This window comes from Tachyglossus aculeatus, chromosome X5 (assembly GCF_015852505.1).
Source record: "Tachyglossus aculeatus isolate mTacAcu1 chromosome X5, mTacAcu1.pri, whole genome shotgun sequence".
Lineage (NCBI taxonomy): Eukaryota > Metazoa > Chordata > Mammalia > Monotremata > Tachyglossidae > Tachyglossus > Tachyglossus aculeatus.
This window is the reverse complement of record NC_052097.1, coordinates 12,011,102-12,155,280: the sequence shown is the minus strand read 5'-3', so window position 1 is coordinate 12,155,280 and position 144,179 is coordinate 12,011,102. Positions and strand designations below refer to the sequence as shown.

The window sequence follows — 144,179 nt, the reverse complement described above, 5'->3', positions numbered from 1 at the left end:
AGTGCTTACTGTGTGCAAAGCACTGTACCAAGTGCTTGGGAAGTACAAGTTGGCAACATATAGAGACGGTCCCTATCCAACAGCGGGCTCACAGTCTATCAGATAATTGAGGGAAGAATAGACGGAGAGAGGGAGAAGAGCTGGTAATAAAAAGAGGAAGCCGACTTATAGAGAGCCTTGAAATTCTTAGTTAATTCCTTACATAAATTCAAGGAAGTCCCATTATGTTAGCAAGACACTTGTTCTGTTTTAATCATCGTGAAAGACTTTGTCATGGCTTCCCTCAAAGTCCTAAAGTGATTCTGATTAGGAAAGTGTTAATGCCCCTCATAAAGGATCACAAGGTCTTCATACCTTGAAAAAGGAATAAAATGCTGATTTTATGAAAGGAAATATAATTATCCCCTTATTGTTTGCAAGCCTACTGAACCCATTGAAATTGAAGGCTACTGTATTTTGAAAATCTGACATAAGAAAGGAAAAGAATTCAGTATAAATAGATTTCTTGATTACACAAAGCCCAAAAGTCATAGTAGTTACTTCAGCGTGTTGACAGACCTCGCATCCTGTATTACAAATGTTTGAGGAGTGACTTCACTTCACTAGCAAAATATAATCACATCACCAGAAGTAGAGCAATCCTATCGTTGGGAAGCACTATGAACTAGTGGAAAGAGCATGGATCTGGGAGTCAGAAGACCTGAGTTCTAATCCCAGCTCTGCCACTTGCCTGCTGTGTGACCTTGAGCAAGTCACTTCTCCGTGCCTCAGTTCTCTCATCTGCGAAATGGAGATTCAATACCTCTTCTCCCTCCTACTTCAGCTGTGAGCTCCATGTGCGACCTGATGAACTCGTATACGCCCCAGTGCTAAGTACAGTGCTTGGCACATAGTAAGCATGTAAGAAATACCACAATTAGAAGGCGCAGTGTCTAGATCCCACAATGGATCCCCTGACAATTCCTCTCTTGGTTTGTGCCATCAGACTGGTCTGAGAGAAGCTGGAAAGTGCACAGAGGATGTGTGACAGTAGTCAGCCCAAGAGACAAGAGCGTTCTGGGGAGGGGGAGCAATTTGAGCTGGGGGGCTCATTAGTTTAAGCCCCCTCCTGTGTTTCTCAACCCCCCAGTACCCTAACTAGCCCTCCACCTATGACCCTCAAAGAGTTCTAGACCATTTTTGAAACTCCCAGTATTTAGCATGGGACTTGGCACATTGTAAGGTTCATTCACTCATTCAATCATTTGTTGCACGCTTATTGGATGCAAAACACTGTACTAAGCACTTGGGAGAGCACAATATAACAATTCACAGACCCAGTCCCTGCCCACAACGAGATCACGGTCTAGAGGGGGAGATAGACATCGATATACATAAATGAATAAATAAATAACAGGTCTATACATAAGTGCCATGGGGCTGGGAATGGGGATAAATGAAGGGGCAAGTCAGGGTGACACAAAAGGGAGTGAGAGAAGAGGAGAGGAGGGTGGAGTTAGGGAAGGCTTCTTGGAGTTATGCCTTCAAGAAGGCAATAAGATACTAACCAGTGCCACAGATAAAATTTTCGGTAATTAATTTCATCAATGTAGCAGCAGAAAAACTCTTTAATACTTTCCCATTGCAGCTGGGACAGAACTCTGTTTCTGGCATTTGATTCCATTCTGCTGTTCAGGAAAAGATTTACTTTGTTTATTGAGAAACGGCGTGGCCTAGTGAAGAGAGCACGGGCTTGGGAGTAAGAAGGGTCTGGATTCTAATGCTGGCTCTGCCACTTGTCTGCTGGGTGACCTTGAGCAAGTCGCTTCACTTCTCTGTACCTCAGTAACCTCGTCTGTAAAATGGGGATTTAGATGGTGAGCCCTGTGTGGGAAATGGGCTGTGTCCTATGGGATTATCTTGTATTTATCCCAAGGCTGAGTACAGTGCCTGGTACATAGTAAGTGCTTAAAAAAAAACCATTTTTTTTAAAGCCACAGTACCTGAGTATTGAGTAAAAGAACTTTGGGAGTGAAAGAATCATCCTTCTCTTGTGAGACCACAGATGGTACAGCTTGTACCCTCAGAGTTTGAGTGGCTTTGGAAGATAGTATACCTATTGCCACTAGGCCAGATTTATCACTGCAGAATCCTTCTCTACTCCCTTCCCTGTAGCCTGGAAAAGGAGATAGTGATAGTGAGAGAGAGCCCCATTAGAAAGAGACAGAGGAGCCTTGATCCTGAGACTTCAGGACTGAGAACTTGTATGGAGGATATTGATTCTAGTGATAGTGATTTGCACGATGCCAGTCCTTTATCACACCAGCCATTTGTCTTCCCAATGCGGCACAGATGGTAACTTGTGCATTAAGGCCCAAAGGGGAAAGACACAAAATTGAAATTCACCTTGATCCCCAAGAAAGCATGTTTTCACCATGCATTTTGCTAGAATGTTGTAATGAAATTAGAGAACTTTCATTTGGATATAGAATACTGCAGTGTCAGAAGAAACGGGTTGAGTGTGTGTGTGGTATTGGACCCCAGGAATACTATGGTGCATTTTTTCCATAAACACGGAGTTTTGAAGACAGGAACCTCCACGTTTGAGGATAACTCGGTGTACAGATTACTGAGTTGAGCAGGAGTTGATGAAATAGTGCTTTCCATATGCCAAGCACTGAACTAAGTGCTGGGGTAGATAAAATACAATCAGTTCCAGTCCCCCTTGGGGCTCACAGTTTAAGTAGGAGGGAGAACGGGTATTGGATCCCCACTTTACAGATGAGGAAACTGAGGCCCAGAGAAGCCAACTGACTTGTCCAAGGTCACACAGCAGGTAAATGGCAGAGCCGGGATTAGAACCCAGGTCTCTGGTTCCCAGGCCCGGGCTCTTTCCACTTAGGCCATGCTGCTTCTCTATTGTACTGCGTTCTCCCGAACACCTGATGGATGTGGATAAACAGTTATGGGAATAGTTATTGGCCCCAAACCAGGATTATGGTAAGAAAACAATGTATTTACCAAAAGAAAAATGTAGATGAAGAACTAGAGAACCTTTGCTGAGAGGTGGCTATTGGAGAATTAAGATATCTTCCAAGAAAAATGGGATGGGGTGGGAAGGGGGGAAGCTTTGCTTGGCAAGGTTCAAGAGCAGATCAGACAGCAAGAGCGAGGAAAGGATGTGACAGGACTGGGCTGCCCTTTCCTGAGGATGTAGAGGTGAGCTACCAGCTTCTCCCTCTCCTCCCTCCCAGACTCTGGCCAAGAAAAGCAAACCCCCCGGAGGCCTGAGAGTGTCAAGCCGGCTATGAGGGTCAAGGATGATTTGGACTTCTCTTCCGTACCATGTTTCCGGGGGCAGGCGGAGGGACAAAGGCAGCTGGGAGCAGTATGCTTTTTATCACAGCAGTGTGCGCTCCGTCCACCATTTAGGAGGGCTAAGTTTTCTCCAACCGGCAGCATCCTGTTTTTCCCCGATAAGAAACGGGCTTGGAGTCAGTCTTTCCACATGAAATTCTGTACCTGGACACGGATTGCTGTGGAACTCAACTACGTGCAAGAAAGGGGAACTCTGCTTGCTGGGAATCTACTTTGAGCCAAGACTTTTGTTTTCCACCCCACTGGAACCCGCTAGATTAGCATTCTGATACTACCATTCTCTGAATACGTGCATTCCGGCCTCCAAGGCCAATTCAAAGTTGCTCTGAGCTGCTGGGTGACTGGAGTAATTAGTTTGCTGGAAAAGAGCCCGGGCATGAGAGTCAGAGGACCTGGGTTCTAATCGTAGCTCTGTCTCTTCCCAGCTGTGTGACTTTGGGCGAGTCACTTCATTTCTCTGGACCTCAGTTCACCACAGAAGGGGTTTTTACCACTTGGCAAGTCACTTCACTTCTCTGGGCCTCAGTTACCTCATCTGTAAAATGGGGATTAAGACTGTGAGCCCCATGTGGGACAGGGACTGTGTCCAAACCGAGTAGCTTGTATCTACCCCAATGCTTAGTTTAGTGCCCGGCACAGAGTGAGTGCTTAACAAGTGCCATAAAAATTTGTAAAAAGACTTTTAAAAACCAATCCAGAATACTTCTGGACATAGCTTTCTTTTCAGTTGTTTCCCCTACTTGTCATTTATTTTAGTGATTGTCTCCCCAGACGACTGCATTGTAAGTTTCTTGAGATCATGAATCATGTCCTACTAAAACTTCTATTTCTATTTTATTGCTATTCAGCATAATACCATCATTATCATTATTATTCTCCCAAGTTTTTAATACAATGGTTCACCCAGAGAAAGTACTCAATAAATACTACTGACTGACTCATATTTTTTATACATATGAAGTTTCAGTCTACATATGTATGTAAATGCTTATATATTTATATATACATACATACACATGTATATGTATATATATGTGTGTATGTTTACATATATGTGCTTGTGTCTACATATATGAATATATTAGAGCAAATAAAAGAGAAGCAACATGACCTAGAAAGAGCCTGGATGTAACAGAACCTTGGTTCTAATCCCAGCTCTGCCAATTACTAGCTGTGTGACCTTGGGAAAGTCATTTAATGTCTTCGGGCCTCAGTTACCTCACCTGTAAAATGGAGATTCAATCCCAGTTCTCCCTCCTACTTAGACTGTGAGTCCCATGTGGGATAGGGACGGCATCCAACTTGTATCTACCCCAGCACCTTGAACAGTATTTGACATCAATCAAATCAATGGTATTTATTGAGCGCTTACTATGTGCAGAGCTCTATTCTAAGCACTTGGGACAGTATGGTACAAGACATGTAGTAAGCGCTTAACAAATCCAATTTAAAAATAAAAATAATTTTTAAAAAGCTTACCAAATTCTTCATTTTCATGTGCTTGGTGGAGATATTACTGAATTACTCCACCCTTACTCTCCTATTTGAGTGGCTGTCCTGAGACTCATTCTTGCCTACTAAAAGAGGAAACTGTTTCCATTTCTTTTTCTCCTCCTGCTCCTTTTTTTTTCTTCTGGTATTTGTTAAGCATTTACTATGTATCAAGCACTGTTCTAAAGCTCTGGGGCATATACAAGTTAACCAGGTGGGATACAGTCCCTGCCCCACATGGGGCTCACAGTCAAACAGAAGCGAGAACATGTATAATAATAATAATGATAGCATTTATTAAGCGCTTACTATGTGCAAAGCACTGTCCTAAGTGCTGGGGAAGTTACAAGATGATCAGGTTGTCCCACAGGGGGGCTCACAATCTTAATTCCCATTTTACAGATGAGGGAACTGAGGCACAGAGAAGTTAAGTGATTTGCCCAAAGTCACACAGCTGGCAATTTGAACCCATGATCTCTGACTCCAAAGCCCGTGCTCTTTCCACTGAGCCACACTCCTTCTCTGCATCGAATCCCCATTTTGTAGTTGAGGAAACTGAGGCACGGAGAAGTTAAGTGATTTGTCCAAGGTCACACAACAGACAGGTAGTGGAGCCGGGATTAGAATGCAGGTCTGTTGATTCCCAGGCTTGTGCTCTTTTCACGAGGCAACACTGCTTCCAGTGGTGTTCTACCCTATAGTGTTCAGCTCCAGGGATGTTCTTTCCGAGGACAAAATCAGGATCCCCGGAAACTTTCTTTTTTAAGTTTGCATTTGCAGGCTTTCTGTGACTCTCCAAGTCCCAAGTGCTTGCCACCCAACCCCTTTCGCGTGTTATTTTCTAAACTGTCACCTCAAGCTGCCCTATAACCTGGGATGTCTTATGCCGTCGAGTCGTTTCCGACCCATAACGATGCCGTGGACACATCTCTCCCAGAACGCCCCGCTCTCCATCTGCCATTGTTCTGGTAGTGGATCCACAGAGTTTTCTTGGTCAAAATCCCGAAGTGGTTTACCACCGCTGCCTTCCACGCAGTAAACTCGAGTCTCCGTCCTCAACTCTCTCCTGTGCTGCTGCTGCCCAGCACGGGTGAGTTTTGCTTTGTAACAGATTGCCTTCCACTCGCTAGCCACTGCCCAAGCTAAGAATGGATTTGGTAGGCCTCTGCTTGACTGTCCCTCCCGTAGCCGAGACTGGTAGAATACTGGAAACTTTGGAGAAGTTTAAAAGTTTCCAACTTATTTCAGTGGCATTTTGCATAGCGTAGATCATTTTTGGGGTGGCTTTTCATTGAACCGAAGGCTCTATAGGTATTCCTCCCACTCTATGTCTAATTCCCCATCTCTGATGGATCTCCCTAGATGGTTGCTAGGAAACCCAGAGAGAACTAAATCAAAGATACAGGTTATACTGACTGTGTGACTCTCCCCTTCCCCCTCAACATTTCATCTGCTTGTAGTAAATGCAGTTTCCCTTTCAAATTTGCATCGGGGGGTTCCTGAATAAATAGATCAGAAGAAGTGTGGAGAAAGCATTGGACACCTTGAGATCAGGGGTGGAATTATTTCTTCATGGATTTTCATGGGGCTTTTCTGACTTGGTGGCTTCTGATTTATTTCGATGGACTGGTGCAGAGGGTGGATGGGTGTTAATGGGATGAGACGGACCCTTTCTTCCCCCAGTGTATGTAGCTGGGGGAAGAGAGAATTGACTTCTGGATAATGGTGGATATTTTAAGAGCGTTTCTGCCTTTTCTCAGAAGGATTCCCCACTCAACGAAGCAGTGATGTCACTGCCAGGCAGGGCTGACTTCAAACAATTTGCCATCTTGAGGAGGAAAGAAACGGTCCCCCATTTTTCTGGTAATGGGTGAGAGATAAGATTCCCCTCTTAGGCTATGAGTCCGATAGTGATAATAATGATCATAACAGTAATAACGGAGAAGCAGCTGGCTCAGTGGAAAGAGCCCGGGCTTTGGAGTCAGAGGTCATGGGTTCAAATCACGGCTCCATCAATTGTCAGCTGTGTGACTTTGGGCAAGTCACTTAACTTCTCTGTGCCTCAGTTCCCTCATCTGGAAAATGGGGATGAAGACTGTGAGCCCCCCGTGGTACAACCTGATCACCTTGTAACCTCCCCAGTGCTTAGAACAGTGCTTTGCACATAATAAGTGCTTAATAAATGCCATTATTATTATTACTATTATTATTATTTGTTAAGCACATACTATGTGCCAAGCGCTGTACTAAGTGCTGGGCTAGATCCAAGATAATCAGGCTGGACACAGTTACTATTCCACAGGGGGCTCATAGTTTATAAAGGAGAGAGAACAAGTATTGAATCCCCATTTAAAAGATGAGGGAACTGAGGCATCAAGAAGTGAAGTGACTTGCCCAAGGTCATATAGCTGGTAAATGGCAGGATAAAAACCCAGGTCTTCTGACTCCCAAGCCCAGGTTCTTTCTGGAAGGCCGCACTGTTTTCCATGTAGGGCAGGGACTGTGTGTTGTTCTCATTGTACTATATCTACCTCCACCCTTAACACAATGCTTAGCACATAGTAAACGTTTAACAAATACCACAACGGTTCTGTTTATGATTATATCAAAGCCAAAGGGCATTTGTGAGAAGCAGTATGGCCTAAAGGAAAGAGCATAGACCTGGGAGTTAGAGAACCTAGGTTCTAATCCCAGCTCTGCTGATCGCTTGTTGTGTGACCTTAGGAAAGTCACTTCACTTTTCTGGGCCTCAGGGCCCTCATCTACAAAATAGGGATTCAATATCTGTTTTCTCTTGTACTTAGAATGTGAGCTCCAATGTGGAACCTTATTATCTTGGGTCTATCCTCAGTCTCCCCCTTCTAGACTGTGAGCCCACTGTTGGGTAGGGACCATCTTTATGTGTTGCCAACTTGAACTTCCCAAGCGCTTAGTACAGTGCTGTGCACACAGTAAGCGCTCAATAAATATGATTGAATGAATGAATGAATGAATCCAAGCGTTTAGCTCCAGGTTTGGCAGATAGTTTTTTTAGTGTATTTGTTAAAAGCTACTACGTGCCAGGCACTGTACTAAGCCCTGGGGTAGATAAAAGATAATCAAGATGGACACAGTCCGTGCATTTTACTGAGGTATTAACTGAGACACAGAGAAGTTAAGTGACCTACCCAATGTCACCCAGCAGAAAAGTGTACCGAGCCAGATTTAGAACCCACTTCTTCTAACCTCCAGGCCCATGACCTTTCCACTAGGTCATGCTTCGTCTCTTGTTAAGTGCTTAACAAATACCACAATTATTATGTGTTACCAGATGTGATCACCTCCCAGCCTCAACCCTCACTCTTAAGAATGTTATCCAGCATTTAGAACAGTGCCTGGCAAATAGTAAGTGCTGAACAAATAACATCATCATTATTGGAGAAGCAGTGTGGCTCAGTGGAAAGAGCCCGGGCTTTGGAGTCAGAGGTCATGGGTTCAAATCCCGGCTCTGCCAATTGTAAGCTGTGTGACTTTGAGCAAGTCACTTAACTTCTCTGTGCCTCAGTTCCCTCATCTGTAAAATGGGGATTAAAACTGTGAGCCCGATGTGGGACAACCTGATCACCTTGTATCTCCCAGCGCTTAGAACAGTGCTTTACAGATAGTAAGCTCTTAACAAATACCATAATCATCATCATTATTATTATTATTTTCTAGGATGGCATAGAAGGTTGGGAAAACTGTTCAGACATGCAGTCTATCGAAAGCTCATTATGGGTAGGGAATGTGTCTGTATTGTATTGTATTGTACTCTCCCAAGCACTTAGTACAGTGCTCTGCACACAGTAAACACTCAGTAAATACGATTGAATGAACCGTAATGGCAATGGAAATCCAGCCAGGTGTGTCTAAACCTGTGTCAAGAAATATTAATATGTGGCCTAGAGGATAGAGTATGAACCTTGGAGTCAGAGGACTTGGATTCTAATACCGGTCTGCCACTTATAAACGGTGTGAACCTGGGGGAGTCACTTCACTTCTCTGTGCCTCAGTTACCTCATCTGTAAAATGGGGATTAAGACTGGGTGCCCCATGTGGGACATGGACTGTGTAGAACCTGATTATCTTGTATCTACCCCAGCACTTAGTCCAGTGCCTGGCACATAGTAAGTGCCTAACAAATACCATGAAATAAAAATAGTGAAAGCAAACCACCAAGGCCATAAGTATTTAGCACAATGCTCTGCACACACTAGGTGCTCAATAAATATCACTGATGGATGGACTGATTGATCTATTAGCCATTTGAATCTTACAATTAGCAGGTCTCAGCGGGGCTGGGTATTTTGGGGTGGGAACAGAAAATCCTCACAGACGGTTACCAGGCAGTTGGCAGGATTCCTGCTGTGGGCCCACAATTCCGAGTCAGAGAGAAATCCATTCTATCAGTACTGGCATCTGGGAAATTTTAGCAGACAGCCTGGAGGAAGACTGATTGAGATTCTGGATCAACAGGGGAACACCTTGCCTTGGAAGCTCCTTGATGATGATGTTATTTGTTAAGCACTTATTATGTGTCAAGCACTGTTCTAAGCATTGGGGTAGATACAAGCTCATCAGGTCGGACACCATCCCTGTCTCTTAGGGGGCTCACACAGTCTTAATCCCATTTTACGGATGAGGTAACTGAGGAACAGAGAAGTGAAATGACTTGCCCAAGGTCACCCAACAAACCAAGTGGCGGAGCTGGGATTCCTTCTTATTCCTAGTCCTGGGCTCCATCCACTAGGACGTACTGATCCTTGAAGGGAGAGAATGTGTCGACTAACTCTGTTGTATTTTGCTTTCCCGAGTAAAGGACTCTCGAAAGAGTAACTACTCAATAAATACAGTTGATTGAATGAACTAGATTAAGTTTGATTAGCAACACTAAATACCCTAAAAAGTTATGTTAGCCCTTGCAGATTAAGATGAAGAGAGATATTAAGCACTCGATATTGATTGAGGCCGTTGTTGGGTAGGGACCATCTCTATATGTTGCCAACTTGTACTTCCCAAGCACTTAGTACAGTGCTCTGCACACATTGACATCTGTCTGCATGTTTTGTTTTGTTGTCTGTCTCCCCCTTCTAGACTGTGAGCCCGTTGTTGGGTAGGGACCGTCTCTATGTGTTGCTGACTTGTACTTTCCAAGTGCCTAGTACAGTGCTCTGCACACAGTAAGCGTTCAATAAATATGATTGAATGAATGAATAAATATGATTGAATGAATGAACATACTGTGTATTAGTAGACAACCTTGCGCTAAAGGAGCTTATAGTCCAGGAGGGGAGACAGACATTAAATAAAATAAATCAAATAAATTACAGAGAGATGAATGGCAGCTTTCAGAGAACCAACATGGCCTAGTGGCAAGAGCCTGGGCTTGGAAGTCAGAGGTCATGGGTTCTAATCCTGTCTCTGCCTCTTGTCACCTATGTGACCTTGGGCAAGTCACTTAACTTCTCTGTGCCTCAGTTACCTCATCTGTAAAATGGGGATTAAGACTGTGAGTCCCACGTGGGACTACCTGATCACCTGATCACCATATGGAACAGTGCTGGGCACATAGTGAGTGCTTAACAAATATCATAATTATTATTATTGTTGTTGTGGGCGGAGAATGTATCTGATGTTATATTGTAGTCTCCCAAGCACTTAGTACAGTGTAGCACTCAATAATTATGATTATTATTATTAGTAATAATAAATGGCAGAGTATAAGGATACGGACTTTAGTGCTGTGGGACTAATGTTGGGGTGAGTATCAAAGCAGCATGGCCAAATGGGTAGACCATGAGGCTGGGAGTCAGAAGGACCTGGGTTCTAATCCCAGCTTTGCCATTTGTCTGCTGTGTGACCTTGGGTGAGTCCCTTCACTTCTCTGGACCTCAATTCCCTCATCTGTAAAATGGGAATTGAGACTGTGAGCCCCTTGTGGCACATGAACTGTGACCAACCTGATTAACTTGTATCTACCCCAGTGTTTAGCACAGTGCCCGACACATAATAAGCAATTTACAATTACCATTAAAAAACAAACCAACAAAAATACAAGCCCAAATGCATGGGTGACACGGGAGGGAGGTAGAATAGGGTGGGGAAATGAGCGGTTATTTACTGAAAACTTCTTGGAAGAGATCTGATTTTAGTAGAGTGGTGGTTTGTAGGATTTGAAGGGGAGGGTATTCCAGGTAGGTGGAGTCCTTGAGGTCACCGAATTTGAGAATTTTCTAATGATGGCTTTTGCGTTCAGATTTGAGACTCACCTGGAACACAGTGGCCATTTAGATGCCCTTTCTTTTATGCTTAGGCCTGCAGACACCACAATAATTTTAATTGAGGTCACAGGCTACTTCCAATCGGACAAGCCGAGTTTGCGGCGGAATAATGTTGGCCAAAACAGAACAATCTTCCTAACATAGCTCTTCCTGGTCTCTGAGGAGCAGTCTGTAGGTCACCATCCCCGTCCCCCCGGTCCACATAATAGTGTTTATAAAACAAAATTTGAACCCACTGAACCTACTGAGACAGGCAGAACCAGGGCCCTCTCAGCCTGAGGATTAAAATCAACTGGGATGGTGATATAACACTGTAGATAATTGGTTAACAAAAGAAGTTTCCTATTTTCAGAGAATTCAGGCGAGTGTTTGGAAAAACTCGAGAAGGAAAAATACCCCTGATTTCAACAATAGTCGTGTCTCTATCGGGCCCTATCTCTGAGGAATGGCAAGTGATTTCAGAATTTAAAATATATGTTTCTAGCTCATTTTGAAAACCTTCCCTGTGAGGTTTGATGGTTTTTCAGCCCCTCTCGGCCCAATTCCAAAATCCCATACCTGATTCCATCCCACTGTTTCCCCAAGAATCTCACCTTGACCTTAAAGGGAGGGAGGAGAGCAGGAGGGGTTTGGAATGGAAGGGAGAGAGGGGTACAGAAAGGATCTCCCCAAATCTGTGGGTTCAGGGAATCAGTAACGAAGGAGGGTGAGATGAGGACAAGAGTTGGGGGAGAGTAGAGCAAGCAAGTCAGTCAGTCGTATTTTTGGGCACTTACTGTGTGCAAAGCACTCGGGAGAGTACAATATAACAACAAATGGACACATTCCCTGCCCACAGTGAGCTTAAAGTCTACAGGGGGAGACAGACAGAAAGAAGAGAATCAGCAGGGCACCATCCAGAAGTGGCAGGGAGATTTCTGGGGCTTTGGTTAGGGATGGTTAGCCACGGGACATTGAGGATGGTGGTCTTCTCTGGCCCCAGCGGGAGTCTTGAAATCAATCAAACATTTTTTGTTGATTGATTTGCTCCTTGCAGAGCATTACGTTAAGCATTTGGAAGAAAGTGTGGTCTGCACCTCTTACTGCTTTCGTTTACTTAGACTGTGAGGCCCGTGTGGGATGGAGACGGCTGACCTGATTGTCTGCCCCAGCGCTTAGGATGGTGCTTGGCACATAGTGAGTGCTTAACAAATACCACAGTTATTACTGTTATTATTACAATAGAGTAGATATGATCCCCGCTCTCAAAGAGTTTACAATGTAGCAGCAGGACATAGGGACATGAAAAGAAATTACGGTCTTGGGATGCCACAGATTTTAAAGTTATCTGTGGTATTTGTTAAGCACTTCATTTACCCATTCATTCAGTTGTATTTAATGAGCACTTACTGTGGGCAGAGTACAGTGGTACTAAGCGCTTGGAAGAGTTTGGTACAAAAATAAACAGTCACATTCTCTGCCCACAATGAACTTACAGTCTAGAGGGGAAGACAGACATTAATAATAATAATAATAATAATAATAATAATGGTATTTGTTAAGTGCTTACTATATGCAAAGCACTGTTCTAAGCACTGGGGAGGTTACAAGGTGATCAGGTTGTCCCAAGGGGGGCTCACAGTTTTAATCCCCATTTTACAGATGAGGTAACTGAGGCACAGAGAAGTTAGGTGACTTGCCCAAAGTCACACAGTTGACAGTTGGCGAAGCTGGGATTTGAACCCATGACCTCTGACTCCAAAGCCAGTGCTCTAATATAAAATGATAAGTTTATAATAATATAAAGTAATAAGTTACAGATACATACATAAGTGCTGTGGAGCAAGACTGTTTTTTACTCAATCAGTGGTACCTATTGAGCACCAATCATGTGCAGAGCACTGTACTAAGCGCTTGGGAGAGTCTGATACAACAGAGTTGGTAGACGCATTCCCTGCCCACAGCCAGCTTACAGTCGAGAGGGGAGTTCAGCCTACAATCCACCCCAGTATCAACTTCCACAGGCAGAACAGGCAGGGAGAGGACAAGAGGGAGGAAGATTGGAATTGCAGGGTGTGTCATGTCATAAAGCAAACAGGATTAGGTGACAAACTAGAAGGGAGAGTGATGTTGGAAAACTGCACCTTATCGCAGCCCCATTCTTAGATACTCACCTGATTATGTTTGTCAATGAATAAAAAAATGCAACTATTTTTTTAATACTGACCGTTTGTCAGTGAACAAAAAGGTGCAACCCTGTTTTTAAATACTCATCCGATTGCGTTTTTCAAAGAATAAAAACCTACAAACTGGCCAAAACCCTGGTCTCCCATTTCCCACTGACCCGGGGATTCAGGAGAAGCGATCTCAAAGGCTAATGTTTTTCAGCAAGATGACACCAGTGCAATTTGAGATTTTGCACTTTAATCGTCCTGAGGTTGAAAGGACTCAGGCAGAGATTAATATGTCAAAGGCAGCTCAGAGTCAGATAGAGAAATGAAACTAGGCCTCGTCCCCATTTCATCCGGCTAAGTAGAAAGCTCAAACAGAGCCCAGAGTGGAAAAAAAAATATGAGGCTAATCACACCTTTACGAGAAGATATGAAATGGGGTCAAGCCCAGAGTAAATATCCCTAATACAAACAATCCAATGGTTCCCTTCAAAGATCAGGAGAAATAAATCAAGCTCAGCTTCATTAATCATCCTGGACAACAGGTATTAAAACGATGAGAGTAGATGAGAGCTACAGAGTTTAAAACAAAAATACATTTCCCTCAATTCCCTGGAGCAGGGGTTAGCAATTTTCCTGGTTTCCAGAGGAAACAAGGGTCTTCTGGGAAAACTCTCTAACGGAACGAAATGAAGAGAGAGCTTTTTACCACATCATTAGAGGTAGTGAGGAAAGGGAAGGTGTGAAAACACGGCTGTAGCCATCCAGGAGGAGATATAACAAGTCTGATTGCATTAGACACTAACATTTTAATGAGACTTTCGACCAACGGGGAATCCAATTAAGAGAGGGCCACAGTTCTAAATCTCGTCCCCTTCTTCTGTGCCATGTCCTCCCACACTCTGAACCTTGGAGTCAGCGTGGATGAGGGTCTCTCCTTTCTGCATCCCACCTCCATATTGTTCCCAGTTAACACTAACCCTCGCTTAGCGGTACCGCATAGACTTGCCCTCGCCCACTGCTCCCGTTATTTTTTCCATTGCTTACAGGCTTTTGCAACTCCAAAGTCCCGCGCCAAGCTGCCTCTCTTGCGTTGGTCTTCTGTGTAGTGAGAAAGAATCAAATTCTTCCTGCCATCATCTGATCAATTCATTCCTCCCATCTCAGCTTCCTAGGAGCCTCTAGGGTTACTCATCTCAAACTCATTTATTCGTTCAGTATTTATTGAACTCTAGCTGTGTGCAAAGCACTGTACCAAATGCTTGGGAGAATATAATACTTCCTGCCCACAGAGAGCTCACAGTCTAGAGGACTCCAAATATTGACCACTGACCATTGACATTGACCATGGCTGATTCTCTCATTCCCAACTTCTCTCTTCCTCCTCTCCTGCCCAGCTCAGACATTCTGCTCTATGCAGAATGGGCCAGAAAATGTAGCATGGGAGTCAGAAGGACCTGGGTTCTAATCTCGGCTCTGCCACTTGTCTGCTGTGTGACCTTGGTCAAGTCACGGGTCACTTCCCTGGGCCTCAGTTACCTCATCTGTAAAATGGAGATTGAGACTGTGAGCCCCATGTCGCACAGGGACTGTATCCGATGTGATCTACCCCAACGCTTAGAATGGTGTTTGACACATAGTGAGTGCTTAACAAACACCATCATCATCAGCAGCATCATTATGCCAGCTGACTTCCTCCCCACCCCATCTGTGACACTGCCCCACTTTTGAGTCCCAATGACTGTCTTTCCCTGCCTTTAACCAAACAGCTCATCCTCCTATTTCAAAGTCCAACAACTAACCCACCTCCTCCAGGAAGCCCTCAGGGATTGATCTTCCACTGCTCTGACCACACTAACTCCTCGTGAAATTGCTTTCACATTTGTGTCAATGTCTGTGCTTTTATTTCAATCATTTACCTGCCTGCAGCTTTGCTAAGGGAATGGTAATAATAGTAGTAATAATAAAAACGATAATATTTGTTAAGCGCTTACAATTTGCTCAGCACTGAGAAGTCCGCAGTTCCTCTCACCAAGGTTGGGGATTCATGTGCCACCCTCTTTTTTATGGTATTTGTTAAGTGCTCTGCCTCCCGATCTCCTAGTACACTGCTCTGCACACAGAAAGTGCTCAATAAGTACAATCGAATGAATAAATAATAATAATAATAATAATAATGGCATTTATTAAGTGCTTACTATGTGCAAAGCAGTGTTCTAAATGCTGGGGAGGTTACAAGGTGATCAGGTTGTCCCACAGAGGGCTCACAGTCTTAATCCCCATTTTACAGATGAGGCAACTGAAGCACAGAGAAGTTAAGTGATTTGCCCAAAGTCACACAGCTGGCAATTGGTGGAGCTGGGATTTGAAACCATGATCTCTGACTCCAAAGCCCGTGCTCTTTCCACTGAGCCACGCTGCTTCCCAATAAATGAATTGTTTGCTGCGTGACTTGGAGCAAGTCACTTAACGTCTCGTTGTCTCAGTTTCCCCTCGTGGGACAACCTGATTCCTTGTATCTACCCCAGTGCTTAGAACAGGCACATAGTAAGCACTTAACAAATATTATTATTGTGTGCTGTGTGACCTTGGACATGTCACTTCACTTCTCTGTGCCTCAGTTACCTCATCTGTTAAAGGTGGATTAAGACTGTGAGCCCCATGAGGGGCAGGGACTGTGCCCAACCCAATTTATTGTATCCACCCCAGTGCTTAATACAGTGCATGACATAAGCACTAAACAAATACCATAATTATTATTATTATTAAGTACCATTACCACACCCTCTCTCAGGGTGGCACCTGGAGAGTTTCCAGTACTCTACTAGTCTTGACTACAGGAGGGAGAGTCAAGCAGAGCATATCCATTCCATCCTAGCTTGCCCAGTGGCTAGCGAGGGGAAGGCCATCTGCCACAAGTCAAAACTCGCTCATGCTAAGCAGTAGCATCATGGGAGAGAGTGGAAGGCAGAGACTCAAGTTTACTGTGAGGAAGGAAGCAGTGGTAAACCCCTTCTGGATTTTTACCAAGAAAACTCTGTGGATGCACTACGAGAATGATCACAGATGGAGGTGGGGCGTTCTGAGAGAAATGTGTCCATGGAGTCACTCTGGATCGGAGACGACTCGAAGGCATAAGACAAAACCAGACCATTACCACTCTTTCCTTCTGCCAGGCTGGTCTTGCCACAGTAACAGTGCCCTCGCACTCTGCCGAGAGCCAACGTGGCCTAGTGGAAAGATTTCAAGTCCCACGTGGGACAGAGCCTGTGTCCAACCTGATTATCTTATATCTACACTAGCACTTTTATTTTAATGGCATTTGTTAAGTGCTTACTTGCTTACTATGTGCCAGACACACCAGTAAGTACTGGGGTAGAAGCAGCATGGCAGAGTGGCCTGGAAGTTGAAGGTCATGAGTTCTAATTCTGGCTTCACCTCTTGTTTGCTGAGCGACACTGGGCAAATCACTTTCCTTCTCCGGGTCTCAGTTACCTCATCTGAAAAATGGGATTTGAGACTGTGAACCCCACATGGGACAGGGACTGTGTCCAACCAGATTGACTTGCATCTACCACAGCACTTAGTACAGTGCCTGGCACATAGTAAGCGCTTAACAAATACCACAATTATTAGTAGTATACAACATAGACAAGTTGGACACCATCTCTCTCCCACATGGAGCTCACAGTTTTAAACCCCATTTACAGGTGAGATAACTGCGGCACAGAGGAAGTGAAGTGACTTGTCCAAGGTCACACAGCAGATGTGGCAGAGCCGGGATTAGAACCAGGGTTTTTCTTAAGCCCAGGCCTCTGCTCCATCCACTAGGTCATGCAGCTTTGTAAGAAGTACTTCACAAATGCCACAGTTATTATCATTATTGAGAGGGCAGGGCTTCCCAGGTCGCCAATCAAGGACATCAAGGGGGATGCCCACATCCACCAGGATTTGTCTGAAAGTTAAATTCAATGGGCTGGCACAGAGCCTCCTTTTCTGACTGATGTGTTAATTTCCCCCTCTCAGGGTCACACCTGGAGAGTTTCCAGTCCTCTACCAGTCTCGACTACAGGACGGAGAGTCAAGCAGAAGCATAGCATTCCGTTCCTAGCTTGGCCAGTGGCTAGCGAGTGGAAGGCAACCTGCTACAAGTCAAGGCTCCCCAATGCTGGGCAGCAGCAACACGGGAAAGAGTCAAGGGCGGAGACGTGAGTTGACTGCGCGGAAGGAGGTGATGGCAAACAACTTATAGATTTTTACAAAGAAAACTCTATGGCTACACTACCAGAATTTTTGCAGATGGAGGCGGGACGTTCTGGGAGAGACGTGTCCACGGTGTTGCTGTGGGATGGAGATGACTCGACAGCAAAAGACAGGACAAGTGTTAATTTTGGTTCACCCCACAGACACGATTAGGTGGTGTTGTGGGGATCATGGTCTCAAAAGAGGGGCGTCAGCAGACCCCGATCCCCTGGCTCGAACTCTAGGCGGGTTATTTGTGTACAGGATACGGCCTTCAGATTAGATCATCAAGCCCTGTTATTTTTATCTGATCTGCCAAGGGGAGAAAAAAAAAATGACTTCCTTTAAAAACAAATCAAACAACAAGCTTTTCTCAAGGAAGTTGCCCGCTTTTGTTTGTGTGTGTTAGAATTGTTTTTCGGTCTTTCGAAATGCTACATTTCTCAAAAGAGCGTTAGGGGGTTAGAATGATTAATAGGAAAAGAGTGAACGTGAACCCTCCCTTGAGGTAAGGACACAAAAGACCATGTGAATATTCATTCATTCTTTCTTCGTTTTGAGGCATCTTGGCCTAATGGAAAGAACTCGAGCCAGGGAGTCTAAGGACCTGGGTTCTAAATCCCGGCTCTGCCGCTTCTCTGCTGGATGATCTTGGGGAAGTTGCTTAACTTCTCTGTGCCCCATTCATTCAATTGTATTTATTGAGCGCTTACTGTGTGTAGAGCACTGTACTAAGCATCACCTCATCCGTCAAATGGGGATTAAGACAGCGAGCCCTATGTGGGACAGGGACTGTGTCCAACCTGATTAGCTATATCTACCCCGGCACTTAATTCAGATCCTGGTAGAGAGCGCTTAGCAAATATATTAAAATATATCTATTTTAGGAGACTGCTTCTCTAGGAGAAGCAGCATGGCTCAGTGGAAAGAGCACGGGCTTTAGAGACAGAGGTCATGGGTTCAAATCCTGGCTCTGCCAATTGTCAGCTGTGTGACTTTGGGCAAGTCACTTCACTTCTCTGGGCCTCAGTTACCTCATCTGTAAAATGGGGATTAAGACTGTGAGCCCCCAGAGGGACAACCCGATCACCTTGTAACCTCCCCAGCGCTTAGAACAGTGCTTTGCACATAGTAAGTACTTAATAAATGCCATCATTATTATTACTATTATATATAGCTAGACACATTTGGACATGTTAAGCTTGAGGTGATGGGAGGACATCCAAGTAGAGATATCCTGAAGGCAGGAGGAAATTTGAGACTGCAGAGGGGGAGAGAGATCAGGGCTGGAGATGTAGATTTAGGGGTCATGGATATACATATCTATATATCTAGATATTGATGTAGATATATTTCCCTAAAATGCAGGATTGTGGCTGCTACAGGAGAGGTCATGTCTTTGGGGAGATATTTCATCATCATCATATTATTAATAATGATAATTGTGGTGTTTATTATGTGCCAGACACAGTACTAAGCACTGGGATGGATACGATCAAAGTGGGTTGGACACTGTCGCTGTCCCACATGGGGCTTACAGTCTGAATCCCCATTTTCCAGATAAGGTAACTGAAGTCGAGAGAACTTGCCCAAGGTCACCCAGCAGACAAATGGCAGAGCAGGGATTAGAACCCATAACCTTCTGACTTCCAGTACTCTGCTCTATCAACTACGCTGTGTTGCTTCTTATCTTGACCCATCTCCCATTCCCCATCCCCTCCCTTCCCTGCATCTGTCACCCCAGGCTCACCAGAGGGGAGGCAGTATGGTTGTCCTGAGCAGGAGACCCCAAGGGCATAAAGGAGCATGGCTCAGTGGGAAAAGCCCGGGCTTTGGAGTCAGAGATCGTGGGTTCAAATCCCGGCTCCACCACTTGTCAGCTGGTGACTTCGGGCAAGTCACTTCACTTCTCTATGCCTCAGTGACCTCATCTGTAAAACGGGGATTAAGACTGTGAGCCCCACCTGATAACCTGTTGTCTCCCTCAGTGCTTAGAATGGCACTTGGCACATAGAAAATGCTTAACAACAACAACAAATGCTTAATAACAGCATTATTATTATTATTATAAAGCAGCAGCTTTGACCCCGACTCAGTGGGCACAGAGCTTGGCTGGCGCAAGAGACCCAGGTGGTACAGGGGGAAACACAGCAGCTACTGGAGATTTCTCCTGGTCACAGTGGAAAGAAGCACTGGAAGTCAGAATCAATCAATCAATCGCATTTATTGAGTGCTTACTGTGTGCAGAGCACTGTATTAAGCACTTGGGAAGTACAAGTTGGCAACATATAGAGACAGTCCCTACCCAACAGTGGGCTCACAGTCTAAAAGTGATTAGAAGTCACTTCTAGTGCTCTAGAAGTGAACTTGGGCAAGTCACTACATTTCTCTGTGCCTCAGATCCCTTGTCTGCAAAATTGGGACTCAGTACTTGTTCTCTCTCCTCCTGAGACTGAGACCTGCTTATCTTATATCTACTCCAGCACATAGTACAGTGCTTGGCACATAGTAAGTGCCTAACAAATAACATAATAATGACTACCATAATAATAACTTTACAGATGAGGAAACTGAGGCATAGAAAAGTGAAGTGATTTGCCCAAGGTCACACAGCAAGCAAGGGGTGGAGCTTGGAGTAAAACTCAGGTCTCCTGGCTCCCAGTTCTGTACACCAGGCCAGGCAGTCCTGAGCACTGATCTCAAACTAATAATAATAATAATTGTGGTATTGAGATCATGGGTTCAAATCCCAGTTCCACCAATTGTCAGCTGTGTGACCTTGGGCAAGTCACTTAAGTTCTCTGTGCCTCAGTTTCCTCATCTGTAAAGTGGGGATTAAGACTGTGAGCCCCACGTGGGACATCCTGATCACCTTGTAACCTCCCCAGTACTTAGAACAGTGCTTTGCACATAGTAAGCGCTTAACAAATGCCATTATCATTATTATTAATGCTTACTATATGCCAGGCACTGTACTAAGATAGATACAAGGGAATTGGGTTAGATACATTCCCTGTCCCACATGGGGCTCAGAATCTTAATCCCCATTTTACAGATGAGGTAACTGAGGGGAAAAAAAGCATAGTGACTTACCCAAGGTCACACAGCAGACAGGTGGCAGAGCCAGGATTAGAACCCAGGTCTGATTCCCAGGCTCATGATCTAGCCATTAGGGCGTACTGCTTCTCTACTAGGCCTTGCCCACCAACGAGGTTTATTTCATCTGGTGGTGCAGAGACATGGCAAGTTTTCAGTCCCTCTGGAAAACTGAAACCTTTCATTTTCCTACTTGGGGAGTTTGGATGTCTCTAAACTTTCAGAGGGCTTCTACAGGGAGGATGGTAGAGATGGTTTTATCAGAAGCTTAGCCCAGATTCCCCCACATCTTTCCCATACCCCTCCAGAATGGTTGCCCCTGGCCTATATGGCTTCTTCAGGGGATTCTCCAGCCCTGCCAAACTGCCTGTTGATTCAAGGAAACTGGCCTTCGGCTCCTGGAAATCTGGGATGCCAAGCACAACATTCCTAAGACAACCTGGAAGCAGAGATCATTGTTTGCGGGAGCCCAGGGATGGCCGGGGTCAAGGAGGGGGGCAGGAACCCCGATAACGGTCAGGGCCAGGCCAGCACGGTGAGCAAATCCTTGGCTTTTCACTTTTCGTAGATTGAAGGACCCTCCGCCGTCTGTAGCCCCCTGAACTGTCCAGTTCAGCTGCTTTATCGGTCAGTCCACCAAATTTATTGAGCGCTTACTGTGTGCAGAGCACTGTACTAAGTGCTTGGGAGAGGACAATATAACAATAAGCAGACACATTCCCTGCCCACAACGAGCTCACAATCTAGAGGAGGAACAGACATAAATATATATAAATGAATTACAGATATCTACATAGGTACTGTCAGGCTGGGAGGGGAGATGAATAAAGGGGGCAAGCCAGGATGACGGAGAAGGGAGTGAGAGAAGAGGAAAGAAGGGCTTTGTCAAGGAGGGTCTCTTGGAGGAGATGTGCCTTCAATTAGGCTTTGAACTGGGGGAGAGTCATTGTCAGATTTGAGGAGCACTTAGTACAGTGCCTGGCACTTAGTAAGCAGCAAAAAAATGACCAAACTACTGCATCAGCCTCCTCATCTACCTCGCCGCTGCCTCCTCTCTCTCCAAACTCCAATCCATACTTCACTCTGTTGCCTGGATCATTTTTCTACAAAAAACATTCAGTTTGGGTTTCCCCACTCCCCAAGAATCTCCAGCGGTTGCCCATCCACCTACAAACCAAACAGAAACTCCTCAAGCCCTCAATCGCCTTGCCCCCTCCTACTGCTGCTCTCCTACTACAATCCAGCCTGCAAACTTTGCTCCTCAAATGCCAACCTACTCACTGTACCTCCCTCGCCACCAACCTCTCATGCCCATCCTGCTTCTGGCCTGGTACGCCCTCCCTCTTCATATGTGAAACAATTTCTCTCCTCCCCTAAAAACCACATTGAAGGCACATCTTCAAGAGGCCTTCCCTGCCAAAGCTTAGTACAGTGCTCTGCACACAATAATCGCTCAATAAATATGATTGAACAAACTAAGCTCCCATTTCCTCTTCTCCCAATTCCTTATCTGTCACTTTTGCATCCTTTATTCACCCCTCCCTCAGCCCCACAGCACTTTTGTACAAATCTGTCCTTTTTGTATTCGTAGTAATGTCTGTCGCCCTCTCTATACTGTAAGCTCACTGTGGACAGGGGATGTATCTATTAATTCAGTTATACTGTACTCTCCCAAGCACTTAGTACTCTGCACACAGTAAACACTCAATCTCAGCTCCACCACTTGTCTGCTGTGTGACCTTGGGCAAGTCACTTAACTTCTCTGTGCCTCAGTTACCTCATCTGCAAAGTGGCGATCGAGACTGTGAGCCTACTTTGGACAGGGACTGTCCAAACCAATTTTGCTTGTATCCACCCCAGCGCTTAGTACAGTGCCTAGCACATAGTAAGCACTTAACATATATCATTATTATGATTAATATGATCAATCTGATTGACTAAAATTTAGTTCCCCTGGCTCTCAGGCCAAAGCTCCGCTCTAGACCACAATCTCCCTCCTTGTGGGAAGGGAATTATTGTACTGTTGTATTGTGCTTTCCCAAGCACTTAGTACAGTGCTCTGCACACAGAAAGCACTTAATAAATACGATTGAATCAATCAGTGAATTAATTGGACCTTCCCAAGAGCTTAGAACAGTGCTCTGCACACAGTAAGCGCTCAATAAATAACATTGATGGATTGATTCATCAGGCAATTCTGCCTATTTATGACCATTATATCTCTGTCCCAAGCACTTCGGTTTAACTTGCTGTGTGCTGAAAACAACACAGAGAGTGGTCACTGCCTTCACTGAGTGGCCTTGAGGTTCTGTCACAGAGTTCAATTCTCACTGCTCAGCAAGGAATAGGTGTCAACGAGCAATTAAATACACTGGGGCAGTTGACAGACGTGTGGACTGTGCTTGGATGTTTGACTTTTGACCCTTGCTCTCCTAATTCCTGGAAGCCAGTGTTCTTGAGGATTGAATGAGAGGTGTTTTTTCTGGTTCCTAAAACAATGGCTTTTCCGTTAGTTTTCTTTTTTCTTTTTTTAATTTTTTTTTTAGGGTATAGGATGCAAGTGTAAGGTAAGTTCATTAATGAAAAGTGAAACTTAGCAAAAATGTTAATCTTCCCAATCCATTACTAATAGTGGTGTTTGTTAAATGCTTACTGTAAGCCAAGCACTGTAGTAGATTCAAGATAATCAGGTCTCACAGTCTAAGTAGGAGGGAGAATAGGTATTGAAAATAATAATAATGATGGCATTTGTTAAGCGCTTACTATGTGTGAAGCACTGTTCTAAATTCTGTGGAGGATACAAAGTGATCAGGTTGTCCCATGTGGGGCTCACAGTCTTAATCCCCATTTTACAGATGAGGTAACTGAGGCCCAGAGAAGTTAAGTGACTTGCCCAAGGTCACACAGCTGACAAGCGCCAGAACCAGGATTAGAACGCATGACCTCTGACACCCAAGCCCGTGCCCTTTCCACTGAGCCATGCTGCTTCTCCATTTTGCAGATGAGGGAACGGAAGGTTAGAGAAGTTGTGATTTGCCCAAGGTACACGGCAATCAAGTGATGGAACCGGGATTAGAGCCCAGATCCTCTGAGTATCAGGCCCAGGCTCCTTCTACTACATCACACTGCTTCTCAGTCATTTATCTCTCCAGCGAGTTGATTTTCCAAAATGGAAGTCGTTTTGAGTCTTCCCTCCCTCCCCCATACCCCGCCTCGCCCCCCTCACCCTCCCCGGTGGTAACGAAGCCATTTAAAGGACAAACAGCTTTCCAGCTGCTCTGCCGTGCGTGAATGATGCTGAATTCATCATTTGATTTTCCAAAATCAGTGCTGCATCAGGTAGAGACCAACCACTCCTCCCATATCCTGTTTCTGGAATGCAGGAAGTAACAAAATTGCTTCCAAAGGCAATTGGACATTCTACATGGCGGAGTCGAGATTCCTTGATATTTTATTTTTAGTAAGCCCTTGGGTTTACCGAGATGATGGTTACCACTTCAGGAAGGCAGCTTGTGGATGTGGGGTCAGGATGAGGTTGTTTCTAAGTCAGTCAGTTGTATTTATTGAGTACTTACTGTGTGCGGAGACTGTGAGCCCATTGTTGGGTAGGGACCGTCTCTATATCTTGCCGACTTGTACTTCCCAAGCGCTTAGTACAGTCCTCTGCACACAGTAAGCGCTCAATTAATACAACTGAATGAATGCAGAGAACTATACTAAGCACTTGGGAGAGAACAATATAACAGATACATTCCTTACCCACAATGAGGGGCTTCCATTTGGGGATCCTCATGGAGAATGGGGTAAGCTACTCTCTCCCCTAAGGCAAACTTTTATCTGCCATTTGCACAGAGGAAAATGGTGGTCAGTCAATCAATCAATGATAAAATGTGCAGAATATTGCACTAAGCGCTTGGGAGAAATGATGCAACAAGGTTGGTAGACATGTTCCCTGACCACAATGAGCTTACAGTCTAGAGGGAGAGATGAACATTAATATAAAGGAATGATTTATAATCTCCAATTTAAAGACAAGAACATCGGTGTGGTGGGGTTGGGAATGGGGTGAATGTCAAATGTCCAGAGGTCACTGATCCAGGTAAATAGACAATGCAGAAGGGAGAGTGAGCCTGTTGTTGGGAAGGGACTGTCTCTATATGTTGCCAACTTGTACTTCCCAAGCGCTTAGTACAGTGCTCTGCACACAGTAAGTGCTCAGTAAAGATGATTGAATGAATGAATGAATGACAGTGAGGTGGGGAAAAATGGGCATGATCATGGAAGGCCTCTTGGAGGAGATGTGACTGTAACAAAGCTTGAAGGTGGAGAAAGTGGTGGACTGGCATATGTGGAGAGGGAGGGAGTTTCAGGACCTGGGGAGGATGTGGGAAAGGGGTCAGTGGTGAGATGGGAGAGATCGGGGCACAGCGAGTAAGCTGGTTACCAGAGGAGCGGAGTTTGCGGCCTGGGCTGTAGTAGGAGATTAGTGAGGTGAGGTAAGAAGAGGCGAGCTGGTGGAATGTTTTAAAACCAACACTAAGGAGCATCTGTTTGATGAGGAAGTGGATGATCAGCCACTGGAGGCTCTTGAGGAGTGGGGAGACATAGACTGAATGTTTTTGTAGAAAAATGATCCGCTCAGCAGAATGAAATATGGACTGGGGCAGGGAGAGACAGGAGGCTGGGAGGTCAGCAAGGAGACAGGCACAGAAGTCGAGGTGGGATAAAGTGCTTGGATCAGTGTGGTAGCAGTTTGGAAGAAGAGGAAAGGGTAGATTTTAACACTCGTGAAGGTAGACCAGGCAGGATTTGGTGACAGATTGAATATGTGCGTGGAATGAGAGAGATGAGTCGAGGACAAAACAGAGGTTACAGTCCTTACATGCTGGATGCTGGGAAAGGGGAATAAAGAAAATGATGTAGAATTTTCCACCAGATGCTCTGCCTTCAATCCCTCAAATTTGTAGTTCCACTTTCCTCTTTCAGGTCTGCGCTTCCATGACTCTCTGGGGTGTTTTACCCTAAGAAATTGTATTCATGGGTGTGGGACGGGGTTAAGAGAGAGAGGGAAAATCCAGTTCATTGGATCTCTGCATTTTCCCGAGGCTGCTTCCTTGTCCTGAACTATAAATAACCACCTCTCAATCCAAACCGGGGAAGATAGCTTAGAGTTCCTATTTATTTTCCAGCTCATACTGCCTGTCTGTCTGTCTGCATACCCTATCAAGATGGCTGCCTGCTGTTTTGAGAGTCACTTCCCACAAAGATAAACCTTTTTTTCAGCCCAACCTGAAAGTTGGATCAGATAAAACCTTAATGACTTGAAAACATCTATGAGTCAGATATGATGGAAAAAATGACACTGTTGAAAAACAGTATTCTCACTGGTAAAAGAATACAGCAGCAGAAAAAAGAAGAAAGTCAGTTGAACAATACGTTCCATCATTTTTTTTTCTAGTGGTATTTGTTACGTACCAGGCACTATTCTAAGTGCTGGGATAGATGAAAGGTGTGCAGTTTGAACACAGTCCCTGTCCCACGTGGGGCTCATGGTCTTAATCCCCATTTTTCAGATGAGGTAACTGAGGCACAGAGAAGTGATGTGATTGGCCCAAGGTGACACAGCAGACAAGTGGCAGAGCCAGGATTAATAGTAATAATAATAATAATGATGGTATTTGTTAAGCGCTTACTATGTGCCAAACCCTGTTGTAAGCGCTGGGGTAGGTACAGCGTGCTCAGTGGATAGAGCCCGGACTTTGGAGTCAGAGGTCATGGGTTCAAATCCTGGGTCTGCCAGCTGTCAGCTGTGTGACTTTGGGCAAGTCACTTCTCTGTGCCTCAGTTACCTCAACTGTAAAATGGGGATTAAGACTGTGAGCCCCCTGTGAGTCAACCTGATCACCTTGTAACCTCCCCAGTGCTTAGAACAAGACCTGGCTCTATTCTCTAGGCCTAGTTGCTTCTCAGTTGGGATGCAGTCCCTGTTCCAGGTCCTGGGAGGTCACGGTTTAAAGGGGAAGGAGAATTTCACCCCCATTTTACTTAGACTGGAAAGTTCTTCACAAACATTATCGTTATTAATAAGACAAAATAATTATTACGGTATTTGTTAAGCGCTATGTGCCAGTCCTCGGGTGGATAAAAGCAAATTGGGTTGGACACAGTCCCTGCCCCACACAGGTATCACAATCTTAATCTCCATTTTGCAGATGAGGTAACTAAGGCCCAGAGAAGCAAAGTGACTTGCCCAAGGCCACACAGTAGGCAAGTGGTAGGGTGAGGATTAGAACCCATGACCCTCTGACTCCCAGGGCCGTGCGCTATCCACTATGCTAAGCTGCTTCTCGCAAGCAGCAAAACCACTTCCCCCTCCATGTGTCTCTTCTGGGACTAAGGCCCTCAGAACTATGCAGCTCTATGGCTCAAAAGTGCCCTTTCTGTTACTTGTTGAAAACAGGGTGGGATTTTTGTTGCCCAGTCGTCCAACAAACCAGCATTTAGCGGGCAAGAATTACTCTAACCCTTCCCACCATCTTGGTGTATCGGCTTTTCTATGGGACTTCACGGTTTCCTGGAGGGAATGCCTGTAGGAAGCAAAAGAGGGTTGCTTAATTTGCTCACAATATTGCCTCAGTACCATAATTGCCTCATCTTAATTTTGGAGGTGGGACACAAAGATAATTTCTACAATTAGTGAGAGCGGTCCCCATTTAGATATAGAGAGGAGAATGGTCAGAATGTGCTAATGCCACTGATTCGGGCCCGAGGCCCAGAAGGGAATTCGCTTGCTGAGATGCGTGAACTCTGGGGGGAAAAGAGGAGATAGGAGGATGTCTACTGTCTGAAGCAATAGGGAGAGTACAATAGAAATGAGAAGCCCTCTTGCCATCCCCTTCCTCCTTCCCAACTTTCCTCATCCTTTTATTCTTCTCCTCTTCTTCCTCTTTCTCCCCTTATTGCTAGACTTAATTCCCATTCAAGAGGATTGCAAACAGTATGCAAAAAAGTGGGGCATTTATTTGAGGAAAAAAAGAGTATTTAGAATGAAACAGGGACAGTTGGCTGCCCATTTGCTCCATATTCAGTTCAATCAATCAACCAATCGACTATATATATCGAGAGCTTATGGGGTGCAGAGAACTCTACTAAGCACTTGGGAGAGCACAATATAACAGAGTTGGTAGACATGCTCCCTACCCACAAGGAACAAGCTGGTCAATTAAGTTCTTCCAGTAGAGTAGATACCACACTTGAAATCTAGGCTCCGAAACTGACTCAGTAAAACAATAAATAGAATTTATTGAGTATTCACTCTGTGCAGAGCACTGGACTAAGCACTTGGGAGAGTACAACAAGAGTTAGTGGATTGGAGCTCTTCCCAAAAGGATCTTTTCATCTAAGGGGGGAAGCAGACCCTAAAATGAATGACATGAAAAAGGAAGCAATTGAGTAAAGATATGTAGGGAAGTTCTGCATGTGGCGGCAGGGGGGAAGAAGAGTGAGTACTATGTGCCAGGCACTGTACTAAGCACCGGGGTGGATACAAGCAAATTGAGTTGGACACAGCCCCTGTCTAACGAGGGGTTCACAATCTCAATCTCCATTTCGTAAATAAGGTAACTGAGGCCCAGGGAAGTGAAATGACTTGCCCAGGGTCACACAGCAGACAAGTGACAGAGCTGGGATCAGAACGCTTCTGACTCCCAAGCTCATGCTCTATCCATAACTCCCTGCTGCTTCTCTGTAGAGTCTGTTGGAAGAAGGGGAAGAAGAGGATCTAGGAAGGAAAAGTGCATTCTTGCCATGTCCTGGGGGTAAATTTGAACCAAGAAAGAAATTTGTTGAGTTTTCTTTGTAGACTCCTCGTGGAAAGGGAATGCCTCCACTAATTCTGTTGTACTATTTCAAGTGCTTAGTACAGTGTTCTGAAAAACCTCTGAAAAACACGGATAAGGGACCTGGTTTCCATACCCCTGGGATCGTGAGCCCCAGGTGGAAAGAATACTGTGCCTGTCCCAGAGCTTAGCCCATAGTAAGCACTTAGTGAAACCCCATAATTGTTACCATAATCCATTGATCAATAGTATTAGTCGAACACCTATGGTGTCCAGACCATTGGATTAAGCATTTGCTATAGCACAGCTGTATTAGCAGACACAATTCCTACCCTCAAGAATCTTACAATAGAACAGGAGAGACAGACGCTAAAATAAATTCCATGTAGGAAGAAGTAATAGATCTATGTGTGAGCCCCACCTGGGACAGGGACTGTGTTCAACCCAATTTGAGTGTATCCACTCCAGTGCCTGGCACAGAGTAAGCACTTAACAAATACCATAATTATTATCATTATTATTATTATTACAGTGCCTGGTACATAGTAAGTGCTTAACAAATACCATTAAAGATAAAAATTGCTGAAGTGGCTGTTGAGGATATGAGGTGAGGAGATGGGAGATTAATCTCCAGGGGAAGAGGTGATTTCAGAAAGAATTGGAAAACTGGAAGATGGAAGAGAGGAGTGGTTTCCTGATTAGCCAAATGGAGTGTATAGGATGTGGAAGGGGCAGGAGAAGGGAAGAGGCCTGTTTTTTCTCCCACCCTATTGGAAGAACAGGATCTAGGGGGGAAAATACATTCTTTGACTTGTCCTGGGGGTAAATTTGAGCCGAGAGAGAAATTTGGAAGAGGACATAGGAGAACGAAGGAGAGAGCCAAGCTGAATGATGGAGGCTCAATCATGATTAAATCTCAAATATCAAAATGATAGTAATAGTGGTATTTGTTACACACTTACTATGCTTCAAAAACTGTGGTAGATACAAGATAATCAGGTCAGACACCATACCTGCCTTGCAAAGGACTCACAGACTAAGTAGGAGGGAAAACAGGAGGGAAAACTCCTCACTATTGGCTTCAAAGCTCTCCATCACCTTGCCCCCTCTTACCTCACCTCCCTTCTCTCCTCCTACAACCCAGCCTGCACACTCCGCTCCTCTGGTGCCACTAACCTTCTCATTGGGCCTCGTTCTCACCTGTCCTGCCATAGACCCCTGGCCCATGACCTGCCTCTGGCCTGGAATGCCCTCCATCCTCAAATCCACAAAACTAGTTCTCTTCCTCCCTTCAAAGCCCTACTGAGAACTCACCTCCTCCAGGAAGCCTTCCCAGACTGAGCCCCCTTTTCCTTTGTTCCTTCTCCCCTCCCCATCACCCTGACTCCCTCTCTTTGCTCTACTCCCCACAGCACTTGTGTATAGAAGTACATATTCATTATTTTATTTATTTTATTAATGATGTGTATATATCTATAATTCTATTTATTTATATTGATGCTATTGATGCCTGTCTACTTGTTTTGTTGTCTGTTTCCCCCCTTCTAGGCTGTGAGTCCATTGTTGGGTAGGGAGTGTCTCTATTTGTTGCCGAATTGTACTTTGCAAGTGCTTAGTACAGTGCTCTGCACACAGTAGGCGCTCAGTAAATATGATTGAATGAATGAATGAACTAGAATCTAGGGACTCTCAGGCCCGTGCTCTTTCCACTTGGCCACGCCACTTTCCTAAAATCAATCAATCAATCGTATTTATTGAGCGCTTACTGTGTGCAGAGCACTGTACTAAGCACTTGAGCACTGTACTAAGTGCTAAAATCCATTGGTAAATATAATCAATTAAAATGATCCACATTATCCTTGTCCTTATTTCTGGGTCCACAATATTCCCCACTTCTTCACCCATTTTGTGGCAAAGAAATGGAGATGGTTCACTCCACGTGGTTAATGAGATCCTCGGCTTTCATTATCTTCCGGCTGTAATCTAGGCCTCTTTCTTACCCACACCGAGAGAGATTTTGTAATAAAGCAATTAAAATGTTGAACTTTTTTATGGAATAGCAATTGCCACTTTTCCATTCTGTCTAGACTCTCCTAGAGGAATTGAGTAATGAGTTACATGGAGCACAGAGAGAGGAATATTGATTTCTTGTGCTGTTATCCTCTGGACCCTACAGGAGAGAGGGGGTTGGGAAAAGGTTTTTGTGGAGTGCTGTGTTTTCCCTCTTCAACATGGTTATTCAGATGTCATCTGAAGGTGCGACCAGAGATGGATGTTGATCAAGAAGGTACCTTGAGTTTTGGAGTATCGCGAATATAAGCGTCTTTCAATCCCGAAGAATCATATACGTATACAATGTGGAAGCCTTTTTCGGGTGGGAAATAGCCTTCTTGTGATTTCCGTGTTCCTTATCTGGAGAACCCAGTGACAGCGTGGGTTTCGGTGTCTTTCTGGGTAGCTGAGGCGAGTCATAAAGGAGACTGACAGGTCTGCCATCCAATCAGTCCAATTTGTTGCCACAGAGACCGAGAGATGGGCAGGATAAAAGTGTGATGCCTGGCTTGAAAAATCCCCTCTACTTCAGAGAAGCAGGGAACCTGCTGCCCGAGCTTTCTCTCCCTTCCCACTATCGTCCCTGCCTATATCTCTCTGTGAATCTCTTTAAAGCAGCAGAAACTCCAATTAAACATCACCCCCAGCAGAATCGCTATTAATGATGGTATTCATTAAGCCGTTTCCATGTACCAAGCTCTGGGTTAGATACAAGTTCATCAGGTCAGACACAGACCCTGCCCCACATGGGACTCACAGTCTAAGAGGGAGGGAGATCAGATATGGAATCTCCATTTTACGGATAAGGAAACTGAGACACAGAGAAGTTAGGTGACTTATCCAAGGACACATAGCAGACAAGTAGTGAAGCTGGGATTAGAACCCAGGTTCTCTGGCTTCTGGGCCCGTGCTCCATTTCTGGGCAGGAGCAGCATGGCTTTCGTTCATTCATTCATTCAATCATATTTATTGAGCACTTACTGAGTGTAGAGCACTGTACTAAGTGCTTAGGAAGTACAAGTTGGCAACATATAGAGACGGTCCCTATCCAACAGCGGGATCACAGTCTAGAAGGGAGAGACAGACAACAAAACAAAACATATTAACAAAATAAAATAAATAGAATAGTAAATATGTACAAGTAAAATAGAGTAATAAATCTGTACAAACATATATACAGGTGCTGTGGGGGGGAGGGGGAGGGAAAGGAGGGGGCTCAGTGTGGGAAGACCTCCTGGAGGAGGTGAGCTCTCAGTAGGGCTCTGAAGGGAGGAAGAGAGCTAGCTTGGCGGATGGGCAGAGGGAGGGCATTCCAGGCCCGGGGGATGACGTGGGCCGGGGGTCGATGGCAGGACAGGCGAGAACGAGGTATGGTGAGGAGATTAGCGGTGGAGGAGTGGAGGGTGCGGGCTGGGCTGGAGAAGGAGAGAAGGGAGGTGAGGTAGGAGGGGGCGAGGGGATGGACAGCCTTGAAGCCCAGGGTGAGGAGTTTCTGCCTGATGCGTAGGTTGATTGGTAGCCACTGGAGATTTTTGAGGAGGGGAGTAACATGCCCAGAGCGTTAGTGGATAGATCACAGGCCTGGGAATCAGAAGCACCTGGGTTCTAATCCCGGCCCTGCCACTTGTCTGCTGGGTGACCTTGGGCAAGTCACTTCACTTCTCAGGGCCTCAGTTCCCTCATCTGGAAAATGGGGATTGAAACTGTGAGCCCCATTTGGGACAGGGACTGAGACCTGATGAATTTGTATCAATTCATTCAATCGGATTTATTGAGCACTTACTGTGTGCATCTACCCCAGGACTTAGAATGGTGCTTGGCACATAGTAAGTGCTTAACAAGTGTCATAATTATCATTATTATTATCAATCTGGAATCTGCTGCAACAGTCACAAAAAAAGTCCCTCTTAATCAGTGTCATGAACTCATTGCAGGATAGCTTACTAGAAGAAGCACAGGCCTGAGAGTCAGAGGACCAGAGTTCTAATCCCAGCTCTGCCGATTGCTTGCTGTATGACTTCGGGAGAGTCACTTCACTTTTCTGTGCCTCAGTTTCCTCAACTGTAAAATGGGGATTCAATACCTGTTATAAGAAATCTTGGTGGGAAATGAAATTCCCCCTTTGGCTAGATTTGCTAAAATTATTCAATTTAAGCACCGCAGGCCCCATTAGATTGTAAGCTCGTTGTGGGAAGGGATTGCATTGGCTACTTCTGTTGTAATAATAATAATGATAATAGTGGTATTTGTTAAGCACTTACTCTGTGCCAAGCACCATTCTAAGTGCTGGGGTATTTACAAGGTAATCAGGCTCACAGTCTTCATCCTCATGTTGCAGATGAGGTAACTGAGGCACAGAGAAGTTAAGTGACTTGCCCACAGTCACACAGCTGACAAGGGGAGGAGCCGGGATTAGAACCCAGTGAACTGATTTTACCATGGAGATGATGATAATAGCAAAAATAATAATAATAATAATAATAGTGATATCTGTTAAGAGCTTACTAAGTGCCAGGCACTGTACTAAGCATTGGGATGGATGCAAGCAAATCGGTTGGACACAGTCCCTGTCCCACGTGGGGCTCACAGTCTCAATCCCCATTTTACAGTTGAGGTAACTGAGGTTCAGAGAAGTGAAGTGAGTTGCCCAAGGTCATTCAGCAGACAAGTGGCGGAGCTGGGATTAGAACCCATGACCTTCTGACACCCAGGCCCGTGCTTCATTCGCTAAGCCATACTGAAAGACCTGATGTGATTCTGAGAGTCTCCTGGGAATAATATTATCGAGACTATTCAAACCAGGCCCACCTGACCATTTGCTGTATTTAGCGGAGGGTTTTCAGTGTTTAAGATCCCGGAGTGGCCCCTGGCTTCCTCCCTCCTCTGAACCCAGAAGGCTGATGAGTAGACTCTAATCTCCTTGTGGGCCAGGAATGTCACTGTTTATCATTGTATCGTCCTTTCCCAAGCACTTAGTACAGTGCTCTGCACACCGTAAGCACTCAATAAATACGACTGAACGAATGAATCAATTGAATGAATGAAAACTACACAGAAGACTAGTTGTAGTTGCCTTTGTCAAAACCTGACCAATGGAGACTTAAATCGTTTTCTCTTTTTTTAATTCTGAAGCAAAGGTTGAGACAAAGGCCAAGGAAATCGTTTTAATTCTACCCCAGGGCAAGCTAGGCTCTGTTTGAAGGGAAGGAAATGTTTTGAAGAAAAACAAAGCTTGTAGAACCTAGGCAAGGCTCAACAGGAGATGAAATTAGAATTCCAGAAAACCACAGACACACCTGAATGGTAAGACCAAAGGCACTTAAAAAAGTCTATTCTTATTTAAGCACTTACTCATCACATAGCTATCCATTTTTCCTTTCTTCTATCTCTAACTATTCTGTGCTTATTGTAGCACTATTTTATTCTCCCAAGCACTTAGTACAGCACTCTGCACATGGCAAGCACTCAAAGCAATGCTATTGATTGATTGATTTCTTCTTGACATCTTGTGGATTCTCATATAACAAGCAGAGTGGCTTAGTGGATAGAGCACAGGTCTAGGAGTCAGAAGGACCTGGGTTCTAATTCTGGCTCTGTCACGTATCTGCTGTGTGACTTTGGGCAAGCCACTTAACTTCTCTGGGCCTTAGTTACCTCATCTGTAAAATGAGGATTAAGAGTGTGAGCCTCATATGGGACGGGGATTGGGTCCAACCTGATTAACTTGTACTTACCTAGCGTTTAGAACAGCGCTTGGCACTTAACAAGTACCAAAGTTATTGCATAAAGACACAGTACAGCGTTTTTTCAGAAACATGAAGCCAAGTGAATATAATGGCCTAGTGGAAAGGTTAGAAGATTAGGAGTCAGGACAACTGGGTTCAATCCCAGCTCCCCCATTTACCTGCTAAGTGACCTTGGACAAGTCACTTCACTTCTATATACTTCAGCTTTCACATCTGTAAAATGGGGTTAAATAAATACCTGCTCCACTTCCTGCTTAGCCTTTGGACCCCGTGTGTTCACTCTGATCATCTTGCATCAACTTCAGAATTTAGCACAGTGGTTGTTACATAGTTAAATGCTTAACCACATACCACCATTATCATTACGCGTAAATGATTCGGAATCATTTTCAAGGTACATAGCACTTGGTATAGTCAGTGCTAGGTACTGACGATGCAGCTGAAGAAATCTGAAGTTATGCACATAGGGGAAAATTTACACACACAAACATCTTTGCGGGTCATACAGAAGATATTGCTGTCCCTGAATTCTGCTACCTGTGCAATACACTATCCAACAGCACAGAGATGGACAAATAAATTGAATACAAAATCAAAAAGACCAGCATGGCCGGTGTCAAACTGACAGAGTGCGGCAGCAAGGGTAACCAACGTCATTATAAATTGAAGGTCTATAAACCCGTTTGATGCCCTATCTGGGTGATTTTGAAGCTTGAAACTTGTGCCGAAGATATATCCAAAGTCTTGGGTAGTTTCACTAGCTTTGCCTCTGAACCATAGTCGACAACAAATGACAAGGTAAGATTACCAAAACTGAGATCTTAACCAGCACTTAAACAATATACATAGCACATAAGCTCAACCTCTAGACTGTAAACTCACTGTGGGCAGGGAATGTGTCTGTTACATTGTCATATTGTACCGTCCTAAACACTTAGTACACTGCTCTGCACATGGTAAGTGCTCAATAAATACAACTGACTCAATGAATGACAAGGAAGCAGCATGGTCTAGTGGGTAGAAACAGGCCTGAGAGTCACAGGACCTGGGTTCTAATCCCAGCTCTGCCATTCACCTGTTGTGTGACCTTGGGAAAATCCCTTAAATTTTCTGGGCCTCAGTTACCTCTTCTTTAAAATGAGAATTGAGACTGTGAGCCCCATGTGGGACAGGGACTGCGTCCAACCTGATTAGCTTGCACCTATCCCAGTCCTTAGAATAGTGTTTAATGCATAGTAAGTGCATAACAGATACCGTTTTAATAATAATAATAATTATTATTATTCTAAAGGAGAGCTGCGAGGAGAATGGATGATAATAAGATACCCAAGCAACTGCTGCACGGTGAGCAGAAAGGAGGCACAAGCAATTACTAAGAGGTATTGTACTTATTGAGCAACGACTGGATTCAATGCACTGTACTGAACACCAGGATGTTAAAATAAAGAGTGAGCAGTGCAGGAGAGCGGAATACACTGTTTGAAGTTACAGGAAAGTACACAGGAAAGAACTGGACATTGGGGAAAGCTTCCTCTAGAAGTAAGCTTGTTGTGGGCAAGGAAAATGTCTACCCACTCTGTTATATTGTGATCTCCCAAGCAGTCTCCTTTAGACGGTAATCTCGTCCCCTGGACTGGAATCTCGTTGTGGACAGGGAATGTCTGTTATATTGTTATATTGTACTCTCCCAAGTGCTTAGTACAGTGCTCTGCACACAATAAGTGCTCAATAAATTCAATTGACTGCCTGACTTACTGACACTTAGTATAGTGCTCTGCACAACAAGCACTCAATCAGTACAATTGATTGGTTGATTGATTGATTTAGTAGACTGCTGGAAAGCCACCAGAGTGGATAAACCAGCCTGGTGAGCAGAAATTGAGTGAGGGGTTGCTTTCCTTGAGTGAAGATTAGGGCACAACAATAATAATAGTAATAATAATAATAATAATAATAATAATGGCATTTGCTAAGCGCTTACTATGTGTGAAGCACTGTTCTAAGCACTGAGCACTGTTCTAAGCACTGAGAACTGCTAGGCAGGCTCAGAAACCAAGGCAGGCCGTTTGGGGAACAGATGCATTTTCAAGGATCGAGGCTTGCAGTTTATATGCAAATAATGCATAAGGGTTGTTGCACTCATCGGCTTTTTCATCTCCACCTGATAGCTCTGCTCCTCTATTCTGTCCCCTTCCATTTTGCTATCTTTCAGGTAGAGTTTCTTTCCTGTTTGGCTTCTTTTTCCCACTTTCCATCCTGATATTGTTGCTTACCAAGTATTTCTCTTTTTTTTTTTATTTGATTTGCCTTACTCTTTTTCTCGCTTACTTTCTAGTATTTTGGCTCTGCCCCCCTTCCCTAACTCATCCACACTGTCCCGCAAACTTTTCCATTTGCACCAGTCCCTAAGCAAATTGAACACTCTCTATTTCCCTCCGTCCCATTAGTCCGTCAGCAACTTGAGGCCAGGGTTCTTGTATACTATCTCTATTGGACTGTACTCTCCCAAGAGATTAGTACAGTGCTTGCTCTGCACCCAGTAAGTGTTCAATAAATACCACTGATGGATTGATTCACTCAGCAGGCCCTAAGATCTCCACAACTGGAAGACCTAGGATACCCCAAATCTCCATCAACTCAGGGGGTCCAGTTGTCTTGTTCTACTTACTACTGTTTGATCATTGACTATTTTTGTACTATTTTTGGAGAGTACTAACCCCCGTTCCAGGCTGGGAAATTCTATCGCTGAAGCAGGCCTATCTCAAACGATCAATCAATCAATCGACAGTATTTATTAAGTGCTTCCCATATGCGGAACATTGTACTAAGGGCTTGGGAGAGTACAGTACAACAGAGTTGACAGACATTCCCCTCTCACATCGAGCTTACAGTCTAGAAGACAAGTTTACAGTCTAGAGGACGAGCTTACAGTCTTTCCATTTAGAAATTAAGAAATATTTCTTTGGGAAGATATATTTCTCAGGGAAGTTATTGTATTTTTTTCCATCTCCCTCTACTCGTTTCCTTGATATGACTGTGGTTTTCTGTGTAGCAGCATGGCCTGAGGAAAAGAGCATGGGCTCAAGAGTTGATTCTAATCCTATCTCCTCTGCTTGCCTGCTGGGTGATCTTGGGCAAGCCACTTAACTTCTCTGGGCCTCTGTTTCATTATCTGTAAAATAGGGATTAAGTACCTGCCCTCCCTATCCCTTGGGCTGTGAGCTCCACATGGGGCAGGGACTGTGTCTGATTATCTACTCCAATGCTAGGCATTTAACAAATGCCCCAATTATTATTATGTATGTTTTTCTTGAATTCTTAGGGGTTTGAGAGTCACAGTCTCCTAGAAACCTTTATGACTCCTTTAGTATTTGGGAGATTCAAGTTAGAACAATGTTTTTTGGCAATTATCTGAAGAGACAAAGTCTCTCCTACCCATAACCTCAGTTAAAAGGGATTTGGAAACCAAACAGAAAAGAGATCCATCGGTCTCTGAAGGACCGGGGAAGGGATGTCAGTGGAGATGATTATATTCCATCTGTTTATGTGATTATGGAAATTCTGCATGAAAGAGCATCCCTCCATTCTCTCCAAATAATAGAGCATTACCAGAGCTGAATCTTGGCCAGAGATGAAAGCAAACCGCTGACCTTAAATTACTCTACATGAATTATTAACCTTTTCGCCACGAATCGAGAGCGGGTACATAGGCCTAATGAGGGAGCAATTCAAAGTCTTTTCAGCAGCATCCTTCCTTATCGTTAATGCTTTTCCATTCTGACTTTTAAAGTGAGTGAATTCGGAGAAGTTGGGGAGATTCAGGGAGGGCGGCGGTAAGAATGGGGCAGCAGAATGGGATATGATAATGTTCACGTCAGCTCTGGCAGTAGAAGAGAGCTCCCAAAAATAGTTCTTGCCAAGGGAAATTGCAATGTAGAGGAATCGCAGCTCTGTTTCACAGCCATGCTAGGTATGACTGGCGAATGTGTGTTTCCTCCCTTTCAGTAATAAAGCCCAAGGAATTAGCTGTATAATAAGAAGAATAATTGTGGTGTTTGTTAAGCTCTTTCTGTGTGCCGGGCACTGTACTAAGCGCCAGGGTGTATACAAGCAAATCGGGTCGGACGCAGTCCCCATCCTATATGGGGCTCACAGTCTCTTTCCCTATTTTACAGATGAGGTAACCGAGGCCCAGAGAAGTGAAGTGATTTGCCCAAGGTCACACAGCAGAGAAGTGGCAGAGCCGGGATTAGAACTCATGACCTTCTGACTCCCTTTTGGGCTAAATTATGCCACAGATTACCCCAAGGAGTATGAATGTCTTTCCTGGTCTCCGGCCTGGGTTTAAGTAATGAGGTGATTTACTCTTCCTCCTTAAATATTACACTGTACTATGGGGCAATCAATGCATCAGTAGTATTTATTGAGTGCTTACTGGGTGCAGAGCACTGGACTAAATGCTTGGGAGGGTACATAGCAATAAAGTCGGTAGAAACTATCTCTGTCCATAAGGATCTTGTAAGTCTACACCCTGGCACCAGTCAGCAGTATTATTATTATTATATTTGCTAAGTGGTTAATATGTGTCAAGCACTATTCTAAGCACTGGGGGAGTTTGCTTTGTTTTTTGTTAATGGTATTGTTAAGTGCTTACTATGTGCCCTGCACTGTACTAAATGCTGGTTGTGAGATGCAGCATGAATTAGTCGATAGGGCCCGGGCCTGGAAATCAAAGGACCTGGGTTCTAATCCTGATTCTGCCACATGTCTGTTGTGGACTCTGGGCAAGTCACTTCACTTTTCTGGGTCCCAGTTACCTCATCCATAAAATGGGGATCAAGACTGTAAGTCCTATGTGGGAAATGGACTGTGTCCATCTATATTAACTTGTATATACCCCAGTGCTTAGTATAGTAACATATATATAGTGACATATAGTAAGCCCTTAACAAATACCATATTTTTTAAAAAAGTGGCAATTCAGGCCTGCTCTCTTTCCTCTAGACCACACTGCTTTCCTAAGAATCATTTCTCATACCCAGGATTGGTAACAGGATTGGTAAAGCAATAACAGGGTAGACACTGAAGATAGCGTACCATCCTTCCTGTCTCACAAACCTTGGCGTTCACCTGGCCTCCTCTCTCTTTCAACCCACATAGTGCTCTGCACACATTAAGCACTCAATAAATACGATTGAATGAATATTCAATCACTAAATCCTGATGGTTCAATCTTCACATCTCTAAAATTCATCCTCTCATTTCCATCCAAACTGCTACCATGTTAATCCAAGCATTTATTCTAACTCGCCTTGATTACTGGATCAAACTCTTTGCTGACCTCCCAGCCACCTGTCTCTCTCCACTCCAGTCCATGCTTCACTCCGCTGCCCGGATCATTTTTCTATGAAAATGTTCGGTCCATGTTTCTCCACTCTTCAAGAACCTCCCACCCACTCACCCATCTCCGCCACCAACAAAAACTCTTTACCATTGGCTTAAAAGCTTTCAATCACCTTCCTGCCCCTGGCCTGGAATACTCTCCCTTTTCATATCTGACAATTACTCTCCCCACCTTCAAAGCCTTATTGAGAGCATTTCTCATCTCTGTGTCAAACAAAAACTCCTCACTATTGGTTTTAAAGTCCTCAATCACCTTGCCCCCTCCTACCTCGCCTTGCTACTCTCCTACTACAACTCAGCCAGTACACTTTACTTCTCTAATATTAATTTTCTCACTGTGTCTCTAGCTCATCTATCTTGCCTCTGACCCCTCGCCCACATCCTGCCTCTGGTCTGCAATATCCCTCCTCAAATCCAGCAATCAATGATTCTCCCTCCCCTTCAAAGTCTTATTGAAGGCCCATCTCCTCCATGAGGCCTTCCCTGTCTAAGCCCCCGTTTCCTCTTCTCCCACTCCCTTGTGCATTGCCTTGACTTGCTCCTTTTGTTCATCGCCCCCTCCCAGCCCAATACCACTTATGTGTATATCTGTAATTCATTTTTTTATATGAATGCCAGTCTCCCCAACAACTGTAAGCTCATTGTGTGCTGGGAATGTGTCTGTTTATTGTTGTATTGTACTCTCCCAAGCACTTAGTACACTGCTCTGCACACCATAAGAGGTCAATAAATATGATTGAATGTATAAATGAACGGGTGAATCTCCTCGAACAGGTCGTTCCTAAGTCCTCATTTCCTGTTTTCCCACTCGCTTCTGTGCAGCCCTGATTTGCTCCCTTTATTCACCTCCCCCTGCGTCCACTTATCATCATCATCATCATCAATCATATTTATTGAGCGCTCAATAAATACGATTGATTGATTGATTGATTGAGCGCTTACTGTGTGCAGAGCACTGTACTAAGCACTTGGGAAGTACAAATTGGCAACATATAGAGACAATCCCTACCCAGCAGTGGGCTCACAGTCTAAAAGGGGGAGACAGAGAACAAAACCAAACATACTAACAAAATAAAATAAACAGAATAGGTATGTACAAGTAAAATAAATAGAGTAATAAATATGTACAAACATATATACATATATACTTATGTACATAGTCAACCCCCTCCGGAATGTAAGCTCACTTAGGCAGGGAATATGTCTATTATATTGTTGTTTGTACTCTCCCAAGAGCTTAGTACAGTGCTATGCACTGTAAGTGCTCAATAAATACAAATAACTGATTGATTGATTGATTGATTTCCTTGAGCCTGCCATGTCCATCCACTGACTTACCCACATTGGGTTCACAGTCTAAGTGGGAGGGAATAGGATTTAATTCCCATTTTACAGATGAGGAAACTGAGGCGCAGAGATGCTAAGTGACTTGCCGAAGTTACACAGCAGATAATTGGTAGAACCAGAATTAGAACCCAGGTCCTCCGACTTCCAGGCCTGTGTTCTTTCCATTAGGCCACACTGCTTTCTCCTTTAGTAATTCTTATAAACTGCCCATACAAATTTCACATAGATCAGAACACAAGGATACACCAGGGGCTAATTCCCACACTGTGCTCATCTCAGACTTTCCTGCTGCTTCTCTCTTGGAATATTGTTTATTTTCAGCTGCAAAACTGATGAGCTCACCCAAAACTTCAAATGCAAAATGTGAAGTTGCATAAGGCTATAATTTTATGCTAACTTATTTTTCTCCCCCGTCTTCAATTACTACAGTCACCACCATAAACTGTGGAAAATAACTGAGGATGTGGTTTGTATGAGAGCAAATTAAAAACTGACTACACAATTCACCCTTGCGAGTGCAATTTAATTATATTGAAAATATGCATTACGGTGGCTAAAGTAACCTTCCATTTCTTCTGTGGAATCGAATTATATTTGGGGAAAATAAGAGAAATGGTGTCTCTTTTTAAAAAATGAAATGGGGAAAATGGAGCAATAAAATGTGGCCATGTAATATTGATGTAGCGTACAATCTCATCGGTGTTTGGTAGGAGGAGAGAGAGCAGAGGTGTGGAGAAGATGAAGACTTTATGCCCTTCAGATCTGTTAGACAGGTGTAGTTAGTAAATGGGGCCTAGTTTAGGCTAAATAATAATAATTTGTAGCATTTGTTAAGTCTCTGTTTTGTGCTAGACACTACTAAGAGTTGGGGTAATAATAATTGTGGTATTTGTTAAGCGCTTACTGTGTGCTAGGTACTGTACTGAACGCTGGGATGGATACAACCACAAGTACAAAATAACCAGTTGGGACATAGTCCCAGCTTAATCTCCATTTTATAGGTGAGAAAATGGAAGCACAGAGAAGAGAGGTGACTTGCCCAATGTCACACAGCAGACAAGTGGTGCAATGGGGATTAGAACTCAGGACCTCTGACTCTCAAGCCCGGGCTCTTTCAACCAGGCCATGCTGCTTTCTCCAAGTCGGGTAATCCTGGTGGGAGCCCAGATGAGACTGAAACCCAAAATGATTCCAGGACTGAGAGGCCCGCTAATTGTCTGGTCTCGGTCCTTTCTCCGGGGACACTAGTGATGCTCTAGAAAGTTCTAAAAGAAGAGCAAGGCCACATTTGTCCCTGACTGTATATGGCACAGTGCTTCCAAGGGAGGAATTTGGGCACAAAGTAATTAAAAATCGTTTGCTGAATGCACCCCATGGGGGTCATAAATATTAGGAATCCAAGGTCTACCTGGGATTAACAGTAAAGCAAGGCAAGGCTTCCCGCAGGACACTGGAAAATGGCCACAGAAAATTACTCTAAGGAACATGTTGTGATACATATAAATCAAAAGACACAAGGTTTCAGGGAAGCAAGTTTTGTACTGAATCTTGCCCGAGACATATGGTTGAAGAGTTGCTGGAACATCTGGTCTCCCTCCCATAGACTTACTCCTTTTTTATGGCATTTGTTAAATGCTTACTCTGTGCCAGGCACTATACTAAGCACTGGGGTAGATGCAAGATAATCAGGTTGAACACAATCCCTGTTCCACATAGGGCTCACAGTTTTAATCCCTATGTTACAGATGGGGCAACTGAGGCCCAGAGAAGTGAAGTGACTTGCCCAAGGTCACAGAGCTGACAAGTGGCGGAGACGGGATTTGAACCCTTGACCTCTGACTCCAAAGCCCGGGCTCTTTCCACTAAGCCACGCTGCTTCTCAAGCATAGACTTGTGGAGAGTGTCTATGTCAAATATTGGGCCAAAACAAAATCTTTTCCACCTCCTGCCATAAAGGACATTTTGAGCCCAATTTGGGATGAGATCACATCCGCATCCCGTGTAAAACCGAAGGGAGGCATTTGAACAGAAGTCTCCGCTGTCTATTCCGGTCTGATACCTGCAAACTTGGCTGAGAAAGCATGTATTTTTCTGCAGATTCCCGATTCTCAGCCTCCTAACTGTGGTTTGGGCTCAAGGCGGAGAGAGCAATCGCATTGATCTCGTTTGAAAGAAGAGATCAGAAGCCGAGCCACCTATCGAAGCCGTGGCATTTGAAAGAAGAAATTGTAAACCGAGCAAGCAGAGGTGGTTGGCGAAATATCCTCGAAAATGCGCTCTCCACATGTACGACTAATTCTTAACTGAGAGTGGGGGGAAGGAGGGTGGGTGGGAAATGGCGTGTTCTTGAAAACTCTCGGTGAGAAACTACAGATCTCTCAGGAGCGATTCGAGATGATTTTCTGGGAAATGGTTCTCCTCGCTAGAAAGACTGCTAGCAGCATGAGCAGTAGAAAAACTTTCATTCCTCTGTCTCTCTGACAGGCACTGGGAAGGGGAAACAGGAGAAGGACGAAAATGGCTGCGAGAGCGAGAATGCTGTCATCACCACAGTTCTCCAAGGAGTGGAAGGATGACGAGTGTATTTTGGCACAACTTCATCTGTCCCCCCTTTTTTTAAGGACTTGGAAGATCTTTCATCATCAAGGTGGGCTTAGGACCGAAGGATCACCAGTTCATGCGTTGCATTCATTCGTTCATTCTTTCGATTCATTCAATCATATTTATTGAGCACTTACTGTGTGCAGAGCACTGTACTGAGCGCTTGGGAGAGTACACTATAACAGTAAATAGACACATTCCCTGCTCACCAAGGGCTTACAGTCTAGAGGCGGAGACAGACTTTAACAGAAATGAATAAATGGCACCGCTGCCTTGGATTTGCAGACTGCCGGGCTGGGAGCCTCAAAGGGAATAAAAGAGGGGGAAGTGAGATGGAGAAAAAGTCATTTCTCTCCACCAGCCTCCGGACGCAGTCCGACAAAATGACCTGAATGAAGAGAAGCAGAATGGCCTGACAGAAATGGCTGAGGACTGGGGTTCTAATCCGGCTCGCCCATGTGCCCACGGGGTGATCTTGGATAAGTCACTTTACCTGTGTCTCAGTTTCGTTTCCTCATCTGTGTCTCGGTTCCCTCATCTGTGTCTCAGTTCCCTCATCTGTGTCTCAGTTTCCTCACCTGTAAAATGGAGATTCAATCAGTTAACCATATTTATTGAGCTCTTACCATGTGCACAGCACTGTACTAAGTTCTTGGGAGGGCACCCTAGATATTTGAAAGTGAGAAGACAGCACTGTCACAGAGAGCCTCCGGGTAACTAATTATTAAGTATCTAATTAATAATGCAAATGTTAAGCATCTACTTTGAATCTTTCCATTGACAATGAGATTTGGTTTCCTTTATTCCATCACTAAAATTTTGAAACTTCTGTTCCGGGAGTGTCTGAATTTGGTTTCATTTCATTTTGTTTAGGATGAATTTCCTCTCAGTTCATTCCTCTTTGTGAAACCTAAATTATTTGGAATGGTATGGGGGTAGGTGAGAAGGCAGAGGAGAGATAAAGTGGCAGGGAGGAGGAAACTTTAGAATGTGAAATCTTTAGCTTAAAAATCCTTACAAGTACCTTCATGGATTGTGTCCAACCTGATTAGCTTGTATTCGAGAAGCAGCATGGAGTGGCGGATAGAGCACGGGCCTAGGTGTCGGAATGTCATGGGTTCTAATTCCAGCTCTGCCACTTGTCTGCTGTGTGATCTTGGGCAAGTCACTTCACTTCTCTCGGCCTCAGTTGGCTCATCTGCAAAATGGAGGTCGAGACTGTGAGCCCCTCGTGGGACAGGGACTGTGTCCAACCCGATTTGCTTGTATCCACCCCAGCGCTTAGTACAGTGCCTGGCACATAGCAAGAGTTTATAATAAATATAATAATTATTGTTATTACCATCCCAGCATTTAGTACAGGGCCTGGCACACAGTAAGCGCTTAAGGAATGCTGTCGGAAATGACTCGACAGCATAAGACAAGACCCCAGTGCTTAATAGTAATGATGGCTTTTGTTGAGTGCTTCCTATAATAATAATAATGGCATTTATTAAGTGCTTACTATGTGCAAAGCACTGTTCTAAGCGCTGAGGAGGATACAAGGTGATCAGGTTGTCCCACGTGGGGTTCACAGTCTTCATCCACATTTTACAGATGAGAAAACCGAGGCCCAGAGAAGTGAAGTGACTTGACCAAAGTCCCACAGCTGACAAGCGGTGGAGCCGGGATTAGAACCCATGACCTCTGACTTCCAAGCCCATGCTCTTTCCACTGAGCCACGCTGCTTAGTACAGTGCTTGGAACATAGATGTTAGCAAATGTCAAAATGACTTTTAGACTGTGAGCCCACTGTTGGGTAGGGACTGTCTTTATATGTTGCCAACTTGTACTTCCCAAGCGCTTAGTACAGTGCTCTGCACACAGTAAGCGCTCAATAAATATGATTGATTGATTATTATTGTTCTTTCTTTTGAAGGGTAGGCATGTGGGAGGATCATGTGGAAGAACAAGGTCACAAGTTAACAATACAGTCCTGACATTGCAAGTTTGCCAAGGGTAGAATCCAGTGACCGCTATTTCAGTGAATGCTCCCACAGTAGCTTCCCAGGAAAGTGCTCTGCACTCCATAGTGACCACTAAAGTGCTCCAGACATAGAAGGCTCTGCACTCAGTAAGTGCTCAGTATAGTGTCCGGTACCCAATAGACACCTAGTTCAGGGCTAGGCGTACAATAGTCATTTAATAAATATTAGGGAACGAATACATTCTTTTTCTTCTTCTGTAATCTCTTTGCCCAAGGCAAACCTGCAATACCGCACTCAATTACCCTTCAAATTGAAATGGGTTTTACCTCTGGAAATGCAGAGCTCCGTGCAAGACATCCTGTGCCCCATTAAGACTTGTTGAATGTGTTTATAAGGTGTGCATCCTGTCTCCAGCTAGCGAAATGGGAAACAGTGACTCAGTGTCAGCCTCTCAGAATGCGAAAGGCCTGCAACGATCATATTCTTGGCTGCCGCAGAGGAAACAAAACAGAAGTGTGTGCTTGGGCCAGGCCCGGATTTTCCAAAAGACTGAATCAATCTCCCACTATCTTTCCAGACGCACATCTTCTTCATTGTGTTTGATTAGGGTGAGGTCATTATTTTTGGACGGGATAAAAAATAATGGATGGTGTGGGAAGATGATATGCAGCGTCCGCTTTAAGGTTTGATTGCTTGTTTGTTTTCTGTGTCGGTGAATTGTGGGAGACGTGGGATTGGAGGGCAGCAGCTACTGGACATTCTCTCCACCCTGGAATCAATCAATCAATCAATCAATCAATCAATCGCATTTATTGAGTGCTTACGGTGTGCAGAGCACTGTACTAAGCACTTGGGAAGTACAAGTTGGCAACATATAGAGACGGTCCCTACCCAACAGTGGGCTCACAGTCTGGAAGGGGGAGACAGAGAACAAAACAAAACATATTAACAAAATAAAATAAATAGAATAGATATGTACAAGTAAAATAAATAAATAAATAGAGTAATAAATACGTAGAAACATATATACATATATACAGGTGCTGTGGGGAAGGGAAGGCAGTAAGGCGGGGGGGATGGAGACGGGGATGAGGGGGAGATGAAGGAGGGGGCTCAGTCTGGGAAGGCCTCCTGGAGGAGGTGAGCTTTCAGTAGGGCCTTGAAGGGAGGAAGAGAGCTAGCTTGGCGGATGGGCAGAGGGAGGGCATTCCAGGCCAGGGGGATGATGTGGGCCGGGAGTCGATGGCGGGACAGGCGAGAACGAGGTGTGGCCATGGGCAAGTCGCTTCACTTCTCTGGACCTCAGTTACCTCATCTGTAAAATGGGGACTAAGACTGTGAGCCATATGTGGGACAGGGGCTATGTCCAACCTGATTTGCTTGTGTTCATTCATTCTTTCAGTCGTATTTATTGAGCACTTACCGTGTGCAGAGCACTGTACTAAGCTCTAAATCCAAGTTGGCACCATATAGAGACGGTCCCTACCCAACAGCGGGCTTACAGTCTAGAAGGGGGAGACAGACAACAAAACAAAACATATTAACAAAATAAAATCAAGAGAATAGTAAATATGTACAAGTAAAATAAATACAGTAATAAATATGTACAAACATATATACAGGTTCTGTGGGGAGGGGAATGACATAGGGAGGGGGGGATGGGAAAGGGGAGGAGGGAGAGAGGAAGGAGAGGGCTCAGTGTGGGAAGGCCTCCTGGAGGAGGTGAGCTCTCAGAAGGGCTTTGAAGGGAAGAAGAGAGCTAGCTTGGTGGATGTGCGGAGGGAGGGCATTCCAGGCCAGGTGGAGGACGTGGGCCGGGGGTCGACGGCGGGATGGGCAAGAACAAGGCACAGTGATTGTATCTACCCCAGCGATTAGTACAGTGCCTGGCAAATAGTAAGCACGTAGCAAATACCATATTATTATTATTACAGTAGTTGTACAGAGACTGTGAGCCCGTTGTTGGGTAGGGACCGTCTCTATATGTTGCCAACTTGTACTTCCCAAGCGCTTAGTACAGTGCTCTGCACACAGTAAGCGCTCAATAAATACGATTGATTGATTGATTAAAGATGAGGTAACTGAAGCCCAGCCGGGATTAGAACCCATGACCTTCTGACTCCCAGCCCTGAGCTCTAGGCAATACATCATGCTGTTTCTCTGTTGGGTGGGATGTGGTGTTGGAAGGGATCACGCCTTTATTACTATATTTTACTTGTACATGTTTACTATTCTATTTATTTTGTTAATGATGTGCATCTAGCATTTAATTCTATTTGTTCTGACAACTTGACACCTGTCTATGTGTTTTGTTTTGTTGTCTGTCTCCCCCTTCTAGACTGTGAGCCCATTGTTGTGTAGGGACCGTCTCTGTATGTTGCCGACTTGTACTTCCCAAGTGTTTAGTACAGTGCTCTTCACACAGTAAGTGCTCAATAAATACGATTGAACGAATAAATGAATGAAAGGGATCGACACCAATGGAGTGAACTGCTCCGATTCCCAGTGAACTGTTCCCCTTCTCTAACCAGAGTAGTGGAAAGAGCACAGGTCTGCGATTCAGAGGACCTGGGTTCTAATCCCGGTTCTGTCTGCCGTATTTACTTGGGCAAGTCACTTCACTTCCCTGTGCCTCTGTTACCTCGTCTGTAAAATGGAGATTAAGATTGTGAGCCCAGTTTGGGACGTGAACGGTGCCCATCTGATTAGTTTGTATCTTTCTCAGTGTTTAGTACAGTGCCTGGCACGTAGTAAGGGCTCAACAAATATCATTAAAAAAAAAAAAGGGAGCATGGGCCTCGGAGTCAGAGGACCTGGTTCTAATCCCAGCTCCGCTACTTGTCTGATCTTGGGCAAGTCACTCAACATCACTTAACATCTCTGTGAGTCCTGTGGGGACAGGTACTTTGTCCAACCTGATTATCTTGTATCTACCCCAGCACTTAACTAATACCATTAAAAAAAAACAAATTCCACCAGCATAATCGTGCTCCACCGCAATTCATTCTTACATTTAACAATATTTACTTTTCCTCCTCCCTGTGTCCACATTACTGGGTTATGGGGTTTGGTTGATCTGAAGAGATGATTGTCGTCATATTTTTATGGGATAAGTCTGGATGGGGAGGAGAAAGCCACCCAGAATTCTGGATGGGACCAAAAAGATCAGAGAGGAGACACCCACTCAATTTATTTTTTTTATTGTATTGTATATGATTTTATGTTTGTCTTCCCTCTCAGAATTCAAGCTCCTTGTGGGCAGGAAACATGTCAATAGGTTGTTCTGTTCTTCACAAGCACTTAGGGCAGTGCACCACACCAAATAGGTTCTCAGTAAATGCTGACCATTCCCTTTAATAATAATAATAATAATAATTATAATAATAATAATAATGGTATTGTTAAGCACTCACTATGTGCCAGGCACTGTACTAAGCACTGGGCTGGATACAAGCAACTCGGGTTGCACACAGTCCCTGTCCCATGTGGGGCTCACAGCCTCAATCCCCACACGATCAGCTGTGTGACTTTGGGCAAGTCACTTAACTTCTCTCTGCCTCAGTGACCTCATCTGTAAAATGGGAATTAAGACTGTGAGCCCCCGTGGGACAACCTGATTACCTCGTATCTACCCCAGTGCTTAGAACAGTGCTTGGCACATAGCACTTGACAAATGCCAGCATTGTTATTATCATTATTTCGCAGATGAGAAGTGAAGTGACTTGCCCAAGTTCACACAGCAGACAATTGGCGGAGCTGAGATTAGACCCAGGACCACCCAACTCCCAGGGTCCATGCTCTATCCGCTAGGCCATGCTGCTTTTTGATGTCCACTCTCAGACAAGATTGTTTTGTACTCTCCCAAAGTCTCAGTACAGTGCTCTGCACACACTAAACGCTCAATAAATGTGATGGAATGAATGAATGAACGTGCCTGTTTGAACCATCTTACCTCCTTCCCTTCCCCACAGCACCTGTATATATGTATATATGTTTGTACATATTTATTACTCTATTTATTTATTTATTTATTTATTTTACTTGTACATATCTATTCTATTTATTTTATTTTGTTAGTATGTTTGGTTTTGTTCTCTGTCTCCCCCTTTTAGACTGTGAGTCCACTGTTGGGTAAGGACTATCTCTATATGTTGCCAACTTGTACTTCCCAAGCGCTTAGTACAGTGCTCTGCACATAGTAAGCGCTCAATACATACGATTGATTGATTGATTGAGGAAAAGTGGAGCTTAGTCTGGGAAGATCTCTTGGGGGAGATGGGCCTTCAGTAAGGCTTTGAAGTGCGGGAGAGTCATTGTCTGTCGGATTTGAGGGGGGAGGGTGATCCAGGCCAGAGGTAGGATGTGGGCCAGGGGTCGGCGGCAAGACAGGGGAGATGGAGGCCCAGTGAGAAGGTTAGGACTAGAAGAGCAAAGTGGGCAGACTGGGCTGTTAGAAGGTGACAATCAAGGTGAGGTAGGAGGGGGCAAGATGATGGAGTAGCAAGCCCTCATGGAAAAAAAAAGTGGCTTGCGAGTCAGGGGAGCTGGGTTCTAATCGCCTCTCTGCTGCTTGTCTGCTGGGTGACCTCGGACAAGTCGCTGAACTGTGTCTTGGCTTTCTTCCCTGTAAAATGGAGACTCATGCTTGTCTTCCCTCCTCCACCCCACACAGGACAGAGTCCATGTCTGACCTGATTATCTTCAATCAATCAATCAGTCAATCAGTGGTATTTTTTGAGCACTTACTGCATGCAGAGCATTGCACTGAACACTTAACAGAGTACAACAGAGTTGGTAGACACGTTCCCTGCCCAACACGTTCCCTGCCCACAACGAGCTTCCAATTTAAAGGAGGAGACAATATAAATAAATAATGCATATGTAATTTATAGGCATGTATAGAAGCACCTTGGGGTTGAGGGTGAAGCGAATACCAAATGCCCCACAGTTATCTTGTATCTACCCCCCAACGTTTGGCACGTAATAAGCGCTGACCAAATTCCACAACTATTATTCTTCCTGTCAGGAATGTTTTACCTTAAATCTTCAACCCGATACAGACCCAGGTAAGGACAGCTTGGGAAAAGCAATGGTTCTGCCAGAATCCAGTTCAGAAGAGACCCCACCATGAAGAATTCCCTAGCCCTTCTCAACGTTCAGCTCAAATTCTCTAAACTCTCCACGCTCTGGTTCCGGTGAAGGCAGGAGCAGGAAGTGAGGCAATGTGAACAGCTGCAGCCCAGTGACCTCACCCTGGATTATTTCTGGAAAGTGCTCAGGACAGTCTCTCCCCTCACACCGCTCTCTTTATCCTGGTCAGGATATGCCTCGTGGAAGGGCAAGGCTGAAGCTTTCTGACTGAGAAAACCGACTCCAGAGAAACTGGAAAATGACTCTCCCTCAGTCACACGGAGGAGCTTGGGCTTTCCTTTTCTTGTCTTTTCTTTTTCATAGTATCTGTGAAGCGCTTATTTTGTGCCAGCTACTGTTCTAGATGCTGGGGTAGATACTAGATAATCGGGTTGGACCCAGTCACTGTCCCACATGGGATTCCACAGTCTTGCTCCTCATTTTAGAGGAACTGAGGCTCAGAGAGGTGAAGTGACTCACCCAAGGTCACACAGCTGACCAGTGGCAGAGCCAAGATTTAGAACTCAGGTCCTTCTGCCTCCTGGGCCCGGGCTCTATCCACCACAGGGCCAAAGCTGCTTCCAGCTCTGCCTCCAGCTCTTCCTTGTTAGTGGTTTCTCTCATTTTCAGTCAGGGCAGAGCAGGGAGGTCGAGCGCTTAGTACAGTGCTCTGCACACAGTAAGCACTCAATAAATATGAATGATTGATTGATTGATTGAGGGTTCCCCCCGGGTGGGAACCAGAGCCACCCAGATCTGGCCCTGGCTGGGTCCACGGACAACTTTGGTGAGGTGATTTAGTAATAATCATAATTCTGATATCTGCTAAGTGCTTACTCTGAATCAGACACTTTTCTAAGCACTGCAGTTGATATGAGATCAACAGGCGGGATACAGTCCCTGTCCCACAGTCTAAATTGGAAGGAGAAGGTTTTAATCCCCATTTTACAGATGAAATACCTGAGGCATAGAAAAGTGAAGTGACTTGTCCACGGTCATTCGGCAGGCAAGTGAAGGAGAATGGCCTAGTGGAAAGAACCCAGACCTTGGAATCAGAGGACCTGGCATTTAGGCCTGTCATCCTGCCTCTGCCCTACGCCTGCTGTATGACCTTGGACAAGTCACTGCACTTCTCTAGGCCTCAGTTTCCTCATCTGCAAAATGGGGATTCAATTAGACTGTGAGCCCGTTGTTGGGTAGGGACCGTCTCTGTATGTTGCTGACTTGTACTTCCTAAGCGCTTAATACAGTGCTCTGCACACAGTAAGTGCTCAATAAATACAACTGAATGAACGAATATGTGTTCTCCCTCCTACTAAGACTGTGAGCCCGATGTGGGACAGGGACTGTGTCCATCTTGATTGTCTTGTGTCTATCTCAGTGCTTAGCACAGTGCTTGGCACAGAGGAAATGCTTAACAAGTATCACTATTATTACTAGGGATTTCAGGGGGCTTGGGGGCCAGTCACATTTCGGGTATTTTGTTGAAACTACCATCAGTGATTTCCCCAGGATGATACAGCTTTATAGTAATAATCATAATAATAATAATGATATTCATTAAGTGCTTACTATATGCCGAGCTCTGTTCTAAACACTGGGATATGTACAAGGTAATCAGGTTGGACACGATCCCTATTCCACATGGGGTTCATTCATTCACCTGTATATGTTTGTACAGATTTACTACTCTATTTATTTTACTTGTACATATTTACTATTTTATTTATTTTAATGATGCGCATTTAGCTTTAATTCTATTTGTTCTGACGACTTGACACCTGTCCACATGTTTCGTTTTGTTGTCTGTCTCCCCCTTCTAGACTGTGAGCCCGTTGTTGAGTAGGGACCGTCTCTATATGTTGCCAACTTGTACTTCCCAAGCGCTTAGTACAGTGCTCTGCACACAGTAAGCACTCAATAAAAACGATTGAATGAAATGAATGAATTCAATTCACTGAATCGTATTTATTGAGAGCTTACTGTGTGCAAATCACTGTACTACAGTCTTACTTCCCATTTATAGATGAGGTAACTGAGGCACAGAGAAGTTAAGTGACTTGCCCAAGGTCACGCAGCAGATATTTGGCTGATCTGGGATTAGAACCCACATCCACTGACTCCCAGATGTGTTCTTCCAATGTCACCTTGGACGTGTTATTTCTGACAGGGAGCCCAAACGCTATACATCTGGGAGTTTAGTCAGCTGATGTCCTATCTGCAAAAACCTGAGGTTTTTCACCTTACCTTTTTAGGCTTTTTGAATTTATTTTTCCAAAGAGCTTTTCCCGCTACTGACCGCTCCATCCTGTGAGAGTAGGAGAGATGGGTGTCCCTGTACCCCTTGAAAAAAAAGCACGAAGTATATGGCACAGAGAGTCTTCTTAAGTGATATTTATCGAGTGCTTACTGCATGCAGAACACTGTACTAAGTGCTGCAATACCAGAACAGACACATTCCCTGCCCACAATGAGCTTACAGTCTATAGTGGGAGACAGACATTAATAGAAATAGATTACAAATATGTTTATAAGTGCTATGGGGCTGGAATGGGGGATGAATAAAGGGAGTTAGGGCGATGCAGAAGGGAGTGGGAGAAGAGGAAAGGAGGACTTAGGGAAGGCACTCAGTAAATGCTCAGTAAGTGTCACTGATGGATCGACAGCTCATCATGGACAGGGAATGTGTCTGCTAATTAAAAATAATAATAATGATGGCATTTGTTAAGCACTTACTAGGTGCAAAGCACTGTCCTAAGTGCTGGGGGGGATACAAGGTGATTAGGTTGCCCCATGGGGGGCTCACAGTCTCAATCCCCATTTTACAGATGAGGGAACTGAGGCTCGGAGAAGTTAAGTGACTTGCCCTAGGTCACACAGCAGACATGTGGTGGAACTGGGATTAGAACCCATGACCGCTGGCTCCCAAGCCCGTGCTCTTTCCACTGAGCCATGCTGCTTATTCTGTTTTGTACCCTCCCAAGTGCTTAGTACAGTGCTCTGCACATAGTGAGTGTTCATTAGTACAGTGCTCTGCACACAGTGAGCACACAATAAATACGATTGAATGAATGAATAAATAGCCCTGATGGATTGATTGATGGACTGATTACTCAAAGTAACCCAGCACCCCTGTAGGAAGAGCAGAGTTTGGAGCCCAGCCACCCCCACTGGCCTGAGTCAAGCTCTCTCCATTAGGCTACACTGCCTCTTGAGAAATGGTGTGGCATGGTGGAAAGAGCACGGGCCCATGAATCAGAAGACCGGGGCTCTGATCCCAGCCCTGCCACTTAACCGCCGTGTGACCTTCAGCAAGTCACTTAACTTCTCTGTGCTTCAGTTTCCTCATCTGCAAAGTGGAGTAGAAATGCCTGTTCTCCCTCCTTCTCAGTTTGAGAGCCCCAAATGGGACAAGGATTGTGTCCAACCCATTTTGGGTTGCATCTACCAAAGTGTTTGGCACATAGTAAGTACTTAGGAAATACCAACTGTGGCAATTATCAATGCATTATTTCATTTTACTGCCCTTTAGCATTTTTTCTTATTCTCAGATTGGAAGGGAAAACTGTAGTGATTAACTGGCTTCTTGCTCCAGGTTCAAATAATAATAATAATTATTATGGCATTTTTTAAATGCTTACTATTTCTCAGGCACTGTACTAAGGGCTGGGGTGGATACAAGCAAACTGGGTTGGACACAGTCCCTTCCCCTCGTGGGGCTCATCCCCATTTTACAGATGAGGGAACTGAGGCACAGAGAATGCTCATTAAAGAGCCACACCTGAACTTGTTCTAGCCCCATTAATTAGCTTCTCCTTTAAAAAGCCTTCCAGAGGGCCTTGTCCAGCCCCTGGTAAGAAAGCGGTGAGACCCCCACCAAAGAAAGCTCTGTTTCTGTTCCAAACCTTTCCTGACCTCTTTGTTGAAGAAGGACAAACTAACGTACGAACAAAAACACGGGCGCCTGCCAAAGGAAAAAAAAAAAAAAAAGGAGTTCCTGTAAAGGATTGAAACAATAAATCTCCTCTTTGCTGAACTCCCAGCGGGAGAGTGTGTGGATTTCCTGTCGTTCTTTATCAAAGCCCCCAAAATAAGCAGAAATATGGGCAGAGGGAGCTCACAGGCAACGCACCTTTTCCATTTGTTAATTGGGCCCTGCAGGGAGTGAATCCCTAGCCGGGCTCAGGAGGGTGAGAGACTAAAGCCTCGGACGCCATGAAGCTACTTCAAGTCACCTTTTTGTCCCTCTCTCTCTTCAGCCTCTGTCATCCGGAGGATAGCCCAGGTAAGTGGCCACCTTCCCACCTCTTTCCCTCGCCTGTCTCCGGTAGTTGCCCTCAGTGGCCCCCTGGGTTAGCTTCTCTTCAGTGTGGTTTGGGCTCCTCCGGGGCTCTGCTCTTCAGCCCGTGTTGCCTGGAGGGGAGGAGGTTGTAGATGGGACACCGGAGGCTGGGCCTTACGGGAAAGGCGACTTATCCGGGGGTCTGGTGGGCAAACTTGGGCAGGCCCAGTCGCAAACGCACGTTTGATAGTCACGTCTGTGGAAAAGAGCTTTTTGGGCCAAACACCTTTCCCCAACCCTCACCCTTCGCCTTTCGTTGGAAGATGACTTGGGTGTTTGACGTATTGAACACCGCTTTGAATTTCTTTCGGAGCGCTGTGGTGTTTAGTGGAGTGAAAGGGGCATTCAAATAAGTTCTGTCATGCTACTGTACGCTGGCTGAGGCGATGAAGAGAGCAACCGGTGAAGGAAAGGACAGGACCCTACTTAGCGGTTGTTTAAACATTCCCCGGCTGAGCGAAACAGTGAGGGACCTTCTGGTTTGATGTCTAATTTTGTCCTGGTGGCTCCCCTGGAAACGTTTCTGGCTCAAAAACCTGCACAGGATAACAGTAAATGTTGATCGTTATTGCCTGGCTAAGTGGAGAGTTGTTTGTGGAAAGATCATAAAGCAAATATTTTTCTCTTGTTCCTCGTCAATCAATTGGTTGTGTTTATTGAGTGCTTACTGGGTGCAGAGCACTGTATGAAGCATTCCTCACGGCGTTTGTTGAAAGGTACAGGGGGAAAAGATGCAGCGTGGCTCAGTGGATAGAGCACGGGCTTTGGAGTCAGAGGTCATGGGTTTAAACCCTGGCTACACCAATTGTCAGCTGTGTGACTTTGGGCAAATCACTTCACTTCTCTATGCCTCAGTTATCTCATCTGTAAAATGGGAATTAAGACTGTGAGCCCCCCGTACCTGATTACTTTGTAACCTCCCCAGCACTAGAACAGCGCTTTGCACATAGTAAGTGCTTAATAAATGCCATCATTATTATTATTATTGTAAGCAAAGACTCTTAATTTTTGCTTTTGTTTTGTGGTATTCCTTAAGCGCTTATTCTGTGCCAGGCACTGTTCTAAGTGCCGGGGTAATCCAGTTGGGTGCAATCCATGTCTCATAGGGGGCTCTCAGTCGTAATCTCCATTTTAAAGATGAGGTAACGGAGGCCCGGAGAAGTGAAGTGACTTGCCCAAGGTCACCCAGCAGACAAGCGGCAGAGCTGGGTCTAGAATCCAGGTCCTTTCGACTCTCAGGCCCTGTGCTTTATCCACTAGGCAACACTGCTCCTCGTTTAATGCTAATTTCCTTGGTGAGAGCTGCTATGGCAACAGCTCTGTAGTAATAATAATAATAATAATAATAATGGCATTATTAAGTGCTTACTATATGCAAAGGACTGTTCTAAGAACTGGGGAGGTTACAAGGTGATCAGGTTGTCCCACGGGGGGCTCACAATCTTAGTCCCCATTTTACAGATGAGGTAACTGAGGCACAGAGAAGTTAAGTGACTTGCCCAAAGTCACACAGCTGACAACTGGTGGAGCGGGGATTCAAACCCATGAACTCTGACTCCAAAGCCTGTGCTCTTTCAACTGAGCCACGCTGCTTCCCCATGCTCTGTATTAATAACTGTGGTTTATCTTTTTTTTTAAGTGTGTCCAGCACTGTATTAAGCACTGGGGTAAGATACAAGATTAACGAGTCCCACGTGGGGCTCACAATCTAAGCAGGAGGGAGAATAGGCATCAAATCCCCATTTTGCAAACGAGGGAACTGAGGCCCAGAGAAATGAAGTGACTAGCAGGGGTGTAGCTGGGGTTAAAATCCAGGTTTTCTGACTCCCAGATTGTGCTATTTCCACTGGGCAATGCTGCTTCTCTTTTTGTCGTATGAGCCCAGAGAGGAAGAAATTGAGATGCAACCAATTAGGAAATTATATATTCTTTGTTGCTCCTGGGATTCGCACTCTGGTTTTATGGGCATCTTTTCCAAACGCCCGAAGAGGAGACTGACAGGAATACCCGCGGCCACAAAAAACACGGCGTCTAAATTCACGTCATGTCACTGCAGCCTGGCAGGGTTCGTGTTAGACTCCTGTTTATCCTCTGGGTGCCAGCATCAGTGGATAAACAGCCTTCCTGCCATTGTCAAACCTGGAAGGAATTAGTCTTTCTTCGGAAGGCCATGTGGAATCAGATCAGTCGAAGCGGCACACGTGAACAGAACCTGCAAACTGAGGTCCTGGAGGTGAAGGAGAAATCGGGATGAGATGCCAGGTTTATGAATTTCCCGACTCCTCCCCGGGAAATGCCCAAAGGCAAATAAGTCTCTGGGGCTAAGTGGGCCTTAATAATAATAATAATCATAATGGCATTTGTTAAGTGCTTACTATGTGCAAAGCACTGTTCTAAGCAGTGCTTACTGTGTGGGAAGCTCTGTTCTAAGTGCTGGGGGAATACAAGGTGATCAGGTTGTTCCACATGGGGCTCACAGTCAATCAATCAATCAATTGTATTTATTGAGTGCTTACTGTGTGCAGAGCACTGTACTAAGCGCTTGGGAAGTACAAGTTGGCAACATATAGAGACAGTCCCTACCCAACAGTGGGCTCACAGTCTAGAAGACTCTAGTCTTCATCTCCATTTTACAGATGAGGGAACTGAAGCACAGAGAAGTTAAGTGACTTGCCCAAAGTCACACAGCTGACAAGTGGCAGAGCCGGGATTAGAACCCATGACCTCTGGCTCCCAAGCCCAGGCTCTTTCCACTGAGCCACGCTGCTTCTCTAATTGTTCTGAGGTGGGAAAATCGGCGGCCCTTTGGATGGAAAGGGGTTAGGCCTGCGTAGTAGTCCCAGCTCCACCACTACTTTTTGTAAATTATGGTATTTGTAAGACACTTACTATGTACCAGGCACTGTATTAAGCACCGGGGTAGCTACAAGAAAATCAGGTTAGACACACATCCTGTCTCACATGGGTTTAGATGCAATGAAATCTGCCAGTGCCACAAGTAGCTCACTGTCTAAGAGGAGTTCAGACGCCCCTACCCAGCTCACATCCTCACCCCTTCCACCTGTCCGGATGCAGAAGGATTTCCATCCCGCACTGATCCTTCCAATAATAATAATAATAATGATGGTTTTTGTTAAGCACTTACTATGTGCCAAGCACTGGGGTATACACAAGGTGCTCAGGCTGTCCCACGTGGGGCTTACAGTCTTAATCCCCACTTTACAGATGAGGGAACTGAGGCACAGAAAAGATAAGTGACATTCCTTGGATAATAATAACAACTGTGGTATTTGTTAAGCACTTCCTTTGTGAGAAGCAGCGCGGCTCAGTGGAAAGAGCACGGGCTTTGGAGTCAGAGGTCATGGGTTCAAATCTCAGCTCCCCCAGTTGTCAACTGTGTGACCTTGAGCAAGTCACTTAACTTCTCTGGGCCTCAGTTCCCTCATCTGTAAAATGAGGATTAAGACTGTGAGCCCCACATGGGACAACCTGATCACCTTGTAACCTCCTCAGAGCTTAGAACAGTGCTTTGCACATAGTAAGCACTTAATAAGTACTATTATTATTATTATTATTTGTGCAAAGCCCTGCTCTAAGCACCAGAATAGATACAAGGTAATCAGGTTGGACAGAGTCCCTGTCCCACACGGGGCTCACAGTCTTAATCCCCATTTTGCAGATGAGGGAACTGAGGCACAGAGAAGGGAAATGGCTTACCCAAGGTCACCAAGCAAATAAGTGGTGGAGCAGGGATTAAAGCCCAGGTCCTCAGGCCCGTGCTCTTTCCACTAGGCCATTTTGCTTCTCACTTCGCTGCTGTGTGACCTTGGGCAAGTCACGAAATTTCTCTGCATGTGAGCTTCCTCAGTAAAATGGGGATATAATACATTATAATTATTATTATTAATTGTATTTTTTGAAAGTTTACCCTGTGCAAAGCACTCTACCAAGCATTTGGTACAGTGCAATGTAACATCAGACATATTCCCTGCCTACAGCGAGCTCACAGATTAGAGGGGAAGACCAACATTAATATAAATAGATAAATAATTAATAAATAAATTTCAGATATAGACATTTATGTGTGTGTGTTTGTGTGTGTGTGTATATATACATATATATACACACATATATATACATACCTATATACCTATACACACACACACACACACACACACACACACACACACACACACATATATATATATATATATATATATATATATATATATATATATATATATATATATATATATATATATGTACATACCTGTTCTTCTTCCCCCATAGTGATTCCCCTTGTGGGACAGAGAAGGTGTCCAACCTGATTATCTTGTACATGCCTCAGTGTTTAATAAGTATTACCATCAAAAATTCATAATTGAATTTCCCACACTGAAAAGCTCGAGAAGTGTTGAATGAAACTGATCCATGTCCCTCCATGCTTCCTGAGGAGGACCAGAGAGGGAGGGAGATGTTCAATAATGATAAGAGTGGTAGCGTAGTATAGTGGATAAAGCACGGGCTTGGGATTCAGAAGGTCATGGGTTCTAATCCTGGCTCCACCACTTGTCTGCTGTGTGACCCTGGGAAAGTGAATTCACTTCTCTGTGCCCCAGTTACCTCATCTGCCTCAGTTCCCTCATCTGTAAAGTGGAGATTAAGACTGTGAGCCTCATGAGGGACAGGGACTGTGTTCAATATGATTAACTTGTATCTACCGCAGCATTCAGTACAGTACCTGGCACATAGTAAGCGCTTAACAAATGCCATAATTATTATTGAGTATTATTGTTATTTGTTAAGCACTTCCCAAGTGCTAAACACTGTGCTAAGTACAGGGATAGATACAATCAGATCAGACGGAGTCCCTCTCCCACCTGGCGTTCACAGTCTAAAGGGGAGGGAGATCAGTTATCAAATCCCCATTTTACAGATGAGCAGATTCATTCAATTGTATTTATTGAGACCTTACTGTGTGCAGAGCTCTGTACTAAGCGCTTGGGAAGTACAAGATGGCAACCTATAAAGACGGTCCCTACTCAACAGTGGGCTCACAGTCTAGAAGGTTGCATGAACAGGAAAGTGGTGATGCCAGAATTAGAACCCAGGTCTCCTACTTCCTAGCCCGGTGGTCTTTCCGCTAGGAAATTTCCCTCTAAAACATTCAATTTCCGTCTTCAAATCCTGCCAGATGGCAGAGAACTGGCTAGCGCCCCATCTTTTTTCCCCAGAAACCACTTGTCACAGAAGCTTCTCATTTTTGTCCAAACTTAGACAATCCATTCCACTGGCCTGCTCAACTGTTCATGGGAGGGAAGGATTAAGAGAGCCGTCGTCATTAAGAAACTCACAAACTATCAAACAAATCATCATCCCTTGCACAATACAGTAATTCGTTTCCAAATAACGCTCTTGCAGAAAAAGAACCGTTGTTTTTTCCTCCTTCGTGACATTCTTGACATCAGATTTAAATAAATCCGATGTTTTTCTTCTGGTTGCTTCTCCATCTTCCCACATTCTCGTGGGAGGCATTCTCCGCTGTGTGGGCGGTTCCGTATTGTAGCATCTCAAATCTGAGGATCTCTTGAACCGCTTAAGTGCGTGTGTAGGTTGGGAAGGGGGAGGAGGAGTGAGGAACTTGGAAAAATGCTGAATCCCCACACAGAAACTGTCACTTTCTCCAAAAGTTTACAAAATTGGTCATGAAACGGGGCTGATTTCTACAGCACGTTCCCTGAGGGAACCAACTCTGGCCTGGATTCGGCAGGTCCTCCCTTGAATCTCTAGATTGTAAGCTCGTTGTTGGCAGGAAATGTGTCAGTTATTGTTCTATTTTAGTCTTCCAAGTGCTTAGTACAGTGTTCTGCATACAGTAAGCGCTCAATAGATACGATTGTCTGACAAATCTGTAAGCTCCCTGTGGCCAGAGAAGGTGTCGCCCAACTCTGTTATATTGGATTCTGTTATATTGCACGGGAGAAGTAGCATGGCTGGCGGAAATCAATCAATCAATCAATCAATCAATCGTATTTATTGAGCGCTTACTATGTGCAGAGCACTGTACTAAGCGCTTGGGAAGTACAAATTGGCATCATCTTGGAAAGAGCACTGGCATGGGAGTCAGAGGAACTGGATTCTAATCCTGCTCCAGCATTTAGGGCAGGTCACTTCTCTCCCCCTCCCCCTCCTCCCCCTCTCCATCTCCCCATCTTACCTCCTTCCCTTCCCCACAGCACCTGTATATATGTATATATGTTTGTACATATTTATTACTCCATTTATTTATTTATTTATTTTGCTTGTACCTATCTATTCTATTTATTTTATTTTGTTAGTATGTTTGGTTTTGTTCTCTGTCTCCCCCTTCTAGACTGTGAGCCCACTGTTGGGTAGGGACTGTCTCTATATGTTGCCAGCTTGTACATCCCAAGCTCTTAGTATGGTGCTCTGCACACAGTAAGCGCTCAATAAATACGATTGATTGATTGATTGTAGCAGAACGGAATAGTAGATACAGCACAAACCTGGGAGTCAGAAGGTCATGGGGTCTAATCTTGGATCTGGCACTTCTCTCCTGTGTGACCTTGGGCAAGGCACTTAACTTCTCTGTGCCTCAGTTAACTCATCTGAAAAATGGGGATTTAGACTGTGAGCCCCACGTGGAACAGGGCCTGTGTCCAACCGGATTTGCTTGTATCCACCCCTGCGCTTAGTACAGCGCCTGGCACATAGTAAGCACTTAACAAATATGTGCCTCAGTTCCCTCATTTACAAAATGGGGCTTCAAAATCTGTTCTCCTTCCTACTTAAACTGTGAGCCCCAGGTGGGACCCGTTTATCTTCCATCCACCCCAGCGCTGAGTACAGTGTTCTTCACACAGTAAGTGCTCAGTTAGTGTGCGGAAGCCTTCTTGGATTTTTCACCTTTCAATCATTGTCGTATTTATTGAGCACTTACTGTGCGCAGAGCACTGTACTAAGCACTTGGGAGAGTACAATACAACAGGCACATTTCCTGCCCACAACAAACTCACAGTTAAAAGGACGGGACTGATGTTTCCGTCTTTGACCTCTTTAAGTCTACCAGACATTTTAGTAAGTTTAAAAAACCAAGATTTCCAACTCCCGTATCCTGTAAGGTGTTCCAGGGCAGGGGCAGGTTGTGGGCGAGGGGTCGACAGCCAATGATGAGGAGTTTTTGTTTGATTCAGAGGTGGAAGGGCAACGACTTCGGTTTTTTGAGGATGGGGGTGAAATATCCTGAATATTTTTTTAATAATGATGATGGCATTTGTTAAGTGCTTACTATAAGCACTGTTCTAAGTGCTGGGGGGGATACAGGTGATCAGGTTGTCCCCTGTGGGGCTCACAGTCTTAATCTCCATTTTAAAGATGAGGTAACTGAGGCTCAGAGAAGGTAAGTGACTTGCCCAGAGTCACACAGTGGACAAGTGGCGGAGCTGGGATTAGAACCCATGACCTCTGACTCCCAAGCCCGGGCTCTTTCCCCTGAGCCACGCTGATTTTAGAAGCAAATGATCCGGGCAGCAGAGTACAGTATGGACTGGAGTGGGGAGAGACAGGAGGCTGAGAGGTCAGCAAGGAGTCCTCTAAGGAGGCCCATGCTCTTCCCATTAGACCACATTGTTTCTCTACTATTACTCTTATTTCTACTACTACCTATAATACTGTATTAGTATCATTTCTACTACAATTACTGCTACTACTATTAATACTACTACTCTATTAATCTTATTATTCCTCCTCCTCATCCTGCCCTCTTCTCCTAACCCTCCTTCTACTATTACTATCCTACTACTAGTAATACAACTACTGCTACTACTACTAGAAGCAGCATAGCTCAGTGGAAAGAGCACGGGCTTTGGAGTCAGAAGTCATGGGTTCGAATCCTAGCTCCGCCACTTGTCAGCTGTGTGACTTTGGGCAAGTCACTTAACTTCTCTGTGCCTCAGTTCCCTCATCTGTAAAATGGGGATTAAGACTGTGAGCCCCCTGTGGAACAACCTGATTGCCCTGTAACCTCCCCAGCGCTTAGAACAGTGCTTTGCACATAGTAAGCGCTTAAAAAATGCTATTATTATTATTATTATTACTAATTCTACTACTTAGAGAAACAGCGTGGCTCAGTGGAAAGAGCATGGGCTTTGGAGTCAGGGGTTCAAATCCCAGCTCTGCCAATTGTCAGCTGGGTGACTTTGGGCAAGTCACTTCACTTCTCTGGGCCTCAGTTACCTCATCTGTAAAATGAGGATTAAGACTGTGAGCCCCCCGTGGGACAACCTGATCACCTTGTAACCTCCCCAGCACTTAGAACAGTGATTTGCACATAGTAAGCGCTTAATAAATGCCATCATCATTATTATTATTACCACCACTACTTGGTTTTGGACCAGAGAACTAAATTTTCCACTAGTGATACCTTCTGATTCTATTCTTTAGACCTTATTCTTTCCCTGGTCATCACATTCTAAGATTTCGCCTCATATCAGATAGATAACTGCTCTCCCCACTTCAAAGCCTTATTGAAGACACAGATCCTCCCGACTAAGCCCTCCTTTCCTCTTCTCCCGCTCTCTTCTGCGCCACTCTTACTTGCTCCTTCATTCATCCTCCCTCCCAACCCCACAGCACATAGGTATATATCTGTATATATCTGTAGATATTCTCCCTCTAGACTGAGAGCTTGCTGTGGGCAGGAATTTGTCTGTTGTTATATTGTAATAATAATAATAATAATGGCATTTATTAAGCGCTTACTATGTGCAAAGCACTGTTCTAAGTGCTGGGGAGGTTACAAGGTGATCAGGTTGTCCCATGGGGGCTCACAGTCTTCATCCCCATTTTACAGATGAGGTAACTGAGGCACAGAGACGTTAAGTGACTTGCCCAAAGTCACACAGCTGACAAGCCCTTGTGCACAGTAAGCGCTCAATATATATTGAATGAAATTCCCTTCTCTCCATCAACAACTTGAAGGAGACATTTCCAGGACCCAAATTTCAGGGGAACTTTCTCCCGCCTGTAATTGCTGTTTCGTGCCTGTGCAGGTGGCCTCGCGCGTGTGGAAACTCGTTTAAAGCCGTCTTCTAATGGGCCAGAAATGCCCAGTGGATTTTAGAAGGAACTCGTTCGGGCAGAGGGGGAGGCAAACGAGAGGGTTTCTTGGATTCCCTCAGACAATAGCAGCTTTCGCCCGGGAAGGATGAGTTGCCTAAATCAAGTTTAGAAATAGTTCCTGTGGGGTGGCTGAGCTTCCTGGCCCCGGGGGTGGGGTTAGGGGGAAGGACAACTGGATTGTAAGAAAAGCAGCCAGAGGCCTCTCTTCTGAAGCTTCCTTCCAAAGCAGAGAACCATTTCCACACAGAAGCAGTGTTGCTGTCGACATTTTTCCCATTTATTTTTTTTTTATGGTATTTCCTAAGCTCTTATTCCGGGTCAAGCAGTGTTCTAAGCGCTGGGATAGATACAAGAGCATCAGTATGGCGTAGTGGACAGAGCCTGGGAATCAGGAGGTCATGGGTTCTAATCCCAGCTAAGCTGCTCTTCTGCTGTGTGACCTTGGGCAAGTCACTTCACTTCTCTGGGCCTCAGTTCCCTCATCTGTAAAATGGGGATTAAGACTGTGAGCCCATGTGGGACAGAGACTGTGTCCAACCTGATTACCTAGTATCTACCCCAGAGTTTAGTACAGTACCTGACACATAGTAAGTGCTTAACAAATGCCACAATTATTACTATTAGACAGGGTATTGAATCCCCATTTTATAGTTGAGGGAACAGATACAGAAAAGCCAAGTACCTTACCCGAAGTCACAAAACGGGCAAGTGACAGAGCTGGGATTAGAACCCAGGTCCTGTGATTCCCAGTCCCATGCTTTTTCTACGAGGCCACTCTGCTTCCTATAGTTTGGGATGGATATGGATGTCTAATCTTGGTTTTTGGTCCCCCTAACCCAATCTGCCCAGGGAGAAATCCCAAAAGATGCCCAAACTCATGTTTATTAATTAATAATAATTAATAAAATGGCTCCACCTCAGGGAAAGATGGACTTTCAAATCCAATGAGTCCACTCTTTATCTCCCCCAGAGATTAGCACACTGTTTGGCACATAGTAAGTGCTTGACAAACACTCCAGTCATTACTTTTATCACTGGCTGCTTTTTATGGTATTTGTTAAGCACTTACTATATGTTAAACACTGTGTGAAACACTGTTCTAAATGTTCAGGTAGATATCAGTAGTCCCATTGGATCCTGATGGGTCTCCTAGTCTTAATCCCCATTTTTCAGATGGAGGAACCGAGGCACAGACAAGTGAAGTGACTTGCCTGCGCTCTAGCCACTAGGCCACACTGCTTTCTTTTCCTGGCACTCTGGGTGGACAGGGAGTTCCCATAAGCAGAAAGCTCTGGTCAGCTGCCCGTCAGACTTCAGGGGATGAGTCACTGCTGGAAGGCCTGTCAGGGGGAGAGCCCGTGAAGACTTGGGGTTTGGGACGCGGGATGACAGGCTGCCCTGGGTCCCCTGATTGGTTTGGGTTGCCCGTCCACCTCCACCTCAAACAAAAACTCCTCACTATTGGCTTTAAAGCTCTCCATCATCTTGCCCCCTCCTACCTCACCTCCCTTCTCTCCTTCTACACCCCAGCACACACACTCCGCTCCTCTAGTGCCGCTAACCTTCTCACTGGGCCTCCATCCCGCCTATCTCCCTGCCAGCCCCCGGTCCACGCCCTCCCTCCTAAATCTGACAATGACTCCGACCCTCTTCAAAGCCTTAATGAAGGCACATTTCCTCTGAGAAGCCTTCCCAGATTAAACCCCTCTTTCCTCTTCTCCCACTCTTTCTACTTCACCCTGACTTGCCCCACAGCACTTACGTAGATAACTGTAATTTAGTTATTTGTATCGACGTCTGTCTCCCCCCACCCTCTAGACTGTAAGCTTTTTGTGGGCAGGGAATATGTCTGTTTATTGTGGCACTCTCCCGAGCACTTAGTACAGTGCTCTGCACACAGTAAGCGCTCAATAAATACAGTGAATGAATGCATTCATTCATTCAATCGTATTTATTGAGCGCTTACTGTGTGCAGAGCACTGTACTAAGCACTTGGGAAGTACAAGTAGGCAACATATAGAGACGGTCCCTACCCAACAGTGGGCTCACAGTCTAGAAAGGGGAGACAGAGAACAAAACAAAACATATTAACAAAATAAAATACATAGAATAAATATGCACAAATAAAATAAATAAATAAAATGAGTCTGCTTGATTGACAGCTGCTGCCCAGGAGTTCAGGAGTTTGGGGGCAGGGGGGGCCCCCTCTGTGGCTGGGAAAACAGCAGGGAGACCCTCCCCAGGGGAAAAAAGAGAGGAGGCTTCGCAGGTCAGGCCTGGAAAGGCCCAAATGTGATTATCTTATTGAGGGATTAGTTCAAGGCAATTAAAATATTAGGGTTTGGATAATTAAATCGAGTGTATTAATGAGCTACTTATGAAATATTCGGCTCTTTGTTTCCTTCCTTTCATGTTTCGCCTCCTCTCAGCTTTCAAAAAATAACTCTGCAGGATTTAGGAGTGGAAAGGCTGTAAATTCAGAGAGATGAAAGAAGGGAAGAGTTTGAACAGAAAAGCTTTCTTCACATATGCTACTCTGGGCTCTACTTGGGGAAGCGATATTGTTCGAACGGCCAACGAGGCATTGGTGTGTGGGGGGTGAGTGGGGGGGGAAGAACGTGTTTAAGGGGACATCTGCAGGGAGTTTGCTCATCTCAGTCCCCTGAGAATGGAGACATTATCTTCTGGAAAACAAAAATGTAATCCCAGTTCGTTGTCTCTGGAGAGATCCCTCTTGTACTAAGACACCTGCTTCTCTCTAGCCCCCTGACTCAGAGGGACCCAGGAAAAAGCGAACTGGGCAGATTTTCCAAGAAGTGAAATCTACATCCCTTTCATCCAGATCGTTCTGTCTTCATATTCATTGATCGGTGGTATTTATTGAGTACCTGTTGTGAGCAGAGCCCTGAGCTGAGCGCTTGGTTAAGTACACGATCCCTGCCCTCAAGGGGCTTCAGGTTCTTGTGGGGGTGACAGAGGAAAAGTAATCTACAAATAGGTGGGGAAAGGGAATGGGGATGGAGAGATGAGTAACTGAGTTCTAATCCTGGCTCCTCCATTTGTCTGCTGTGTGATCTTGGGCGAGTCACTTCACTTCTCTGTGCCTCAGTTACTTCATCTTTCAAATGGGGATTAAGATTGTGAGCCCCGCTTTGGACAGGGACTGTGTCCAACTTGATTTGCTTGTTTCCCCTCTAGTGCTTAGTACAGTGCCTGGCACTTACTTAACAAATACCACAATTATTATTACTGCAATCTTTCCCTAGCAGTTAGTGCAGTGCCCTGCACACAGTAAGTGCTCAGTAAATGTGATTAATTATGTAACTGAATTCAAACGGAAATGGGGTAGGTAGTTGTGAGTGAATCAGTCAATGGTATTTCTAGACTGTGAGCCCACTGTTGGGTGGGGACTGTCTCTATATGTTGCCAACTTGTACTTCCCAAGCGCTTAGTGCAGTGCTCTGCACACAGTAAGTGCTCAATAAATATGATTGATTGATTGATTGGTATTTATTGAGCATTTACTGTATGCAGAGTGCTGTATTAAATGCTCAGGGTGTAAAATATAACAGAGTTGGTAGACACATTCCCTGCCCACAGTTTGCTTCCACTCAGGGTTGGGGCAGGGTGGAAGTGCTGAGACTGCAATTGGGAGGCTATCAAGCAGCCAATCGATAATATTTATTGAGCACTCACTCTTTGCAGAGCACTGGTACAATAGTCAGCATGATCCCTGCTCTCAAGGAGCTTATAGTCTAGCCGGGGAGACAGGCGTTAAAATAAATTACAGATGGGGGAAGAAACAGACTCTAAGAATGAGTACATAATAGTTAAGGGTGTGAGGATGAGAACTCAAAAATTTAAGTAATGGGGAAAGGCAGTAGGGAAGAACTAGGCTGGGGAGATAAGCGAATAATCAGGGAAGACCTCCTGAATGGGAGGGGCTCTCAAAAGAGCTTGGAATATGGGATCTGACCTAGAGGAAAAGAAAAAATAAGTGGGGAAAGCCCCCTGAAAGAGGTGGAATTCCAGAAGGACTTTGAAGGTCTTTCAATCAAGCAGTGAGTGGTATTTATTAGTCACTTACTATGTGCAGAGGACTGTTCTAAGCCCTTGGGAGAATACAGTGTAAGAGAAGATGAGCACAGCTGTAGTCTGGTGGATGTGAAGCGGGGTGGGTATTTCAGGCCTAGCTCAGTGCTCCTCCCTATTATTCATTAATTCAATTGTATTTATTGAGTGCTTATTGTGTGAAGAGCACTGTACTGAGCACTTGGGAGATGACAGTAGAACAATAAACAGTCACATTCCCTGCCCACAACGAGCTAGACTGGAAGCCCTGTGGGGTACAGGAACTGTGTCCAATCTGATGACCTTGTATCCACCCCAGCGCTTAGCACAGTGTTTGGCACATAAAAAGCACTTCACAAATATCACAGTCTTCAGGTTTATGCTGAGAACGATCCCGCGCATCTCCGACCCGGTGGCAGGACCTGGAAAACCCCCCTTGTTCTACCATTATTCAGGCCCTCATCATTCTGTCAGTGTTGGGGCCCAGATTGGAGAGGCAGGTTTTCTAGAAGAAAACCCCCTAATTGGCTGATAATGCTGTCAGTTCCACAATCAATGGTATTTATTGAGTGCTGACTATTTGCAGAGCACTGCTCTACATAGTTGGGAGAGTACAATACAACAGAATAAGCAGACGTGTTCCCTCCCTCCTCAAACCCGACAATTACTCTCCCCCCACTTCAAAGCCTTATTGAAGGCACATCTCCTCCAAGAGGTCTTCCCAGATTAAGCCCCACTCTTCCTCATCTTCCACTCCCTTCTGTCAATCAATCAATCATATTTATTGAGCACTTACTGTGTGCAGAGCACTGCACTAAGCGCTTGGAACGTACAAGTTGGCAACACCCTGTCTCATCCTGACCTGCTCCCTTTTCTCTCCCCCTCGCCACCCCAGATCCACATCCCTTATGTATATATGTCATTTTATTTATTTGTTTTGAAGTCTGTCTTCCCCCCAACTCTAGACTGTGAACTGGCTGTGGGCAGGGAATGTCACTATGGTTGTATTGTACTTTCCCAAGAGCTTAGTACAGTGCTCTGCATGCAGTAAGCGCTTAATAGAAACCACTGAATGAACAAATGAATGTTCCCTGCCCATAATGAACTTACAGTCTAGAAGAGGAGGCAGACATGTTTACGAATCAATACGTAATTTTACAATAATTGAAAGATATTCATTCATTCAATCGTATTTATTGAGCGCTTACTGTGTGCAGAGCACTGTACTAAGCGCTTGGGAAGTACAAGTCGGCAACATATAGAGATGGTCCCTGCCCAGTAACGGGCTCACAATCTAGAAGGGGGAGACAGGGTTGGGAGTGGGGAAAATATCAAAGGTCCATAGGTCACAGATCCAAGTATTCTCCCATCAAAACCACCTTGCACTCTATAATAATAATAATAATAATAATTAATAATAAATATTATTATTATTGTCATTGTGTTTAAGTGCTTACTGTGTGTTACTGTTATAAGCTCTGGGGGAAGATATAAATTAATCAGGTCGGATCCAGTCCCTGTCCCATTTAGGGCTCACGGTCTAAGTAGGAGAGATAATAGAGAGGGATTGAATCCCCATTTTACAGTTGAGAAAACTGAGGCACAGAGAAGACGATTGTTGTATTGTACTTTCCCAAGTGCTTAGTACAGTGCTCAGCACTCAAAGGTAGAAGCAGCGTGGCTTAGTGGAAAGAGCACAGGCTTGGGAGTCAGAGGGCACAGGTTCTAATCGTGCCTCTGTCCATTCATTCATTGAATCATATTTATTGAACAGAGCACTGCACTAAGCACTTGGAAAGTACAATTCAGCAACAAAAGTCAGCTGTGTGACTTTGGGCAAGTCACTTCTCTGTGCCTCAGTTAAAATGGGGATTAAGACTGTGAGCCCCACGTGGGACCACCTGATTACCTCATATTTACCCCAGCACTTAGAACAGTGCTTGGCACATAGTAAGCACTTAACAAATACCATCATTATTATTATTAATAAACGTTCTATAAATATGATTGAATGAATGATTGAATTAACTCCCCCAAGGTCACACAGAAGACTGGGGTGGGCGGAGCAGGGATTAGAACCCAGGTCCACTGACTCTCAAGCCTGTGCTCTTTCCACTAGGCCACACTGCATCTTTAGGTCGACACACAAGTTGTGTGGGCTAGAGTGTGGAATCTGGGGCTCAGTCATTGGAAGTTCTTGAAGATCCCCTGAATGCCGACTGTCATTTCTTCTGCCTCGCCTCCAAACGTCTAGCTCAGAGCACAGTCTATAGTAAGTCAGTCAATAAATAATAAGTATTTATTGAGCGCTTACTGTGTGTGGAGCACTGAACTAAGCGCTGGGGACAGTGCAGTATAACAATATAAAGGACACATTCCCTTCCCACAGTTACAGTCTAGAGGCGCAGGTGGCCCTCAGCCTGTGAAATGGCTAGGGTTGGTTTTGCCGTTTGATTAAAAGTTCCCAAAAGGCCTTCCCTTTGCAGGAACTTGCAAACACTTCCAGAGATGCAGCGTGGCTCAGTGGAAAGAGCCCGGGCTTCGGAGTCAGATGTCATGGGTTCAAATCCCGGCTCCACCAATTGTCAGCTGTATGACTGGGCAAGTCACTTCACTTCTCTGGGCCTCAGTGACCTCATCTGTAAAATGGGGATGAAGACTGTGAGCCCCCCGTGGGACAACCTGATCACCTTGTAACCTCCCCAGTGCTTAGAACAGTGCTTTGTGCATAGTAAGTGCTTAATACCATCATTATTATTATTATTAAAGCTCTGCCTGCAGGAAGCCCTTGATAAATCACAGCTGTCGACAAAAACAAGCCAGACACATTTTCATGATGTCACACGAGGAAGTTAGCAGGGGGTCTCGGGGGAAATAAGAATGATACCAAGATACAAATAAGTTCAGGAGAAATTAATCATGGGAAAACCTAAGAAACCCACCCAAGCCCGATTCCGTTGCCCATCCCACAGAGTGAACCATGAGCTTGCCTCTGCCAGCGGCTCCCCCACACTTCCTTCTCTCCAACCAGCTGCTGCTTTTACTTCCACAATAATAACTGTGGTATTCATTGAGCGCTTACCATGTGCTGGTTACTGTACTAAGCGCTAGGGTGGAAACAAGCAAATCAGGGTGGACACAGTCCCTGTCCCACGTGGGGCTCACACTATCATTTTACAGATGAGGGGACTGAGGCCCAGAGAAGTGAAGTGACTTGCCCAAGGTCACACAGCAGACAAGCGGCGGAGTCAGGATTAGAACCCATGATCTTCTGGGCCCTTGTTCCCCATGTGGGACAGGCCTGCATCCAGCCTGATTAACTTGTATCTACCCCAGCGCTTAGAACAGTGCTTGACATATAGTAAGCGCTTAACAAATACCATCAAAAAACCCTCTCTTGTTGATGTTGTTCTGCCCGGAAAGTATTTCAAGTGAAGCAACTACATTTTGCCTGCTGTAGAGTATCTTTGGAGTGTTTCGTTCAACTTCAATTCCACCTAGAGATAAGAGAATGGTCTTGCTGGTGACCTCTTGAAATCCCTTCCAACTCTAGGATTGAATGACTCTGTATCTCTGAGTTTTCTACCATTTTTTCTGCGAGATAACGTCACATCGAAGGGTCACCGATATAAAATCTTTCCTTGAATTCTTCCCGGATTTATCTTGCTTTGGGTTCCTCCTGTTTTTCCTAGATATGTCAGCTATACAGAACAGACTGTCCAATGCATTCCAGCGTGTTTACATCCTTCAAGTATTTTCACACGGGGCTTTCGGAAAATGTCTGTTCTTCTGTGCAATGGTCAAATGCCTGTTGAGGGGAATGCGTTAGTAATAATAATGGCATTTGTTAAGCGCTTACTATGTGCAAAGCACTGTTCTAAGCACTGGATTACCCGGTCTTTGTCAGAGGATTAGTCAAGGTAAAGCAATATCCCACATTCTAACTTGTTAATTATTTGTGCATTCATTAAATGATCAAAAGCTGACAAAGCCCAACCATTCGATTTAAATCCTGAAGCAAATCTTCAGTCCTATCCCTATCAATTGATCATCCAATCAATCAACAGCATTTACTGAGCACTTACTGTGCACAGAAGACTATACTGAGTGTTTGGGAGAATACAAAAAAGAGTAAGTAGAAATGATTCCTGCCCTCGACAAGCTTATAGTCTACTGAGAACAGAGCAATGTATTAAGCACATGGGGTTTACAATCTAGTGACTCTATCCTGACTCTAATCCAACCTCAGACCGCACCTCTGTTCTAATTAATTCATTCAATTATATTTATTGAGTGCTTACTGTGTGCGGGGCACTGTACTAAGCACTTGGAAAGTACAAATCGGCAACTGATAGAGACAATCCCTACTCAACAACGGGCTCACAGTCTAGAAGGGGGAGACGGACAACAAAACAAGTAGACAGGCATCAATAGTATCAAAATAGATAAATAGAATTATAGATATATACACACGCTAACCCTAACCTTTGCCTTCTGTGAAGATCGGCATTGGCTAATTAATTAATTCATTTGTTCAATCGTATTGAGCGCTTACTGGGTGCGGAGCACTGTACTAAACGCTTGGGAGAGAACAATATAACAATAAAAAGACACATTCCCTGCCCACATCGAGCTTAGAATCAAGTGGCCTAGTGGATAGAGCACGGCCCTGGGGGTCAGAAGGATATGGGTTCTAATCCTGACTCCACCGCTTGTCTTCAGTGTGACCTTGGGCAAGTCACTTCACTTCTGTGGCCCTCAGTGGCCTCATCCATGAAGGGGGGATTAAGACGGTGAGCCCCATATGGGGCATGGAACTATGTTCAACCTGATTAGGTCGTATCTACCACAGGTCTTAGTAAAAAGCCTGGCACATAGTAAGTGCTTAACAAATTCCATAAAAAGAAGTTGTCTTTCAGTGTTATCAATGCCCCCATTCCCATTTTGCCACTGGTTAGTTTGATGTTCAGTAATTAATACTCAGGCTATTCATTAGAACACTTAACCCAATGAACTAGGTTAATGTGTCACCAAAGATGAACCCATTCCATTGGTTTAGAGAAGCAGGGTGGCTCAGTGGAAAGAGCCCGGGCTTGGAAGTCAGGGGCTGTGGGTTCTAATCCTGGCTCTGCCACTTGTCTGCTGTGTGACCTTGGGCAAGCCACTTCACTTCTCTGTGCCTCAGTTACCTCATCTGGAAAATGGGGATTAAGACAGTGAGCCCCACGTGGGGCAACCTGATTACCTTGTATCTACCCCAGCGTTTAGAACAGTGCTTGGCACAGAGTAATAATAATAATAATAATGGCATTTATTAAGTGCTTACTCTGTGCAAAGCACAGAGTAAGTGCTTAATCAATCAATCAATCGTATTTATTGAGCACTTACTTTATGCAGAGCACTGTACTAAGTGCTTGGGAAGTACAAGTTGGCAACCTATAGAGACAGTCCCTACCCAACTGTGGGCTCACAGTCTAAAAGTGCTTAACAAACACCATCATTATTATTATTATTTCTCCAAGGATTCTTTACCAGTCTTTATAAGGCTTCAATCATTTTTTGACTATCCCATCATTTACTCTCCTCATCCTTTGATTTATCCCCCATTAACAAGGCAATTAGTGGGTCAGACCAGTGAAACAGAGAATCCAAGATTTTCTTTCCATGCTTGGCCAAAAATAGACTTGTGAGGGTTATCCACCTTGACATTTCTGTAATAATAATAATGGCATTTGTCATTTGTTAAGCACTTACTATGTGCGAAGCACTGTTCTAAGTGCTGAGGGGGATACAAGGTGATCAGGTTGTCCCATGTGGGGCTCATAGTCTTAATCCCCATTTTACAGATGAGGTAACTGAGGCTCAGAGAAGTTAAGTGACTTGCCCAAGGTCACACAACAGACATGTGGTGGAGCCGGGATTAGAACCCATGACCTCTGACTCCAAAGCCCGAGCTCTTTCCACTGAGCCGTGCTGCTTTTCAATACTATTACTACTATTAATAATAATAATGGTATTTGTTAAGCACTTACTTTGTGCCCGGCACTGTACTAAGCAATGGGGTGGATATAAGGAAACTGAATTGGACATCTAATACTAATAACAATAATAATGATAATGGTTTTTCTTTAGCTCTTACTCTGTGCCAAGCACTGTTTTATGCACTGGGGAAGATACAAGATAATCATGTCCCCCATGGGGTTCACACTCTAAGTAGGAGGGAGAACAGCTGTTCAGTCTCTGTTTTGTAGATGAGGGAACTGAGGCACAGAGAAGGTAAGTGACTTACCTAAGGTGACACAGTAGGCAAGTGGTGGATTTGGGATTAGAACCCAGGTCCTCTGACTTCCAAGCCTGCGGATTTTTCCACTGAGCCATGTTGCTACTCCACTGTAGACTGTAAGCTCCTTCCGGGCAGGGATCATGTTTGCCAACTCTAAGCAGCGTGGCTCAATGGAAAGAGCCCGGGCTTTGGAGTCAGAGGTCATGGGTTTAAGTCTCGGCTCCGCCAATTGTCAGCTGTGTGACTTCGGGCAAGTCAGTTCACTTCTCTGTGCCTCAGTTACCTCATCTTTCCAGATGGAGATTAAGACTGTGAGCCCCCCGTGGGACAACCTGATTACCTTGTAACTTTCTCATGTCTGCTTATTCTGTTGTACTCTCCCAACCATGTAGAACAGTGCTCTGAGTAGAGATATCCTGAAGGCAGGAGGAAGTTTCAAGACTGCAGAGAAGGAGTGAGATTAGGGCTGGAGATGTCGATTTGGGAAACATCTGCAAGTAGAGATGGTAGTTGAAGCCATGAGTGTGAATAATAAGGGAGTGGGAGTAACTGGACAATGGAAAGGGACTCAGGATTGAGGCATGAGGGACCCCCACAGTTAGGGGGTGGGGGGCAGAGGGGGAGCCCATGAAAGACACCAAGAAGGAACGGCCAGAGAGGTAGAAGGAAAACAGGGAGAGGAAGGTGAGCTACAGTGAACTCATTTTGGGCAGGGAATGTGTCCATTTATTGTAATGTTGTACTCTCCCAAGAGCTTAATACAATGCTTTGCAATGCTCAAATTTATTTATTTATTTATTTATTGAGTCAATGCTCAATAAATACGATTGAATGAATAAAGGAATGAGAGGACAGCGTCAGCAAAGCCGAGGTTGGAAAATGTTTCCAGCAGAAGAGGTTGGTTGACAGCGTCAAAGGCAGCTGAGCAGTTGAGGAGGATTAGGATGGAGTAGAAGCCGTTGGATTTGGCAAGAAGGAGATCATTGGTGACCTTTGAGAGGGCGGTTTCCGCAGAGTGAAGGAGATGGAAGCCAGATTGGAGGGGGTCAGGGAGAGAACTGGAGGAGAGAAACCGGAAGCAGTGGGCGTCAACAAACTAGCTCGAGGACTTTGGAGAGGAATGGTAGGAGGAAGACGGGCGATGCCTGGAGGGATCAAGGGAGAGTTTTATTTAGGATGGAGAGACACGAGGATGAGCATAAATTCTAACCCAGCCCGCCTAAACTGTGAGCCCTATGTGGAAAAAGGGACTGTGTCCAACCTGATTCACTTAAATCTACCCCAGCTTTTAGAACAGCGCTTGACACATAGTTAAGGGCTTAACAAGAACAGTAATAATACTAATAAAAATAGTAATAATAATAATAATTTGGAGAGGAATGGTAGGAGGGAGATGGGGTGATGCCTGGAGGGAAATGTGGGGTCAAGTGAGGATTTTAATTTGGATGGAGGTACATGAGAATGAGCATAAATCCTATTTCCACATGCTTAGATTGTGAGCCCTGTGTGGAAAAAGGGACCATGTCCAACCTGATTAATTTAAATCTGCCTCAGCTTTTAGAACCATGCTTGGCACATAGTTAATGGCTTAATAATAACAAAAGTAGTAATAATAAGAACAGTAATACTAGTCCTGCTATAGTCTCAGGTAGAATTCTGGATAATAATTAATAATTTTAATATTATTAAATTAGAAAGAGGAGGGGAGGAAAATGGCGGGGGGTGGGGGGATCAGTCTGGAAAGGCCTCCTGAAGAAGGTGAGCTCTCAAGAGAGCTTTGAAGGGAGGAAGAGAGCGAGTTTGGTGGATGTGCGGAGGGAGGGCATTCCAGACCAGAGGAAGGATGTGGGCCAAGGGTTGACGGCAGGAAAGGCGAGAACGAGGCACAGTGAAGAGGTTAGTGGCAGAGGAGCGGAGGGTGCAGGCTGGGCTGTAGAAAGAGAGAAGGGAGGTGAGGTAGGAGGGGGCGAAGTGATGGAGAGCCTTGAAGCCGAGAGTGAGGAGTTTTTGCTTGATTCGAAGGTTGACAGGCAACCACTGGAGGTTTTTGAGGTGGGGAGTGACATGTCCAGAGTGTTTCTGCACAAAGATAATCCGGGCAGCAGAGTGAAGGATAGACTGAAGAGGGAAGAGACAGGAGGATGGGAGATCAGAAAGGAGGCTGATGAAGAAATCATCAGTCAAGTGAGCTTCCCTCCCACCTCCCCCACAAAAAGTCCCCCCTCAAGAGGACCTGGGTGGGGCATGCCTTCCTCCATAATGGTTGCCCTTCCATTGGCACATCTCCCTCCCCGCCCTGCAGCTCCTTCATGGCGCTGAGAAGTGGGTGAAGGATGTTCGTGACAGCTGCAGATCTGGCCATCTGGCCTCGGCTTCAATAATTTGGGAAATTCAGAGTAACGAAGGGGATTGTGGGGAAGGGAGGGAATCTTCCTCTCACCTGTCTTCTCCTCCCCTTATCCTGTCCCCCAAACCCTTGCCTGTGAGAGGGCTGAGCCAGGCAAAGCCACACATGCTGTGGCCCAGAGAACGGACTGGTCTTTCATTTGTTCGTATAGAGCGCTTACTGTGCACAGAGCACTGTCCTAAGAGCTTGGAAGAGTACAAAATAACAATACACAGACCCATTCCCGATCCTAGTGGTCCCTGAGCAGAGTGGCCCCAGATATTAGCTGGCTAACAACCCCGCTGATCAGCCTTAGGCAATCGCCCCAGCCTTTAGCATTCCTAAATTGATAGCCAGGGGATTAGGGAATGTTAAGGATCAGGGCAATCCTGGGAAGGATCACTAGCCCTGATTTGGGAGCTCATTAATAGCCCCTGGGCCAGAAGAATGGCACCGAGGAGCCAGCTCATCGACAGGGGCCAATCGGTGAAGCGGGACTCCAGGGTTGTCCCAAGCACAGTGATCTGGCATTACATGGGAGCCCCCTCAAAAAGGCATTAATCTAGGCCCAGCGGAGGGGATGACCAAGACCCCACGTTGTCATACGTCATTTTGAGTGCAGCGGGTGGCAGGGTGAGGGTGTCCATGGGTTGTGGATTCTGGAGGTGTAATCTCTGGAGATGTGGGCTTCTGCGGGTGGGGCTTCAGGGAATACGACTTCCTTCTAAACAGAATATCCAACGGAGATATTTTGAGGATTCAGTACACTGTAAATCTGGGCGATTATACAATTTGTTTTACCAAAAGAGCAGGGAGTGAGGGGGAAGGTAATGTTTTTTAACGATTCTATAAATCCCACACACTCTGACCAAAAATAGAATGAGGAATTGGGAAGCACTACAGATAGGGCAGCTAGCAATTTTATGCTAAAAGAACATTTATTGTTATAAAAACACAAGCAACTTGACTTCGTTCCATAAAACTTTCCAAATCAAGCCTTAGCAGAAACTAGATAATCAATCAGTCATATTAATTGAGCACTTACCTTGGGCAGAGGATTCTACTAACCATTAGGGAAAGTCCTATGAAACAAATAAGCTTCCCTGCCCTTAAGGAGAGTTGCAATAATTTAGAGGTAGGAGACAGAAGGAAAATGGGATGTGTAGTGGGAGGTAGGGTGGCCTTTGGGAAGTCAGGAGTCCTGACTCAATTCCCAGTGCCTCAGTTTTTTCATCTGTAAAATGGTGATAAAATGCCTTCTCTCCCTCTGTCATAGACTTTGAGCCTCATGTGGCGCAGGGAGTATCTTGAATCTACCTAAGTAGTAGTAGTAGCTTTTATTGAGTGCCCACTTAGTTTCATGCACTGTACTAGGTGCTGGAGAAATACAAAGTAAAGAAATGACATTTACCTTGCCGATGTGGTGCTTGGCACATAATCAATTCTTACTAAATACCATCATTATGGTGCATATATTGTACTGCATTGTACAATAGCACACATTATATATTGTCAATCAATCATATTCATTAAGCTCCTACTGTGTACAGGGCACTGTTCTAAGCGCTTGGGTGAGTACAACACCATGATATAACATTCATGTATTCCCTGTCTACAAACAGAGGACAGATAGATGGAAAGACAGACAGAAGATGAACAGGTAGACAGGGAGAAAAATAAATCTTTTAAGCCATTGCCTACAGGTATGATATACAACATATACTATTGTATGTATTATTAATAATGCATGCAAAAAAGTTACATTAATCAGGATGACCCTACCAAGATTTTAAACTCTGTCCTTTAGATAGTAGGAACACACAAGCTCGTTCAGTTGCACTTTACAAGTGCTTGGGGAGCTCAGTATAGCAATAAACAGACACATTCCCTGTCTGCAACAAGCTTACAGTCTAGAGGGTCAAAAAGAGGAGCAAAACAAGCAACTATGATTTTCACACAAAAGTATTTTGATGCATAGTACACTTTTTAGTCAAGTTTTGCATGCTTTTTTTCCTATAGTCAATGTGCTTAGGGCTTACTATGTGCAGAGCACTGTGAGTTGTTGGGAGAGTAGAAAGTAACAGAAATTGTCAGGTTTGACAACTGAGAACAGCTCAACTGTTTAACCATTTCAGGGGTCTCTGAGATTCATTCATTCTTTCAATCGTATTTATTGAGCACATACTGTGTGCAGAGCACTGTACTAAGCCCTTGGAAAGTACAATTGAGATCTGAAACAGGGTCAAATTCCTCAGCATAGACAAGAAGCTCTCAGTGAGGCAGAGCAGAAGTTGGGCCAAGTTGGATTTGTTCATGGAATCCTGGAAGAGATTCCACAAGAAACAGCTTATTCTTGAAAATGCCCAACCTGTCTAGAAGAAGATTCTGCTATAACCCAGATGGAACCCTTAATGAATTCCATGAAAATAGTCCCATGCAGTAAAGGATAATGATTGAAGCATAGTTTCCAACAGGAAGTGTAAAGGACATTAAAGCATTCCCAAGGAGAGAAAACTGATCTAAACAATATAAATATACTTAAAAATCATGATTTCAAAAGCTACTAGATCAAATGACAATATGAAGATAACCCAGTAATGCAAGATTTGGGGAGGGGGGGTGTCCATATGGAAAGACAGTCCTTTTTTTGTTTTATGGAATTTGTTAAGCACTTAGTATATACCATGCACTATACTAAGTGCTGGTAGATAGACAGTAATCAGGTTGGACACAGTCCTTGTCTAATTAGGCGGGAGAACAGGTATTGAAACCCATTTTACAGATGAGGAAACTGAGATACAGCGAAGTCAAATGACATATGACTTGACAAGATGTGACTTCTCGTATGACAGGCAAAGTGGCAGACATGGGATTAGTCCAGTACTTAGTCCTATTATTATTCTTATTATTAATTCATTCATTCAATCATATTTATTGAGCGCTTACTGTGTGCAGAGCACTGTACTAAGCACTTGGGAAGTACAAGAAATGATACTGTTAATATAATGAGCTGGTCTTTTATTTTCACTGTACACTCCTAAGCATCTAATATGGTGCTGTGCACACAGTAGTTCTTAGAATAGTGCTGTCCATACAGTAACAATCATCATCAATGGTACTCGTTGAATGCTTGGGAGAGTACGTTACAGCAGAGTTGGCAGACACGTTCCCACAGTAATCACATGATAAGCACAACTGAATAACACATGAATGAACACGGTATTTGTTAAGCAATTACTATGTGCCAGGCACTGTACTAAGCACTGAAGTAGCAACAAGCTAATCAGGCTGGACACAGTACATGTCCCATGTAGGGTTCACAGTCTTAATCACTATTTTAGGGATGACGTACCTGAGGCACAGAGAAATTAAGTGATTTACCCAAGGTTGAACAGCATACAGGTGGCCGAGTCAGGTCCTCTGGCACCCAGGCCCAAATCTTTCCATTAGGCTACACTAGACAATAAAACACCATTGATGGATTGATCATCATCAAACAGTTGTATTCTGACCAGCTATCTTTAAAGTTCCTGAATTCCCAAGAGCAGTTCAGGCTCTTTCTGGTACCCAGCCTGTTTCAGGCGCTTTCTCAAGGGCAATTTTCCAAAAAATTCCCAGACCAGCATCTGGAGCCCTCAGGAACATGATCAGTGTCTTTGGAGATAAGAAGATGACCAGAAAGTCCATCCTGAGGTCCGAGGTCAGAGCAGAGCCAGCGAGCAACTCAAAACAATAGTTAATCTGGGAGGAAGGGTGGAGAGAATGATTAAGTGAGGGGCTCTGTTGTTTGTAAACTGTCTTTCTGCCGATCTCTGGGTGGGCAGATCTTCCTAAATTGATTCTGCACACTCCAACACCCACACCGGAGCCTTTCAAAGGCCATTAATAAACAGCAAGATCTGCTTCCATGTTTGACGTGGTATATGGCCCAAAGTTTGGAAAATAATTTTAAATGGGGCTGGACTTTAGTTGCCCGAAGGAATTGTTTCCTCTAATAATAGTCGGATTTGTAGGCCTTTACTCTGGACTCAGCTCTGAGATATCAGTTAATCAGTGGTATTTATTGGTGTTTACTGTGTGCAGAACACTGTACTAAGCACTTGGGAGAGTGCATGTAACAGAGTGGGTAGCCATGTTCACTGCCCACAGGGAGTTTACAGTCTTCGTTGAGCTATAACAATAATAGCGGTTTATGTTAAGCACTTACTATGTGCCAGGCATTGTACTAAGCACTAGGATCCATACAAGCAAATCTGGTTGGACACAGTCCCTGTCCCATGTGGGGCTCACTGTCTCAAACATATATGTATGTATGTTTGTACATATTTATTACTCTATTTTACTTGTACATATTTATTCTATTTGTTTTATTTTGTTAATATGTTTTGTTTTGTTTTCTGTCTCCCCCTTCTAGACTGTGAGCCCGCTGTTGGGTAGGGGCCATCTCTATATGTTGCCAACGTGTACTTCCCAAGCTCTTAGTACAGTGCTCTGCACACAGTAAGCGCTCAATAAATACGATTGAATGAATGAATGAATGAATGAATGAATGAAACCCCATTTTACAGATGAGGTAACTGAGGCCTAGAAAAGTGAAGTGGCTTGCCCGAGTTCACACAGCAGACAAGTGGCGGAGCCAGGAATAGAACCCACATCCATCTGGCTCCCAGGCCCGAGCTCTATCCTATCCACTAGGCCATGCTGATTGATGTGATACGATCATATCTGCAGATATCATTTGATATTATAGGTATGATGCAATCAGGTGACCATATATCAGAAAGGGCTTACATTCTAAAGGGGAGGGAAAATGGGTATTTAATCCCTGTTTTAAAAATAAGGAAACTGAGGCCAGAGAAGTCAAGTGACTTACCCAAGGTCACACAGCAAGTGAGTGGCAGAGCTGGAATGAAAACTTGCTATAATATCATATGATACGATGATAGATATGATACAGTCAGATACGGACCATGTCCCACAAAGGGCTCACAGTCTAAAGGGAACAGGTTTGTAATCCCAATTTTACAGAACCAGAGAAGTCAAGTGACATACCCAATGTGTCTGTTTCTTGTCATATTGTACTCTCTCAAGCACTTAGTACAGTGCTTTGCACACAATAAATGTTCAGTAAATACGAGTGAATGAATTAATGAAAATGATTAATTTCAATCTGGAGAGATATGGTGATGCAATCCTAAATCACCTACTTGAGGACAAGTTCCCTGGAATTAAAAAATTAATGAGTGCAGAGCACTGTACTAGGCACTTGGGAGAGGTTCTAAACCCTCCTCTGCCTCTTGTCTACCGTATAATCTTGGGCAAGTCAGGTGACTTTTCTCTGCTTCATATCCTTCATCTGTAAGTGGGGATTAAAACTGTGAGCCCCATGTGGGACATGGATTGTGTCCAACCTGGTTAGCTTCTGTCTGCCCCAGTGCTTAGTATAGTGCCTGGCACACAGTGAGTGCTTAACAAATACCATAATTACTATTATTTTTATTATTATTATAAGGTGAGAGGATGAGAATTACAGAAGTCGACGAGAAGTTAGCCAGGGAAGTCTTTTTGGAGAAGATATGATTTTAATATGACTTTGAAATTGGGGAAAGTGGCAGAATGTCAGATGCGAAGAGGGAGGGCACTCCAGGCAAAAGGGAAGATGTTACAGTGCTCTGCACACAGTAAGTGCTCAATAAATACGATTGAATGAATGAATGAATGTGTGAAAGGGGTCAGCAGTGTGAGAGAGATATGAAATTGGAGGCCCCATGAGTAGGTTTGGGGCTAGAGAAGTGGAGCGCCTGGACTGGAGCGAGAATCGCTAAGAGGTGGATATTGAAGCTGAGGAGTTTCTGCTTGTTGAGGATATGGATGGGTGACTTGATTTGCCCTCTCTACTAAAATCAGATCTACTCCAGGAAGACTTCTCATCTTCTCACCCTATTTGCCCTCTCTACTGTGTCACCTGCACATTGAATCAAGCAATAGTATTTACTGAGCACTTAATGTGCACAGAGCACTGTACTAATTACTTGGGAAAATACACTACGGCAGAGTTGGTAGAGACATAGACCTACTTCCTAAGAACTTAGATTTCTTACCCCACCCCCGCAGGATTTAGGAACCGATTCTTATACTCTGAGGCTTCTCCTTTCCCGAAATGTATCCCTAACTTGACTGTCAGCTCCTAGAGATCAAGGATCATGTCTAGTTACAGCGTTATTCTCTCATAAGAGGTTAGTTTAGTGCTCTGAACACAATAAGCTCTCATTAAGTACCACTGAATTATTGTACTCTCCCAAATGCTTAGTACAGTGATCTGAACACTCTTGGCACTTAGCAAATACTCTCAATGGATTGGGAGCATAAAGGCCACAGGGACCACGTACTGTGCATGTGAAATAGTGTGGCCTAGTGGAAAGAGCATGGGCCTGAGGGTCAGAAGACCTGGGTTCCAATCAAAGCCTCTCCATTTACAGTTGTATGACCTTGGACTACTCACTTCATTTCTCTGCACCTCAGTTCCCTCACCTGCAAAACAGGGATTCTTTTCTTCCTCCTACTTAGACTGTGAATAATAATAATAATGATGGCATTTATTAAGCGCTTACTATGTGCAAAGCACTGTTATAAGCTCTGGGGAGGTTACAAGGTGATCAGGTTGTCCCACGGGGGGGTGCTCAAAGTCTTAATCCCCATTTTACAGATAAGGTAACTGAGGAAGAATAACAATAATAATTGCATTTATTAAGCACTTACTATGTGCAAAGCACTGTTCTTAGCGCTGGGGAGGTTACAAGGAGATCAGGTTGTCCCACGGTGGGGGGTGGGGGGGGGCTCACAGTCTTAATCCCCATTTTACAGATGAGGGAACTGAGGCCCAGAGAAGTTAAGTGACTTGCCCAAAGTCACACAGCTGACAATTGGCAGAGCAGGGATTCGAACCCATGACCCCTGACTCCAAAACCCGGGCTCTTTCCACTGAGCCACGCTGCTTCTGAGAAGTTAAGTGACTTGCCCAGAGTCACACAGCTGACAATTGGCGGAGCCGGGATTTGAACCCATGTTGGGTGAACCCCACGTGGGGCCTGATTACCTTGTATCTTCCCCCATGCTTAGTAAAATACTTGGCATATAGTAAGTGTGCTTAATGCATACCACAATTATGTTCTTTAGGCGTTTCTAAGCCCCTTGCTATTCACCCTGCGGACAATTGCCATTTTCCTTGCCTGACGGAAGAAGCTGAATTATATCTAGCTGACAGCAGATGACTGTTTGGAGAAAGTTCATAACGTTTTGTGGGCCCCTTTCATAATCTGAGAAGCAGTTCTTAAATCCAACTGCACTGGTGCAAACTTATTTAGAAGCTTGTTATCAGGAAAGCCCGCTTTAAAACCCCAAATGAACCGTTTCATTAAAAACAGGGAAGGAAAGGGAAATCAAACTTCACCTGCTCTTCCAATCCCACTCCAAGACCCATTCATTAATCTAGGCCCTACTGTGTTTTACTTTGTCACTCTTAAGAATATCGCATTAGCTTTCAGTCGATTCCAAGCAATACGGAAGCAGTGTGGCCTAGTGGGAAGCTATTCAGTCAGTGAGTCAATCTTATTTATTGAGTGCTTACTGTGTGCAGAGTACTGTACTAAGCGCTTGGGAGAGTATGATATAGCAATATAACAGACATATTCCCTGCCCACTGTGAGCTTACAGTCCAGAGGCAAGCCTAAAGTCTAAAGAGTGAGGGCCTGCAGTCAAAGGACCTGAGTTCTAATCCTGGTTCTGCCACTTGTCTGCTGGGTGGCCTTGGGTCCCTTCACTTCTCTGCACCTCAGTTACCTCATCTGCAAAATGGGATAAGACTATGAGCCTTACATGGGACAGCGACTGTGTCCAACCTGATGAGCTTGTTCCTTCCCTTGTGCTTAATACAGTGCCTTAACAGTTAACAAATACCATAAAAAGGGCTTAAGTACTACAAGAAGGAAAAATTCTCCATTACTCAACTGGGTCACTCTGGAGACAGATACAATCAAAAAGAAGGAACCTCCGCTATTTTCTTTACGGAATATATTATTTCTCCAATGACTCCCTGTCTCCCCTCCCTTGTCAGACTGTGCGTGGTTCTAACTTGATGAGGCGTGGGAGGGTTGGAATCAAGGATGCCGTAGCGTGTTGCGTGGCCCAGAGGACACAATACTCTTGAGTTTCACAACTGGCTGGGCCACGGGGAGACAATTCCAAGCCACTTGATGATTGAATTGTCTGTTGACACCCTAGGTGCTTGAGTGAAGAACACTCTTGACCCCGTTTAACACGATCACTGGAAAGCAACGCATGCCGTCGCTGACTGAATTCCAGTGGCCATAAGGAAGAGCTGTCATGCTTTCTCTGATGTTCTCTGCCTACAGTGAGCTTACAGTCTAGAGCTGTATATTATTATTATACCCCATTTTATAGATAAGGGGACTGAGACACAGAAAAGTGAAATGACTCACCCAAGGTCACACAGCAAGTAAGTGGGGAGTCGGGATTAGAATCCAGGTCCTCTTACTTCCAGGCCCGTGCTTTTTCCACTAGGCCCCATGGATGATTTTTTGGGGGGTCTGATCTGGCTATAAACTGGCAGACTCCTCCTCCTCCCACTACTACTTCTAAATAATAATAATTGCAATATTTATTAAGTGATTTCTATAGGCTAAATGATGGGTCAGTATAAACTAATTTAAAACAGCGTGGAAAGAACACTGGGCCAGGAGTCAGAAGACCTGGGTTCTAATCCTGCCTCTATCACTTGGCTGTTGGGTGACTTTGGGCCTATCACTTAGCTTCTCTGAGCTTCGGTTTTTTCATCCATCAAATGGAGAATAAATACCTCTTTTTCCACAGTGGTATATATTGAGTGCCTACTGTGTGCAGGGCACTGTACGAAGTATGGGGAGAGGATAGCACAATAAAGTAGACAGATCTCTGTCCACAGGGAGCTTACAGTCTTATGGAGGGGGACAGACATTAAATTACATTACAGATGAGGTTTATGTCAGATCTGATTGCATTGTATCTATCCCAGTATTTGGCACATACTTTGTGCTTAACAAATAATATTATAATCATCATCAGATCAGGCCCATTTCCTGTTTCACGTAGTCATATAGCCACAGGATAGATCAAATCTGCTTCCATAGAAATCAATCAATCACAATTATTGAGCACTGTTTATGTGCAGAGCACTGTACTAAGTGCTTTGGAGAGTAGGATGGCACAGTGGATAAAGTATGGGCCTGGGAATCTGAAAGCGATGGGTTCTAATTCCGGCTGTGCCACTAGTCTGCTGTGTGACCTTGGGCAACTCACTTCACTTCTCTGTACCTCTGTTACCTCATCTATAAAATGGGGATTGAGACTGTGTATTTCATTCATTCAATCGTATTTACTGACCGCTTACTGTGTGCAGAGCACTGTGCTAAGCACTTGGGAAGTACAAGTTGGCATTGTACAAGCACTTAGTACAGTGCTCTGCACACAGTAAGTGCTCAATAAATAGGATTGATTGATATAGAGACGGTCCCTACCCAACAGTGGGCTCACAGTCTAGAATCCTACGTGGGACAGGGACTGTGTATCTCTCCCAGTACATAGTACTGTGCCTGGCACATGGTAAGAATTTAACAAATGCCACAGTTATAATCACAATTATCATTACAATATAACAGAAAATGTCAACATTTTCCCTGCCCTCAGCGAGCTTACAGTCCCTAGAGGGTGTCTAGCCTACTCTGCTGTGATTCAGAAAGGGAGAAGCAGGGTTTAAGTTCCATCTCCAGATGATCTTAAATTCCAAATCAGTGGGGTCTGACTTTAGAAAGTTTTACTGTGAAGTTCAAATAATTGGAGACAGTTCTTTCCAGGTATGGAAGCTGCATGACATTGTGGAAAGAGCATGGGCCTGGGAATCAGAGGATCTGGGTTCCGATCCTGGCTCTGCCACAGGCCTGCTGTGTGACCTTGGGCAAGTCACTTAACTTCTTTGTGCCTCAGTGACCTAGTCTGTAAAATGGGGATTCACTCCTACTCCCTCCTACTTAGACTGTGAGCCCCATGTAGGACAGGGACATGTCCCACCTGATTAACTTGTTTCTACCCTGGCACATAGAACATAATAAGTGCTTGAGAAGTACCATAACTTAATTAAAAATGGCCATCAATTATGGGCTCCAACTGAGGAGAGCGATAGCAGAAATTTAGGATTTTAATTTCTCCTTTCTGCACATTTTTAGGTCTGAGTAATAGTCTATTGCCATAGATTACTATTAGAAATCTAGTAGTACTTTTGTGTCAACTCCAGTGCTTAGCACAGTTTATAGTAAGCACGAATACAGCATAGAGTACAGAATATAGTAAAGGCTAAACAAATATAATACAATCCACATATACAAACACACACACACACACACACATATAAATGCCTGACCCTGCCTTTCACTATTCTTCCATGTCAGCAGGGACCTGCAAACAGAATCCAAGTCACAGACAGAGGACTCAAAGTCACAGACAGAGACCATCAGCTTCAGGGGCAGGTTAATGAAAGCATCGGGAGGGTAAAACAGAAGAAGACGCCCAGAAATCTATATTCTACGACACTCCATTGGTGTTCCTTTTTCCCTAATTAAAAGATGGTAGTTTGGCGAGTCAAATCTTGGGCTGCTTCCAGCTTTTTTTTCAAAATAGACCACCTCTACAACTTTCACCCTATGTAAATTTCATCTGACTCTTCCCCTCATTCCAAGCAAATGAGTTGTTTGCAGCGTAGGGGCACATGCTGGATTTCTTTCTCTGAGAGTGTTGCTGGAGGGTTTGGGGGAACTCTTCCCTTTGTCACTGGGGAGACTCAATCAATCAATCAATCATATTTACTGAGAGATTACTGTGTGTACAGAGCGCTGCACTAGGCACTCGGGAGAGTACAGTATAACAGAGTTGGCAGAAACATTCCCTGTTCACAAGGCGCTTACAGTCCAGGGGGAGAAACCAACCTTGATATGAATCACTAAATTACGGCTATGTCCGTAGGGTTGGAGTCAGACCCCTGGGAAGAGAGAATGAATTTCCCCCTCCTGCTCCATATGACAACCAAAGGAAGTCCATCCTGTTCCCCCATTTCTCCAGGGGGGTCCCTCATCCCCTCTCTCAGTCCAGGGTTAATGGTTTCCCTTCTCCAGTCTCTGTTCTGCGGAAGAGAGGACAAGTTCTTTTCAATTCTCAGCTGACCCTCTTATAGTTCATTCATTCATTCGTTTATTCAATTGTATTTATTGAGCACTTACTGTGTGCAGAGCACTGTGCTAAACACCTGGGAAGTACACGTTGGCAACATATAGAGATGGTTCCTACCCAACAACGGGCTCACAGTCCGTTGGCGGGACAGGCGAGAGAGGCCCAGTGAGGAGGTTAGCGGCGGCAGAGGAGCGGAGGGTGCGGTCTGGGCTGTAGAAGGAGAGAAGGGAGGTGAGGTAGGAGGTGGTGAGGTGATGGAGAGCCTTGAAGCCATGTGAGGAGTTTTTGCTTGATGCGTAGGTTGACTGGTAGCCACTGGAGATTTTTGAGGAGGGGAGTAATATGCCCAGAGTGTTTCAGCACAAAGATGATCCAGGCAGCAGCGTGAAGTATAGGTTTGCCTGGAGGCTACTGGCCACCTGTAGCTGGCCTTGTTCCCAGGGAACTTTGGTGTGGGGGGCACGGCGGAGACCCTCCGGTGAAGATCCTGCCAAGCATCTAGAGTTTGGGAGTGTGGATCAGTAGGTCGACCAGTAGGTCTGGAAGTACTTGGAGGGAACGTTCCGTACAGTCACAACAGCAACAAAGTGTTTCCTTTTAGACGTTGAATAGTACTCATAGTAACAATAATAATAATAATGCTATTTGTTTAGTGCTTATTACATGCCCAAAACTGTACCAAACACCAGGGTGTCGATATCTACTGATAAGTTCCTGCCACCCATGGAGCTCAAAGTCTAAGGAGGGGAAAGAACAAGGTAGTGAATCCTCATTTGGATTCAGGCTGACGGATTAAGTGCTTAGTACAGTGCTCTGCACATAGTAAGCACTCAATAAATACGATTGAATGAATGAAGTTAAGTGATTTGCCCAAGGTCACACAATAGCTAAGTGGCAGAGCTGGGATTAGAACCCGGTCCTGTGGTTCAAAGCAGCATGGCATAATGGATAGAGCAAGGGCCTGCAAGTCAGAAGGTCACGGGTTCTAATCCCAGATCTGCCACTTGGCTGCTCTGTGGCCTTGGGCAAGTCACTTCACTTCTCTGTGCCTCAGTTCCCTCAACTGTAAAGTGGGGATTGAGACTGTGAGCCCCATGTGGAACAGGGACTGTGTCCAACCCGATTTGCTTGTATCCATCCGAAAGCTTAGTATAGGGCTTGGTACACAATAAGCTCTTAACAAATACCATAATTATTATTATTATCATGAGAAGAAGCATGGCTTAGTGGAAAGGGCATGGGCTTGGGCGTCAGAGGACCTCAGTTCTAATCCCAGCCCTGCCACTTGTCTACTGTGTGACCTTGGGCAAGTCACTTAACTTCTCTGTGCATCAGTTCCCTCACCTGTAAAATGGGGATTAAGACTATTAGCCCCACGTGGGACAACCAGATTACCTTGTATCTACCCCAATGTTTAGAACAGTTCTTGGCACATAGTAAGTGCTTAACAAATATTGTAATTATTATTATATGCACTCCAGTTTGAATTGTTGATTTGTCCCTATATGTATCACCTTTTCCCATTGCCCAACTGGGGCCCCTGTGGACTAGGTTTAGGTCCGAATCCATACCTAGGAATCTTTTCCAGTGCTTAGTACTGTGCTCTGTGCCTTTTGAATCAGTGATCTTGACTTTAATTGCTTGATAAATGTCACCACTCACACTGTAATCTTTCACAGTGGCCTGTAGGACATTAATATTATTAGAAAAGATGATAATAATTATGATATTTGTTTAGCACTTACTACGTGCCAAGCACCATACCAAGCCCTGTGGCGGATGCAAGGTCATCAGCTTGGACACAATACCCTGTTCACACAGTGCTCTCATTTTAAGGGAATTGGCTAAAAGACAGGCCTGAAATTCAGGAGGTCCTGGGTTCCAATCTCAGCTCCACCACCTGTCTGCTGTGTGACCTTGGGCAAGTCACTTTAACTTTTCTGTGCTTGTTACCTCATCTGTAAAATGGGAATAAAACTGGGAGCCCCATGTGAGATATGGATTACCTGGTATTTACCCCAGCATTTAAGTACAGTGCCTGGCGTATAGTAAGTGCTTAACAAATACCATTTTAAAAAAAGGACAGGGAGAACAGGTTTTGAATCCCCATTTTACAGATGAGGAATCTGAGGCACAGAGAAGTTAAATAATGACAACAACAATCAGGGTTAGTAAGCTAGTGGAAGAGGCATAATTAGAGTCCAGGTTCTGTGACTTCGAGACCTATCGGTGCTCTTGCTACTAGGCCACGCAAATCACATTGTCAAGTGCACAGTAAGCACTCAATAAATACAATTGAATGAATGAATGAATGAAATGCAAGCTAAAAAGGATTCTGGAAACCAGGTCATCTCCAGATCGAAGGATATGAAGGTTCTAAGTCACAATTTTTCAGGGTAGGTTGTGTTTTAGCTTCAGTTCTGTTGGGTAGGGACCGTCTCTATATGTTGCCAACTTGTACTTCCCAAGCCCTTAATACAGTGCTCTGCATGCAGTAAGCGCTTAATAAATACAATTGAATGAATTCAGGGCAAATCCATGGTCCGGCGTCCAGCTACGGGCCAGCTGCAGGTGGTGGAAAAGCTGTGTTTTAAGAGATGGGAAGCCTACTCTTCATCCCAGGAGCCTCCTTGCTGACCTCCCTGCTTCCAAACTCTACCCACTCTAGTCCATACTTCACACTTCTCCCTGAATCATTCTTCGTTTTGCACTCATCTCCCCCATTCTCCAGATCCTCCAGTGGTTGCCTTTTCCTCACCAGGCAGAAACTCCTCACTATGGACTTCAAAAAAGCCAGTCCACTCTCTTCCCCCCTACTTATCCTCACTCGTCGTCCACTTCACCCCAGCTCGTACTCAGAATTCCCTCCACCTTCACTTCTGGGCAGACTGCTGTTCTCCCCTTCTTCTAGACCCTTCCAGGGAGGGAGATCTTCTCCTCTCTCATCTCCACATCCTCTTTCTCCCTCTACTGCTGCCCCCACTTCTTCCTCATCTGTGCCTCACCTCATAATCAATTATATTTATTGAGAACTTATTATGTGCACAGCACTGCATTAAATGCTTGAAAAGTCACCTTCCCTTGCTCCACCACAGTAGCACTTAAGTTCATACTTTTAATCATAACTGCTACCCTGACCTGTAACTTATTTTGGTGTCTGACTCCCCCCACTTGACTGTAAGCTCCTTCAATCAATCGATCAATCAGTTGTATATATTGAGCACGTACTGCATGCAGAACAATATACTGAATGCTTGGGAGAGTATGATAGAAAAGGTTTGATAGACGCTCCCTGACTACAGGGAGCTTACATTCTAGAGGGAATATCCCTTGATTCCCTTGAGGGCAGGAATCATGTCTATATTATACTCTCCCAAGTGCTTAGTACAGAGTTCTGCACCTAGTAGGCTCTCAATAAATACCACTGATTGATCGATTGACTGACTGGGTGCTTGTGAAGTACAGAATTAAGAAACAACCAGCTCCCTTCCCACAAGGAGCTTGCACTCTAATTCATTCATTCATTCATTCAGTCGTATTTATTGAGCGCTTACTGTGTGCAGAGCACCGTACTAAGCGCTTGGGAAGTACAAGTTGGCAACAAATAGAGACGGTCCCTGCCCAAAAGTGGGCTCACAGTCTAGAAGGGGGAGACAGAGAACAAAACAAAACATATTAACAAAATAAAATAAATAGAATAAGTATGTACAAATAAAATAGAGTAACAATGGTGAAAGACGAGTACAGAACTATTTATAGGAGCCGTCACAGTAAATAATTAAATGCACATCCCGATAACCACTATCTGAACGCAATGAGGATGGGTTGCTATCCCTTTTAGGGAGTGGAAAGTGAGAGTGTGTGAAGATACATCAGAGGTGGAAAAAGCTTTTCACTCGACTACGGTAAAATCTGTGAAAATTTCGCCCCGCAACTTCTATAACTGCCCAGGTCCCAGAGGGTTCCTATCTGTTCTATCTAGACACAGCTGCTGTTACCTGATCACACCGCTGACACCAGCGGTCTTAAAAATGAAAAATCAATAGCCAACTTGACACTCGGCCATCAGCCGACCAGGTGACATTTCTTTTGGCTACGCCTGGATAGGCCCGCTTTTGAGACGATGAACACAGGCGTTCTGTTGCTTTATTTTTGTAAGTGGTGAATGTCATCAAAATACAATTTCTCCTACCATAGGAAGTGGCCACAGAGGTCTAGGGGAGTTGATTTGGTTTTCTGCGTTAACCAAGTTCCTTAAGCCCTCTTTTCCAAACTCCCTCTCCCTTCTGTGTCGACTACCCCCTTCTCAGCCCCATAGCACTGAGGTACCTATCCATAATTTAGTTATGTATGCTGAGGTCTGTCTCCCCTTCTAGGCTGGAATAATAATAATACTTGTGGTATTTAAGTGCTTACTATGTGCCAGGCACTGTACTTAGCACTGGGATGGATAAAAGTAAATCGGGTTGGACACCGTCCCTGCCCAATGTGGGGCTACTATTATTGCTACTACTAGTGATAGTAGTAGCAATAGTAGTAGAGAAGCAGTGTGGCTTAGCGGTAAAAGCACGGGTTTGGGAGTCAAAGGACCTGGGTTCTAATCCCGGCTCAGGAACTTGTCCACTGGGTGACCTTGGGCAAGCCACTTCACTTCTCTGCGCTTCAGTTACCTCATCTGTAAAATGGGGATTAATACTATAAGCCCCACTTGGGACAACCTGATTACCTTGTATCTACCCCAGCGCTTAGAATAGTGCTTGGCACAGAGTAAGTGCTTAACAAATACCATAATTATTATTACTATTATTATCAATAAAGTAATAGTAACTGTGCCTCAGTTACCTCATCTGTAAAACAGGGATTGAGAATGTGAGTCCCACGTGGGACAGGGACTGTGTCCAACCCTATATGCTTGTATCCACCCCAGCACTTAGTACAGTGCCTGGCACATAGTAAGTACTTAAATACCACAATTTTTATTACTATTCCAGCCTAGAAGGGGAGACAGACCTCAGCATAAATTACTAAATTATGGTGGTATGTTATGGTATGTGCTTAACAAATACCATAATTATATTATTATTACCAAATGAAACTCTAGAGACAAAAGGGTTTTTTACTGAGTATGAGTGAGAAATCCACCAGCTGGTTCACTGGTTGTTGATGCTTAGCCACATACAGAAAGGATCCATTATCCTTTCCAATTCCAGGATTCCAAGTCCTTTGGTCTCTGGGATGTGAGAAAGAATGAGGGGAGAGGGGAGAGGGAAGGAGGGCAAGAAAGGGGAAGAGCGAGGGGGAGAGGAGGAAGGGAGTGTGGGGGGAATCGGAGGAGATAAGGGAAGGAAAAGGGGAGGGGAGGTAGCAGGGTCTAATGTCAAAGCAGGGACTCACTGCCCTGCTGTGTGACCTTGGGCAAGTCACCTTACTTCCCCATGCCTCTGCTTCCTCATCTGAAAATGGGGATGAAATCTCTGTTCTCCCATCATCTTGAACCAGGAGTCCTGTGTGGGACTGAGTTGGTGTCCAATCTGATTATCTTCTATCTAGTCTTTGCTTAGCACAGTGTTTGGCCCAAAACAGTCCTTACTAAGTACCATCATTACTATACTAGTAATGGTATTTGTTGAAGAACAGTGTGCCCTAGTGGAAGGAGCCTGGGAATCAGAGGACTTGGGTTCTAATCCTGGCTCTGCCACTTGTAAGTGCTTAAAGTAAGCGCTTAATAAATGCTATCATTATTATTATTATTATTATTATTATTATTATTATTATTATTATTATTGTCTGCTGTGTGACCTTGGGCAAGTCCGTTAAATTGACTGTGCCTCAGTTATCTTGTCTGTAAAATAGAGATTCAATATCTGTTCTCCCTCCTTCTTAGATCGTGACTCCTGTGAGGGTCAGGGACTGTGTCCGACTTGATTATCTTGAATCTTCACCTGTGCTTAGAACACATAGTAAACACTTTACAAATACCTCAATAGTGACAATGATGATTGTCATGATTACCATCATCACTGTTATTACAGACACAAGGAGCCAACTCTCTAATGGGGGAAACACATGAATCAGTGTAGTCTAGTGGATAAAGCACGGGCCTGGAAATCAAAGGACCTGGGTTCTAATCCTGGCTCCACTCCTGGGCTGCTCTGTGACACTGGGTAAGTCACTTAAATTCTCTGTGCTCAATCCCTCATCCGTCAAATAATAATAATTATGGTATCTGTTAAGCACTTACTATGTGCCAAGCACTGTTTTAAGTGCCGGGGTAGATACAAGGTAATCAGGTTGTCCCACGTGGGGCTCACAGTCTTAATCCCCATTTTAAAGATGAGGTAACTGAGGCACAGAGAAGTTAAGTGGCTTGCCCAAGATCACACAGCTGACATGTGGCGGAGCCGGGATTAGAACCCACAACCTCTGACTCCCAAGCCCGTGCTCTTTCCATTAAGCCACGCCGCTTCTCATGAAGATTAGGACCGTGAACTCATGTGGGACATGGACTGTGTCCAACCCGACTGGCTCATATCTACCCCAGCGTTTAAAACGGAACCAGACCTGTAGTAAACACTTAACAAATACCTCAGTCCTTATCGTACGTGTCTGGCGCGTAGTAAGCACTTGACAAATGCCATTAAAAAATAATATGGACCGTTGTACGGACAATTGATTATGCAGATATACGGGAGCAGGTCGGTTTAGGGAGCCTGGTGAATATCGCCTGGATATGTGTGGAACACGGAACTCCAAAGCTCCCGCTCTCAAAGAGGAATGGAGAACCAGTGTGATCTAGGGGTCTGAGGGTCAGAAGACCTAGGTTTTAACCTCGTCTCAATTGTCTGCTTTTTCAAGGACCTAGCACAAGGTCTACTCCTGTAGCCATGAGTTCAACTAAGCAGACAACGAGTACAGTGCCAGGCTACCCACCATCAGCATCAGAGGCAGGCACAACAAGGCCAATGACAACAACAGAAACCACTGTAACCCCAACAATAACCTCTACGGCTGCAGGCCACAAGCTCACGACGACAGGTGAGTCTCACACACCCCGGCGTCTCCCCTGACGTTCCTGGAGAAGAGGCAGGCGCGTACATAGACTGCGACTTGTTCAGACGGTCTTTGTCAAATGACCGGTAACTGAATGCCTTGCTAACAGGGCCCGGGGGAATGTGACGGGTGAAGACGACGGGTTGTGTGGATGTCTTGTACAGTACAGTGTTTCCTGAGGTCAGAGACGGTGCTCTCGGAAGGGAGGGGGGCGGAAAGGAAAGAGAGAGAAAGGGAGAGAAGTCTGCATGCACTTAATAATAATAATAATAATAATAATGGTATTTATTAAGCACTTACTATGTGCAAAGCACTGTTCTAAGCACTGGGGAGGTGACAAGGTGATCAGGTTGTCCCACAGGGGGCTTACAGTTTTCATTCCCATTTTACAGATGAGGGAACTGAGGCACAGAGAAGTGAAATGACTTGCCCAAAGTCACACAGCTGACAGTTGGTGGAGCCGGGATTTGAACCCATGACCTCTGACTCCAAAGCCCGGGCTCTTTCCACTGAGCCACGCTGCTTCTCTGTGTTCATCTTTCACTTCTTCGTCTGTGAAAGACGTCTTCGTCTGTGTATCTGATATGCTCAGATCACACTTTCCCCAGTGCTTGGCACATAGTGAGTGCTGAACAAATATTGTTCTACTCCCACACACTCAACCGGATGATCGAATTTATCAAGCACTTACTGTGTGCAAAGCAGTCAGTCCGATCATATTTATTGAACACTTACTATATGCAGAGCACTATACTAAGTGCCTAGGCAAGAACACTATAACAATAGCTTAATAACTTAAGTGCTTAGTACAGTGCTGTGCACACAGTAAGCACTCAATAAATATGATTGAATGAACAATAGAACACACATTCCCTGACCACAGCAGGCTTACTTTTCTAGAGGAGGAGGCCAACATTCACTGTACTAAGCGCTTGGGAGAATGCAATACAGCGGAGTTGGCAGACACGTTCCCTGCCCACAGTGAGTTTAGAGTCTAAAGAGGAGCTTAGAGTCACTTGTTCATCCATTCATTCATTCATTCAATCGTATTTATTGAGCACTTACTGTGTGCAGAGCACTGTACTAAGCGCTTGGGAAACACAAGTTGGCAACATATAGAGACGGTCCCTACCCAACAATGGGCTCACAGTCTAGAAGGGGGAGACAGACAACAAAACAAAACAACTTGTCTGTTGTGTGACCTTGGGCAAGTCACTTTGCTTCTCTGGGCCTCAGTTACTTCATCTATAAAATGGGGATTGAGACTGTGAACCCCATGTGGGACAGGGACTGTGTCCAACCCAATTTGCTTGCGTCCACCCCAGTGCTTAGTATAACGCCGGGCACATAGTAAGTGCTTAACAAATGCCACTATTATTATGATTATTATAGTCTAGATGATCCTCTCAGGGATAGTTTTAGGTGCCCACCAGTGTGAGCGGTAGCCAAGGGAGAGCAAACAGAGAAGCCGGATTTCAGTCAATCAGTCAATCAATCAATCAATGACCTCCCCCGAAGCAGGAGGCCCTAAGTTGGATGTGAGGAGCTAGGTGTAGGAATAAAATTACTAACCTTCCTCTGACCCCACGTTGGATGTGACGTATTGTTTGTAGGACTGAAGTCCAAACAACCCATTCAAACCAACCAGTCCTCTTCCACATGTAATCACTCAAAGATATTGAGCGCTAACCCCGATCACTCAAAGATATTGAGCGCTAACCCCGCGCAGAGCTCTGTACTAAACACTTGGGAGAGCACAGTAGTAGATGCAATCCCTGCCCTCAAGGAGCTTGAAATCTAGTAAGGGATACAGACACTGAAATGTCAGGTACTGGACTCTCAGTTGCTCACTGATTTTATCAGCGACACCCATACATATTGATGCATCAGAAGCATCACCTTCAAACCAATCTGCCCAGAACTTGCTAAGCTGAGCCCAGAAAATGTGACCGTTTAGGCACATTGGCTTTGAATACTGGGGGCACCTTGCCCTAGAGGAAAGAGCAAAGATGGGGTTTGAGATCCAGTCCTGCCCCTTTTTCACCATATGACCTTGAACAAGTCATTTAACCTCTCTGTGCCTCAGTTTCCTCATCTGTACAATGAGAGTGAAATATTTGTTCCCCTCCTTATACTGTAGGATGGAGCTTGTGTCTGATTGGATTCATTCATTCATTCAATCGTATTTCTTGAGTACTTACCATGTGCACAGCACTGTACTAAGCACTTGGGAGAGTATAATACAACAATAAACAGACACATCCCCTGCCCACAACGAGCTTACAGCCTAGAGGAGGGGAGACAGGCATCAGTGAAAATAAATAAATGAGAGATATGGACATAAGTGAGGTGAGGCTGGGAGTGGGGGGAAGAACCAAGGGAGCAAGTCAGGGTGACGCAGAAAGGAGTGGGAAAAGAGCAACCTCTACTCCATCCTAATCCTCCTCGACCTCTTGACTGCCTTCCCTTTTCCTGGAATCATTATGCAACCTTGGCTTCTCTGACACTATCCTCTCCTGGGTCTCCTCCTATGTCTCTGGCAGCTCATTCTCAGACTCTTTCGAGGGCTCCTTCTCTGCTTTCTACCCCCAAACTATGGCCATCCCTCAGGGCTCAGTCCTGGGCTCCCCTTCTTTTCTCCATCTGTACCCACTCCCTTGGGGAACTGATGCCTTCCCATGGCTTCGGCTTCCCTCTCTGTGCAGTTGATTTCCAAATCTACATCCCCAGCCCTGTTGTTTCTCCTTCTCTGCAGTCCCGTATTTCCTTCTGCCTTGAGGATATCTCTCTTTGGATGATCCGCTGACTCCTCAAACTTAACATTTCCAAAACGTATCCCCACCTAAACCCTGCCCCTCCTGTCCCCCCAACTTTCCCATCACCATAGACAAGCACCACCATCCCGCTTGTCTGACAATCCAGTAACCATGGGGTCATCTTGGACTTATCTCTCTCTTCCATATTCAGCCTGTCCCCAAATCCTGTCAGTTCTACCTTCACAACATTGCTAAAATCTGCCCTTTCTTCTCCATCCAAACTGCTACCATACTAATCCCACACATTTATCCTATCCTGGCTTTGATTACTGCATCAGCCTCCTTGCATATCCTCTCTGCCTCCAGCCTTTCCCAACTCCATTCCGTACTTCACTCTGCTGGCTGGATCATTTATCTACAAAACTGACAATTGGCAGAGCTTGGATTTGAACCCATGACCTCTGACTCCAAAGCCCGTGCTCTTTCCACTGAACCACGCTGTTTCCATGCCCTCCCTTCTCAGCCACCTACTTGTGAGCATTTCTTCTGGCAGGTGGGATGAGAGCCACAGCAGGTCTAGTGGAAAGAGTCGGGGAGGGTCTGTGAGGATCCAGGTTCTAATCTGTCCACTTTCCTGATGTGTGACCTTAGGCAAGTCACTTAACTTCTCTGGATCTCAGTTTTCTAAGGGAATTCAGTATCTACTCTCCCTCCTACTTAGACTGTGAGCCTCATGTGGGACCTGATTATCTTCTATTTATCATAGTAAGTACTTGACAACTACTATAATGATTGTTATTATGGTTATTAATATTATTACTGCTAATAATGTCATTTTTGCATTCACAGTCACAGCTAGTGTGAGAACATCATCGAGCAAACCTGTGACACCAACATTCAACACATCTGACTTCAGCTCTTCTAGTGAGAGTAGGTTCTATTTTGTTCTATAATCTTTTTCACAAAGGAAAATGAACTACTATTCTACTAATACTAGAGAGGCAGCATGGCTCAGTGGAAAGAGCACGGGCTTTGGAGTCAGAGGTCAGGGGTTCAAATCCTGGCTCCACCAATTGTCAGCTGTGTGACTTTGGGCAAGTCACTTCACTTCTCTGGGCCTCAGTTATGACCTCATCTGGAAAATGGGGATTAAGACTGTGAGCCCCCCGTGGGACAACCTGATCACTTTGAAACCTCCCCAGCGCTTAGAACAGTGCTTCGCACATAGTAAGTGCTTAATAAATGCAATCATTATTATTATTATTATTACCCTAGTACTTGGAACAGTTCTTGGCACACAGCTCTTAACAAATGCCATCATTATTATTATGACTACTATCCACCACCATTCATTCTCCCAATCGTATTTGTTGAGCGCTTACTGAGTGCAGAGCACTGTACTAAGCGCTTACTAATGCTACTCCATGGAGGAGCTGGTTCTGCACCAGGCATAAGTCGACTGAGTTAAGCAGCAGCAGGGGTGAGCAGACCAAATTAGCCAACCCCAAGAGTGAGCAGAATCCAGTAACATCTAACCAGCATCAGGTGTATGCAGATGAAATTAACCAGCAAGATGTGTTGCCAACTTGTACTTCCCAAGCGCTTAGTACAGTGCTCTGCACACAGTAAGTGCTCAATAAATACGATTGATTGATTGATTGTTGGCAGACTGCATTATTCTCCAGTTGGTAAGCTCATCCTGGGCGGGGAATGTGTCCCCAACTCTGTAATATTGTCATACTGTACTCTCCCAAGTTCTTAGTAGAGTGTTCGTCCCCCAGTAAGCACTCAATAAATACAATTGATTGATGAGAAACCAGCACCAAGGTTTGAGGAGATTGAGTTTACCAGCCCCATGTAGGACAGGGACGGCATCGGGCCTGATAAATCTGTATTTATCCCAGTGCTTAGGACAGTGCTGAGCATATAGGAAGTGCTTATCAAATACTATCATTAAGTCCCCTGGCCCCCAGTTGGGTGTTATCTGTGCTTTGTTCAGCTGTTCTCCACGGAGCATCAGATGTTTGGGTAGATCTGTGGCCATCGGACCCAGCCGTGGAGATGGATTTTGTGTGGGGTTGTGAGCAAGCTGCATTAACCAGCACCAGGGCTCGGGAGCTGACTTGACCTCGGCAGAGATGAATTTCTCATTCATTCATTTAAACATATTTATTCAGCACTTAACTGTGTGCAGAGCACTGTACTAAGCGCTCGGAAAGTACAATTCGCCAACAAATAGCTACAATCCCCACCCAACAACGGGATCACAGTCTGGATTTGGAGACAGACATCTCCAGCCCCTCAGACGGCCACCTTCCCTCCCCACACTAAAATCCACCTCCCAGACTCCTTCCTATGGCCACAGGTCTGAAGCTCTGTGGAGAACAACTGACAATGCCCAGATAATGCCCAGCTATGACCCAGGAAACTTAATGATGGTATTTGTTAAGCACTTATTACATGCCAAGCACTGTTCTAAGCGATGGGATAGATTCAAGGTCTTCAGGTTGGACAAAGTCCCTGTCCCACATGGGACTCTAGTCTTAATCCCCAGATGAGGTAACTGATTACTATCCATTGATTGATTGAAAGATTTCTACTACTTCTACTTTACTCTTACTGCTACTTCTACTGGTTCTAGAAGTCTACTGATCTAGCGCTTAGAACAGTGCTCTGTACATAGTAAGCGCTTAACAAATGCCATTATTATTATTATTATTCTAGTACTTCTACCTCTATTTCTATTTTTCTACTACTACCGCTTTCACTACTATTTCCACTTCCCCACTACTTGTTGTTGTCGTTGTCTTATGCCGTCGAGTCGTGTCCGACCCATAGTGACGCCATGGACACATCGCTCCCAGAACGCCCCACTTCCATCTGTGATCGTTCTGGTAGCGTAATCAGAGAGTTTTCTTGGGAAAAATCTGTAAGTGGTTTACCATCGCCTCTTTCCACTCCATAAGCCCTCAACTTTCTCCCATGCTGCTGCTGCTACTTCTATTTTTATTGCTACTAATAATAATAACAATGATGGCATTTATTAAGTGCTTACTATGTGCAAAGCACTGTTGTAAGCACTGGGGAAGTTACAAGGTGATCAGGTTGCCCCACGGGGGGCTCACAGTCTTAATCCCCATTTTCCAGATGAGGTAACTGAGGCCCAGAGAAGTGAAGTGACTTGCCCAAAGTCACACAGCTGACAATTGGTGAAGCCAGAATTTGAACCCCTGACCTCTGACTCCAAAGCCCGTGCTCTTTCCACTGAGCCACACTGCTTTTAGCATTTTTATTGCTACTATTACTATTTCTACCATTACTACAACTACTACCCCCTAGTCTGTTAACTCGTCTTCTAGACTGGGCAGGGAATGTGTCTGCTAATTCTGTTGCATTTTACACTCGCAAGCACTTAATACAGTGCTCTGCACATAATAAGCACTCAATAAATACCAATGAATGATTATTTCTACTATACTACTCCTACTATGATAATAACAACTACTACTATTATTATCAAGTAATCAATCAGTGGAATTTATTGAATGCTTCTATTTTTTAAGTATTCTTTATTGAATGCTTAGAGAAGCAGCATGGCTCAGTGGAAAGAGCGCGGGCTTGGGAGCCAGAGGTCATGGGTTCCAATCCCGGCGCTGCCACTTATCAGCTGTGTGGCTTTGGGCAAGTCACTTAACTTCAGTCACTAAACTTCTCTATGCCTCAGTTACCTCATCTGGAAAATGGGGATAAAGACTGTGAGCCCCATGTGGGACACCTGATGACCTTGTATCTCCCCCAGCACTTAGAACAGTGCTTGGCACATAGTAAGCGTTTAACAAATACCAAAATTATTATTTATTATTATTCTACGTGAAGATCTCTGTACTAAGCACTTGAGGAAGTATAATAAAGCACTGCTACTACTACTATTATTCGTTCAATCATATTATTGAAGTGCATACTGTGTACAGAGCACCTTACCAACTTCTACTATTACTATAATTACTACCATACTACTCCTACTATTAAAACAACTACTCCATGGCTCAGTGGAAAGAGCACAGGCTTGGGAGTCAGAGGATGTGGGTTCTAATCCCGCCTCCACCGCTTGTCAGCTGTGTGACCTTGGGCAAGCCACTTAACTTCTCTGTTCCTCAGTTCCCTCATCTCTAACATGGGGGTGAAACCTGTGAGCCCCACGTGGGACAACCTGATTACCTTGTATTTACCCCAGTGCTTAGAACAGTGCCTGGCACATAGTAAGCGCTTAACAAATACCATCATCATTATTATTATTACTACTATTAATATCCATCGATCACCTGGAGATATTTAGTGAGCACTTACTATGTGCAGAACACTGCACTAATTCAATTCAAATGCATTTATTGAGCCCTTACTGTGTGCAGAGAACTGTACTAAGCACTTGGGAGAGTACAATACAATAAAGTGAGCCCACTGTTGGGTAGGGACTGTCTCTATATGTTGCCAACTTGGACTTCCCAAGAGCTTAGTACAGTGCTCTGCACACAGTAAGCGCTCAATAAAAACAATTGATTGATTGATTTGAATAAACAGACACATTCCCTGCCCACAGGAAGTTTGCAGTACGAAGTGCCTGGGAGATTACAATGCAATATTGCTACTACTATTATTCCTCCTCCTCCTTCTCCTTTTCTTCTTCTTTCTCCTCTTTCTCCTCCTAATTCTACTACTGTGACTACCACCATCTGACAAGTATCCTGATATTCCAGATGCGGACGTCAAGAGCACCCTGTCAGGCAGCACCCAAGAGAACACATTCAGCACAGTAAATTCCAGCACGCACCTGTCAACAATCCAAGCTTCGACCCCATTATCGACAAGAGCGAATACCAAGCTAGGCCGTAAGTGATGCGATGGGGTGCGGAAGGAAGAGGGAGGATGTGGCCTAGTCTAAGAGTTAAACACAGGGACCATCCCGGGGTGGAAGAAATGTTCTACTGCCTGACCTCGCTGTGGGCAGGGAATGTGTCTGTTATATTGTTTTATTGTCCTCTCCCAAACGCTTAGTACAGTGCCCTGCTGACAGTAAGTGTTCAGTAAATACAACTGATTGATTGACTGATCTGTTTAACGCTTGGACTAGGAGAGCAGCTCAAAGCCAGGGATTGGGTCTCACACTCTATTCCACTTTCCAAAATGCTTAGTATGGTGCAGAGCACAAAGTTGGTGCTCAGTACATACCATTGATGGGGTCATTTGAGAGCACACCCCTCATCTTCTGCTCCTTGGAGTCCATGGCCTTGGTCTAAAAGGCAAGGAGCTTCAGGTTTGGGGAGAGGGAGGGATCTTGATGAGGTCCAGGGCATTACTGGCATAACCCATAATGAGATGGTGGCTCAGTGGAAAGAGCACGGGCTTTGGAGTCAGAGGTCATGGGTTCAAATCCCGGCTCCGCCACTTGTCAGCTGTGTGACTTTGGGCAAGTCACTTCTCTGGGCCTCAGTTCCCTCATCTGTAAAATGGGGATTAAGACTGTGAGTCCCCCATGGGACAACCTGATCACCTTGTAACCTCCCCAGCACCTAGAACAGTGCTTGGCACACAGTAAGCGCTTAATAAATGCCATCATTATTATTATTATTATTAACCCACATCCCCTGACGTGTCTCCACTCCCTAAGGGTGAGGATGGTGTGTCAGGGGAGGGAGGGAGGAGGACACTTTTGGTAGTGTGGGGACGCTGAAAGGGAGTCAGTCTGCCCTGTGGATAGAGCCCGGGACTGGAAGTCAGAAGGACCTGGGTTCTAATCCCGGCTCCACCCCTTGTCTGCTGTGTGATCTTGGGCAAGTCACTTCACTTCTCTATGCCTCATTTCTCTCATCTGTAAAATGGGGGTAAAGGCTGTGAGCCTCATGTGGGACAAGGGACTGTGATTAGCTTGGATCTCCCCCAGTGCTTGGGCATCTTGAGCCCCATACTAATTCTGTGTGCAGAACACTGTACTAAGTGCTTGGGAGAGTACAGTACAACAACAAACAGACACCATCCTTGCCCATAATGAGTTTATTCATTCATTCATTCCATCGTATTTATTGAGCGCTTACTGTGTGCAGAGCACTGTACTGAGCCCTTGGGAAGTACAAGTCGGCAACATATAGAGACGGTCCCTACCCAATGACAGGCTCACAGTCTAGAAGGGGGAGACAGACAACAGAACAAAACATGTAGACAGGTGTCAAAATCGTCAGAACAAGTGGAATTAAAGCTATATGCACATCATTAACAAACTAAATAGAATAGTAAATATGTACAAGTAAAATAAATAGAGTAATAAATCTTTACAAACATATATACAGGTGCTCTGGGGAGGGGAAGGAGGTAGGGTGGGGGAGATGGGGAGAAGGAGAGGAAAAAGGGGGCTCAGTCTGGGAAAGCCTCCTGGAGGAGGTGAGTTCTCAGTAGGGCTTTGAGTTTACAGTACTAAGTGCTTGGGAGCGTACACTGTAACACTATTACTACTATTAATACTCCTCCTCCTCTTCCTACTTCTACTAACACCACCACCTGACAACTGTCAGGGGAAAGGAAATGTAGGGAGAGAAGGGAAGGAGGAGGATATCATACCACAGACTTGGTAGACACGTTTCCTGTCCACAAGATGTTTTCAGTTGTCTTAAACAGGTTGAAACCCCCTGCCACCTAGCTAGTGAAAAGCTCTTGGGACTGGGGAGACCCAGGGTCTAATTCCAGTTTTGCCACTTGCCTGCTGTGTGTATGTGTGACCTTGGGCAACTCACTTGACTTCTCTGGGCCTTAGTTTCCTCATCTGTTGAAATGGAGACTCAAAGCCTTTTCTACCTACCCCTTAAACTGTGAACTCTGAGTGGGACAGGAACTTGGTCTGATCTGAGCAAGTCTTATCTACCCCCATGCTTAGCACTGTGCTCGGCACATAGTTTAGCACTTAACCAATACTACAAGTATTATTACTATTATCACTGTGCATCCTCAACATGGTGCCTTCGCAACTCCTGTCACAAACGCACAAACCGACCTAGCATCCCGACCCTTCAGTCTTCCCAGTTTTCTGTCAGCTGCAATAAGTTCAAAAAAAAAAAAAAAAAGCCTGGCAGGGGCTTAAAGGGAGAAAGCATCCAAAATGCAGAATTTTGGCTCCTACAGTCTGCCTGGCGAAGAAGCATAGAGGCCGCTCCCAGAAGGCTTTTAAGATTCCTAATTTTCCTTTGATTCACGCATCAGCGTGTCCTCGGCGGAATCCATCTGGGGCCTATTTTCTTTCCTTCACCCTAAACCGTAGCTGGAAATGGCTGCCCTCCAAATGGTTAAAAAGCAACGAAACCCCTAGAGAAACAGTTTTACAAAAGGAAACGCAACCACTTCCCTGGAGGTTTTTGACACTCTGCGGGGACCAGATGAAAAAGAAAACCTTTGCCCTCTGCTATTTCATAAACCGGACCTTCCGGAATCTGGGCCAAGAGCCCCCAACGTGGCTGCTGACTGGCCTTTCCTCCCCCTCCAGGATTCAGTTTGGCCGGTTATACACCTTTCTTGTAAATGATGCGCCTGGTGGAAACAGTCCCAGATTTCCATGCTGTTCGGCACAGCTGCCTCCCCTTCCCACCCTCCACGGCTCTGGAAACTGTCCTAGAATTCCACGTTCTTCAGCAGAGCTGTCCCAACTCCCGGAAACTGTTCCAGAATTCCAGGCTGTTCTACACAGCTGTTCCCTCCCACCCACCGTACTACCGAAGAGGCTGACGAGAGCTGAGGAGACAGTTGGAAATCCTCAATCTAGCAGTCGCAGGAGGCTGCCCTTTATCTTTCCCTTCCTGTCCGGTAGCTGGGCCTCTTCCCCTTCCCAAACATCTGCCGGGCGGCTCTTTTAAACGGCCAAGAGCCGACGAAAGCATTGCCGTCATGTATAAGAGAGCCTGAGAGATCCAACCGTGTGAGAAGTCTCTAGTTTACTCTACCTGCCAGAGACTTGTCTGCCAATGGATTGTGGTGAGTTTTCCTGAGCGACGTGGAGAACCGTTTGTTTCCATTTCTGAGCTCTAGCTCACTCTCCTTCTTCACTACTGAGAGTGGTTTTTCCCTATTTGGTGGCTGAGACTGGAAAAGAAAACATAAAAAAAGGTAGCACAAAAGGTAGCTGATTCCCTGAATAAGGCGTTCAGGAGCCGGATGACGAGGGAATGGTTTATTCTCAGTTTCCTCATCTGTAGAATGGGAATAATTCACCTGACAGGCAGGATTTTTGTGGAAAGATAACCGTGACCAAGCAGCATAATTCTTGATGGTGGTGAGATTCGTTGACCGTTCCTATTCTTTCAACCGATCAATTGTAGTTATTGAGCACACTGTACTAAACATCTGGGAGAGTATACTACAATATAAGAGAGTTAGTAGACACATTTCCTGTCCACAGTGAGCAAACAGTCTCGAGAGGGAGATGGACATTAATATAAATAAATATATTCCAATTTAATAATAAATGCTGTGGGGGTGAGGGAGGGGTGAATAAAGGGAGCAAACTAAGGGGACATGGAAGGGAGTGGGAGAAGAAAAAAGAAGGGCTTAATCAGGGAAGGCCTCTTGGGGGAGATGTGCTTTTAATAAAGCTTTTAAGGTGGGTTGAGCAAATGTCTGTCGAAAATGAAGAGGGAGGGCACAGAGGGTGAAGTGTCGATCAATCACTGGCATTTACTGAGCGCTTAATGCACAGCACTGTACTACGAGTTTGGGAAAATACATTGCAAAAGACTTGGTGGGCATGATCCCTACCCACGAGAAGCTTACAATCTACAGGGGTATATGGACATGGAAGTCAATTATAATCCATCTCCCCCTTCTAGACTGTGAGCCCGCTATTGGGTAGGGATGGTCTCTATATGTTGCCAACTTGTACTTCCCGAGCACTTAGTACAGTGCTCTGCACACAGTAAGCGCTCAATAAATATGAATGAATGAATACAGGGTAATAAAAGGTGAATAAAAAGTGCAAATCCAAGTGAAGGGGGCTGTGATGAAGCAGTGTGGGCTAGTGGAAGGAACTCAGGTCTGGAAGTCAGAGGACCTGAGTTCTAATCCCTGCTCTGCCACTTGATGGCTGGGTGACTCTGGGCAAGCCACTTTACTTCTCTGTGCCTCAGTTACCTCATCTGTAAAATGGGGGTTAAGACCGGGAGCCCTGTGTGGGATGGACTGGGTCCAACCTGATTAACCTGAATCAATCCCAGTGCTTAGAACAGAATAGATACAGGGTCAAAAGATATGTGCATAAATACTGTGGGGCTGAGGGGGGGGTGAATATCATAAAGGGTACAGATCGAAGTTCACAGGTGACACTAAAGAGAGAGGGAGTAGAGGAAATGAGCCTTAATCGGGGAAGGCCTCTTGGAGGAGATGATGATCATGGTATTTGTTAAGCACTTACTATTGCCAAACACTGTTCTAAGCGCTGGGGTAGACACAAGGTAATCAGGTTGTCCCACTTAGGGCTCACGGTCTTAATCCCTATTTGACAGATGAGGTAACTGGGGCACAGAGAAGTGAAGTGACTTGCCCAAAATCACACAGCTGTTAAGTGGCAGAGCTGGGATTAATAATAATAATAATAATAATAATAGTATTTGTTAAGCTCTTACTACGTGCCAAGCACTGTTCTAAGCACTGGGGTAGATACAAGGTAATCAGGTTGTCGCACATGGGGCTCACAGTCTTAATGCCCATTTTACAGATGCGGTAACTGAGGCCCAGAAAAGTGAAGTGACTTGCCCAAAGTCACACAGCTGACAAGCGGCAGAGCTGGGATTAGAACCCGTGACCTCTGACTCTTTCCACTTAGCCATGAGATGGGATTTTGCAAGGAATTCGAAGGAGGAACGAGTGATGGTCTGTTGAATACAAAAGGGGAGGGGATTCCAGGATGGAGGAAGGACGTGGGTAAGGTGGGTAGAGAAGCAGCGTGGCTCAGTGGAAAGAGCACGGGCTTTGGAGTTAGAGGTCACGGTCAGAGGTCAGAGGTCAGCTGTGTGACTTTGGGCAAGTCACTTAACTTCTCTGGGCCTCAGTTACCTCATCTGTAAAATGGGGATTAAGACTGTGAGCCCCGCGTGGGACAACCTGATCACCTTGTAACCTCCCCAGCACTTAGAACAGTGCTTTGCACATAATAAGTGCTTAATAAATGCCATCATTATTATTAGTAAGGGGTCGGCAGTGGGATAGACGAGATTCTGATTTGCTTCTGGAAGTAAGGTTATAAACCCAAAGCCCTACTCAAAAGATATCTTTCTACTAGCTTTATAAACAGATATAGCATATTTACTCTCATTCTGATGAACTGAGTGCAAAAAAAGCCATAAAACATCGGGTCTCCAGAGACTGTACCTGCTTCTTCCTGAATAGTTTAGCAGACTGAAAGCCTGTAGATAGAGACTGTTAAAAACCATAAAGCGACTGAATCGAAAACTGCTGCAGTCCTTTAAAGAAGTCCAGGTCCTGGTCAAAAAAGGTCTGTCCAGGTGATAACACTTTTGGAAAAAAAAACCTCGATCCACATAGATCAAGATGAGGCAGACAAAAATCAATCAATCCATCGATAGTATTTACTGAGCACTGACTGTGTACTGAACACCATACTAAATGCTTGGGAGAGAATGATATAATGGATTTGGCAGACACGTTCCCTGCTCACAAGGAGCTTATAGTTTAGAGCGGAAACAGACATTAATATAAATAAATGAATTAAGGCTATGTAAATATTGTGGGGCTGAGGGAGGGGTTAATAAAACATGCAAATCCAAGTGAAGGGGAAACGCGGTGAAGCAGTGTGTCCTATTGGAAAGAACCCAGGCCTGGGAGTCAGAGGTCATGGGTTCTAATCCTGCCTCTGCCACTTGTTATCTGTGTGACTTTGGGCAAGCCGCTTTACTTCTCTGTGAATCGGTTACCTCATCTGTAAAATGGGGATTAAGACTATGAGCCCTATGTGGGGTGGACTATATCCAACCTGATTAACTTGTATCTATCCCAGCGCTTAGAACAGAGCTTGACACCTAGGAAGCAGTTTACAAATATTATTATTATTATTATTATCACTAGGGAGTAGGAGGAGAAGAAATCTATGTGAATAGCTTTGAGCCTATCAGGCAGGTACATGTACATAACTGTGATGTATTTTTTTATATTAAGGTCCGTCTAACTCTAGACTCAGTTTATTATGGGAGGGAAAGCATCTATTTACTGTTATATTGTACCCTCCCAAGTGCTTAGTGCAGTGCTTTGCACATGGTAAGTGCTCAATAAATACTGTCAAAAGAATGGATGCATGGGAGTGACAACGGAAATCTTTCCATTGCAATGGGGCAAAGACTCTCAAAGCCCTCTGAGATGAGGTTATGGATGGAGGGCTTCTGGTTGGGTGTTTGGGTCCCCGTGGGTTTTCCCCATTTGAGGCTGAGTTCAACTTAAATAAAGAGGGACCCTTCAGTACAGTGCTCTGCACAGGGTAAGAGCTCAATAGATATCACCAATTGATTGATAGGGTAGTGGGGACTTTGTAAACTCCTTTCAGCAGGCCATTAGTCTGCAATCTACCAACTGTCCTGAAGCTCCGTAAGAATCAGTGGGTAAATAGGTCTCACCCTGGGGGCTGGGAAAGCCCAGGATCTTACCTGTCAATCATGTGGATGTGATGTTGTCAAATTTCCCTAAAATCCCGCCCAGTTACTCACAGTAACTGAGACCAGAAGGCAGGGATTGTCTACCTTCTTTATTGGATTCCGCCAAGTGCTTAGTACAGTGCTTTGCCCACAGAAAGCGCTCAATAAATACCACCGATTGATCGATTGTTCCCTGCTTTAGTGGAAAGAGCACGGGTTTGGGAGTCAGAGGTCGTGGGTTCTAATCTCGGCCCCGCCACTTGTCATCTGTGTGTCTTAACTTCTCTAGGCCTCAGTTACCTGATCTGTAAAATGGGGATTAAGACTGTGAGCCCCACGTGGGGCAATCCGATTCCCTTGTATCTACCCCAGTGCTTAGAACAGCGCTCGGCACATAGTAAGCACTTCACAAATACCATTATTGTTATTATTATTAGTGTTACCTTGGTATCAAAGTTAGGTTTGTCTGCTAGAAGGACCCTTTCAAAAAGCCCCAGGCAGAGCTGAGAAACTCCTTATCAGAGTTCAATTTTATTCCTCTTCCCAGTAAAGGACGTTCTGCTAATTGTTCCACCCCCAGACCTCTCAGGAAGGGGTCTACAATCTGGCAGGGTGGTGAGAGTTGAAGGAGTGTGATTTCGTGGCCACTGTCCTTTTTTCCTATCCCTTCCTCCTACCTCTGGCCGCTCATTCTGTGTCTCCTTCCTAGGCTCCTCTTCTGCCTCCCATCCCCTAACTGTGGGTGTCCCTCAAGGCTCAGTTTTGGGTCCCCTTCTATTCTCCATCTCCACCCACTCCCTTGGAGAACTCATTCTCTCCCATGGCTTCGACTACCACCACTATGCAGATGATTCCCAAATGTACTCTCCGGCCCTGATCTCTCTCCCTCTCTGCAGTCTCACATTTCCTCCTGCCTTCAAGGCATCTCTACTTGGATGTCCCTCCATCACCTCAAGCTTAATGTGTCAGAAACAGACCTTCTTATCTTCCCACCCAAACCCTGTCCTTCCCCTGACTTTCCCATCACTGTAGACAGCACCACCATAACCTTGGCATTATCCTTGATGCCTCTCTCTCATTCAATCCACGCGAATCACTAAATCACGTCTCTTCACGTCCCAAAAATCTGCCCTTTTCTCACCATCAAAACTGTGATCACAGTAGTCCCAGCATTTATCCTATCCCACCTTGATTACTCTATCAGCCTCCTTCCTGACCTCCCTGCCTCCTGTCTCTCCCCACTCCAGTCCATACTTCACTCTGCTGCCCAGATCCATTTTCTCTAAAAACATTCAGTCCATGTTTCCTCACTCTTCAAGGACCTCCAGTGGCTGCCCATCCACCCTTGTATCAAACAAAAACTCCCTACCATCAGCTTTAAAGCCCTCCATCACCTTGCCCCCTCTTACCTCACTTCACTACTCTCCTACTACGTACGACCCAGCCCACACACTCACTGTACCTTGATCTCTTCTATCTCACCACCGACCTCTCACCAACACCCTATCTTTGGCCTGGGACCCTCTTCCTCTTCATACTTAACAGACAACGACTCTCCCCACCTTCAAAGCCTTATTGAAGGCCCATCTCAATCAATCAATCAATCAATCATATTTATTGAGTGCTTACTGTGTGCAGAGCACTGTACTAAGCACTTGGGAAGTGCAAGTTGGCAACATATAGAGACAGTCCCTACTCCACAGTGGGCTCACAATCTAAAAGGGGGAGACGGAGAACAAAACCAAACATACTAACAAAATCAAATAAATAGAATAGATATGTACAAGTAAAATAAATAAATCAATAGAGTAATAAATATGTACAAACATATATACATATATACAGGTGCTGTGGGGAAGGGAAGGAGGTAAGATGAGGGGGATGGAGAGAGGGACGAGGGGGAAAGGAAGGAAGGGGCTCAGTCTGGGAAGGCCTCCTGGAGGAGGTGACTTTTCCTCCTCCTCTGCTCCCTTCTGCGTCACCCTGACTTGCTCATTTTATTCATCCCCCAACCCAGCCCCACAGCACTTATGTACCTATCCATAATTTATTCATTTATAATAATATCTGCCTCCCCCTCTAGATTGTAAGCTCACTGTGGTCAGGGAATACCAATTCTGCTATATTGTACTCTCCCAAGTACTTAGTATAGTACTCTGCAGAAGCAGCGTGGGTCAGTGGAAAAAGCCCGGGCTTTGGAGTCAGAGGTCATGGGTTCAAATCCCAGCTCCGCCAATTGTCAGCTTTGTGACTTTGGGCAAGTCACTTCACTTCTCTGGGCCTCTGTTACCTCATCTGTAAAATGGGGATGAAGACTGTGAGCCCCCTGTGGGACAACCTGATCACCTTGTAACCTCCCCAGTGCTTAGAACAGTGTTTTGCACATAGTAAGTACTTAATAAATGCCATCATTGTTATTATTATTATTAGGTGCTCAATAATATGATTGATTGTTCACTGTGAGCAGGGAATGTGTCCATTATAGTGTTTGTGTTGTACTCTCCCAAGTGCTCAGTACAGTGCCCTGCACACCATAAGCATTCAATAAATTCAATTGATTAATTGATTTGACCTACAGTGAGTTTGAGTTTGGCCCTAAGCCTCAGCAAACCCTTTCTTCCACCTTAAAAACATGGAACCTGGGTGGAGGGGGATCTCTGAAGGCCCAGGGCTCCACAAATCACAGACGGGAATCCTGGGGCCGTAACTAACAGATCCGTTGGGAAACGGGCCCAAAGAGTTAACAGCCCAGGAAGTTCCTTAGCAACTCTTGGCTGGGTTCCCATGGAGACTCAGCTCAAGCCAGGGGGATGTGACAAGCAAATGGAATTTGTCGAAAGGCCATCGATCCTGGTTTAGTGACCTCTCCTGAGTGAGCATCATGTTGTCTTTGGGAGCTTATGTTTCTTTCCTCCACAGCATCTTTAATTCCACCAGACAGGAACCCAATTAAAGATGGAGAGGTAATGATATTTCCTCTAGGCCCCACGGCTTTCCAGGAGGAATTTTCTCCTCTCTCTCCCACTCACCTTCCCTTTTCCCCTTCCCTTCACTCTTCCTCCCTTCCCCCTCACTGAATTTCTCTTTCCTTTGTTTTGAAAAAAATTATATTTATAAAGCACTTATGTGCCAGGCACCGTACTAAGTCCTGAGATAGATACAAGCTAATCAGGTTGGACCCTGTCTGTGACCCAAATAGAGTTCATATAGTGAAGTCAAGTGACTTGTCCTAGGTGACACAGAAAGTGAAGTGGAAGACCTGGGATTAGAACCCAGGTCCTATGACTCTCAGACCCAAGCTCTCTCCACTAAGGCCACACTGCTCCTCACCCTTCTGCTCTTCCAACCCAAATCCTGGGGATCCTTTTTTTTATGGTATTTAAGCACTTACTATTTGCCAGGCACTGTACTAAGTGCTGAGGTAGATACAAGCCAATCAGGTTGGACACAACCTGTGTCCCACAGGGGGTTCACAGTCTTAATCCCCATTTTACAAATGAGGCAACTGAGACCCGGAGAAGTGACGTGACCCAGGCACAAACTATCTGCCTGGGTAGCAGAAAGCAGCAGAGTTTAAAATTCTTTATACAAGGGTTATGTAGAAGTGAATGTACCTAAGTATTTACGGGGTGAGGGAGGGCTGCAGTTCACAGGTGTCACAGAAGTATTGAAATGGTGGTGGGGAAGGAGGAAACACGGTGGGGAGAGGAGAGATTAATCGGGGAAGACTTCGTGGAGGAGCTGTGATTTTCTTAGGGTTTTGAAGATGGGGAGAGCCAGATGTAAAGGGGGATTAATTTTTGATGTCCTTTCCTTTCAGCCGAACAGATCCCACATAAACTGTCCTTATTGAGCTAGGACAAACTGTGTGTCGAAATGGCCCTGTTTTCCCCATGTACAATCCATAATTCTGAGAGGAAAAGGTGCATTGCAGTCTCTATGGCATAAAGCTAGAGAAACTGCATAGACATGATCAGGGTGGCTGGATTCATTGGGTTCAGTTTTCATTTTGTGGTCTAGCTTGCTTTCTAAAATAATATTAGGTCTTACTCTCTGCAGACTGTTTGGAAAAACAAGGAAAGGATGACACTTGAAAAGGGAAAAAAGATAAAGATTTTCCCTAGTGAAGTGATTTTTTTTAATGAATGTCAAAAGGTTCATTGCACAAAAATGGTGCAGCCCAAAGTGTAATAAGTGGAGTTGGGCTCAATTCCCAAGGGGTGCAGAAATATTCTGTCAGGGACTCTTCCGTCATGCAGAACATAAATGATACAGTGAAATCCGTCTACCCAAATAACCACATTCAAAACTTGATTTTCTGGAGAAGGTGGACGAAAGGAGCTGTCACAAGATTTGTCTTATTTATTCCTATCAAATTGCTTTTCCATCCAGCCTGGAGAAATTGATATTGCAGAAACGTATCCCTAGATCATTTAGGATATGGATTATTGTATTCTCTATTTCTTTTTCATGCTTTCCTGGCAGTGTTATCTAGTGGAATGAGGTCAGGCGATTCAGGTATCATTCCACTGGATTATAAACTCCTTGAAAGCATTGGATCACGTCTGATAATTATATTGTAATAATAATAATTATTATTATGATGATATTTGTTAGGCATTTAGTTGTCAAGCAGTGTTCTAAGCACTGGTGTAGATGCAAGTTAATCAGATTGGACCCAAGTAAGCAGGGTGGATTAGTGGAAAGAGCCCAGGCTTGGGAGTCAGAGGCTGTGAATTCTAATCCTGGCTCCGCTACTTGTCTGCTATGTGACCTTGGGTAAGTCACTTATCTTCTCTGTGCCTCAGTTAAATCTCATGTGGGATGATGATGATGATGATGATGGTATCTGTTTAGTGCTTACTATGTGCCAAGCACTGTTCTAAGCACTAGGGTAGATACCAGGTAATCAGGTTGTCCCACGTGGCGCTCACAGTCTCAATCCCCATTTTACAGCTGAGGTCGCTGAGGCACAGAGAAGTGAAGTGGCTTGCCCATGGTCACACAGCAGAAAAGTGGCAGAGTCAGGATTAGAACCCACATCCTCTGACTCCCAATCCCAGGCTCTTTCCACTAAGCCACAAGATGTACCAGTTGGGGGCCAAAGGATGATTCCTGACCGAGAGAGTTCCTCAATGCTGGGTGCGTCTTCTGCGCAGAGCCCTGTGCCAAATGCTTGGGCGACTGCATTAATGATAACAATAACTGTGGTATTTGTTAAGCGCTTACTATGTACCAGGCACTGTACTAAGCATTAGGGTGGATACAAGCAAATGAGGTTGGACACAGTCCCTGTCCCACGTGGGGCTCACAGTCTCAATCCCCATTTTACTGGTGAGGTAACTGAGGCACAGAAAAGTAAAGTGACTTGCTCAAGGTCACCAAGCAGACAAGTGGCGGAGCCGGGATTGAAACTCATGACCTTCTGACTCACAGGCCTGTGCTCTATCCATTATGCCATGAAGTTTCTCAAAGGGAGTCAGCGGGAGTCAGAGGACCTGGGTTCCAATTCCGACTCCCTGCAGCCCAGAGTCCAGCGGCCAGAACTGCCACCTCGGTGACCACCATGCCCACCCAAAAGCCCTCCGTTCTATGGAGGCTTCACACTGAGGCTGCTTCTGCCCTTCCCCACACTGCAGAAGAAGGCGGGATGGGGTCGGAGAACGTTTTGGGAAGTTGAGGCAGAGCCCTTATTAGCTGAATGGAATCTTCATCCCGGTCTGCAGTCTGGAGTCAGGGAAGGAAAGCGAACCTATGGAGCCAACACAGACCCTCGCTGTGGTCTGTGGAAAATTCCTCGACTAGATGCCCCAGAGGAATCGATTTAAGGTTGGGCCCTCATGTTCTCTGGGAATTGGGATAGATCTGAGGAGAGTTGATGAGGAAAGGAAGAGAGAGATGGGAATGGACGGGTGTTTCCAAACCCTGGAAACCTTTCTTTGGGCAGTGATTCACACATGAGGCTCACATTCTAAGGGGGAAGGAGAACAGGCATTTCAAACCCTTTTTCCAGATGAGGAAACCGAGGCACGGAGCAGTTAAGTGACTTTGACCAAGGTCACACCACAGGCAAATGGCGTGATTTGAGTTCAGGTCTCCTGACGCACAGGCCTGCACTCTTTCCACTAGGTCATCTTCTGTTTCCAAATGTGGATTGAATCAGAGTGAGAAGCCCAAATATATGCAGAACTCTCACATTTGACATTTCCTCAGGCCCTTAGAATACTATTAATAATAATTATGGTTCTTATTAAGCGCTTACTATGTGCTAAGCTCTGTTCTAAGAGCTGGGGTAGATACAAGTTAATCAGGTTGGACCGACCCAACTCCTTATGAGGCTCATAGTCTAAGTACGAAGGAGTAGGATTTAATCCCCATTTAACAGATGGGTTAATTGAGGCACAAGGAAGTTGAGTGACTTGACCAAGGTCACACAGTAAACACGGTAATAACAGTGATAATAATAGTAATAATAGCAGCAATAATAAGTACTGCTCTAAGTGATGGGGTAGATAGAAGCAAATCAAATTGGATATAGTCCCTGTCCCACAGTGGGCTCACAATCTTAATCCCCATTTTACAGGTTAGGTAACTGAGGTACAAAGAAGTTAAGTGATTTGCCCAAGGTCACGTAGCAGATGTGTGGAGACAGGATTAGAACCCAGATCCTTCTGACTCCCACACCTGAGCTCTATTCACTAGGCCATGCTGCTTCTCACACGTGGCAGAGGCAGAATTCGAACCCAGGTCTTCTGACTCCCAGACCCATGCTTTTTAATGATAATAATAATAGCTTTGGTATTTGTTAAGGGCTTACTATGTGCAAAGCACTGTTCTAAGCGCTGGGGAGGATACAAGGTGATCAGGTTGTCCCATGTGGGACTCACAATCTTAACCCCCATTTTACAGATCAGGTAACTGAGGCACAGAGAAGTGAAGTGACTTGCCCAAAGTCACACAGCTGACAAGAGGCGGAGTCGGGATTTGAACCCATGACCTCTGACTCCCAAGCCTGTGCCCTTTCCACTGAGCCACGCTGCTTGTCTGAAACAAATCCATTATCACCCACACCGACTCCGTGTAGGGAAAACATGTCCGAGGCATCTGGGAAGCACAGATTTGGGAAGCTGATGGCCAGTGCTGATGGATCTCTATATAGATGTGCACATTTGACCTTTGCAAAGATGAATTCGATGGGCAGATATCTCTGATTGCTTTGCGATGGGAGACGGATCACCCTTGGTAGTCTTTCTTGTTGGTTTCCGTGCGAAAGAGCAGAGGAAAAGTGTGACTGATGGGTTCGGTGAACCGCGTGTGATGAGAGGAATTCCAGCTAATCTTAGCAGGATTGTGGGTACTTAGAGCGTGAGCGGCCCAAAGCCTACTATAAAGCCCCGTGAGCCACATTTATCTGCCATCAGTCTGCCCGTCTCCTCCCTTCCCTAGTTAGAGCCCAGGCCTGAGAGTCAAAAGATCGCGAGTTCTAATCCCAGCTCTTCCACTTGTCTTCAATGTGACCTTGGGTAAGTCACTTCACTTCTCTGTGCTTCAGTTACCTCGTATGTAAAATGGGGATTGAGACTGTGAGCCCCATGTGGGACAGGGACTGTGTCCAATCTGATTTGCTTATATCCACCCCAGCACTTAGTACAGTGCCTGATACATAGTAAGCACTTAACAAATAACATTAGTATTAGTATTATTATTTTTATTTCCTGGATCTTGCTGTGAGCTGGAGGGGCTCAGATAACAATAATAATGATGATGGCATTTATTAAGCACGTACTATGTGCAAAGCACTGTTCTAAGCGCTGGGGAGGTAACAAGGAGATCGGGTTGTCCCACGTGGGGCTCACAGTCTTAATCCCCATTTTACAGATGAGAGAACTGAGGCACAGAGAAGTGAAGTGACTTGCTCTAAGTCACACAGCTGAGAATTGGCAGAGCTGGGATTCGAACCCATGACCCCTGCCTCCAAAGCCACTGAGCCACACTGTCTCTGACCTCAGATGCCCTGGACTTTCCGGATAATGGACTTTCCAGATCCCACTGGCTATCCCGATCTATTTACGTGCTGGTGACCTTGAGCAAGTCGCTTCTTTGCACCTTGGTTTCCTAATCCGTTTGATGGGGATTAAGTATTGTTCTCCCTCCCCTTTGAACAGTGATTCCCCCATGTTGGGCAGGGACTGTGCCTGATCTGTTTGGTATCTACCCTGGTACTTAGAAGCATCATGGCCTAGTGGGAAGAGCACAGGCTTGGAAGTTGGAGAACCTGGATTCTAATCCCGTCTCCTCCGCCTGTCTGCTGTGTGCTTTAGGATAAATCACTTAACTTCTCTGTGCTTTGGTTTCCTCATCCGTAAAATGGGGGTTAGATCTTCCTCCCTCAAGTTTAGACTGTGAGCCCTGTGTGGGACAGGGATTGGGTTCAACCTGATTATCTCACACCTACTCCAGCACTTAATACAGTCCATGGCACAGAGTGAGTGCTTAACAAATACCATAAAAAGTACCATAATTATTAGTACTGAAAGCACTTTACAAACATCACAATTATGATTTCCAGGTGGCCAAAGAAAAGAGGTAACGTCCATTTTCAGACACTGTAAGGGGCAGCCTCCACCTGAAGGGAAAAGAAACTACAGATGGCATTTATTAAGGGCTTACTATGTGCAAAGCACTGTTCTAAGCGCTAAACTGCAGATCTCAGCTGGCCAGAAACAGGCCCCAACCTTCATTTTCTGAGAAACAAATGAGCAAATAGATAAGGCAAGGTGAATCAGAGGGCTGCTGAGAGCGTACTCCGTGAGGGGAAGCAGAGTTGCCTGGTGGAAAGAACACAAGACTGACCATCAGAAGCCCTGGGTTCTAATTCCCACCTCAGCCACTGGCCCACTGCTGGGTGACTCACCTAAGTAAGTCCCTTAACCTCTCTATGCCTCAGTTTCCTCATCTGGAAACGGGGCTGAAATAGATTGTGGAGACAGGGATTGGGTCCAGTTTGGTCATTTTATATCCAGTCCAGTGTTTAGCACCTAGGAGTTCAATAAATTCCCAGGTAATTGATAAATGTTAAGAACTGGAAACAAGATCCAAGTTCCTGGGCCGACAGCCAAGGCAGAGAAAGGGTCAGCTCCAGTTCTGGTCCCTCTTCTTCTTGTCCTGCCGGCCGGCTCCTTGCTGCTGACCATCCACAGGAAGGGAAATAGCTGGTATGTAGATTTTGGAGACACATATGATCTACATTAGCTTTTTATTTTTTTTAAATGGTATTTGTTAAGTGTTTACTATGTGCAGGGTACTGGTTTGAACACTGGGGTAAATACACAGTAATCATATTGGACACAGTCCCTTCCCTGTCCCACATGGAGTTCAAAATCCTAATCCCCAGTTTACAGAGGTCACTAAGGCCCAGAGGAGTGAAGCGACTTGCCCAAGGTTACACAGCAGATTAGTAGCAGAGGCGGAATTAGAACCCAGGACCATGTTCTATCCACTAGGCCACACTGCTGTTGTTGTAGTAGTAGTAAAAGTATGGATGAGGTATCTACCCTGGGCAAAGCACTGCACTAAGGGCTGGGAAGATACACAGGTGAAAATAAATTGAAGTCCCCACCCCTGGGGGCTCACAGTCTTAGAGTAAAAGTGGGCAAGGAGGTGGCCGGCAGACCCCTTAGAAAAGATGAAATCATCTAAGTACAAAAACACAGCTCAGGGGCCAAAGAATCCAGTGGGGCTGGGAACCAATCAATCATTCAGCGGTTGTTTATTGAGCACTGTTATTGGATGCCAAGCACCGTACTAAGCGCTCAAGAAAGTACAATACAACCGAGTTGGTGATCCCGATCCCATCTGTCAGTAAGTGGTATTTATTGAGTGCTTACTGTGGGCAGAGCACCGTACTAAGCACTGGGGGGAGTACAGTATAACAATAAACAGGCACATTCCCTGTCCACAGTGAGCTCACAGTCTAGAGGGGAAAGAGACTGACAGAAAGGGAATGAAAGGCTTGGCTCAGTGGAAAAATATGCGTCGTCCGTGGATCGCATTTATTCGTGACACCCTTTCCCCTCCCCACAGCTCTCCCACTGGAGAAACTGCAGACAGCCTATTGGCTAGTAATAATGCTCCTAAGAGCTTACTATGTCCCAAACACTGTGCTAAGCACTGGGGTGGATACAAGCAGATCAGGTTGGACACAGTCTCTGTCCCAAAAGGGCTCACAGCCTCAATCCCCATTTTACAGATGAGGGAACTGAGGCACAGAGAAGTTAGGTGACTTGCTCAAGGTCACACAGCAGACAGGTTGAGTTGGGATTAGAACCCATGACCTTCTGAGTCCCAGGCCCGTGCTCTGTCTATCTGTTATGCCATGCTGCTCCTCGACATGGGCTAAGCACTGTGTTAAACACTGGAGTAGAGTCAAGGTAATCAGATCAGACACAGTCCCTGCCCCACAGGGGACTCACAGTCTAAGAGGAAGGGAGAACAGGTGTTTAATGCCCATTTTACAGATGAGGAAACAGGCCCAGAGGAGGTGGCGTTATTGGTTTCTTGCTGAATTTCTCCCCTCTGCTTCTTTCCTTCCTTGACTTCGGTCCTCCAGGGCTTAAAGCATTTCCCGCCCACATTCATGTTGACTCCAAAACTTCAAGTGAGTCACCAACTGCATTAAAATAAGGCAGTTGCTTCCCAAATCCTCCATCTGTCCAACCGGATCCGCTTGCATCCACCCCAGCGTTTAGTACGCTGCTTGGCGCATAGTTAAGCACATAACAAATACCATTATTATCATTATTATTATTATTATTTGGGTCGGGGTCTGGGCTCTCCCCCCCACCCCCTTATATTTTGCATTTCATTGTTCGATAAACACTCTTTTCTCTAGGGGCTGGGCTTTCATCCTTTGTAACTCTAGAGTTCCAGAGACCAGGATTTGGCTCACTAGAAGAAATCAATCTCTGGAGCAGAGAGCATTTAGCCAGAGGCTGGGATTCCCCTGAGCATTCGCAAATCCGGAGCCCCGTTGGGGTAGTAGTATGGGTGACCTGATGACGGAGGGAATGAAATCCTTTCTGGCTCAATTGTCAGGAGGCCTGGGATAGTCTGGCTCTGTTTCCAAGAAAGATGGAGTTGGCTAATCACCCCCATCTGTAAAACAACCCTCCGTTTCCTGGAGAGCCCTTACTCAATCATCCCTAGGTCTTTTCTTCTTCAAATAATAGTCTTTAGCCTTTCTGCAGTCTGTAATTCTCTTTTCCAGCACTCAACTGCCTCTACTGTCCTCTTCTGAATCCTTTCCAAGAAGCAGCGTGGCCTAGCGGACAGAGCACAGGCCTAGGAGTCAGAGGACCTGGGTTCTAATCCCGGCTCGGCCACTTGCCCGCTGTGTGACCTTGGGAAAGTCACCTAATTTGTCTGGGCCTTGGTTTCTTCATCCGTCAAATGGAGATTCAATACCCCTTCTCCCTACTTAGACTTTGAGCGTTATGGGGGATAGGGACTGTGTCATTTCTTGATTATCCAGAGCTTAGTACAGTGTTTGACCCAAATAAAGTGCTTAACAAATACACAATTATCATAATTCACATCCATCCTGTGTCACATGGAAAATGAACGGCCTTTTTTGTAGAAAATGAGGAAAAAAAAACTATGAAAACTATGAAAATGAGAAATTCTAAAAGGATTCAAGCAATCCATCATAACAATCAATGGTATTTAAGGAGCACTTACTACATGCAGAGCTTGGGAAGCAGCATGGCCTAGTGTATAAAGCACAGGACTGGGAGTCAGAGGACCTGAGTTCTAATCCTGCCACTTGTTTGCTGGATGATCTTGAGTAAGTCACTTAATTGCTCTGTGCCTCAGTTCCCTCATCTGTAAAATGGGGAATTAAGACCTTGAGCCCCATGTGGGACAACCTGATTACCTTGGATCTACCCCAGTGCTTAGTACGGTGCCTGGCATATAGTAAGAGCTTAACAAAAACAAATAATAATTGTTATTAGTATTATTATCTACTCCAGTGCTATGCAGCTTGATAAATGTTATAATGCTACTGTTGTTGTTTTTGTTGTTAATAAAGTGGATACCTAGCTAGATGAGGCTGGTCTAGATAAAATATCAATATCACAAGGCATTAATGGTTTTAGGATTGAAATTGCTAAAAATAATCTCTCACCAAGGCATAACTCCATCCTGAGGACCTTCGGAATGGATCAACCAATCCACTAATGATGTTTATTGAGCAATTCTTGTGTGCAGATCAATAATAATTGTGGTATTCATCAAGTGCTACTATGTGCCAGACATCGTACTAAGTGCCAGGGTGGATGAGCAGATCAGGTTGGCACAGTCCCTGTCCCACATGGGGATCACAGTCTCAATCCCCATTTTTCAGATGAGGTCACTGAGGCCCAGAGAAGTGAAGTGACTTAATAATAATAATAATGACAATAATAATAATAATAATGGCCTTTATTAAGCACTTACTATGTGCAAAGCACTGTTCTAAGCGCTGGGGAGGTTACAAGGTGATCAGGTTGTCCCATGGGGGGCTCACAGTCTTAATCCCCATTTGACAGATGAGGTCACTGAGCCACAGAGAAGTGAAGTGACTTGCCCAAAGTCACACAGCGGACAATTGGCAGAGCCGGGATTTGAACCCACGACCTCTGACTCCAAAGCCCGGGTTCTAGCCACTACGCCAGACAGTCGGGAGAGCACGGTAGGGTCTGCAGGCACCGTCCCTACCCTCAAGAAACTTACAATCAAGGGTAGTTGTTGAGTGTTTTCTGTGTGTGGAGCACTGTACTGAGTTCATTCATTAATTAATTCATTCAGTTGTATTTATTGAGCACTTACTGTGTGCAAAGCACTATAGTAAGCTCTTGGAAGAGCACAGTATAACGGAGTTGGCATACCTGACCCTCGCCCTCAAGGATCTGGCACGATCTCTGCCAGGCCAATGACAGATAGTCTCAGATGGGACCATACTGGTCATTCACATGTATTTATTGAGCGCTTACTGGGTGCAGAGCACTGTCATAAGCGCTTAGCACTGTATTAAGCACTTAAAATGATGATGGTATTTGTTAAGCGCTTACTATGTGCCAAGCACTGTTCTAAGTGCTGGGGGAGATACAAGGTAATCAGGATGTCCCACGTGGGGCTCTTAGTCAATAGAGTCTATTGTGCTCTCCCACTCTCTGAGTATGGTGCTCTGCACAGAGTAAGTGCTCAATAAATGCCACTGCTCTACAGACCACTAATTGAGACTCACTGTTACTTTACTGTTACTCCTTCCCAGACTGAACCCCCTTTTTCCTCTCCTCCCCCCCATCCCCCCCGCCCTACCTCCTTCCCCTCCCCACAGCACCTGTATATATATATATGTACAGATTTATTACTCTATTTTACTTGTACTTATTTACTATTCTATTTATTTTGTTAATGATGTGCATTTAGCTTTAATTCTATTTGTTCTGACGACTTGACACCTGTCCACATGTTTTGTTTTGTTGTCTGTCTCCCCGTGTGAGCCCGTTGTTGGGTAGGGACTGTCTCTATGTGTTGCAAACTTGTACTTCCCAAGCGGTTAGTACAGGGCTCTGCACACAGTAAGCGATCAATAAATATGATTGAATGAGTGAACTCCTACAACCGGCCTACCTAAAGCTGCACCATCATCTTCCTTGTAGCTGCTAGAACAGACCAGAAAGGACCCAGGTCAGGATCTTTGTAATTTCCCCCCATCCTCTTTTTTGTTTGTTTTGTTTTAATGGTACACGTTGTTAAATACTTATAATAACAGTGGTATTTGTTAAGCGCTTCCTATGTGCCAAGCACCATTCTAAGCACTGGGGGGGACACAAGGTCATCAGATTGTGCCACATGGGGCTCACGGCTTCATCCCCATTTTACAGATGAGGTAACTGAAGCCCAGAGAAGTGAAGTGACTTGCCCAAAGTCACACAGCAGACAAGTAGTGGAGCCGGAATTAGAACCCATGACCTCTGGCTCCCGAGCCCGGGCTCTTACCACTGAGCCACGCTGCTTCTCCTCTTTCACCTGCTCCGCTGCTATCACCATACTGAACCGAATCCTGGGAGGGTCTGAATTGGCTACACCTGAATCAGATGTCAACCGACAGCGCTGCTCAGATGTCCATAAAGTCACGCACGAGGATTTCAATCATGAGGAAGGAAACTCGGGCCCAAAATTTACCTATTCACTTCAGAAATCAATTCCCTGTAGTAGATTTCTCCATTCTGTGAAGGAAATAAAGCGCCTTTTGCTCTCTTTTCTAAAGTCTACACCCTAAGGACTTAGAGAATGGAAGCTCAGAGGAGGACATTTATTCTTCCAAGTCCCCATTTGACTTGATTCAGTGGAGGTAGAGAAGGTCTAATCTATTCAGATAGTTCCACCTTGGGAAGGTCTTCGGGGCTGTGGAAAGATCTTTGGGCCTATTCCCCAAATAGCCTGCCTGAAAGTTAAGATCAGAGGAGCTGGTGAGCTCCACCTTTCCCTGAAATTAATTTCTCTTTTTTCTCCACAGTAGATTCGATCAGTGTGAAAAGCACCAACTCCCCTCTCACCAGCCCTGCTTATTCCGGTGAGTAAATATATTTCTGCTTCATTTCGTCCCCTTTTTTGGTTTGCCCCTGGCGTGAGAGTGTATGTGTAACTTGCCTCTGACAGCCTTATCTCAATCCCCCCTGCATCCCGGATCCCATTAGAATCTCTGTGGCCCTCTGCAAGAATCCCTTCGGATTGCAGGAGGTTTTCGCTAAAGGCTGACTGGACCTCTTTTGTATCCTAGGACACCATAATCTCTTCCCAGGACTGAGGAAGAAGCAGATTGTGTGCAGAGCACTGCACTAAGCACTTGGGAAAGTACAATCAATAATAGTGACATTCCCTGCCCGCAGGGAGCTCACAGTCTAGCCGGGGGGAGACAGACATCGATACAAATAAATACAACTACAAATATCTAACAGATATCAAATTAGAACTGAGAAATTCTCACCCCAGATTATCTATGTCTTCGCTAATATCTTGGGATAGCAAAGCACCCAGCCGATGGTGCGGATAAAAAGACGTTTTTCTCTGTAATTTATTTATTTTTATTAATGTCTGTCTCCCCTTGTAGCTCATTTTGGACAGGTAATGTGTCTGTTGTGGTAGTGTACACTCCCTAGAGCTTAGTGCAGAGTTCTGCACACAGTAAGTGCTCAACGAATACAACTGACTGAATCTATGCTACAGAAGTGTCCATCCAAAAGGAGCAGGCAGGATGGAAGGTGGATTATCCAACCTGGCTGTGCAAGGCCTGCTGGAAAGACAGCAAACCTGATTGAAAAGCTGAAATTCTTGGGAGCAGTAGCGTGGAAAACTAGAGATTTTGAGAGAGAAAGGCTGCATCAGTCTGCCTGGTGGGATACATTTTGATGAAAAATCTTTATTGCCTAAACCTTTTCTCTTCGGCACCCTCTTCCCTGAGAAATACTTGTCAGAAAAGAAGATGGATGCTAGGAAAAAGAGAGAAATGTCTTATTTTGAGTAGCGGGGAAGAAAGCTCTCCCTTTTCTATTTTTGATCCAAACGGCCGTGGATCTCTCCTCCATCTCCGCTGCCCAGTTCTCCGGAGAGGTTGGGTTTTAACTGCCGACTCATAGAGAAGGGTTCTTGTGGACCACCCCCTTCTCCTCAACACGTTATCTGACCTTGGCTTCACAGACTCCGTCCTCTCCTGGTTCTCCTCTTATCTCTCCGGTCGTTCTTTCTCAGTCTCTTTTGCAGGCTCCTCCTTCCCCTCCCATCCTCTTACTGTGGGGGTTCCCCAAGGTTCAGTGCTTGGTCCCCTTCTGTTCTCAATATACACTCACTCCCTTGGTGACCTCATTCGCTCCCACGGCTTCAACTATCATCTCTACGCTGATGACACCCAGATCTACATCTCTGCCCCTGCTCTCTCCCCCTCCCTCCAGGCTCGCATCTCCTCCTGCCTTCAGGACATCTCCATCTGGATGTCCGCCCGCCACCTAAAGCTCAACATGTCGAAGACTGAGCTCCTTGTCTTCCCTCCCAAACCTTGTCCTCTCCCTGACTTTCCCATCTCTGTTGACGGCACTACCATCCTTCCCGTCTCACAAGCCCGCAACCTTGGTGTCATCCTCGACCCCGCTCTCTCATTCACCCCTCACATCCAAGCCGTCACCAAAACCTGCCGGTCTCAGCTCCGCAACATTGCCAAGATCCGCCCTTTCCTCTCCATCCAAACCGCTACCCTGCTAATTCAAGCTCTCATCCTAACCCGTCTGGACTACTGCACTAGCCTTCTCTCTGATCTCCCATCCTCGTGTCTCTCTCCACTTCAATCCATACTTCATGCTGCTGCCCGGATTATCTTTGTCCAGAAACGCTCTGGACATATTACTCCCCTCCTCAAAAACCTCCAATGGCTACCGATCAATCTGCGCATCAAGCAGAAACTCCTCACCCTGGGCTTCAAGGCTCTCCATCACCTCGCCCCCTCCTACCTCACCTCCCTTCTCTCCTTCTACTGCCCAGCCCGCACCCTCCACTCCTCCACCACTAATCTCCCCACTGTACCTCGCTCTCACCTGTCCCGCCATCGACCCCCGGCCCACGTCATCCCCCCGGGCCTGGAATGCCCTCCCTCTGCCCATCCGCCAAGCTCGCTCTCTTCCTCCCTTCAAGGCCCTGCTGAGAGCTCACCTCCTCCAGGAGGCCTTCCCAGACTGAGCCCCTTCTTTCCTCTCCCCCTCGTCCCCCTCTCCATCCCCCCGTCTTACCTCCTTCCCTTCCCCACAGCACCTGTATATATGTATATATGGTTGTACATATTTATTACTCTATTTATTTATTTATTTATTTATTTATTTTACTTGTACATTTCTATCCTACTTATTTTATTTTGTTGGTATGTTTGGTTCAGTTCTCTGTCTCCCCCTTTTAGACTGTGAGCCCACTGTTGGGTAGGGACTGTCTCTATGTGATGCCAATTTGTACTTCCCAAGCGCTTAGTACAGTGCTCTGCACATAGTAAGCGCTCAATAAATACGATTGATTGATTGATTGATTGATTGTTTGCCCTCACGCCTTCTGGGCCTGGTTACGTAGAGCTGTGCAGAGATGGCAGCAGTCAATCAATCAATCAATCAATCGTATTGAGTGCTTACTGTGTGCAGAGCACTGTACTAAGCGCTTGGGAAGTACAAGTTGGCAACATATAGAGACAGTCCCTACCCAACAGTGGGCTCACAGTCTAAAATCCCCCGTGTGCAGAGCACACAATCCCCTGGCTCTGTGGCTAGACGCCCCTCTCCCTCCCCCATATCCGCTGTCTGAACCAAACAGCATTCCCAAAGCAGTCTGGGAAGGCCGGAAGGAAAAGGGAAGGAACTACTGCTTCCAAGAGTGCCTCCCTGCCTCACAAAAACATCAAGCCTGCCACCAAGTGGGTACGGGATAGCAGGGACCGTTCCTTTGGAGCGAGATGGGAAATTCTTTGGATCCGCTGGAATCCCAGCAGGGAGAAAAAGAGTCCCTTGGCTTTATTTTTAAAGCCGGGAGGTTGGAACGGAATGCGGAGGCAGGTGAAACCGTTTAAAGTAAAAGGAGGAATGAGGGAGGATTTGGATAGGGAGCTCACCAAGGGCAGGGGCCGTGTCTACAAATTGTACTCGCCCTAGCGTTTTAGCGCAGTGATTGATTGATTGATTAATAAGTGCTCAGTCAATCCCTTTGATTGCTTGGCTGATTTGTGGTGGAGTGGTCCGTGATGAGAAAGTTTGGGATGCGGAGGGGAAAGGCAGGGGTGTTGGAAGCCCCCTCCATCCCACTGTCCCCTCCTCCCCCAATCATCTTAGTGCAGGAGACAATATGGACAGAAGGCCTGATCCAAATTAAGCATCGCTTTCTCAGATAATAATAATAACAATAATGGCACTTGTTATGCACTTACTATACTAAACACTGGAATAGATACAAGTTAATCAGGTTGGGCAGAGTCCCTATCCCACGTGAGGCTCACCCTCTCAATCCCCATTTTCCAGATGAGGTAACAGAGACATAGAGAAGTGAAGTGACTTGCCCAAGGTCACACAGCAGACAAGTGGCGGAGCCAGGATTAGAACCAAGGTCCTTCTGACTCTCACCCTGTGCTCTATCCACTGGGCCTCGCTGCTTCTCAACCTTCTCAAAGCAGCGTGGCTCAGTGGCAAGAACCCAGACTTGGGAGTCAGAGGTTATGGGTTCCAGTCCCGCTTCGCCGCTTGTCAGCTGTGTGACTCTGGGCAAGTCACTTTACTTCTCTGTGCTTCAGTTTCCTCACCTACAAAATAGGGAATAAGACGGTGAGCCCCACATGAAACAACCTTGATTACCTTGTATCCCCCCCACGAGTGCTTAGAACAGTGCTTGGCACATAGTAAGCACTTAACAAATACCAACATCATTATTATTATTATTATTAGTTGTGCTGTTTTGTGCACAGTGTAACACATTCTCCCTCGCTCCCCTTAGGCGTAATTTTGCCTGTGGTCATCGCCCTGATAGTAATCACGCTGTCGGTTTTCATCCTGGTGGGTTTGTATCGGATGTGCCGGAAGACGGACCCGGGTAAGTGATAATAATAATAATAATGATAATAATGATGGCATTTATTAAGCGCTTACTACATGCAAAGCACTGTTCTAAGCGCTGGGGAGGTTACAAGGTGATCAGGTTGTCCCACGGGGGGCTCACAGTCTTAATCCCCATTTTACAGATGAGGAACTGAGGCTCAGAGAAGTGAAGCGACTCACCCAAAGTCACACAGCTGACAACTGGTGGAGCCGGGATTTGAACCCATGACCTCCGAATCCAAAGCCCGTGCCCTTTCCACTGAGCCGTGCTGCTTCTCGATGAAGTGATGAGCGTCTCTTTACTGGAAAGAGCAGCCCCCGGGGGTCTGACCCCTGACCTTAGGTCCTTGGGGACAGGGAAGGGGAAGGGGAAGGACCTGATGACTGGGAATTTTCTCCCTCCTTTCAGGCTAAAGGAGGATAAGGGGATACCATCTAGGGACTATGGGTAGGGAACATCTTTAACAACTCTGTCGTATCATACTCCCCCAAGTGCTTAGTACAGTGCTCTGCACACAGTAAGTGCTCAGTAATTATCAGCAATTAATTGATCAGTTGATTGGGGCCTCAGGAATGAGCCAGTTCAGAAAGGGTCTTCCGATGAGGTAGTGGAAGGGGTTGTTTCCCCTCCACCCCCTTTGACACTTCCCTTCACAGAGTTAATAATAATAATAATGTTTGGTTTTGTTGTCTGTCTCCCCCTTCTAGACTGTGAGCCCACTGTTGGGTAGGGATTGTCTCTATATGTTGCCAACTTGTACTTCCCAAGCGCTTAGTACAGTGCTCTGCACACAGTAAGCGCTCAATAAATACAATTGATTGATTGATTGATTGATTAATAATGCTGGTATTTGTTAAGCGCTTACTAGGTGCCAAGCAAGCGCTGGGGTAGATAACAAGATAAGAGACTGTTCCACATGAGGCTCACAGCCTTAACCCCCGTTTTACAGATGAGGTAACTGAGGCACAGAGAAGTTAAGTGGCTTGCCCAAAGTCATACAGCAGACAAGTGGCGGGGGTGGGATTAGAACCCACTTCTTTTGACTCCTAAACCTGTGCTCTATCAATCAATCAATCGCATTTATTGAGCGCTTACTGTGTGCAGAGCACTGTACTAAGCGCTTGGGAAGTACAAGTTGACAACATATAGAGACGGTCCCTACCCAACAGTGGGCTTACTAAGCCATGCTGCTTCTCCCCAGTTCTCCCACTTTCCCAGTCCCTCCCTCGTTCCCAGTTGCTTCCCCATGGCTGACATCAGATGGGAACGCTCAGAATCTTCCCTTCTCTCTCCCCCAGGACCTTTCCACCCCCATTTACAATTCCAGCACGTTCCACCCAGGTGTGGGTTCTAATCTCGGCCTGGGGCAAACCACTGAATTGCTCTGTGCCTCAGTTTCCCCATCTGGATAGTGAAGATTCAATCCCCATTCTCCCTCTCCCTTAGACTGTGAGCCCTGTGTAGGACAGAGAACATGTCTGGCCTGATTGATCTTGCATCTGCCCCAGCATTTAGCACAAAGTAAGCATTTTGCAAATACCATAGTTTTCATCATGAGGGTGAAGTCACTGGTATTTAAACACTAGTATTTACTAAGCACTTAGTACAGTGCTCTGTACACAGTAAGCGCTCAATAAATGCGATTGAATGAATGAATTAAGCCTGACTGTACAGAGCACAATTTGGGAGAGTACAGTGCAACATCATCATCATCAATCGTATTTATTGAGCGCTTAATGTGTGCAGAGCACTGTACTAGAGTTGGTAGATACATTCCCTGCCCACAGAGGGCTTATAGTCTAGTGGGAGGATCATGTCAGTCAGTCAATCAGGAAGTAGATCATGTTTATTGAGCGCTTACTGTGTGCAGAGCACTCTACTAAGCACTTGGGAGAGTACAATATAACAGTATAATAGACACATTCATTCATTCAATCATATTTATTGAGCGCTTACTGCATGCAGAGCACTGTACTAAGCACTTGGAAAGTACAATTCGGCAACAGGTAGAGACATCCCCTGCCCACAACAAGCTGACAGTCTAGAAGGGGAGAAAGACATGAATATAAATAAAATGACAGATAGGCAACACAGAAGGGAGTGGGAGAAGAGGAAAGGGGAGCTTAGTCAGGGAAGACCTCTTGGAGGAGCTGGGCTTTTAATAAGGCTTTGAAGCAGGGGAGAGTCATTGTCTGTCAGACACAAGAAGCAGTGTGGTTCAGTGGAAAGAGCCCGGGCTTTGGAGTCAGAGGTCATGGGTTCAAATTCCAGCTCTGACAATTATCAGCTGTGTGACTTTGGGCAAGTCACTTAACTTCTCTGGGCCTCAATTACCTCATCTGAAAAACAGGGATTAAGACTGTAAGTCCTCTGTGGGACAACCCGATCACCTTGTAACCTCCCCAGCGCTTAGAACAGTGCCTTGCACATAGTAAGCGCTTAATAAATGCCATCTTTATTATTATATGAGGAGGGAGGGCATTCCAGGCCAGAGACAGAACTTGGGTGAGAGGTCAGTGGCGAGATAGAGCAATCAATCAATCAATCAATCGTATTTATTGAGCACTTACTGTGTGCAGAGCACCGTACTAAGCTCTTGGGAAGTACAAGTTGGCAACATATAGAGACGGCCCCTACCCAACAGTGGGCTCACAGTCTAAAAGCTAGATGAGACAGAAGTAAAGTGTGATGGATAGTGTTAGAGGAGGGAAGTGTGCGGGCTGGGTTGCAGTAAAAGAGCAACGAGGCGAGGGAGGAGGGGGCCAGGGGATTGAATGCTTCAAAGCCAATGGCCAGGAGTTTCTGTTTGATGCAGAGGTAGATGAAAGCGTGAGATGGGCTCCTGGCCCCCGGACCTGAGAGACTCAGAAAGAAGCTACCTAAGGGAAACCACCTTCAGTTGACATTGGGACCACTGAGCGGGAACCAATTCCCCCACCCAAACCCCTTTCATGCTAGAATGGACATAAGCTGGTTTCTTCCCTGGGAAAACTCCAGATCATGTGAATAACTTACCTCTGTCTCTTCCTCTAGGGTCACCAGAAAATGGAACTGACCAGTAAGTAACACCATATCTTTTGAAGTTTCGATCCCCCTATTTATTTATTTATTTTATTTGTACATATCTATTCTATTTATTTTATTTTGTTAGTACGTTTGGTTTTGTTCTCTGTCTCCCCCTTTTAGACTGTGAGCCCACTGTTGGGTAGGGACTGTCTCTATATGTTGCCAATTTGTATTTCCCAAGCGCTTAGTACAGTGCTCTGCACATAGTAAGCGCTCAATAAATACGATTGATGATGATCAGCATCCGCGGTATTTATCGAGCGCTTACGGTGTGTGCAGAGCACTGTACTAAACGTTTGGGAGAGTCCAGTGCAACAGAGTTGGTGGATATGTTCTCCGCCCACAAGGAGCTTCCCAACATTAACTTTTCAAGGAAACTGTCTCACATAAACAAGATGCTCTGGGCTCTTTGGGGGGCTAGCTCTGGCTTGGTATCTGCCCTTTCCTCTCCATCCCAACTGCTACCATGTTAATATAATCACTAAACCTATTCCGCCTGGATTACTGCATCAGCCTCCTTGCTGACCTCCCAGCCTCCTGTCTCTCCCCACTCCAGTCCACACTGCACTCTGCTGCCTGCATCATTTTTCTACAAAAACATTCAGGACACATCACCCGCCTCCTCAGAAAACTCCAGCAGTTGCCCATCCACCTCTGTATCAAACAAAAACTCCTCACCATTGGCTTTAAGGTTCTCCATCACCTTGCTCCCTCTTCCCTCACCTGGCTTCTCTCCTTCTTCTCCTTCTCTCCCCTCGTCCCCCTCTCCATCCCCCCCATCTTACCTCCTTCCCTTCTCCACAGCACCTATATATATGTATATATGTTTGCACATATTTATTACTCTATTTATTTATCTTACTTGTACATATCTATTCTATTTATTTTATTTTGTTAGTATGTTTGGTTTTGTTCTCTGTGTCCCCCTTCTAGACTGTGAGCCCACTGTTGGGTAGGGACTGTCTCTATATGTTGCCAACTTGTACTTCCCAAGCGCTTAGTACAGTGCTCTGCACACAGTAAGCGCTCAATAAATTTGACTGATTGATTGATTGATTCTTCAACCCAGCCGTCACGCTTCGCTCCTCTGCCTCTAACCTTCTCACTGTGCCTCCGTCTCGCCTGTCTCCCCACTGATCCCTCGCCCACGTCCCGCCTCTGACCTGAAACGCCCTCCCTCCTCAAACCCAACACACAATGACTCTTCCCACTTCAAAGCCTTGAGAAGCAGCGTGGCTCAGTGGAAAGAGCACGGGCTTTGGAGTCAGAGGTCATGGGTTCGAATCCTAGCTCCGCCACATGTCTGCTGTGTGATCTTGGGCAAGTTACTTAACTTCTCTGAGCCTCAGTTACTTAATCCCCATTTTACAGATGAGGTAACTGTCTCATCTGTAAAATGGGGATGAAGACTGTGAGCCCCACATGGGACAACCTGATCACTTTGTATCCCCCCCAGCGCTTAGAACAGTGCTTTGCACATAGTAAGCACTTAACAAATGCCAACATTATTATTATTATTATCGAAGACCCATCTCCTCCAAAAGGCCTTCCCAGACTAAGCCCCACTATTCCTTACTTTGATCTCTTTGCTCTTCCCCCTCCTCCCCAACCCCACAGCGCTTATGTATATATCTGACATTTTATTTATTTATATTGATGTCTGTTTCCTCCGTCCCCGCAGACTGTAAGCTCATTGTGGCCAAGGAATGTCACTGTTTATTGTTGTATTGTACTTTCCCAAGCACTTGGTACATTGCTGTGTACAGAAAGCACTCAACAAATATGACTGAATGAATTAAGTCGACTCTTTCTTTAACAGGCCCCAGTCGGATAAGGAGAGTGTTAAACTGCTCACAGTGAAGACGCTTTCTCCTGAAACTGGTAAGGCCTTCTGCATTGTTGGGGCAGGACCCTGCTGAAAAGACTCATTTAGCAAGGCAGGTGGCCGTGGGTCACAGGGGGACGATTTGATGAGGGGGAAGCCCTTAGCCGAGGGCCACGTTTCCAGATCAGGGGATGATGTGAGGGGGAAGAGACAGGAGACATGAAGGGGCAGGCATTTTGGGGAACAAAATACAGTTGTTGGGGAACAAAAAAACCAAAGTACAGTGCTCTACACTCAATAAATACGATTGATTGATAAAAAAACAACACAGCACAGTGGAAAGAGCAGGGGCCTGGGGGTTAGAAGGTCACGGATTCTCAACCCAGCTCTGCCAAATACTTTCTGGGAGACCTTGGGCAAGTCACTTCACTTCTCTGGGTCTCAATTACCTCAACTGGAAAATGGAGAGTGAGACCGGGAACCCCATGTGGGACAGAGACTGTGTCTAATCTGATTAGCTTGTATCCCCCTCCCCGTTGCTTGGCACATAGTAAGCACTTAACAAATACTATTACTATTATTATTATGAAGGTGTTTGAAGCTGGCCCTCGTCAAAGTTAATGGGCTATCTTCTAGACTGTGAGCCCGTTGTTGGGTAGGGACTGTCTCTATATGTTGCCAACTTGTACTTCCCAAGTGCTTAGTACAGGGCTCTGCACACAGTAAGCGCTCCATTCATTTGATTCATTCAATCGTATTTATTGAGAAGTTAAGTGACTTGTCCAAGGTCACCCAGCAGACTAGGCATGGAGTCAGGATTAAAACACAGGTCCTCTGACTCCCAAACCCCTGTTCTTTCCACTAAGCCACTCTAAGAAGTGACACGGCCCAGCGGAGAGAGCTGAGGACTGAGACAAGAGATCTGTGTTCTAATCGTGACTCCGCTGCTTGCTGGTTGGGTGACAGTAGGCAAGTCGCAACCTTTCTGTGCCTCAGTTTCCTCATCTGGAAGGAGGGGATTAAATATCTGTTCTCCCTCCCCTTTAGACTGAGAGCTCCATGTGGGACATGGACTGCCCCAGTGCTTAGTAGAGTGCCTGGCATATAGTAAGTGCCTAACAAATACCATAAAAACAAATAAACCAAAAAGGAAATGCCATGGGCTATGTCTGTGCTGATTATCCTGTATCTACCCCAGCGCTTAGGTCAGTGTTTGGCACACAGAAAGCGCTGAAGAAATATCACAATTACTATAATGAGGAAGAGCTAAGAGTCTGGGCTAACTGTACTAGTGAGAGGCAAACTGACGGCTGCTGATTATTATCCTCGGGAAATTGAACTCGCTCCAGAAGGGCGGCCTGGGAAACGATGCAGCAGGCCTCGATCCGTTTCTGGGCACAGAGAGCCAAATCCGTCTTCTGTTTCGTAGGCGAGCAGTCAGCTCAAGGGAAAAATAAGAACTGACAGCCGGACGGATGGTCTCCGCACCTGGGCAACTGACGCGTAAGTTTTCTGCTTCCATTCTGAGAGCTGTATTTCTTGTGGATCTCTGCTGCTGGGAGCCAGGAGATGGGATATGGGAGCAGGGAACAGGGAGCCGGGAGCGACTTGTGGGCATCGTCTTGTTGCCAGGACGGTTGTGACCCGGAAAGCAAATGGCTTGTTCCAGAGAAGACCAAAAACCTGGGCAAAAACCACTTTTTGCAGTGGAGATGCCAGAAGAAATGAGCTCATCAAGGCTGCAGGGGAGCTTAGATTGTGCACTGCAGTAGCGCAGGCTGCAAAGGAGTCTATGTTTGCTACCGCCATATAGGCTGGAGAGGGGGGCACCTCGAGTGAGTATCACGGCAATGCAGCGTTCAGGGAGTGCACACTGAATGGAGGCTGCGGGAGACCCTAAGGTATACTTTGCATTAACTGCAGGGGAACTCTGAAGCATGCACCATCGCAGTGCAGGTTGCAGGGGAGCCCTGGACTGTGTGTGGCCAAAGCCAATCAATCAGTCAATCAATCAATCATATTTATTAAGCACTTACTGTGTGCAGAGCACTGTACTAAGCGCTTGGGAAGTACAAGTTGGCAACATATAGAGACAGTCCCTACCCAACAGTGGGCTCACAGTCTAAAAGACCCTATAAGACCCTATAAGACCCAAGACTACCAAGACCCTGGAGCAACTTGCCCTGGGGCCGTGGATTATAATAATAATACTCATCGTCATCATAAAGATGGAATATGTTAAGCGCTTACTATGTGCCAGACACTCTACTGAACGCTGGGGTGGATACGAGCAAATCGAGTTGGACACGGTCCCTGTCCCACGTGGGGCTCACAGTCTCAGTCCCCATTTTACGGATAAGGTAACTGAAGCCCAGAGGAGTTAAGCGACTTGCCCGAGGTCACATACCAGACAAGTGATGATGATGATGATAATGATGGTATTTGTTAAGCGCTTACTCTGTGCCAAGCACTGTTCTAAGCATCAGGGTGGAGCCGGGATTAAAACTCATGACCCTCTGACTCTCAGGCCTGGGCTCTATCGGCTATGTCATGCTGCTTCTCCGCTTCCTCTTGGGATCCGGATCCTTAGGGCTAGGAGGGTCTCCCTTATGGCTACCACTTGCCTCAGGGAGAACCTGCACTGCGATATTGCATACTTCAACTCTCCCCTGCAGCCTGCTCTGCTATAGGACACACTCTCGGTAAAATACAGCGAGCCGCACGTACATACGAGGGTGGTATATTTATTCTTTCAATCGTATTTGTTGAGCGCTTACTGTGTGCAGAGCACTGTACTATGCGCTTGGGAAGTACAAGTCGGCAACATATAAAGACGGTCCCTACCCAATAACCGGCTCACAGTCTAGAAGGGGGAGACAGACAGCAAAACAAAACACGTAGACCGGTGCCAAAATCGTCAGAACAAATAGAATTAAAGCTATATTCTATTGGACTTGCCTTAGCGCTGAGCATACTGCTGTGCACACAGTAGGGGCCCAATCAATACCACTGAGTGATTGATTGATGGTTGGATTGATTAGCTGGGCCTAAGCTAAGCTGCTCTCCATTTAGGCATTCATTCATTCATTCAATCGTATTTATTGAGCGCTTACTGTGTGCAGAGCACTGTACTAAGCGCTTGGGAAGTACAAGTTGGCAACATATAAAGACGGTCCCTACCCAACAGTGGGCTCGCAGTCTAGAAGGTGAAGACAGAGAACAAAACAAAGCAAAACATAGACAGAGAGAAGTGGGCAGAAGCAATGTCAACAATTTTTCTGCCCAAGAAGAACCTCGCTTGTTTGTTGAGAAAGCAGGGCAGATGCTCATGGATGGCCTCATTCCCTGCTTCTTCCTTAACTTAGACATTGCACTGTTTCTTTTCCTCACCATTATCCCGTGCTCCCTGCCGATGTCTCCTGAACCAAAATGGCATCTAGAGATGCTATTACTGCTTCCATTTATTAATAATAATAATAATAATGGTGTTTGTTAAGTGCTTAACTATTTGCTAGGCACTGTACTAATCGCTGGGGTGGACATAAGCAGATCAGGTTGGACACAGTCCCTGTCCCACGTGGGGCTCACAGTCTCAATCCCCATTTTACAAAAGAGGGAACTAAGGCCCAGAGAAATGAAGTGACCTGCCCAAGGTCACCCAGCAGACAAGTGGCGGAGCCAGGATTAGAACCCATGACCTTCTGACACCCAGGTCCGGGCTCTGGCCACTACGCCATGCTGCAGTGGGGATTTGAAAAGCAGGCTGGCCTAGCACCCAGATATAGGAGTGAGGAAGCTTGGATTCTAAACCTTGTTCCACCACTTATAATAATAATAATAATGATGGCATTTATTAAGTGCTTACTATGTGCAAAGCACTGTTCTAAGTGCTGGGGGCGATACAAGGTGATCAGGTTGTCCGACAGGTGGATCACAGTCAATCCCCATTTTACAGATGACGTAACTGAGGCACAGAGCAGTTAAGTGACTTGCCCAAAATCACACAGCTGACAATTGGCAGAGCCAGGATTTGAACCCATGACCACTGACTTCAAAGCCTGGGCTCTTTCCACTGAGCCACGCTTCTTCTCTATTCCCTGCTGTTTCTCTGTTCCCTGTGGGCAGGGAACATGTCTTTTTAAGGTTATAATGTACCCTCCTTAGTGCTTAATACAGTGCTCTGTACACAATAAGCACTCAATAAAAACGGTTGACTGACTGAATGACTGAACTTGGGCAAATCCTCCACTTCTCTGAGCCTTGATTTCCTCATCTGTAAATGGGCATGAAACATCTCTGTTCTCCTTCCCCCTAAGACAGTGAGCCCTATGTGAGAGAAGGACTGATCTGATTATATTGTATCAAAAACAGTCTTTAGCCCATTCATTCATTCATTCAGTTGTATTTATTGAGCGCTTACTATGTGCAGAGCACTGTACTAAGTGCTTGGAAAGTACAAGTCGACCACGGAAGCAACATGGCCTAATCGAAAAACCTAGAAGCTGGGAGTCAAAGGACCTGGGTTCTAATCCCAGCTCCATCACAATTCTGCTGTGTGACTTTGGGCAAGTCACTTCACTTCTCTGGGCCTCAGTTACCTCATCTGTATAATGGGGATTAAGAGTGTGAGCCCCATGTGGGACAGAGACTGTGCCCCACCTGATTAACTTGAATCTACCCCAGTGCTTACAAAAGTGCTTGGCACATAGTAAGCACTTGCCAAGTACCCTGATTAATTTTCCGTGCCTCAGTTACCTCATCTGTAGAATAGAAATTAAAACTGTAAGCCCCAAATAGGACTTAGTCTGTGTCCAACCTGATTATTTTGTACAGTAATAATAATAATTGCAGTATTTGTTGAATGTTTACTATGTGTCAGGTGCTGTACTAAGCACTGGGGTGGATACAGACAAACCTATCTACCCCAAAGCTTAGTTCACTATCTGGAACATAGAAAATGCTTAACAAATACTGCAAGTATTGTTATTGTAAACACCTGTCATCCTGTTGTAGCAGAAGGCTTTCTAGGTGCCTTCTGAACATGGTCACAGAGTGCTTCCTAACCCGGAGTCTTTCCTGTCTTCTCAGGTGTCAAAAAGTTCATCCCGTCCTCGCCGGGAACTTTGCTCAGAGGGTGTGTTCCAACTGGGAATTCCGGCAGATTGACCGAGGCTCAATCCCAGACAGACCGCAGCCCCCCCTCCCCACCGCCAAACACAAACTGCCTGCGGTTCTCGGTCTCCGGGCGAGGTCTTTGGCTTCTCGGTGGCGTTCGATATTTATTATTCTCTCAGTTTTTGCAAGCGAGGAAAGCTGCCCTCCCTTGGCACCTTCCACGTGAAGATGACATCAGTGGCGGTGAGATCCCATCCCTCTATAGGATGGGACCAAAGAGAACCATTGGCGACCAACCTTCCGTTCCACTCCGTGTGCATGTAAAAAAAAGTCCTTGGCACGTCCACATGTTTGCTATTTGCCGAGCTGTTCTAATCCGCCTCTTGGTATCAAAATGTTCACAAAGTCTCCCCTTTTCCAGGTTCTGTCCACCATCTTGTTCTGCTTACCCTCGTGGCTTTCCCAAATACTATATCACACGGTGGAGCCGGGGGCTACGCTTCTCTGGTCTTAAAAGTGTTTGCCCTCCTTTTAGTTACCCATTCAACATGCTTGGCACCCTGCCACCATCCATTCTCCCCTCATGTCCCATCCAGCGGAGCCATGTTGCAATTCTCCGGGGCCGTGAGCCTGTTGTTCTAGAAATTCGTTGTTGCTAACTTAATCCGGCCGTTTCGGGACACTTTTGCAACTTCTCGGGGAGCTGGGTGCGATTCTGCGGTAGATCCGGTAGCCCCAGAGGATTTCCAAGCACCGGGGGACACGACTCTCGCTCTGTGGGACTTCAGTTTGGCTCTCAGCTTGTTACTCTGCCAAAAGGCGTGCTGGTCTTCTTGGTTCCATTTTCTGCATCGTTGGGTCCTTTGCTGCCAGCGTAGCAGATTTCATTGACGACGTCCAGTTCTGGGTCGTCGATGAAAGCCCTGTGCTTCCCTGTTTCAATGGATAGGCTGATACATAACCCGGATTTTCTTTCAGGATTACTCTCAACTCAGAGCACTGTACTGAATCCTCATAGTAGTTTATAATCATCTGTCTGTCTTTATCTACAGAGAGAGGGCTGTCCTTGGTGCCATATTGTACATATAAATGTTTTATTCATTTTTTTCATCTGCCGGGAGGGAAAACGGGGTTTCTTCTTGAACTTCTAATAAATAAGTTACTACCCTCAAAACAGTTCAATGTGATTATGAAGATGCAGCGGCCTATTTTATCCGCAGGTTGGAGTATTTTATTAACAGCCGAAGTCTTGAGCATAACCACAGAGAGCAAAATACGTGTAAGAAAATGATTACAAACCAAAGTAGTTGCAATGGAGGGGGTGGGGGGTGTGGATTGGCGGGTTTCTAGTAGATTCCTGCTAGGTTTTTCCATGTTTAATAGATCCTGGGAGATGAAGGCTCTGACTACACTACAGATAACATTCATCAATGCGATAAAGGTGTAAATCATTTTCCCCTTTCCACCTTTTTCCAGCTATTGGTGGGCATTGTTGATCTCTTTTAGAAACTGAATGACGTGCTCTGGAGATAGTTTCTGAGGGAAGCAGTGAGGCCTAGTGGAGAGAGCACCGGCCTGGGTGTCAGAGGACCTGGATTCTAATCCTGACTTCGCCACTTCCCTGCTGTGTGGCCGTGGGCAAGTCACTTCACTTCTCTGTGCCTCAGTTCCCTCATCTGCAAAATGGGCATTCAATACTTGCCCTCCCTTCTTCTTAGAATGTGAGCCCCATGTAGGACCTGGTTATCTTATGACTATCCCAGACCTTACTTAGTACAGTGCTTGGCACATAGTAAGTGCTTAGAACAGTGCTTTGCACATAGTAAGTGCTTAACAAATGCCATTATTATTATTATTATTGTTATTGTTATTATTATTATGGGTCGCAGCATGGTATAGTAGCACAGGCCTGGGAGTGAGAAGGTCATAGGTTCTAATTCCGACTTCACCACTCATCCGCTGTGTGACCTGGGGCAGTCACTTCACTTCTCTGGGCCTCAGTCCCCTCAGCTGTAAAATGGGGATTTAGACTGTGAGCCCCATGTGGGACAGGGACTGTGTCCAACCCGATTTTCTCTATCCCAGCACTCAGAACAGCATTCAGAACATACTAAGCTCCCCCTTCTAGACAGTGAGCCCACTGTTGGGTAGGGACCGTCTCTATATGTTGCCAACTTGTACTTCCCAAGCGCTTAGTACAGTGCTCTGCACACAGTAAGTGCTCAATAAATACAATTGATTGATTGATTTTATTTTGTTAATATGTTTTGTTTTGTTCTCCGTCTCCCCCTTCTAGACTGTGAGCCCACTGTTGGGTAGGGACCGTCTCTGTATGTTGCCAACTTGTACTTCCCAAGCGCTTAGTACAGTGCTCTGCACACAGCGCTCAATAAATACGATTGATTGATTAACAAATGCCAGTTATTATTATCAGACCCTCAGGCCACTGCTCTGCATGCAGCAGACACCAAGACATACCGATGATGATCATTTTGATGACGATGATGAGGACAATCTCAGAGGCAACCAGCCGACAGAAAGAAAAAGAATGTCAAAAGGATCGAATGCGTAAGCCCCTTCCGCTTGGCTGTTAATAATAATGTGACAGTCCAAAAGGCTTTCTCTCAGAAATTTCACTCTTTGGCAATAACAAATGCTGACAAATTGACTAGACACAAGAAATGTTGCCCAGGGAATGATTCACTGGAGCTTCCTGGACGGCAGTTAAACCAGTCCCAAATAAGTTGTTTTGTCAGCAGCCTGAAAAGCTCCAATTCCCGGTTTTGTGAAAACGGAACTCTGATTTGAAAGGAGCAAGAAGAGCCCTGTTGGTTTATTTACTGAAGCAACTGTTCCAGTCGACTGACAGCACGGGTAGCAGTGCTTAGCACACAGTAAGTGCTCAATAAGTACGATTGAAAGATTGAATGAATACCCATCCTCCAATTTATTTATTTCTATTGATGTCTGTCTCTCCCTCTAGACTGTCTGCTCATGATGGGCCGAGAATGTCTCTGTTTCTTGCTATACTTTACTCTCCCAAGTGCTTAGTGCAGAACTCTGTACATAGTAAGTGCTCAGTAAATATGATTAAATACTAAAGGGAGTAAATGAAAGTTGAACTATCCCCCTGGAGCTCTGAGAGCAGGGTAAGGGTCTGACCTCTCACCAACTGGGTTAAATGGCAGGGTCTCATCCATTCATTCAGTCACATTTATTGAGAGCTTACTGTGTGCAAAGCACTGTACTAAGCGCTTGGGAGAATCTCGGTGATCTGAGTTTGTCTTCCTCATCCGATAAGATGGAGTGTAACAAAAGCACTTTGAACAGAGAAACATATTCCAGGTAATAATAATAATAATAGAGAATGATGACATTTATTAAACGCTTACTATATGCAAAACACTGTTCTAAGTGCGGGGGAGGTTACAAGGTGATAAGGTTGTCCCATGGGGGACTCACAGTCTTAATCCCCATTTCACAGATGAGGTAACTGAGGCACAGAGAAGTGAAGTGACTTGCCCAAAGTCACACAGCTGACTGGAGTCGGGATTTGAACTCCAAAGCCCGTGCTCTTTCCACTGAGCCATGCTGCTTCTCCACAGGTAGACAGGGATTGTATCTGTTCATTGTTTATCGTATCTGTTTATTGTTATATTGTACTCTCCCAAGAGCTCAGTACAGTGCTCTGCACACAGGAAGCGCTCAATAAATACGACTGAATGAAGGTTCTCTGTAAGTCTTTGTAAAATCTCCGTCTGCCCCAAGATTTGGGCACTCGACCCAGCTAGTGGATGGCAAAGTTAAGGTCTGGGGGAGATGCCAAGACTGGGTGGGAATTCCCGAACTCTGACCAATGGCGTGGTCCATTTTAATGTAGAGCCAGGATCGCAGTGACCTCTTTCACGTAATAATAATAATAATAATAATAATGGCATTTATTAAGCACTTACTATGTGCAAAGCACTGTTCTAAGCACTGAGGAAATTACAAGGTGATCCGGTTGTCCCACTGGGGGCTCACAGTCTTAATCCTCATTTTCCAGATGAGGTAACTGAAGCACAGAGAAGTGAAACGACTTGCCCAAAGTCACACGGCTGACAATTGGCGGAGCCGGAATTTGAACCCATGACCTCTGACACCAAAGCCCGGGCTCTTTCCACTGAGCCACGCTGCTTCTCCTAAGGAGAGCACGTATGACCAACCAGTCCATCAATCAATATATTTATTGGGTGTAGAGCACTGTACTACACTTGGGAGAGTACGATACAGCAGAGTTGGTAGACACGACTCCTGCCTTCAACGAGCTAACAGTCTAGTAGGTAAGACAGATACTAAGGTAACTTTTTTAAGGGTTTTTTTCTCTGTTTTTCTATTTTATATAACCCAGGAGATGGGTCAAACCTCTCCGTCCGAGATATATGGTTCCAAAAGTCCTAGTTTCACGTTGGAAAGGGATTGTGTCCATCCAGATTTGCTTGTATCCACCCCAGCGCTTAGCCACTTGTCTGCTGTGTGACTTTGGGCAAGCCACTTAACGTCTCTCTGTCTATCTCGTCTGTAAAATGGGGATAAAGACTGTGAACCTCGCGAGGGATAAGCCGATTACCTTGTACCTACCACAGTGCTTGGCACATAGTAAGCACTTAACTAATACCATTATTAGTATTATTATTATTATTGAGCAGTTCCCCCACTTTCTGCCAAATCATTCATTCATTCAATCGTATTTCTTGAGCGCTTACTGTGTGCACAGCACTGGACTAAGCACTTGGGAAGCACAAGTCGGCAACAGATAGAGACGGTCCCTACCCAACAGCGGGCTCACAGTCTAGAAGGGGGAGACAGACAACAAAACAAAACTAAACAGCAGCATGGTTCGGTGGAAAGTGCCCGGGCTTTGGAGTCATGGGTTCAAATCCCCACTCTTCCAATCGTCAGCTGTGTGACTTTGGGCAAGTCACTTCACTGTGCCTCAGTTCCCTCATTTTGATTTGCCAATCACATTAGAGAAGCAGCGTGGCTCAGTGGAAAGAGCCTGGGCTTTGGAGTCAGAGGTCAGGGGTTCAAATCCCGGCTCTGCCAATTGTCAGCTGTGTGACTTTGGGCAAGTCACTTCACTTCTCTGGGCCTCAGTTCCCTCATCTGTAAAAGAGGGATTAAAACTGTGAGCCCCGCTGTGGAACAACCTGATCACCTTGTATCCCCCCCCCCCCAGCGCTTAGAACAGTGCTTTGCACATAGTAAGTGCTTAATAAATACCATCATTATTATTATTATCATCCCTTTCCCTCTCGCTGCTTTACAGGATTATTGCCTTTCCTAGTTTGCAAGTCAGTGTACTTTCTAGGAAGTTTTCCCCTAACCTCGCTGCAGGCTTCCCAGATTCCTTTCCACTGGGGAAGCAACGTGGCTCAGTGGAAAGAGCCCGGGCTTTGGAGTCAGAGGTCATGGGTTCAAATCCCGGCTCCGCCACTTGTCAGCTGTGACTTTGGGCCAGTCACTTCACTTCTCCGGGCCTCAGTTCCCTCATCTGTAAAATGGGGATTAAGGCTGTGAGCCCCCCGTGGGACAACCCGATCACGTTGTAACCTCCCCAGCGCTTAGAACAGTGCTTTGCACATAGTAAGTGCTTAATAAATGCCATCATCATCATCATCATCATCATCATCACTGGCCACCTGCTCTAAAGGCTAAAGCTCCCGAGAAGCCCAGAAAAGTCCCCCTCATTCTCTCAGAGAGGTCTGGTCTTCAAGAGACCATCTCCACATTAGCAGACCAGATTTCCCCAGCAGAAAGCAACATGGCCTAGTGGATAGAAC

General features: G+C 45.2%; 1 protein-coding gene across 3 annotated transcripts; it reads left to right on the top strand.

Moving 5' to 3' along the window:
- The first annotated feature begins 46,169 nt into the window (after nucleotides 1–46,169).
- EMCN (endomucin) lies at nucleotides 46,170–139,531 on the top strand. 3 transcript variants are annotated; one of them, XM_038769334.1, is made up of 10 exons: nucleotides 46,170–46,197; nucleotides 95,072–95,251; nucleotides 98,872–98,952; nucleotides 102,777–102,908; nucleotides 124,258–124,314; nucleotides 128,250–128,345; nucleotides 131,385–131,409; nucleotides 133,237–133,298; nucleotides 134,672–134,745; nucleotides 138,331–139,531. In XM_038769334.1, exons 2-9 carry the CDS (start codon nucleotides 95,101–95,103, stop codon nucleotides 134,704–134,706), a joined length of 639 nt encoding a protein of 212 aa, XP_038625262.1. In that variant the 5' UTR covers nucleotides 46,170–46,197; nucleotides 95,072–95,100; the 3' UTR covers nucleotides 134,707–134,745; nucleotides 138,331–139,531. The 3 variants fall into 3 exon arrangements, with proteins under 3 accessions (XP_038625262.1, XP_038625261.1, XP_038625260.1); XM_038769333.1 differs by lacking the exon at nucleotides 46,170–46,197 and adding an exon at nucleotides 54,768–55,004 and having other exon boundaries at nucleotides 124,261–124,314; XM_038769332.1 differs by lacking the exon at nucleotides 46,170–46,197 and adding an exon at nucleotides 54,771–55,004.
- The last annotated feature ends 4,648 nt before the right edge of the window (nucleotides 139,532–144,179 follow it).

Bases quoted from the DNA above. Each gene is read 5' to 3' on its own strand.
- EMCN (XM_038769332.1), top strand. From the start codon at position 54,935: ATGAAGCTACTTCAAGTCACCTTTTTGTCCCTCTCTCTCTTCAGCCTC. The intron at 102,909-124,257 runs GTAAGTGATGCG...TTTTCTCCACAG, and splicing joins AGCGAATACCAAGCTAGGCC to TAGATTCGATCAGTGTGAAA. The intron at 128,346-131,384 runs GTAAGTGATAAT...CTCTTCCTCTAG, and splicing joins GTGCCGGAAGACGGACCCGG to GGTCACCAGAAAATGGAACT.